A 144,179-nucleotide genomic window follows, 5' to 3' on the forward strand; every position below is an offset into this window, starting at 1 on the left:
TCAAAATTCGACTTCTGAAATGTTATGTATTCCCGGTTTTGTTATATATAATGGAGGCGTGGACAATGACCGCAACATTGATGAAAAAAGTAGAGGCCTTCGAAATGTGGGTTTACCGACGTATATTACGTATATCCTGGACTGAGCACGTGACCAACGAAGAGGTACTACGTCGGATAGGTAAAGAGAGAGAGGTAGGAATAAGTATAAAGAAAAGAAAGTTGGAATACTTGGGTCACGTTATGAGACATAATAAATATAGAGTACTACAACTGATCGTTCAAGGGAAAATAGACAGCAGAAGGGGTCCAGGGAGGAGAAGACACTCGTGGCTCCAAAACTTGCGGCAATGGTTCGGATTATCATCTGCTGAACTATTCAGATCTGCCGTAAACAAAGTCAGAATAGCCATGTTGATTGCCAACGTTCGAAACGGACAAGGCACATGAAGAAGAAGAAGAATAAGTGAATGGGGCTATAGTCAACATGTGGCTTCTTTACCGCAACATTGAGGCAATTTCTTTATTAGAATTTTACAGGCGAATTGTGGAGTCTGCTGACAGCTCCAGATATTCCAACGCCATGTGAAGTATGTCCAAAATCTTCAAAACATGTTGCTAACGAAATTCGTTTGGATAATGTGGGTTATTAAAGTAAAAATTTATAACATTTACCAAATTACAGTCTGCTTTTAAAATAACAATTTAAAATAACTCTTTTTTAAACTCACACTGAGGAGGATTGACTCTATTAAATAGGTAAGTATTAGTTAGTCTTGTATGAGGCGTAACCTGTCAATTTTTACTGTGTTCACACGTCTTATATTGTGTTGTTTCCACGGTTTCACACTCTGTTTTATTGTTTTAACTTTCTCTGCAGAAGTATTCTACTTTTTTTTCCACATACACATTATTTTATTTTTAATAACCGCTTTCATATCACTCGCTACTACTTCGCGCACTGTTGTTACTTCGGTGCTGGTTGTTGCTTCTTTAGTATACAAATCTGCTTTTTCATTTCCGTATGCCTACGTGTGATAAAACCGATAATAATTTATTTTCTAATTGGTGAAAAAAAAAAAATAATTCTGATTTGATTAAGCTGGCCATTGGATGTTTAGAGTATAACTGTTGGATGGTGTGGATGGAACTTAGAGAGTCTGTAATTATTATTACTTTGGAGTGATGAGTCGATTTGGCAAATCTTACTGCTTCCAAGATGACATTACATTACATTTCGGCTGTAAGGATGCTATTAAACGAAGATAATTGAAAAGTTTTAGCAGTGTTAGGAGATATTACTGATGCTCAAATATGTTGGTCTGTTTTTGAGGCGTCTGTACATATAGGAAGATAACCGTTATTATATTAACCGTTCATTATATTAAGAAAAGCTCGTTTATTGTAATTATGTTTTATTTAAGTTTTGTTGTATTTAGTTATGACACGTGTCATATCTGAATTCAGATATGACACATTAGATGAAATGCATGAACACATAAAAACCTGCCTGATTTCAGCGGCCTTAGAAGCTCTTGGAGAAGACGACCAAAGGAACACCCATCAGAATATCAAATTAAGGGAAGACACATTGAAATGCATAAAAGAAAAGAAAAAACTACACATAAAATACCTAAACACCAAAAAACAGGAAGACTTAGACCTATATAGAGCGAAAAACAGAGAGGTAAAGAAAAGAGTAACAAATGAAAAGAACGAACGATGGGAACAAGCATGCACAGAGATAGAACGACATATCGGAGGAACGAGAAATTCAGAATCATGGCGAATATTAAAAGCACTTCAACGAAATAAGACAGAGAAAACCCAGATCGGCAAAATTAGTGAAAACGAGTGGCAAGAATACTACGTAGAACTACTTACAGAAAACTGTCCCCAATTTCAGGAAAAGAATATAGAACATGCAGGAAATGCGGCATACGACCAGATAGAAATAAGCCTGGCAGAAGTTAAGAGAGCAATCAAGACATTGAAGAACAAAAAAGCCAAAGGACCCGGAGGAATACCAAACGAACTAATTAAAAACGGAACGGAAAAGTTATTCCGCATGCTACATAGAATGTTCGAAAGAGGACTAAATGGAGAAGAAATACCTGAAGAAATGGACACAAGCATACATCACATCCATACATAAGAAAGGAAACAGGAAAAAAATGTGAAAACTATAGAGGAATTAGTATAATATCGTCGGTAGGTAGACTTTACGGGAAAATTATTAAAGAAAAACTAGAAACTGAAATAATAGGAAAAATTGGAGAAGACCAAGCAGGGTTCACAGTAGGAAAATCATGCCTAGATCATACGTACACATTAAAACAACTGATAGAGAAGAAAATGGAAAAAGGTAGACCAGTCCATCTGGCCTTTGTTGATCTAAAGAAAGCATATGACTCAATACCTAGAGTCAAATTATGGGAAGCAATGAATGATCTCGGAATCCGACAAACACTGATAAAAGCAGTTAAAGCACTATACAAAGAAAACAAAGTAGCTATTAAATGTGGAAATAAAGCCTACAATCCATTTAAGACGACAAAAAGACTTCTACAAGGCTGTGCTACGTCCCCTACTCTGTTTAAAATATTCTTGGAAAAGACACTCAAACCATGGAGGAGAAAGTGCGAAGGAATGGGCATACCAGTAAGAGACGAATACCTATACACCTTAAGTTTTGTCGACGATCAAGTAGTCATCGCACAAGATGAAGAAGATCTCAGCTTTATGCTCGGAAAACTAGAAGAAGAATATAAAAACAACGGAATGGAAACAAACTTAGAGAAAACCGAATACCTAACAACAGAAAACAAGGATATGAGAAACCTAGAGATAGACGAGGGAAGACAAATAAATGGAACAGATAAATTCAAGTATTTAGGAACCATAATATCGAACCAAGGAACAACAGAAGAAGATATAAACAACAGACTGAGACAAACAAGAAACTGTATAAGACAACTAAACTCAGTGTTGTGGGATAAGAACATTACGATAAAGACAAAAAAGAGAATATATAACACCCTGACAAGAAGTATCCTGACATATGGATCTGAAAACTGGACAATAAACAAGAGAAATAGAGATAGAATAAGATCAGTAGGAATGGAGTTCCTGAGGAGAAGCTGTAGACTTACAAAAAGAGACAGAATTGAAAACGCAGAGATTAAGCGGAGAATGGGAGTGCAATCAGACATAATCGACTATATAGAGGAGAAGAGACTATCCTGGTACGGCCACGTCAGAAGAGCGGACAGAGGACGCTGGATAAACAAAATCACAGAATGGAGCCCGATTGGAAGAAGAAAGAGAGGAAGACCCCGAAGGTCATTCAGAGATGAAATCGACGAGGCTATGGAGAAAAGAACCCTGCGAGATGGAGACTGGAATGACAGGGAAAATTGGAGAAAACGGTTGAGTGAAGGAAGACAGTGAAAACTGTGGAAATCCTTAGTAGTAGTAGTGTATTTAGTTAGGTCAGTATTGATTTGAAATGGGGAAATTGTCCAAGGAGGAGGTGTTTTGGTATTTGATTTGCAAAGAAATCTGGTAGTTGTATCTTAAGGTTATTTGTATATTGTCTATTTTTTTCGTAAAAAGGTGGATCTTGTCTCTTATTAAAGTATGTATTAGGGAAACTGCTGGTTTTAATATTATAGTTGACTGGATTATTATCATTTGCAAGAGCAGCTGGAGCATACGATAAACTTAAGTACATTCTCCTATATTCTAAAGATAGTGCTCCCGTTAGGCATTGAAGGCTTATGACAGGTGATGTTCGGGAAAGCTCCTGTGGCAATTCGTAATGCACTGCTTTGTATTGTATCTAGTTGCTGTTTAAAAGAAATAATGTTTTATAAAATATTGTGTCTTTCCTTGCCCAGCATATAGATATATTATACGTCAAAAAAAAGACAGTTGCAAAGAAAAAAAATCTGCTATTAAAAACAATCTTTTTTATTTCATTCTAAAGTTTTGCTATCGCTTTGATCAAAATTTAATTTTGGGCAATAATGGTTAATTGAGTTTTTTTAACGTAGATGAGGAATAGGTAGATATTTTGGCAGAAAAAAACCAATATGATAATATTTTTTGAATTTAACTTACAGATTGTACAAAAAGGGTGTACCTATGTGAAATTATGAATATAATTTCAGTTAATGAGGACTGTATTACATGGGGCTGGTTCAAATAAATTAGGATATGTAGTACAAGGTTATACAGATTATAGCAAATTAAGTTTATACAAAGTCTTACCAATATTTTTGCTCTACACATTTTGCGTCTGTACACGATTTAAAACAGTATTTGCGGTATTTTTCGCGTAACTAAAAGCAGGAGGAAAATAATTAGTTAGCGGCAGTCAACAGTAGAGAAAACACCTCTGTCACCAAACGACAGTCAACAGGGGAGAGAGAGCGTCCGTTCTCATCGATAGACAACAGGCAAGAGAGGTACGTCTGTCCCAAGCGATAGGTAACAGACAGAGAGAGACTTTCTTGTTTGCTATCTTACAACTTTCTGTATTTCTAATGAAGTGGTGTTAAAATGTGAATAGGAAGGGTTGAGGAATGGGAAATAATTGTAAAATTGTGGTAGAATGCTAGTTAGTAATACAGCGAAAAAATGATATGATTGTTCGCATGTGAAAAAATTGAACACAGATATTTAAACTATTTTATTAATAGACACAATTCTAGACCACTTTATATTGCCTGCAGTTGTGTTCATTTGTAAATTAGATAACTATACAAATAATGTAGGTAATCAAAAACAAAACGAAATAACCAACTAGAAATTTCGGTGTATCCAACTTCAATAAATACTGCACCGGAGGCAATACACGCAATCATTTAATTCCTCCCCTGATTGCAAACACAAATTTCGAATCAGCTTTATAAAATACCTTTATTTTAATTTTGTGTATGAAGCAAACAAATAACCCAAATGCACCAAAATATTAATTTTCGTTTGTTTTACAACATAATCATATATTTTAATATGATATTACGACTGTATTGTCCATTACGTTTTATTTATTACAGTTTTCCAATTCGGGGAATACAAAAATATGATAGAGATTTTACCAGATCCACAATAATGCCAGAAATACTAATCAGGTAGTCAATCACAATTGATTTACTAGTAAATTTACTGAAAGTATCTAGTTCTGTCAATTTAAATCTTTTCCTTCCATAAAAGGGCGTTCTGAATAAATGTGTTATTTGCAAATTGTCTATAGATCTCTCCACGTTAAAAAAATAACATTGCTGAGGTAGGGCCATCTATTTTTATGGACGATAGAAGCGCGGTGATGCCACGACGAACGCAAGGATGATTCAGGGTTGTATTATTTGTATTTTCGTTTCCACAGACATAAATTAAAATTAATGTTTTTTAACGCAATGGACCAAAAGTGCCCATTCGAAACAAGATATGAAAAGCAGGGCAAATGATTTTAATTAAATAAATAGTATTAACAAAAGATAATTTTGTTTTATATTATTTTAATTATAGTAACAGTTTATTTGTTTTTCGGTGAGAATACCATTTGCCATGAATCATGGACATTAGTAGAAAATGTTGCTTAGCTAAATCATGTATTTTCCCGGCTATTAAAGATAAGCAATTAAACGGACCTCTTTGTGTAGCGCGGTTGCCCAGCTATCTTTAAACAAAGTATAGGGTTAATTCATTCATACATACTTGCAATTATGATGATAGTAACGCCTAGCGTCAAAATTCAAAAATGCAAACATAAAACAATGTCATGAATATTTCCATAATATAAACAATATTACTATAGATTGTCTTAAAGTGACTAGTCTGTACAGGGTAAATGCACAACATCGATATCATACTTCTTTGCAAACTTGTATTAAAATAAACGTCACTTCTTACTACTTAGCCTAATCCATCTTTAGTTAGCTTAAGTACTAATGCCCACTAACGACCCTGCCTGGCTTCCTTCTGTCAGTGGTTCTCAAAAATAAATAATATTTGTTACAACATACTTGGGTTGAATTAAAATAAAATAGAAATTAAGAAATGCCGTTTATTTATGTCACACAAGCAGTTTGTTTTTAATTCTACAGTATGTATTAGCGATACAAACCATTTGTTTATAGATTTAAATAAAATCGAATAAAATAAAAGTAAAATATAAAGAAATATTTTATTTATGTATTGTTCCGTTCAAAAGTTAAGGAGGGAAGAACTTTTAAAAAACGCACTGTATATGTTGGTAACATATACAGTGGCAGTAACAAAACGTAGAAATATCCGAAAATAAAACTAATAAATAAGTTGAAAATAAAAGAAATCATTGTATTTAATTTCGTGTGTAAGTAATCGTAATTGTACACCATTCTATTTAGTTCCTTTTTCTGTCAATCGCTGTCACATTTAGTTTCTGCTTCACTATCATCATCATTAATACTATCGTCACTATCATGACTATCTCCGTTATTTATATTTATAATAATTGGTTCGATATCATCCAACAAATTGTCAATTTCCCACATTTTTTTTCTGTTGCTATTACGTGGTTTACGTAGTTTTTCCATTTCTTTGGCATAATGACCTGGTCGCTGCTGTAATTAAATTTTGCATTTCAGCTTCTTTAAAATTCGCGTTGCGTCCAGCTATATACCGTTTCACTTCACTCCAAATCATTTCGATGGGATTGAGTTCACAGTGATAGGGTGGGAGCCTCAGAATCTTCACATTGTGCTTTTTGGCAATATCTTCTATTATATACCTGTCATATTTTGCTTTGAAGGAATTGAATACATCAAGTAACTCGGTAGTCTTCTTTAGGTAGTCTTCTTCAAAAAATAGGTCGTTTGACAGAAGCCATTTTTGAATATCTTTTTTTAGTGTTGAACTGTTGAGAATTTGTTCTGACTTTCTGCTGTGATAGGAGGCATTGTCCATTACCACAAATTTGTCCATTACCCTAAATTTTTTTTTGGCAAATTTAGCATTAAGTTATTTTCCTACCAATCTTTGAAGGTTGATCCATCCATTTCGTCGTGGTAGTCCTGAGTATTTCTCTTTGCTAAAAACGTGAGCTCTGCTCCATCAACAAATCCAATGATAGATCCTGCGTGCAATAAAACGAACCGTGCACCACGAGCTGTTGGAGCTTTTAATCCTATTGTAAGACCACCAAAAAAAGCATTGCGATGAGATGTAATTGTTTTATCAACCCATTCTTTTTTCACACTGTGCCCGATATTTACCCATGATTCATCCAAATACACAATGTTGTATTATTCTGCACGGTATTTACGAATTGCGCGTAAATAACGATGACGCCACGAGATGATTTCTAGTTTTTCAATCAAAATTGAATTTCTGCCACGTTTTATAAACACAAAATCCATATCACTCAGCAAGCGATGTAGCGTGGTCCGTGAAAAGTTGGGCAAAGTTTCTTCAACATCTACAACAGCTAATATGGTGTTTATTGTTGGTGGTATGTTGTCACGAAAAATTGATGAACTATTCTACGAATTTGGCCCGTGACTCCTTCATCGTACTTGTTGTCACGAGAATTACTAACCTTTTGCTTCTTGGGCCTGCTCTTTGGAGATTGTACTCCTGCAGGTGATGAATATTCCTGTCTTACGCTAAACAGAGTCTTTGCGCAAACACCACTCATTTCTGACACTTCCCTAATTACACTTGATACCGAATCGTTGTTATCCTGATTAAGATGATAATTAATAATATTCATTAGTATCTGCTTCTCTGAAAGTTTCAGAGCTTTTCCACGTTTCCATTAAACAATTTTCTCGATTTTGCGATAAAAATTAAAAATTCGGCGTCAAATATAACAATTGCCAACAACAGAAAATAACCATAATTGCAACAGCAAATTACAACAACAGCCACCAATAAATAATTACAATAACAAAACAGTAACAGTACATCCAAGATGGTACAAATAATCGTAACTCGAATATGTTTACGCGCTCCGAAGAACAAACAAAGACTAATTAAGGCCCTGGATGTATCAAGCTTTTAAACATATTTTGTATGCACAAAGAATTACTCTTATTGCTTCTTAATTACTGAATAACTTAGAAGAAAGTATTTGCAGTTGATATCAACTAAACTTACAAATTCCTTACACATTATGACAGTAATTAGCACTGCAGGGACATAAATAACATTTTAAATTTAGCAGTTAGTAGAAATTATAGGAATTATTTTAAACTTTGATACAAATGTTTATTTAATGCACATTTTATTATACTACTGCTACTAATAAAAGATAAAAGGTAATAAGTTACTATTAGAAACAAATAATGTGTAGCATTATGTAAAATTATTAGCAAACGATATTTGTAAATTACATAAAATTGTACGTGAGGACTTGTTGAGAACTCCTGGTTTATTCCGTTTATTTTAAAAGGCGAAAATTGGCGAAATTCCCATAAGGTTAGCATTGCATATCTTATCCTGTACAGACTAGTCACTTTGAGGCAAAGTATAATAATTAATATTATATAAGTAAAATTTGAAAAAAAATTAGTCTATTTCATGTTTTGTTATTTTGTCTTTAATTTGATCACGTCCATTCAAGTTTATCGATTTCCTATTTACACAAAAACGTAAAGATTTATACAAGTACTTTAAAATAAAAAATGCTAAATTTAGACTCTAAGATGAGTTCAAAAGTATAAACAATCATTCTCAGTGGCATATTTTTCAGCTCTCCAACCCTTTTCCTAATTTATGAAAAGTTATTATCCTTTGCCGGTTGAAAATTCCAAAAAGGTCTGTAGTTTGGTGTATTTAATTTAGGGCGATTTGTAAAGTTTGGAAAGGGTTGTATAGCGCCCCGCTTTGATAATTATCTTTTTAACGAAGTAATGATTGTAAGTAGAAAATGAATTAAGTCTGTACTGCCTTCCGTTTTGGCATTTCTGATGAAATTAAATTATTAAAACAACTTCTGAACTGAAATCTGGCTGCACTTGCTCAAATTATTTTGTACTTTTGTGCTGTAAGACGTGAAAACGTATTTTGTCTTATAAAGAAGTTTGAAGGAAAATGTTTCAAGTTTTATTGGTTTCTTTTTTTTATTACTGACGGGTTTGAGATGTTACGGGAAAATAGGATTTGTGAATGTCTTTTAATAAAAAAAAAAAATATATTGGTACGAATATAGTAGTAAGATGCAATTATACGAGGCTTGTGCAATTGAAACCTACCTTTGTTTCAGAACAAAAGGCTCAGCCGGATAAGAATGTCAACATAGCCCCAGGGAAAACTTAACCCGAAATTTTGGGGCATTTTTCGACATTACAAAAAAAGAAGATTCATTAAATTTTAGCACAAAATAATATTTAATAATTCCATAATTCGCTTAATTTTTTACCAAAATAGATTGTTTTTATGAAAGGTTGTTTGTGCTCTACAAAACTATTTGAACGAAAATGAAAGTTGACGAAAAAGTTTGAGTGTTTAAAAATTGTAAACACTTTTTAAAAAATAACAAGAAATATGGATTACTCAAAAAATATATATGATGTACGATCACCAAAACTAGGTTTCAAAATCTTTTCAGAATTTTTAAGACAGTTAAAAATCTAAAAAATGGTTTTTTTGCCGTTTTTCGTCGTTTATAAATTACATTTTGGTTAGTCAATTTCTTTTTCTTTTTCTTCTTTAACATTACATTTAAATACTGAAAAAGCAGATGGAGTGTCGGTAGATTCTTGGCTGCTTTTTACTTCTTGGCTACTTTTTACCTTTTGACTTTCATATTTCATCTCTGAAGTCGACTTTGAGTCAAGTGAATACCTCATGTAGAATTTTCTACATAAATAGCTAACAACAGTACATGCGACATCAAAAAAGTCAGATAATTTTTTAGCTTTGGATTCTGATTCAACAATCGTATTACTTCCTGTCACCTTATTAAACAAATTCCGGAACTATCACACTTGTTTAGCTGGACTGCCAGAAGTCATTTTGAGTTTACAATGAAACTTGTTTACACATCAATTGCATCAGAAATTCAAAATTAGATAGACAAGTAATCGCTCCGTGCGTGACTTACGCGACACCTTCCGCCTTCATCTGACAGTTTTGGACCTACCAATTTTCAGGTTAAAAATATGACATATGTTTGACATTGTTAAATTCATGCGAAATTGACAATTATTAATAATTAACTTTTTAATTATATTTTTTCAGTTTATGTACAAAATAAATGTAGTATTAAAAACTGGGTTTCTCAAAATTCATCATAATATTATCTTTTCAATTACAAACGGAAAAGAAAGGGAAAAATCTAATAGTGGCAAATCAAGTTTTTCACGTGAAAGAGCATATATTTAAAAACAGTTATAGTAAAAGTTACGATATAAAAGCTAAAGTCATTAGGCACTCTGCAGCCTTGAAGCCTTATAAAATATCATTTAAGGTAAATTATTTAAATTTTTCCTATTTCAATTGCATAAAAATGAAGTTATGTGATATTTACTTTTTCATATTAATAGCACGGATCCATCTTTTTCTTTTCTCTAATTTATATGTAATCTTTGGGAACCTATTAAAACTACACTTACTATTTTTGCTATTATTAGCACAATTAAATACGCAATATGTATTTGCACACATTTTTGATAAAATTTATGCGTAAAAAGGTACGTCCAATTGTGTCATATTTCGCCGCTACGCACGCTGGCATCGTTTCAAAGTACCCCTACCATGGTCACGCACGGAGCGAAAAGCACTTTTTACATTTTAAAATGTATTTTTTACATTTTTAGAAATTTAACCGTTAGAGTTTCACTATTTTATGTCATTTTAAAGTGGGAATTTACTTTTGACTGATGATGCTCCAACTGGACCGAGAACGTTTTGAAGTAATTGGAATCCTTTTGGATTAATTTTAATTAATCCAAAAGGAAATACCGCACTGTAGTATGTATATGTAATTATGTTTTGTTGTAGACAATAAAATCTCTTTGTTATTGTAAATAAATAGAATTATTCCCGTTTTATTTCACACCTCGACAACAGATAAAGTGTTACTTGGTGACAATATTCTTATTATTTTAGCGAATATAAGTACAGTGTATTTAAAGCTTTTTACTTTATGATTTAATTCAGAATCCCATCGAAGGTGTTGATCTAGTAATTTGCCTAGATATTTAAATCTAATAAATGACTAAAATAAATTTACTTAATGCTTTTTTTAAATTTTTTTATTTAAACTACATATTTTAGGGTAAGAAATAGTATATTGTTTTATTAGGAGTAAAAATTATACTTTCTGTGGCAAGGCTGCACGTTTGACATTTAACATTGTCATTTTTAGTCCGAATAGAACTTACTATTTGTTTCTCAAACGTCGCAAATATTTTTTATGGTTACTTTTATTGATTGTTACTTCGACAAATTGGAAAAATCACCGATTTTTGTACTACTTTTTAAGTTTTGTGAACATTTGTGCTTATTGTCGGTCAAAAGTACGAGTATTATGTCTGATTTCGAAGATCCCACGGAATTGCATAGTCCTCCAGATATTTTGTGTACTGCAAAGACTGTAACCGAAGAATTGTTGCCTACCAAGTCCACTGCGGTTTACGAAGTTTTAAGCTTTTGACTTTTTGTGTCTAGGCAATGTCTCACAAAATACTCCACGTCATGACCGAGCTTACTCGTTCTTGTCTCACACAAGAGCTTACTCACACATACAGTATCATACATATACAATGAATAGTAATGCGCAGTATACCTATATCATACTTACGCTATATAAAAAATAAATTTATTATATTTCTCAACATCTATAATGTACAGGATTTACTATAGTATTCCTATGTATGCAAAAATTGCTTGGGGCTCAGCTCAAGGTACTAATATGAAATGACTTAACTTTCTCTGTGGTAACATTGCTATTTCTTACTTTGACATTGCTTAAAAATATTTTTAAATTAAGGAATATGCCTGAAATAAAAGTCTTGAAATTACCTTTAGGAATTTGTACCCGATTCAGTATTATCATCATCGTTCTTGCTTTATAACCCTGGTGTAGGTACTAACCTCTTTAAAAAAAAATTCCTGTCCTTCCAATCAATCGCGTTCATATTTCTGATATTTTCGTCGATATTATTAAGAAACTTTGTCTGGGTCTTTATATTCTCTCAGTAATCTTGACTTAGCCAGTTCGTTTCTCATTACATAGATTTAACGCGTTAATAGAATACTTTGTGAAACGACTGCATTTTATTATCAAATCAATTGATACACCAAAGACCTAAGGATCACAATAATATGGCAGTACCTATAACAACATACTCTGACCAATGAGTCAAAGGAGAGTTCTAGCTGGAATTGTTTGTTTTATCCCCATTACATGGCTTATCCACCTCAGACGTCTATCTTAATGAATTTTATGATATCTGGCTCCTCCACCATAGATTCGCCTTAGCACATTTCGTTCGAAACAAGCTAAGATGTTTTCATTACTTTTTCTTAGAGTCCAGGTATCTGAACCATATGTTAGATCTGACCCTATTATTGTTTTGTAGAGTTTGATCTTTGTAGTTCTTCATATAGAGGATTTAAAAACTAGATTAACTCGTTACTTTTAAAGTTAACGAGCGCTCCAAGATGTGCAAATTCGTTAACTGCTTTTATGACGTCGTTCTCTATAATAAGTGGACCTTTGATTTGTGGCTAGGTGCTCATTTTCATGTATTTCTTTTTGTTGGTGTTTATTATTGATTCCAATGTTGTTGACGCTTCTATTAGTGCTAAATACGCCTCCCGTACAGCGTTTTCCGTTCTCCAAACAATATTGATATCATCAGCATGGGCCATGATTTGCATTGATTTATTATATATTAAACCGTTGATTGTAACACAAAAGGAAGCATTTTTTATAATCGTTTATTAAAAGTGGGATTTTTATTACCATATTTTATATTTTTATATTGGTTAAATAGTTTTTTGAGTTTTTTAATTAAAATTACAATTTTTCTCGTTCTTCTTCTGGTGGGACATATTAAACCACATGGTGCACCACACACGGGACATAACATGGTTGCTACCATACAGATGCCATCATTTACCTGAAAACAACCACTTCAGCTTACATCCAAACATTCAATTACATTAATCCAATAAGTGCCTGAAGACTACAACTTCACATTACAGCCGGAAGTGGCAGAAATATATTTTGTCAAAAGTATATTTTCATATTCTTGTAAAGCTATAGGCAAGATTTGTTTTTTGGTTAATATTAAATTCATTTCTTTATAAAAGGTAAAAGAAATAAATTATTTCAAACGGTAAATTTCTTTTACCTTTTGAAATGGACTCACACAAGCAACACATTCATGATCATTTCTTTATATACAATAAATATGAATGGTTAATATAATCTTTTATTTGTCTCTTCATTTCTCTTTGTATGGTAAGATGCTCTTATGGTACTTGCCAAATGAGCATCAGCTACAACCTACTTCGGTCCAAAGCAAGTCGTGGAAGTGTCAAAAAGCATCGTCCGCGAGCTGTAAAAGGCCAGAATCCGAAGGCAACATAATTCTAACTTTAAAAATATATATATATATATATATATATATATATATATATATATATATAAATAAGTTCAAATTATCGGGTATAGTGGTCTATAATAAAAATCTTTATTTTTTCTAAATTACTCAATATTTCGCTATTTATTTAAAAGCTTCCTCAGGAGTAAACTAATAACAATTTGAACATTACAAAAAATGGCGTACAAATACATTTTAAAACACTTACAGAATTTAAAAGATTTCGCAAATAAAAACTGACATTGAAGTATTTGAAATATTGAATGTCAAGATTAAATTGTCTTAAGCACGTTCGTTACAGCTATACGATAAAAAATTAAAATTATTTCAAATGTAAAAATAAAAATAACAATAAAAGAAAAGTTAGAATAATATTTATTTGATGAATTATTAAGGTTAGTTATTATTAAGATGAATGTTGGCTATTTTTAATATTTATAAATTTTGTTCAATATGTTACAATATATGTTACTTAACTGTCCAGTGTCCGTTTTATAATTTAAAGTGTTTTTATTTTTATTAATGTAATACATTTCAAGAAATAATCTACTTTTGTAGTTATCAGTCTGTGCCAAAATGTGAGCTTTGTTATAGTCTAGCATATGACCAGTGTTTTCATAGTGTTCAACCACTGCGCAAGTATTTTTTCTCAAGCGGCAATCACTTTTATGTTGTGTGATGCGTTGTTTTAGCCATTGTGATCTTTGACCAATATAGCTATTTTGACATCCTAAACACGGTATTTCATAAACGAGATTACTTTTATATAAGGTTGGTACTGGGTCTTTGATTTTTGAAAATAATTGTTTGCTGTTCATGGTATTATATTTAGCTATACTAATATTAGAAACATTTTTGAATATGGATATGACAGAATGAGTTAGACCATTAATAAAGGGAAGTTTTTTATATTTGATTGATTTGTTATTAGAATCATGGACGGGACCGTCATAGAAATTAGTGCTGTAAATCAGTTTTTTTTTTAATTTGTTTAGGATATCCGTTGTTACGAAAAATTTTGTATATTATGTTCAGATTTTTTTTGTAAAAAGTTGTCATCAACAATGGACATTATCCTGTTTTTCATACCTAGTACGGTATTATATTTTTGACGGGTGGTATGGTTTGAATAGTAATTTATATATCTGCCTGATGCTGTCGGTTTTTGGTACCAATCCAATGTCAAAATATTGTCATTTGTTCTTATTACTCTTGTGTCTAAAAATGGTATACTAAAATCTGTCTCAGTTTCAATTGTAAACTGAAGATGTTTATTAAATGAATTAAAAATGTTTAGTGTGGTATTGATGTGATAAGATGGAACTGCACATATGATGTCATCGACATATTTATATATACACGGTAATTCAAAAGGTAATTGCGTAATCACATTATCTAAGAGATGATCAGTTACAATAGTTGCAAGGATTGGACTAATCGGGGAACCCATCGGTGTTCCAAAAATTTGAGAATAAAATTTACCATTGAAACTAAAGTAAGTGTTGTTAAAAATGAACCTAAGAATTTCTAGAAAATTGTCTTTTGATAATGTCGTGTAGTCTTTTATAAGGTTCCAATTCGATTCTATAATGTCCGTGACCATATTTAGTGGAATGTTTGTAAATAGCGACACCACATCTAACGAAATTAAAACGTAATCATTTGGTAACTGCATTCCCCTAACAGCATTGACAAAGGTAAATGTGTCCTTAGAATTATAATTATTGTGATATTCAAAGGCATCAGTTAATGTATCAGCAAGGAATTTAGAAATGTTGTAGGTAGTAGATTTTACAGAACTTACAATAGGCCTGAGAGGAATGTCAAATTTATGAATTTTAGGCAAACAATAAAGTTTAGGGAAACATGAGTCATAAATTATCAACTTTTTTGCAACTTGTTCAGTAAGTTGATCTTGGTTTTTTAAGGTTTTTATTAGGTCATTATAATTTTTTTTGTATCACTGACGTAGGATCTTTTTCCAAACCATAAGTCGATTTGTCGTTTAACAACGTTAAGGTTTTGTCGATATACTCCTGTTTATTCATAGCTACCGTACATCCACCTTTGTCAGATTGTAAAATGTATATGTCTGAATGTAACTTTAAATATTGTTTTACATACTTAAACATTTTATTCATTGTTGTATGGGGTTTAGATTTTGAATTCTGTAAGTAATTAGTTACTACATTTGTTACTTGTGCCCTAAGAATATCTTTAGATTCAACTGTTATCTCATCGATGATATTTTCTACATCAGCTAAAAAAATATCTAACTTAAAATCTGGGGGTGTACACTCAACACTAAATTTTGGAGAGAGAAAATCAGACACTTCTTTTGGAAAGTCAACGCTGGACAAGTTTTTGAACCATTTGTCATTGTTTAAAAATAATTGGTTGGAAAATAAGTTATGAGTTAGCTGTTTAAATTTTTTTATGTTATTAAGTTTCACTTTGTTAAAAACATTTGAAAAGCTCTTATTTAACCTTAGTTCATATTCAATTAATATGTTAGTAGGAACAAACTGCTGCAACTCACACTTAATATTATTAATATCATTCTTCGCATTTGAAACATTATTGCAAGTTATTTTTATTTCTAAATTTAATGTTTTTTTATGGATCTCATTAATAAATTTATCTACTTTAATATTTAAAACTTTGTCATTACCTACGTATAATAAGCTGCGTAGATTACATGTACTGTAACAAATGTAGTAACTAATTACTTACAGAATTCAAAATCTAAACCCCCCACAACAATGAATAAAATGTTTAAGTATGTAAAACAATATTTAAAGTTACATTCAGACATATACATTTTACAATCTGACAAAGGTGGATGTACGGTAGCTATGAATAAACAGGAGTATATCGACAAAACCTTAACGTTCTTAAACGACAAATCGATTTATAAGGGTTTGGACAAAGATCCTACGTCAGTGATACAAAAAAACTATAATGACCTAATATAAACCTTAAAAAACCAAGATCAACTTACTGAACAAGTTGCAAAAAAGTTGATAATTTATGACTCATGTTTCCCTAAACTTTATTGTTTGCCTAAAATTCATAAATTTGACATTCCTCTCAGGCCTATTGTAAGTTCTGTAAAATCTACTACCTACAACATTTCTAAATTCCTTGCTGATACATTAACTGATGCCTTTGAATATCACAATAATTATAATTCTAAGGACACATTTACCTTTGTCAATGCTGTTAGGGGAATGCAGTTACCAAATGATTACGTTTTAATTTCGTTAGATGTGGTGTCGCTATTTACAAACATTCCACTAAATATGGTCACGGACATTATAGAATCAAATTGGAACCTTATAAAAGACTACACGACATTATCAAAAGACAATTTTCTAGAAATTCTTAGGTTCATTTTTAACAACACTTACTTTAGTTTCAATGGTAAATTTTATTCTCAAATTTTTGGAACACCGATGGGTTCCCCGATTAGTCCAATCCTTGCAACTATTGTAACTGATCATCTCTTAGATAATGTGATTACGCAATTACCTTTTGAATTACCGTTTATATATAAATATGTCGATGACATCATATGTGCAGTTCCATCTTATCACATCAATACCACACTAAACATTTTTAATTCATTTAATAAACATCTTCAGTTTACAATTGAAACTGAAACAGATTTTAGTATACCATTTTTAGACACAAGAGTAATAAGAACAAATGACAATATTTTGACATTGGATTGGTACCAAAAACCGACAGCATCAGGCAGATATATAAATTACTATTCAAACCATACCACCCGTCAAAAATATAATACCGTACTAGGTATGAAAAACAGGATAATGTCCATTGTTGATGACAACTTTTTACAAAAAAATCTGAACATAATATACAAAATTTTTCGTAACAACGGATATCCTAAACAAATTTTAAAAAAACTGATTTACAGCACTAATTTCTATGACGGTCCCGTCCATGATTCTAATAACAAATCAATCAAATATAAAAAACTTCCCTTTATTAATGGTCTAACTCATTCTGTCATATCCATATTCAAAAATGTTCCTAATATTAGTATAGCTAAATATAATGCCATGAACAGCAAACAATTATTTTCAAAAATCAAAGACCCAGTACCAACCTCATATAAAAGTAATGTCGTTTATGAAATACCGTGTTTAGGATGTCAAAATAGCTATATTGGTCAAACATCACAATGGCTAAAACAACGCATCACACAACATAAAAGTGATTGCCGCTTGAGAAAAAATACTTGCGCAGTGGTTGAACACTATGAAAACACTGGTCATATGCTAGACTATAACAAAGCTCACATTTTGGCACAGACTGATAACTACAAAAGTAGATTATTTCTTGAAATGTATTACATTAATAAAAATAAAAACACTTTAAATTATAAAACGGACACTGGACAGTTAAGTAACATATATTGTAACATATTGAACAAAATTTATAAATATTAAAAATAGCCAACATTCATCTTAATAATAACTAACCTTAATAATTCATCAAATAAATATTATTCTAACTTTTCTTTTATTGTTATTTTTATTTTTACATTTGAAATAATTTTAATTTTTTATCGTATAGCTGTAACGAACGTGCTTAAGACAATTTAATCTTGACATTCAATATTTCAAATACTTCAATGTCAGTTTTTATTTGCGAAATCTTTTAAATTCTGTAAGTGTTTTAAAATGTATTTGTACGCCATTTTTTGTAATGTTCAAATTGTTTTTAGTTTACTCCTGAGGAAGCTTTTAAATAAATAGCGAAATATTGAGTAATTTAGAAAAAAGAATGATTTTTATTATAGACCACTATACCCGATAATTTGAACTTATTTATAAATTATTTTTTGGTCGAAATAATCACTTCTAATATATATATATATATATATATATATATATATATATATATATATATATATATATATATATACCGGTATTTAGGCGCCACGCCCTTCCGGTAGGGATCTATGAAGGAGTATCACCGAGCCGCAAGCCCTTATCTCTTGCCGTACTGCTTCACCATAGGCCGATCAGACACCAGCTTATTCTAGTCTAAGCCGCAGATTTATCTAGAATTTTGAACTGCTGCGTTAAATTTTTTTTTTATTTTTCTGTACACCGAGCTGGGGCTATAACCCACATCCACTGATCCATTCGACAGTGAAGCGAATGAGAATCGGCCGACTAGCCCGCTTGGCTATCTGACCGACTTAAGAAATATACACGGTAAAATATATTGCAAATTATATATTGGACGGACATGTAATAATAGGCTAAGGTACTGCGGAAAACAAGCAGAAATCAGTTGAGAGTCATAACAGGCTTCCTTACTAAACATGAGTCAGCCAAGGGTCACCTTGCTATTTGGGCATACAATGGGACTACCTCATCGAAACTTAAGCTGAAGACTCTGCAGCAAAAAAACCTCAAACAGTTAATCATATCTTGTGTGTCTGCGAGGTATTAGAATGCAGGCGTCAACTTTTTGGGGACAACCAAGGGACTCCAAAAATGTGTGGTTCCTATTCACTAGACTAGTATAAGGGCTCCAGAATGCTGGTATGGGTATCACGAAGGAATGGAAGATGTACCATAACTAACTGGCTGCAGTACGATCGTTTTATAAGAGATAACTTCCAGGACAATCAAGTTGCATAACGTTCTGAAACTTGGGTACGACCTTTATTTTCTTGTATAGAGGTAGAAATGTATTGATAGTTAAGTTTGCGTTTGACCGTCATTGTCATTATTTTTTCCGTACTTAGTTATTTTTATTGTTTAATACTCTCTGCAAGTTGCTTACTTGCAGAGAGTTCATTCATTTATTTTTTAAATTATTATTTAAGAAATCAGTCAAATACCCAGACAAAATATTTTTTAAATTCAATTAAAGATAACTGTTATCTACCGAATAAACGACTAATGTAGAACTAGTATAATATTACAATCGAGTAAACAACACTGACCATTTAAAAAAGAACTTAAAGCACACTTACTTCTTAAGGAGTACAAAAGAACTTTCAACAAAAATACAACTCCCAGCACGAATTAACGGTAGCGAGAAACCTGAAACTGTAGTTAAAGTCGGCAATAAAAGTGGTTGTCGTGTCTATTTTAAGATCATAAAACTTGTTATCGCTGCTTACTATGCGAAAGATATATTTTTATGGAATATTCTAAATACGTTTATGATCCTTCCGAATTATTAAAACGGTGAAATATAACAGGGTGTACTATATAATATATGAGGGTGTTAAAGCCAAAGTCGTGTAAGCCACATTTTTGGAATTTTGAAGTCTTGCTTTATAATCTTGAGATACAGATCTCTCAAAAGGAAAAGTGGTGTACCTTCTAACTTTAAATATACCTAAATAGATAACAGTAACAATTTCACTAATGAATGAATAGTTGTTAAGAGACATTGTGGTGCAAGTCAGACATACACCACTATTTCTGCAACCGTTTCTGAGAAGTGTGGTGTACTTTGTAAATCTACCAGAGCTACATTGTATTTTATTAAAGAATAATCATCAATCTAATTAAGATACACATAGTGAACCTAGTACGTTTCGAAATACAGGATCTAGTGATAATTATGAACCTTCATAATCTGAAATGTAAGACACTTCAGGTAAGGTTAAATTTTTTTTCCTATATTTTCATACATAATTTTGACTGCATCCTTCTTATTGTATTGTCACTAGTATTATTCAGTCACACAATAATAAATATAACAAATATAATCATACAATATACACTCGCGATCATAAAATCCGGGTCACCTTGAAAATCACCGATATTTCATTTTTAACGAGCTTTATCGTAAATAATAATAACACAAATACAAACTAATACATGTTTCTGAGAATTGTTGCGGTTTGCTTTGTAAGAAATTCCAATAGTGCCGATTTCGCGGTAAAGTGTAACTTAACTCCGCTTGTTTTAAATGTCTCGTTTGTACTTCGACTTTCTGTTCAAATGCAACGGACAAACGTTTATTATTGCCACCATAAGTGTTTATTAGTGCCATTATTAGTGTTTATTTTTTGACAAAAATGCCTTTGACTGTTGTTGAAACGGCACAAATTGTTGCACTTGTGGAAGACGGCCACACTCAACGGCAAGTCGCAAGAACTGTTGGCGTAAGCCTTTCTACGGTTCAACGAATGCTTCAATGCTTTCAGGAGGCAAGTTTGCTAACCAGGCGACCTGGCTCTGGACGAAGAAGAACGACCAAGGCACTAGATGACCGTTTCCTTGTGTTTCAGGCTTTACGAAACCGGACATCAACGGCGGTTATGCATCAAAATCGTCTAGAGGAAGTACGAAATCGCAATTTTAGTGTTGCAACAGTGAGAAGAAGACTTCGTTCTTCTTGACTATCTTCTCGGGTAATGGCTGGAGGACCGCCACTTCGCCGGGTGCCTCGAGTTGCACGACTAGCATTTGCTCGACAATACACGCATTGGGGAATTAACGATTGTAGCAAAGTGTTATTCTTAGATGAATCCCGTTTCTGCCTAACTGGATACGATGGACGTGTAAGAGTTTGGAGGAGAACCGGTGAACGATTTTCACAAGCTTGCATTGCTCCAAGAATGCCATTTGGTGGAGGCTCGGTCATGGCTTGGGGAGGTATATCTTCCGACTTCCACACAGAATTACCTTACATCGAAAATGGGTTCCTAACTGCACGAAGGTACATTACGGAGATTCCGGAAGAACATGTTATGCCCAACATGGCAGGGATTGGAGAAAACGCCGTTTTTATGCAGGACAACGTGCGACCGCACGTTGCCAGGATCAGTATGTAATACTTGGACGAAGTTGGAATTACGAGGGTACCCTGGCCAGCTAAGTCTCCGGACCTGAATCCCATCGAACATCTCTGGGACGATTTGAAAAAACGTATTCAAACCCATACACCTCCTCCTAACAACGCACAGGAGCTTAAGGATATGTTAGTGAAAGAGTGGAATAACATACCACAACATGTAATCCGGAGAAAAATTGAGAGTATACCCCGTCGTCTGCAAGAGGTTATTAGAGCAAGGGGAGGCAATACACGATATTGGTCATTGAAATTTCACTGATTTTTTACCACGTTCTGTATTTTCCATTCTTTTTCGTATGTCTGTTTTATCAACAATTTGATTTGTTTTGTTTTTTTTTTCAATAAAAACAATAAAAAACCATTTTTTTTTTTCAAAACAAACATTGATGACAAATTAAAAATACATTAGCCAAAAAAAGGTTATTACTGCACCAGAGGCAAAAATATTTAAGAAACTTGAAATTTTCAAGATGACCCGGATTTTATGATCGCGAATGTATTTAAATAAGACTAACTTAAAAATGTATTTGTATAACAATATAATAAGCTTGTTTGGTTATAGACAAAGAAGTTGTTAAAACACAGGATGAATTGCAGAACGAAGTAAAGAGTGGAAAAAAAATGAAAAGAAAGGAGGAGGAAAATAAATTCTGGCAGAGCATATGAAACTAACAAAGGAAAACTGGTTTCTAATAAGACATTTAGTAAGGCAAACTGCAACTGCAGGTTCAAATGTAAATGAATTTTTGTGTGGGTTGCTTAATACAACATGGTGGAGGTTAACATGCAACCAATTATACATTTAAGTTGGTGGAACTACAGGCTGAAGTATGTGAACAGAATCTCTTTCAAACTTTTCAAATTTCTGATGATCGGATGACGAGAGCACTTAACAAAAATTAAAATTATGAGAGCAACCAGAATCAGATAAACAAGAAAGTGGAACGAGAGTTCGGCCCCGATAGCGATCAAATCTACCACGTTATCAGCTGTCCCGAAATATAGTCATTTTAAATGGTAAAAACAAACCATAATTTAATATTTTAAACCTCTACTACAAATTTAAGTGCATTAGTTAGTGCTGACAATATTATCTCAAGCGAGTAGCACTTCTTTTCGTATTATTTTTGTAACAAAAACAAAATAATCTTTAAATAATAACTACGTAAAGAGATAACAAAAATTCCAGTTGGGTCTTGACTAGTTTTTTTAACCGGCCACAGGATCGGCTTAACTTGTGATCAAGAAAATTAATAAAATGATTTTATACAACAATAATACTACTTACAACTCCACTAAACACAGTTTCTCAGATGTCGTAAATTATTTTAAACATCCAACAAAACAACAAGCAATAGTCATTTCCAGCATTGAATGTACAAAAATCCATGATTAAGTCGTAGCTGTTGGATCACTAGTGGGTCCAATTAATGTACTTTTTGCCTCCAGAATTGCTAACAATAGGATATGCATATATCTCTCTTCAAAAAACATTTTTGATGTTCTTTTTCATTCTTATAAATATATCGAAATAATAAGAAGATTAATTTCTTCAGCCCAGAGACTTTTAATATCTAACGCATGTCCTACAATCCCGAAAGAAATAATTGAACAAGAATTACAAAAACTTGGTATTCACACTGTATCCAAAATGACTTTTCTTCGAGTAGGTTTGTCTGAAAGTAAGTACAGTTATGTTCTGAGCTTTAGAAGGCAATTATTCATTACACCCCTAAAAAATATGTCTATTCCTGACTCGTTTATCATAACTCATGATAATACTTCCTACCGGGTATTTCTCTTTATAGATGAATTCAATTGCTCCAAATGTAAAACCATTTGTCATCAAGAATCAGAATGCGCTTACATTTCAAACCAAACTAATTCAACTACCCTCTTAGATTCAACCCAAACTACATTATCATTATCTAAACCTCATGAACTTAATGATACCCCTTCAACTCCCCTCTCAGATACAACTCAAACCACATCGTCATTATATAAACATAATGAACCTAATGATAAAATATATCAATCTACGGAAACCGACCTCATCCAAAACATATCTAAAGATAATCCAAACACTTCGTCTTCTTCTTTCAAAACAACATCACCAGCTGTAAATAATACTGAAAATACTACGGAAATCGACCCCATCCAAAACATGTCTAAAGATAATCCAAACACTTCGTCTTCTTCGTCCAAAACAACAGTACCAGCTGTAAATAACACTGAAAATACTACGTCACCAAAAACACCAATAACCTTATATAATGCAGTCAATTCTAAACAGATAAAAAGACATAACATATCATCTCCTAAAATTAACGAAGACAACCCAAAAACCGACTCATCCGTTTTTAATACCCCTAAACAATACAAACCAAAAAAGAAACCCAAAACCTCTTCCAAAACTCCCCGCAAAGGTGTCATTCACTCTCTAGGATCCATCAAAGACAAAATCGAAAATAGATCACCTCCATTTATACTAAATTTCAATGAAATATGTGATTCTATGGAAAATGTTTTAAACTCTCATAATCCTGAATTAACTTCTACAGATTACTCCAATGAACCACAGGAACTAATTCAGATACTTAATTTTGTTTATTGTTACACACAAAATTCTAGGTTAAGAAATAATATCACCCGACTAGAGAAAAAAAACCCTTCTTCAGCTGACGAAACGGACGAATCATCACTAGTTGAGGGATAATCAAGGGATGATTTTCATTAAACACTTGTACTCCGAAGTAATATCTCATTATCCTTATTATCTCCAAATTTTCAGTGATGCCTCTAAAGCTCATGACGGACACGCTGCTGCATACTACTGTAAATACACTACTCACACTATATCCATACCTTCAAACTGCTGCATCCTCACAGGCGAGACCACAGCCATTTTGGAAGCCTTAATTTTCTTCAAAACGCGTAGTGAGAATAAATGTGTCATCATCACTGACTCATTAAATGCCCTATTAGGTGTAAAACAAATATACTCTACAAATCCAATATTTCAGTCTATAAAAAATGAGATAAATATAATTCAATCAACTCGAAAAGAAGTAGCATTTATCTGGGTACCGTCGCATGTAGGAATAGATGGAAATGAGAAACTGGACAACCTAGAAAACACAAGTCGAATAAACTCACAATACACAACCAAATCAATAAATTACCCATACTCCGATCTCAAAAACCTAATTAAAGACCACTGTATGAACATAATGACTACTGGAAAGATTCAGGAACCAAACTATATGAGATTTATTCCCTTGTGAAGACCATCTCGAATAATCCATCCAATAAAAGGGACCAAGTAATAACTAACCGACTAAGAATTGGACACACTGCACTGACCCATAAATTCTTAATCAACAAAGAATCTTCTCCAACCTGCAGAAACTGTTCTCTTCCATTGACGGTGAAGCATATTCTGATTGACTTGAAATTCTTGATATTCTTGAATTGAAACAAGAGGAAATATGAATTCTCAGATGACATCAAAACCACTTTAACCATAAACACTGACCATGTAATAAATTATTTAAAAGATTAACGTTTATATACATATATTTAATGTAAATAAAATGAACTCTTGTGTACGTTACTCCCCTAATAACCCTGCGTGGTTGATGTGGATTATATGTTTTTTCTAAATAAAAAAAAAGTGGAATACCTTTAAATAAAATTACTGATCAAAAAATTAGTGTTGTCTGAAAACATATCTCATCATTTCGCTCGTACCGGTCTCACTATACTAGAGCTCTAGACTCAAATAGAAAATATTTACCTCCTGACCTTAATAAACGTATTCTGGTATAACTTATATAGGGAGTAATGCACAGAGGAAAATATTTGATCTGTTAAAGAGTCAAGTTGCACGTTTATGCGCCACGTAAAGATACTTGTTTAAAATGTGACAAGCACAAAATAGAAATGTCCACTTTAGAAGATAGAACATCAAAACACAACTTAGAAGTACAACATAAAATTCATCTTTAAAAGGCAGAGGCTTTAAAGATCAATTGTTTTATGTCTTTAGCTTTAACTTGCAGAAAGCTATACCTTTTTCCGTTCTAACCACTTCTGTAACTTTTTTTTAGGCTTCTCTCATCCATTTTTGGACATAGGCCTCTTATAACTCCTTCCATCGATCTGTATCCTAAGCAACATACTTCCAATTTGTTCTGGCTATTCTTTTGATGTCGTCCACCCATCTCATCTGTGGTCTTCCTCTTCGTCGTCTACCGTTGTTAGGTCTCCAATGTTGTATTGTGGCCTTCCAACGTTGGTCTTTTTGTCTAGCAGTGTGACCTGCGAAGCTCCATTTGAGTTTGGCAATTTTTGTTGTGATATCCTTAACTTTGGTTTTTGATCTAACACAGTCGTTCCTCTTTTTATCTGACAGTCGTATCACTACCATTGCTCTTGCCATTGCTCTTTCTATTGTGGCTAGTTAATTCATATTTGCCTTGGTTAGGGTCCATGTTTGACATCCATATGTCATGATAGGAAGAATGCATCGGTTGAACACTTTACTCCTCAAGTATTGAGGTATTTTGCGGTTCTTCAGTATCTGAGTTTTCCAAATCCTGCCCATGCCAGTCTTGCTCTTTTAGTGATTTTCGCACTTTAGTTTTATTTGTCAAGTTTTAGAAGTTTGCCTGGGTAGATATATTCTTGGACTTGTTCTATCTCACTGCCATTTATAGTTATACATCTGGGATCGTCTGTGTTGGTCATTCTGTGGCTTATTATAAAATAATCATGTACTTATATAATCTAAGATATCATGAGAGCTACTATCTACTACTCAACTATCTAGTCTACTATCTACTATCTATTCTACTGTTTTCAGCTGCTCTGAGAGCTTCGCAGAGAACACGCATCCTTGTCTAACACTTCTCTCGGTCTTGAATTGGTTTGAGAACTTCTGATCTAGTGGTATTGTTGCTATATTGATTATAGGGAACTGGAAAATGTGAATAAAATGAAAGATCTTTGCATAATTTTTTTTGACAAAGTTAAATTGTTTTAATAATTTTTGTAATGTTAATGATGCTTAATAAATTACTTTTACTATTTAGAAGTATATTTTTTCAAAAAAAAATAGTTCTGTCCCAAAGGGTTAAGACTTCTACGTTGGATATGCGGTAAACCCATAATCATATTAGCGTTCATAATCCATATGTCACATACACGATAGTCTTTCAGGAACTTAATTCCTAGTTCAGCTGTCAAATTTTATGTCCTCTATTTATCCGTCGGTATTGCCTGGATTAAATCTTATTCACACCTATTCCATTAATAATATACCCATTAGTTTCCCGATCAGTCATTGAAACGCAATGTATCGGCGTTAAGGACTTACTTGACCAGTTTGTCTTCTGTGAAATACTAAAGAAAAAAAAATTGTAGGTAAAAATATTATTTTCCGTCGACCATCCGTTTATGATCAATTTTAACACCCTCAAAATCATTGATTAATGACCCCTATTAATGAATGATTTTCTATTAATGAACGATTTTACTATAGGCAACACAACATACATTGCTTGCATAAATTAATTTAACCACATTTAACGCTCTGTGATTGGCAGTTACCTGTGGTGTAGGCAACCAAACATACCTATTTATATTCCCACTAACAAATTATTTAAAATGAAGTAGCCGCTGTAAGTACTGTCTGTCATTGTATGTCATTATTTATCATTAAGTAAATAAAAATTTAAACTAAGACATTTTTATTTCTGAAAAGTATGGTCGACGGAAAAGTTTTGTAACGAACTCGTGAATTAAAATGGCGATTAACAATCTCGAACATTAACGTACTCGCTTCGCTCGCGCGTTAATATATCTCAATTGTTAATCGATGTCCTTCATCAATAATTAATATTTGAACAGTGTTTGAGTATTACATTTTGATATGTAAAAAAACTTTTTACAATAAAAACTAATAATATATAAATTTTTTATTGAGGTAATTTTTTTTTAGCAAATCCATATATTCCAACTGTGTATTCATACAATGGAAGTAAAAATGTATCGTTAAAACATCGCTGAATGGGGATTGTTCTATTATGAATTTAATTTAAACTTGCATTTTATTTTATTTAATATATATCCGGTACTGCAAATTAAAAATATTATAACCTATATGGTTCACTGCAAAAAAGGATCAAATAATGTTTCGTTTGATAGATACAAATAAACTGCTTCAATGCTATAAGCAGATACAGGTATTTGTGAAAAAAATAAATATAATAATAAATCTAGTTATGATTTATATTATATACAAATACCTTTTTAAAAAGCTGCAATTTTAAATAATTTGAAATACTGTTAAAATTATTTCTAGTGTTGTAGTTAAATAATCAAAAAGTACCGGATATAAAACTTTATTTTTATTTATTAATGTGTTCTACAGACAACCTCTACGGAGCATATTTATAAATATTTTAAAAGTTTAAGAGAAAGATAAAAAAATCACAAATTTTTAGAGACAAATAAAATCACGAATATACTTAAGAACACTATTTTAGAGCTCTATATAATACACAAGAAGGTACTGGAATATTAAAAGAAGGATTTTATAGAAGCATGCTTTAATCTCCACAAGAAAGTAAAAGAAGAAGCAGGAATGTACAAACCCAAGACATCAGGACATATGACTGATGATCATGGTGACCCGGTAATAGACATTGAACAAACAAAGAATATATGGAAGAGATACATTGAGAAGACATTCGATGACGACAGAGATAACAAGGATACGACACAGGACCACCAATCATTCAAGGCGAAGTCAAAGCCGCAATTAAAGCAACCAAAGCAGGTAAAGCACCAGGGCCCGACAACTTTCATTCAGAATTTCTAAAAATCATGGGAGACGAAGGAGTAAAATGGCTTACGACAACGTTCAATAAAATCTATGACTCGGGAAAAATGCCAGAGAGCTGTTTAAAATCTACATTTATTGCTATACCTACAAAACCTAATGCAAAAAAATGCGAAGAGCATAGTATTATCAGTCTAATGAGCCACATTCTTAAGACCTTCTTAAAGATAATACACAGAAGAATTTATCATAAATGCGAGTAACAGATCTCACGAACGCAGTTTGGATTCAGGGATGCGTTAGGTACAAGAGAAGCCTTGTTCGCGGTTCAGCTATTATTTCAAAGATGCAGAGACGTCAATTGCGATATTTATGTATGCTTTATCGACTACCAGAAAGCTTTCGACAAAATCAAGCACGATAAGCTCATGCATATACTAAAGGCAACTGATCTGGATAACAAAGACCTTGGAGTAATCAAGAATATACACTGCAACCAATCAGCAACCATTCGGGTGAAAGACCAACTAACAGAAGAAGTTTCAATAAAGACAATACGACAGGGCTACATACTCTCTTTCCAATTATTTAACGTCTATTCAAAACGTCATGAGCCAGGCCTTAGAGCATATCGAAGAGGGTATTCTCATAAATGGTGAGCGCCTGAATAACATCAGATATGCAGACGACACCATCCTCTTTGCAGACAGTTTAGAACATTTACAGACACTAGTAACGCAATTGTGGAGAATTAGCCAAGAATACGGGCTTGATTTTAACATGAAGAAAACAAAGTACATTGTCATCAGTAAGAAGCATATTCCATCTGGTCAGTTACTGGTAGATCAGCAACAAATAGTACAAGTGCCCCGTTAGTACTATTTAGGAACCACCATAAACGACCAATGGGACCACTTAGTTGAGATAAAACAAATAATTGAAAAAGCCAGGTCAGCAATTGTCAGAATGAGCCAGATATTTAAGAGCCACGACCTAACCTTAAAAACGAAAATCCGTTTATTGAGATGCTACGTGTTTACAGTGCTGCTCAGTAAGGTTAAATTATGGACACTAACCGAGGCATCCATGAGAAAACTCGAGGCGTTTGAGATGTAGTGTTATAGATGGATACTGAGGATCTCCTGGGTGGACTGAATAACAAACATTGAGGTTCTACGTCGGATATGAAATTATATCCACAGTGAAACAGCGCAAGCTAGATTATCTTGGACATATAATGCGAAACGATCATAGATATAGCCTGCTGCAACTTATATTACAGGGAAAGGTCTACGGAAAGAGGGGACCAGAAAGAAGAAGAATATCTTGGCTCCAGAACTTACTAAAATGGTTTTCCTTGACCACTTCAGGACTATTTCGAGCCGCGGTCAATAAAGTTAGAATTGTCATGCTAGTAGCCAACATCCGTAATGGATAGGCACCACAAGAAGAAGATGCTTTAAAACATCATTATGAGTAGAACATCAACAGGAGCACAGGAAACATACGCAGAATTAAAAATGCAAACAAAATGCTAGGTCTGAAAATTAATACAGAGAAAACAAAAATAATGATACATCATCATCATCATCATCATCGTGCAACCTCTTCTGTCCACTGCTGGACATAGGTCTCTCCCATTTTTCGCCACTCTTCACGGTTCTGTGCTTCTTGTTGCCATTTCTTAGATATTCGTTCAATGTCGTCCACCCAGCCCAAAATAATGATACAGACGAGAAGAAATATAGTCCCACAAAACAGTATACATGAAGATGACATTGAAACGGTTGGAAAGTTTACATACCTGGGAGTAGAAATATACGCCGACGGATCAGAAGATGCAGAAATACGAAAGAGAATAACGCAGGCAAGCAGAGCTTATTTTGCTCTCTCCCGTATATTTCGGTCTAAAAGTCCACCGAAATACAAAGATGAGAATCTATAAAATATAATTCGACCATAATTTGACCAATGGCAGTGAAGCATAGATCCTGAAAGAAACATCCAAAAGCAAACTCGATACATTCGAAAGAATATATCGAGTGAGGAGAATACTAGGACCTGTGAGGGAAAATGGAATCTTCAGAAGTCGATACAACAACGAGCTTTATCAACTTTATAAGGAAGCACCACTGTCAGACTTCATTAGAATACAAATATTGCAATGGGGCGGACATTTGATAAGAATGGGAGAGAATAGGCTACCAAAAAGAGCACTAAATGCTTGAATGCGGGGAAAGAGACCCGTTGGAAAGCGCTCGGAAGACACACTAAACAGCGACGCACAAGTTCTTTTAGGAGTCCGTGTATAGAGAAGATCAGCCACAGACTAGCAAGGGTGGAGGCAAAAAATAAAGGAGGCCAAGACTTAATTTGGGCTGTAGTGCTGTAGAAGAAAAAAGAATAAAGCTTTAAACCTCAGATATTAGATAATAATAGGAGTTAATACATAGGTAGACCCCAGGTTTAGGCGGCATACATCCCAAGTAAAAATATGGCGGATAAGAATTAATTAAAAAACTATTTTAAGATCTTTTTCTAGTGCCGATTCTATTCGTCTCTATCTTCTGCTTTTCTTAAAAGCGACGGTCCAGTCGCGAATGTTTTTTGTCAGGATAAATGTCGTCTACCAGGACCTTTTTTTCTTTGAGTTTACCCTTTATAATCAGCTGCAACAACTCATACTTTTCATTTCTCCCCCAAGTATGTTCCCCAAATATGCTGTATTTCTTCTTTTAATGGTGGTTAAAATTTCTCTGTCTCTTCCCATTCTATACAATACCATTTCATTCGTAATATGATCGGTCCATGGTATTTTCAAAATTCTTTCAAAAAGCCACATTTCAAAAGCTTTCAGCTTTCTTATCAAGTCAACATTAACAGGCCAACCTTCAGCATTATAAAGAAGAATAGAGTGGATATAAAATTTTGTCATACAACACCGAATTTGCAGATTAAGACTTTGGTTACTTAGAAATTTCCTCATCTTCAAAAAGGCTGCTCTTGATTGTTCCATTTTTGATCGAATTTCTGAATTCAGATTATCTTTAGTAATTCAGACTCCTAAGCACTTCATTTTGTCCACTAATTCAATATCTTCATTTTTTATCTGAATCCTTGTTATGACTTTACCCCTTTTACTGATAAACATAGTTTTTGTTGTCTTTATGTTTATTGTTAAACCAAATTGTTTCTCAGTATCGCAAATTGTGTTTAGTAGCGTCTGCATGTCTTTCTCACTTTCAGCGATAATGACTGTATCGTCAGCATAACGAATGTTATTTATATTTTTACCATTTATCTTGATTCCTTGTGTGCAGTTTTCAAGTTGCTTGTGTAAGTAACTGTTAGAAGTAATTATTTAATAGTAATGGTAAAAGTACACAGCCTTGTCTGGCACCTCTACTTATCTGTTGCGCATCTGTGCTATTTCCATCTAATGTTACCACAGCCTGTTGGTTCCAGTAGAGATTTCTCACTATGGTAATATCATTTTTGTCGAGAACTTTTCGCTTTAGATATTCCATGATAATGTTATATTTAACTTTGTTAAAAGCTTTCTCATAGTCTATAAACGCGACGAATAGATCTTTTTGATGGTCTCGACATTTTTGAGCAAAAGTTGTGAAACTATACAGAGCTTCTACTGTTGCGAAGGCATTGCGAATGCCAAACTGCCTGTTACTCATATCCGCTTCACACTTTCTGAATATTCTTACATGTATCTCTTTGTCAACCGTTTTCCATCCACTACTGAATGTAGGTCTCCCCCAATTGCTTCCATCTTTCTCTATCTTGCGTAAAATCTAATCCACTGTTTGCCTGCTGCTGCTCTTATGTCATCAACCCATCTTTTTTGAGGTCTTCTCATGCTTCTTGTTGTCGTCCTTGGTCTTCATTCTAGAATTCTCCGTGTCCACCTGTTATCATTTGTGATGATGTATTATTTGTGAATGATGTTTTAATGAGCAATGAGTGTTTTTTAATAATATATATATATAAATATATATATATATATATATATATATATATATATATATATATATATATATATATATATATATATATATATATATAGGGTTTTTATCGCGGTTCTCAAAGAATTAGTTTGTAAGCACTTTTTGGATTTATCTTTATTATATCTATTATGAAGCACACATATATATTTAACATAGCCAATGTAAATTTAAAAAAAAAAACTATCTTTAAATTGAAATTCTTATGAAACTAATTAAATTATATAGACAATGTAAATTTTAAACAAACTATCTTTAAAATTGAAATTGTTATGACACTAACTAAATTATATTAACAAAATTTTGTACCTTTCTGTCACTGAATGCCTAAATGAAACAGTTCTCCACTATATAGATTTTAATCATCACTCAATGTCTTCGTTCTCAGCCTCGGTTATCCTTGTTTTTGTGAAATTCCTTTTTCCAATTATCAGCTTCCACCAATTTAAAATATTTTTCTTCTTAATAGCATTTATATTTATTCTTCTTTTTAATACACCAATATCCAATCACCAAATATATTATATAAATTTAATTTTCAATTAATACTTTCTTCTTAATTATCCAATCACCATTTATACATAACATAATTTTTAATCTTCAATAATATACTTCTAATATACTTTCCAATACTATCAAATTTTAATACTAAATCACTGATTGTTGCATATGTTATAATTTCTTCCTAATTCTGACTGACTAATCTTGAACTTACTGAACAATTGACTTCACTAACTGTAACTAACTGTCTGTCTTCTTAATAACTAATTGTCTTCATCTTAACTCACTGACTGACTGACTCCTACTGAACCCTTGAATCCAAATCACCGAGTATTTATATCTTTTCAATGTTCCAGAACCATCTGGCAAGAAATCCTATTCGAATTGTTCTATTTCCTCTATATGAATGTTCTCGAAAAAGTATATGTTCGATTATGTCCATAGACATAACCATATTCGAGAAAGTTCTACCGTAAACAAAGGTTAAATTCTGTATTCTAGAGAATTATTTTCTTTTCTATCGAGAATTTTGTTGACATTTAGGCTTTTCAGATCAGAATATAAACTTATGTGTAAATTTAAACAACCTAAATTAATAAACTACACTATTTCAAATCCGTAACTATATGTAAACTAAACATTTCAAATTAACAAATAACCCCACTTTATATTCGTAATTATTATTTAAATGTCTGTCACTTTCAGAGTATGTATATCTGGTTGCCTATGCACATGGCTCACTTAAATATATTTACAATATTATAATTATTAAAAAAAAACTTTTTACACTTATTATATGCTAATTTCTTAAAAATGCCCTCACATAAATATATTTTATAGTATATAACTTATTAAAATAACCAAATATTTTTATATCTAATATTATCTAGTATGTACTTATAAATTATTTTTAATCACTATTTTTCTTTCTCCTATATTAAATATCATTTTACATTATATCGGGCTACGTGACCTGCCCAGCGCCATTTCATTTTTGTAATTTCTTCCACAATATCCCTAATCTTCGTTCTACGTCTTATCTCGGTGTTTCTAATCTTGTCTCTCAGTGATATTTCAAACATGATTCGTTTCATTGTTCTTTCCGTTGTTTCTATATGTATAACCTTTAAAAATGTTTTCAATATTTGTGACAATAAGCTGATTAATCTATAGTCATTACATTGTTTGCAATTCTTGGTTTTTGGTAGCGGAACAAAGGTCCATCAAGAATAGCCATTCTGTAGGTTTCTCATCAAATTCGTATATGTTGTTAAAGAGGATAGCTATTGCGCATAGAAGCATCAGCATTTGTGCATACCTAGAAGCACCACCGGCGGCCAAAATGACGGATATTAGAATTTTCTATTGCCAACCGTTTTTGTATTCTTTTTTATTTGATAAAAACCTATATTGAGTTAATAACTAATAATAAAAGACACATTTAATATATTTAAATAAATTATTTAATTATTTAAGTACAATTTATGCAGTAGCAAAATTTTTCAATTTTGCTTGTACATGACCCACACACAAATTTTTTACATATATGACAAATTTCAAATGTTTTATTTTTTTGCAATTCCCTGTTTGACACTGCTTACGTTTATTATTTGGTGGTTTTTTTGTACCTCTTGGATTTGTATCCGTTGATGTTGTCCTGCCCTTAGTCATGTGATCTTCTCGCAATTCTTCTGCTAACTGAAGTAGGAAATCCTGCCTAGATATTTGACTGCCCGTAACTTTCTTATACAGAACCCAAGCATTTATTCCTGCCATATCTAAAATATTAAAAAAAACTTGCAACGGCCATCTTCTTGAAGCAGATTTGGTTGAATACTGTCTAACCATCTGATCTACAACGTCTACTCCGTATTTTGTCTGGTTGTAGAAGATGATGGTTTCCGGTTTTTTCTTTTTATCTGTGCCCATTTTAATGTCATTCGAGTGTAAAGAACTCAGCACTAGAACATTTTTGTTGACTTTACCCTGGTACGCCGTTAGCGTCAAGTCTTCGTGTTTGAAAATTTTTGGTTTGTACAATTCCATCTTTTCATTTTTTACTGACGGTGGAATATCCTTTCTTGTTCGATTGTTCCAACAATGCTGGTAGCCTTCTTTCGTAATTCTTTTGCCAACTTTATGGACGTAAAGAAATTATCCGTCGTGACATTTCTTCCTTTATTTATAAATGATTCCATTAGACGGCTAACAACGTGTTCCCCCAGAAGTTAATTGGCTGGTCGTTGTTCATCTTTCCCTAGGTAAGGAAATACGTTCAACAAATATTTGGACTCGACATCAGCTGCAAGCCAGAATTTAATTCCAAACTTATCGGGTTTATTCGCCATGTACTGGGTAAAGCGGCATCTTGCCTTCGTGGAAAAAAGCTGTTCGTCGATAGTTATATTTTCGCCAGGTATATAACATAATATACAATTCTCTATAAATGGGTTCCATATTCCCGACGCAAGTGCAAATTTATCTGTTGATAATCGCTCAGACCTGATATGTCTCATATCAAAACGGATAAAACTCATTATTTGTGTAAATTTGTTTCTAGACATCGTCTCTTGAAAAAATTGTGGACCGCATGTACCAGACCACAGCATCTTTATGCTAACATTTCGTGCCATATAAGCTCCCCTAGCATACAGTAAGGATATAAATGCTTCGATTTCTTCAATAGAAATTTGCCAATTTTCATCTTTGAGTTTTCTTCTACCTTCAGCAACAGTACATGATTTTATGTTACGGAGTATGCATTCATCAATCAACAGCCGCCATGCACTAGCTGCAGAATCTCTAATAATGCTTCTCTTAGCATGAGGGGTTGGTCCAGCAGCTTCCTTTAGAACATTTTGACTGGTACGCCTTCCTAAAATGAACAAGATAAATTAGTATGCAGGTATATACTCATTTATTTATTTATTTAAATAAATGGCACCGTAATAAATAAAGAAGGGAACAACAACCAAGAAATAAGAGCGCACATCGGAAAAGCTAGATAAACCTTCAACCAGATGGGGGCCTTCTTCAAGAGCCATAACCTCTCTCTTGGTATAAAAGTAAGGATGCTGCGATGCTACGTCTTCTCTGTTCTTTTTTATGGTGTTGAGTAGTTGGACTTGACGAAGATATATGCAGAAAATTGGAAGCATTCGAGCTGTGGCTAAATCGGAGAACATTTCAAATCCCGTGGACCGCTATCAAATCTCGAAAGTTACAATATTTCGAAAACATTGTGCGAAATGAATCTAGATGCGCCCATCTACAAGCCATCCTGCAAGGAAAAATATTTGGAAAACGGGGTCCAGGAAGAAGAACATCCTGCAGATAAGGTAAATATTGCCATGATTATCGCCAATATTCGTGAGATCAAGAAGAATATGCTCAAAAATATTATACACCTAAGTGAATACATAAATAGAAGCTACTAATATAATATAGTTGCTTACCTGGTGTACTAGCATTGTTGTCAAGTAACTCCCATCCTATGGTATCTATGGAAGAATTCTCTAAATTGCTTCTGCGAATTCCTCTTACCTGGTTGGTAATCATTTCTGAAGATGTATTGAAGTCTGCATTCGAAGTTGAAGCAGAAGTACTGGGCATCACCTCAATCTCAACTTCACCTTCAGAATCACTGCCCGATGAATGTCCTTGATCAACTGTATTAGGCACATACTCGTTAACTTCATTATCGGATACATCTTCATCAGATAACTCTGCTACAGATTCATCTTCTGACAAATTCTGTAGACACTCTAATAGCTCCTGCTGAGTCAAATATCGGCGAGACATGATAACAGCAGAAATAATAAAAATCCCAATGTAAAATTAATCAAAATATAGATTGAATATGCAATTGCAAAGAGTATACTCAAACTACATAATAACAAATATTTTCGATGTATTTTATACATAAAATAAGTAAAAACTTCCCAGAAAAGTAGAACAAAAATTAGACTACCTCGTCATTAGGACCGCATTTTCTAGGTAGACATCAACATAAATATATTCAAAATGTAATTATACTAAGTACCTGTAAAAGAGAAATTATAATCCTCAAGTAAATAATAAAGTCCCAAATCATAAATTTTGTAAAATAAATATGAATGAGTAATACTCTAGACTAATGAGGGTCGAAAATAGAAAGCAGTCAAAATGACTGCTATATGGTAGTTCTAGGTATACGTTATCATATCTTAAAAAGTAATTACGCTAAGTACCTGTAAAAGAGAAATTATAATCTTCAAATAGATCTAGGAAAAGTCATAGATTATCAAGTTTCTAAAACATTTATGAATAGGTAATACAGAGTGTCAAAAATGAAAAGCAGTCAAAATGACTGGTGCTTCTAGTGTTAAATTGTCGTCATCTATAAGTTGAAATAGCTAGATGTGAACTTTATTGGGCCAAGGGGCTCTGTCAAATTTTAAGTTGTTTATAGCACGTTGGACTAGATTTTAATATTAATGGAGCTTCCTCGCTATCAATTTGTGATAGTTCTGTTCTTTGTATTTAGTCCATACTTGTTTTTTTTTTCAATCGAGTTATAGTCTATGAAAACAAACTGAAATAAATTGCTGACTTACTCCCAACAAAAATAGTAAATTGCATTAAGATGCCACAAAAACAATATACATGAAATAATGATCTTTCACGTGATCTTAGGTCTTCTACCTCTCCTTGGATAATAATTATTTCCATGTTTTCTGTGTCTGTTCTCATAACATGCCCAAAGTATTTTAAATGTTAAAGATGGACTTTGCTGGATAGCCGTTTGCTGAGTTGTAGCTTATTTAGAATTGACTTATTTGTCCTGTGTTTGGTTCACCGAATTCGTACCATTCTTCCTCAACATAACATTTTAGTGGCGTCCATATTTCTTCTTTTCGCGTATCCTAGCGTCCAAGATTCACATTCATATGTCAGTATTCAAAATATTAGCAGATGATCAACCTCATTCTTAGAGTTCCTAAAATTTGACAGTGCTTTTGTATTTTGGCCATTTTTCCTATGACGACTTTTGCTGGATCACATCAACGTTTTATTTCTTTCTGTAGTGTTTTTGTATTTGTGATCAATAATCCCAGATATCAATATGAGGTCAGAACCTCAAACATGGTTATGTGTAAATCATTGTTATGTAGTCTATCCACCATCATGATCTTTGTCTTTGGTATATTTAACTGCAGACCAAATATTTGACTTTCCTTTTTAACCAATCGTATGAGATCAATTAACTGTTCTTGACTATTTGCAAGAAGGGCTGTGTCATCTGCAAAACGTAAGTTGTTTATTTTTCGGCCATAATTATATGTGAAAGTCAAACAGTCAACAGCATGGAGCTGGTAGATGCAACTAACTGAAGAACAGTATCAATTGCTTGCATTCAAGGGACGAAATGAAAAAGACAAAGGGCAAAATATCTAATGTGTGAATGTAATGCAAACTGTGATATGTAGAGAAAAATAACACTAGAAATGGAGGTGATATAATTGTTGTTGGAAAAATAAAAAAAAAGTAATTGTAAAAAAATTGTAGAAAAATTGTAAAGGCGGGTACTAAACACATTTATCAAATACTTAGTAATGGAAATGTATAAAAAGCTTATTATCATCGTTTCTTTGCTGTTACTATTTGCTTGTAGCTGGCATCTTCGGTTCTAGTAAAAAAGTAAATTAATACAAGTATTAATTAAGTACAAGTGTTTGTACAAAAATTCATTTCCTGATCTCTTTAATTAAAACTTTGATTTTTTTTGGTACTAGTTTAATAAACCGGAACCGTGTCTATGGAGATGAAATTTATATCAATGAATTCTCCTTCACTTACTTATGATTGTGCAATGATTTTTATTCGGTGCAAAGCGTTCTTTTTTATGTAATTCCGATTTAAAATATGCCCGATTTTTAAAAGCCACCGCCATTATTCGCCATTATTTACCATGAAACAACAAGAAATGACAGGAATGACAACTGTTTCTTATGATCAAGAAGGGTAATTTTAACCAGTGTTGCCATAGTTATTCAAAATTATGTTTTCTAATGAAAAATAAAAATTTACCTAAAACGTAAAGTTTATAAATTATTACCTACTTTTAAATGAAAAGTATAGCTTTTTTACAAGGGTCAGTTTAGATTTGGTTACGTTACTATACGTTTATTATCACGTTTTCTTATGAACAATAAAAATTTTGATAAAATTTTATTCTTATTACTGCTTTTTTACCAGCGTTAGGTTAGATTTGGTTACGTTGGTTTAATTTTAATTTCATGTTTTCTTATGAAATATAAAAATTTTAATTTTTAATTATACAAAATTTAATTCTTATTACTGCTTTTTTACCAGCGTTAGGTTAGATTTGGTTACGTTGGTTTAATTTTAATTTCATGTTTTCTTATGAAATATAAAAATTTTGATTTTTAATTATATTATAAAATTTTATTTATTTATATTACTGCTTTTTTTTACCAGTGTTAGGTTAGATTTGGTTTATTGGTTTACATTTTTAATAATAAAATAAGACGATGGTTAACGGGTACTCGTTTTGCACGTGGTTATTAAGATTGTATCCACCTGTTTTAATTGAGGTAATTTTCATGAAATTTTTAGATCTTTTAAAAGTTAAAACTGGCAACAATGTCAAAAGTACATAAAATTTAACTTCTTGCGCATGGCCGCCATATTGTTTTGAAATATTAAAAATCTTGATTATTTTAAACAATTTTACCCATTTTTTCATAATTTAACAGTAAAAAACAGTGAGATTTAATATGTTTTAGTTACGTCTATTTATTAAGACATGTATATATACTTTTCTTTGCTTTTTATGTAATTTTTTTTTATTCATACTACTTTTTTTGTTATTTTTTCTGTATTTTTGATTATTTGGGCACTTTTACTAGTTTAAAGCAAAGAAAACATTAAAATTTAAGGTTTTTTTTCACTTTTTCGGCTAAGTCCACAAAAAATTTGGCAATTTTGAGGCGTTCCGGCTTACTAAATAATTATTACCTTTTTTATATAAATTACCAACTAAGAGTAATTAAACAATAAATTGACAAGTAGGAGCAATCTGAATGATGATGTATATGTGCAGATATTAATTACGTCATTTAAACTTCATTATAATAGTCTATGCGTAGATCAAGTAAGCAAGCAGATGCATCATACACTGCAAACTAATTAAGTAGTTAAACACATTTAGGATCCGATCAGCGAAACTATTGGGATTAATAGTTGGTTAAGATTTCCTCCCAAGTTTACTTTGTATACCGAAAATCAAGCAAATAAACTACTAACCCCATTTCGCGGTAGGTTGTTGTTTTGCTTTCGAATTAACTTGGTCAAATCAAATTACCAAATATTATGTAAAATTTTCGTTACATATGTGTATTTGGTATAATATATAATATATATCAATTTATTTATAACTTATGCAAGCAATATGATCATGTTTCTTACATAAGTCGTGAATTGTATAAATTTGAGTGTATGAACTAGAAAAAGCAACAATGATACTTGGATTTTTTGCACAAACAGTCTTTCGAAAGTATACGAGATGGTCGGCTATGTATCGGTACCTCGGAGGTAAAGGACACTATGTCCATTTTCTTACTTTTTCAGGAGAGCAGTTTTAAAATTTTTTAAATTTGTAATCAGTAAATACTTAAATGTTTCTTATATTTAACGATTTAACCAAGATTAATATATTATTATTGTGGTGTGTATAATCGTTTTTCATTCCATGAAGTGTTATATACCTGAGGTTTACCGTTCATTATTTAAAATTTTTTTAAAAATGTGTAGTTGGACATAGTGTTGTTTGCCTCTAACAACTTTTTTAAATAATGCGGCATTGCATGTTAAGTTCTTTACGAAATAAACAATACAAACACATTAAACAGCCCATACTATTATTTTATTAGAGGTAAATATATTATAATGTTATAATAATTTAGTAAAATTATAGACGACAAGTTTCAAAATTGTTAAAGATGCTCCATATCATCTTCATCTTCTTGTGGGTAATCGTTTGTGGCTACATCGCTGTGTTAAATTTTGATAAAACGCATGACAAACTGACGGAACAAAAGGCAGTAGTGCAATTAAGTCATTGTACTTTTGTTTTGTGATTGGTAATGGGATTACTGAGACTTGATTTAATTGGGCTGGAAACGTTACTTGCTGTCTTCGATACCTCATGAAGTCCACTTCATACATATTTTGATTATTGAAATCGGTCTTATAAAAGAACTTTCCAATGTATTCTTGTTGGACTTGTAGGAAAACACATGTTGACAGTAGAACAGGGTCTTTATTAACATTTTTTTTTTCTATTTACAAAAGGAGGATTAGATGACAATTTCTTATCGAACAGCGTTTTGAAGTTTTTGAAATCTGCAAGTTCCATATTGTGCACTGTGTATTTACCTGATGTTTGCCTAACTAGTTGTTGCCAGTCCCATTATGTTAAAATGGCCAAATTGGAGAGTTTCTTTCTTTTTCTTTGGATTAAAGCATGAACAGTATCTGCTTCCATATGTGTGTGCCCTTTCAGTAAAAACTTTTGAGTGATCGTCTTTATTTGCAGTATCCAAAAATAGCACATTATAATACTTCCTTTACTTGACTACCTGGAATTGTATTGTCAGCCCATTTCAAAATTGACGAGGCAATTTCATTTGCACCTCGGGCCCCCTTCGATTCGTCCCACACTATACATTGTACAGAAGAATCACTGGCATCATGTAATGTAAAATTTAATATCCAAAGCTTTCTTTTGTAGAAACTAATACAATTGTTTGTTAGTGGTGAAGGCAAACATTATTGCAAATCACCAGATAGTACTTTGTATTTTGGTGACTCTTTAGCTATTATAAAGTCCAATTGTTTTAAGTTATACCGAGTTTTAGATTCAATTAGGTGAGCATAATCAGCCTGTACACTGGTTAGTTCGTCTGCAGTAAGATTATTTTTTAATTGAGCGGTGAATGTACTGCATGTACCGCAAATGTCTCTTTCGGGCGGTTTAAACGACAACTTGAAGTCTTTATTAAAAATATCTGCGTACAACCACTTTTTTGCTCTGAGCTTTGGATCTACATGTCTTTCATTGCATTCATCAATGTACAGTTAATATATCTTTTCTATTGTAATTTCTATGCCCAGATAATCTCTCTTACTCCTTTCTCTGGAATAATGACTCTCGTATTTTGGGAATAATTTAATAGGTTGATGTATACCATTTATGGTTTCGGTAGGAGTTTTATTGGTTGGCGTGTGTCTACCTCTTTGATCAGTTTTTAATAAACCTCCTGACTCAATTTTTTTCAACATATTTACTACTACTAAATTAGATATACAAAGTGTGTTTAAAAACATAACCTTGCACACCTTTAATAGGTGATTGTTCACTGTAAAATGGTAGTGTAGTCTATTATTTTCAGATTTGGTAGAATTTGGATCTTTTTTTCTTGAATCAAAGAGTAGGTTGGATGTCGATACATGAGAAGATAAATTGCTTTTTAAGATCTGAAACGTTGGTCTCAGTCCAGTATGAGTTGAAAATTTCTTGTCTTTCGTATTCTGGCAATCTTTTAGAGCATTTCATGCGACACATGCAAGGAGGCTTTAACATTTTTGCAGGCATGTCTTTGCCTCTTTTACTGAGATACTCTTTCCCACTAGCTATTTTTCGTTTGCGAACATTACAGGCCCAATTTTGTTCATTTACTACACGTTTTTTACCTTTTTGTTTGCACTTAGTTATATTTTGTACCTTTCTTTTAACACTTTTCTCTTCTAAAATAACTTTATTATGTTCATTGAAATTGCCTGCATCACTGCTTAGGAATTAATCGTCCTGAAGAAGATTTTTTTATTGCCCCACTAATCGTAGGAGTACCTAATAATAGCTTTCTCTTTTACCTTTGTTTTCGCTGATTTGCTTATACGTCTCATATCATTGTCGTCCGATTCTGAGCTTTCACAACTTGGAGGCTCATAGATTTTATCAATATCCGAATTTTCATCTCCAAACAAATTATCATTTTCGTCCACTTCTTTCTTATAACGAATATATTATATCAAACCAGCTAAAAGAAGGACTTGAATCGTGTTTTATTATAATTTATGAAAATATTTTAATTCAAAAATAATGTTAAAAAATAAAAAAATTAGACATGACTTTAAATTATTATGTTTAATTTCAAATCTAGAGCTGTCATTCGTTTCTCGTAAAGTGTAGCACAAAACTGTATTGAGTTGTGGCATACTAGAATCAATAAAACACACTGGAAAAATTAAAAATTTAATTTGAAATTAATACAAAATGAATAACTTTTACACTGAACAAGTGTGGAATTTAAATTTAAATATATGTATATAATAGTATTTTGTCATATCTCCATTATTAAAAATTCTTCAAACATTTTGGACATTAACTCAACTGTCTCTCTGGTTATTAAATTTATTAGATACCGTTTTTTGTTGTTAATAATAAAAATAATATTTATCTACACACATTTTTGAACGTTATTTTTTTGAAACGTCTGAACCAGAGATATGTAAGAGAGGCTCGCTTATATATCTCTGGTCTGAACACTGGTTTACATTGGGAAAAAAAAGTGTACCATTTTTATATGACGGGAAGTGTACAAGGGTACATAACACTATGTCCGGATGGTAAATGACGGTGCACACATATAGTAGAGGTAAACAACACCAAGTCCACATGGTGTTGATTACCTCTGACTGGAAGTGGACTTGGTGTTTATTAAAAAGTCGGTAACTTGCCGTAAAATTGTCTATGGACATAGTACGGTTTACCTATGTGTAGAGCTAGAAAAGTTATATTCAAAAGTGCAATAATCTAAATTTCGATAAAAATGGACATAGTGTCCTTTACCTCCGGGGTACACATATTATTATATTCGACTATATTTTGTTTGTTTTTTACCACCACTTGGCATACAGTAAACGACCATGCCCAACGTGATAGTTAACTATCGCAAAAATAATAACACTCAGGTACAGAATATAATAAAGGGACCAGAAGTAACATCCTCTAAATATAACCTAGAAAGCTTAAAAGAAGATTTAACGAAATTTCTTTACAAATTACGACTGGCCACAAAATTACAAAATGTGGATCGAGAAAATATATCAGCGGAAGAATTATACCAGCAACATAAAAAATGCATTCATGAGGCTGCAAGTGAAGCTTTGGGGCATAAAGACAAACATGAAACAAATAATCATGGATGGTGATCGGAGAATATGCAAAACGTTAGTAAGCAAGAAGAAAACTGCTTATCAGAAACGGATGTCAACGAGAAAGGAGGAAGATTTCAAAATATATAAAAAATTAAATCGAGATGTAAAAAGAGAAGTAGCGAAAAGTAAAAATAAGATCTGGGATCAGAGAAGAGATGTAAATTTAAAAAAATCGAAATGGAAGAAATATTCGAACATACACAAATAATTGAGATTTTCTTCTTGTTCTGTAGTTGATTTTTATAACATTCTTTAATTTGTTATGTTTAACCCTTAACTACTGACGTGGATGTTTCAGGACGTAGACTCTGACATGCAGTATGTCATACCGTTGCCTATTCTCCTTTGTTTTTAATATGAATTTATCTTATATCACTGTATTTGTTTTTTATATCAACTACGGAATGATTCTTCACATTGCTGTAGCATAATATACTGCTACAAGTAAAATAAACTTTACTTTTTCAAGAATATTATGAATGCATGCATAATATTTAAAAAAATGGTGGAATGGGTTACTACAAAATCGTTTATAAACTAAATTACAAGAAAAATTGATTACTTGTGACTAACAAATGGTAAAATAATGTTAAAAGAAACAGACTAATGATTTAAATTTAATGAGAAACTAAAATACAAAATTCTGACAATAACCAAAAATTACAATAAAACCACTAGTTATTTTGCGCGCAAGGTCCGCAATTTTTCCTTGTACACTGTAAGCACACTGGTTTTTCACAAGAAAAGCACACATAAAAAGTCTTTCGCTTTAATGCACTCAGGCATAAGTAACACGTCTTCTTTTTCTCAAGCCTTTCTTCAAAATCTGCTTCTTTTTGGCGTTTTTGTCCTAATATTCGTTCAATACCACATAATAATTCTCTCGGGATTCTGGGATTTTCGAATCTTCTTTGTAGATGAAGTAAAACTAATTGTTTCGCCAACACCTTTGTGTAGTTTAGCCTTTCCATATTATCTTCTTGTAGTGATTGGTACACAACATGCGAATTAACAGCAGCTATACCAATGATGCGGTAAAAAATAGTAAGTGGCCATCGGCGAGAACGACGTTTTACAGAATACTTGGCACACTTGGCATCTAAAGTATCGACACCTCCTTTCGTATGATTATAATGAGCTATAATTTCTGGTTTTCCAGTAATCTGATCCGTGCCTATTGAATGGTGCATCGAAGAAATAAGTAAAACAGCCCTCGATTTTTTTGGCACATGGGAAATTAGGGATAAACTTTTCGTAAATCCGTAAGTAGTTGAATTTACTTACCTACATCGGTGTGGCTGGAATTCCGGAGGGATTTCCCGTTTATTTTTCTTGAGGGTTCCCACATATGTTAACTTCTTTACTTCTAACTGCCTTACTTATTCTATAAAACTAAACCAATTATCAGCTGTGATATTACGGTTAGTTCCATAAATAGGTTTAGCAAGCCGAAGAACAGATTGAGTTGGTTTATTCATCTTCTTTTCTTCCTCAGATAACCCAGTTCCGTCAGTGTCCTTGCCTCCATATATATAGGCATTGTATAAGTAACTTGTTCGTGCATCAGTCAGGCACATTATTTTAATGCCATATTTCACAGGCTTATTAGGCATATACATTTTAAACCTACACCTTCCCCTAAAGCCGACCAACATTTCATCAATACAAACACATGTGCCTACGGAATACAGTTTTTGACAATTTGATATGAATATATTAAATATGTTACTAATGGCTGCTGTTGGATCTATCTTTTTTCTTTCTTCTCTATTCAGAGGGTTATCAAAACGTAAACATTTTAGAAATATTGCAAATCTTTCTTTTGACATAACACATCCGAATATATCTCTACCAGTGTCATCTGTAGCAAATATAGAATTTATATCTTCGTCATTGGATTTGAAAGCTGATGAGTATAAAAGCAATCCCAAAAAGGCTTTTAGTTCTATTTCATCAATTTCATTTAGTTCTGGTCTATTCATTCTTTTATAGTTTTCACGAATTGCACGTAATTTATTATTTGTCCATTTACGTACTTCTTGTATTATATCCTCAGAAATAAGAAAATTAAAAAAAAATGATGAAGTTTCGTTTCTTACATCTCTGGACCGCACAGCTGGTACTTTTGTTACAAGGTTGTGTAACGGAGTTCTTACATTTTTCGAGGGTGCTGTAGTAGACCACTTAAAACGATTTTTGCCATAAAAATATGACTTACCATTATCATTTAAATGATATTCGTCTTTAGAACTTTCCGACTGCTCACTTCTGGTGTCGTGTGAACTTTCAATACATACTTATTCGCTTGCATCGTCAACATCACTATCACTAAAATATTCTAAATCACTAGGTACTTCGTCAGCCCATTGAGATAAAACAGCCTCAAAATCATCATCTGGAAGCTTTACAGTTTTGCGGCTAAATTTAGAACAACTGGATGAACTTGCTGCCATACTAACAGCAAAAGAATACACTACACTGCTTTTAACTATAGAAACGTAAATACTGACGTGCGGTACTTGATACCGCAAGAAAACTTTATGTCAACGTAGCTCAAAGACTACACGTGTACTAAAACTGCAGCAGTTGAGAGCAGGTACAATTAAACCCCACTTGAAGGTACACAGATGGTGTTCTAAGAATCTTTTATAAAACACGTTTTACAACAAAATATATTTTCGGCTCGCTATGGCATACTGCATGTCAGTGGTTAAGGGTTAAGTTCTAAAATTCTTTTGCTGTTACCTTTGTTCTGCCATATCCTCTTTCATTTAATTTTTATCCGTCCGTATATCCTGCAAAGTTCTAACAATTTATTTAATTTTGCATTCTTATCTTTTTTTGTTTTCGCTGGTGAAATTATCATTCTCTTACTTTTTCGAACGCTTCACCCTAAGTCGCTTATCTTTATCAATAACTTATACTATGTTTTGTTTTTTTTTATTCAAAGAAATAAATAATTAAATTAAATGAAATTTATGGTGTAAATAGTTAATTAACCCATGAAAAGAAGCCGAAAAATCACTTGAAAAAGCGAAAAATTATTTTCCGCTTAACTGAAATGTCTGGAAGAAGTCAATAGAAAAGGCGTACCATCTCGTGGATATTTTTACTGCAGTATGGTTTTTTATTATTTGCATTAGCAAAAAAAGCGACTTTTTTCATTTATTTCAATATTGTGGAAAAACTAACAGACGACTTTGTAACGAATATATTGCCTACCATAGGGTAAGATTATGGGGTAGAAAATTGGGGACAGAAACTAATGGGGGTCAAGATAGGGCAAGCAAAATAAATCGAAAGGTATGCGAACGGCACTCAGGGGTTAACTGGAGAGCTGGGGTCGTAGGTAAGTAAATGACAAGGGGGTTGGATTGGGGCAACTACCAGAATATAAAACAAAGTGTTACTTACATAAATCTCCTGGACAAAATAAATAAAATTGACAGACAAGAAATACCTCTAGCTATTTCAAATGGGACGGCGCTTCGAGAAGACTTCCTGCTGGATGAAAGAAGGGTTCTACTTTCCTAAAAAGTAAACACACAAAAAAGGTTAGGAGATTTTCCTAAAATAAAGACAAAAAATAATCAGAGAAATAAATCAAACATTTATTTTTGTCTCAAACAAATAGTTATCAAAAATACAGATTGCACAAGAAGCATACCAAATAACATAATAACAAAATTAACAAAAACTTACGTGCTTATCTGTTTACAAAAGAGATTGCTACAAAAATTTTCGAAATGGTTCCTAGGTTATTTATTAATATGGCCAAATTAGATTATTAAAAATTAAAGATATGCTTGTTATTGAAAATATCTTAAAATTGAACCTTATATATGAAATATCTTTTCTATATAATAATCAAATTAAAATTGTTTTACAATAACAGCAGATTTAAGCCAAAATGTCATATGTCAACATAACATTGTAAGACAGAATAAATTATGACATTTTGTTGGCCACGCCTCTAACACAATATAAAACTTTAAATATTACAAATTCTTTTATATTAATGAAAGCAATTATCAATTATCAAAAATAATGTATATTCAATTTGGAAAAATTAATATGTTAATTGTTACCTTAATTCACAAACTTTGCCACTTATCTTTGAGAAACTTGCTACTATCTCTGGAATTGGAGCTGCAAGGACAAAACTCTCAACTGGAACAAAAAGGAAACCATTTCCATTCTCAGGAACGAAGATCTGACGTAGATGGGGTTGGATTAAGCAGGCAAACGACTACAAAGCTGGTGGGACATTCTATATAATCATTTTCAAAATTTCATCAGTTCCAGTGTACTGCACAAATCTTATGGTTGATACTCTGTTCTAAACTGCATTATTGCAAAAGAGTATTATCCAACCTTTCACCGGTCTTAAGACATAACACAAAAAAAATGAATCGACTCTTGATTCAAAATCGCCCAAACATCTTTCTAATCTGAAATCTCTTGCTTGACTCCTCTCTGCCTTACATTTTACAAATTCAACGCCAAATAATTTCCCTTCATGTCTTGCAGCCAGTTTGTGGCCTACGAACAAACAAAAACCCCCCTTGACCTCGTTCTTAGCAACGAACCGACAAAAAAATCCTGAAATATTTACCTTCAAGTTGGGTAACTGGAAATTCCTTACCTCACAATACATACAGAGAATAGGGGGACTTCAATGTAAACAAAGGCAAAAAAATATTCTCAGCGTTAATACGTCTTTACTACGAGATAAACAACACGCATTTTATTGATTATTTTAAATGAATCCGCTAGATGCAAAACTCTGTATTTGCAAAAATTGTAAAAATTGAGTTTTAGCTGACAGTTATTTGTCACATGTTATAGCTATCTGCTGATGTAGAAATTCAGCAGCAAAGTAAGGTATTTACTAAGAAAAAGGCATTAGAAATCTTGAATCAGACGCAAAACTCTGTATTTGTCAGCCTATGCCAGTTGCATAACTGTGTAATTGCAATTGGCCAATCGCTTACATTGTTTGAGTCACATGACACGTCTCATGTGCACATGTCAATTATTCCATCATTCGCCATTACCGGTTTCACTGTTTCTTATTTGAGTACTAAAAACACCAAGTTTATTGCAAATAATTAACATTATGGATCTTCATGTGCATATTAGACCTTGTGAAAAAGGAAAAGGGAGAAAACGAGTTGTACAAACAGAAAAATGGAAACGAAATGTAATGAAACTTAAGAGGTAAGAGGTGTCTACAATTAACTAGATAGGTTTGGGACTTATTGTCAATATTTTTAGGCATAAACCTAAGGATTTACCCGGTTTTCCCACCTGTAACCATACAAAGAAAGTGTATTGTTGTATAGATTTAAAGATGCGAGACATTCAGCGTTTCCATAATAATCTGTATTCAACAACTGACAAAATAAAACAAGATATTTTTTTGCTGAAATTTTGTGAAGGTCAAAAGCCCAAGAGATCAGGTACAAACCTACATGGAATTTCAATTAAATATTTTGTTCCTACAGTAGAGGGTGGACTTTTAAGAGTATGCAAGACAGCATTTCTTGGAATAACTCATTTAAGTTCTGAAAGAATAGAGCGTGTTGTAAGAACGTTTGTTATCCGGGGTGAAATACCAAAAGAGAGAAGAGGGGGAGATACAACAAAAGGTAGATTTGATCCAATAAAATTATCTATCCAAACATTTATGGGGCGTTTGAACGGTGCAGAGAGTCATTATAATAGAGGACGATCGACTAGATTGTATTTACCATGTGATCTGAATTTTACAAAGCTTTACAGAATGTATTGTCAACGTCATCCACATCATTCCGTAAAGTTATCATATTTCCGAACATACGTTAATGAACACTACAACCTATCATTCGGCACTCCCTTAGTAGATGCTTGTTCTGCGTGTCTCAGAGTGAAGGAAATTTTGAGAAAAGAAAATTCAGAAGAAGAAAAGTTAAAGGTTATAACAGAGCAGAGAGTTCATACGTTAAGAGCTAAAGCCTTTTATTCTTTGTTAAAAAATAAATCAAATCATAACATACAAATATTTTCTTTTGATTGTCAAAAAAATCTTTCTTTGTCAAAGCTTCCCGACCAGGCGGCTTATTTCTCACAGCAAATAAATTTTTATAATTTCACCATCGTGACTGGAAATTCGAAATCCCATCTTTCTTCTGCAAATGTGACGTCATATGTGTGGCTGGAGTTTGAACATCCAAAAGATTCAAATGCTGTTGCCTCTGCTGTACATGATACTCTCATAAAATTCAACTTTAAAAATCAAATCGAAAAAGTTCACCTATTTGCAGATGGATGTGGTGGACAGAACAAAAATAGCACAATGATGTCTATGATAATCTACTGGTTGGTTTTTGAAGCACCTGGTCACATCAAGGAAGTGGAGTTTACGTTTCCTGTTGTTGGTCATTCCTTTTTGCCACCAGATAGGATTTTTGGTACGATAGAAAGGGAGATAAAAAAGAAGAACGTTGTAATAAACAGAAAAGAATATGAAGACATAATTGGAAAACACTCAAAGGTGCTGAGACTTGGTAAAGACTGTCAGATATCAGACTGGAGAAAGACGAGTGACGTTGTTGTTAAAAAACCTTCCCAGTGGCATTTTAAATATAATGCAACGAAACGATTTATATTTTCCAAGGACAAAGATTATATGGCTACGGTAAGGGGGGAAATATTTTATCGTTCTGACATAGGGTTCAGCAAGTCTATAATACGAAAAGGGAAAAAGATTTCTTTATTGAAACCAAAGTTACAACAGATTGGATGTTCATTGAAAGGAGATAAATCGTCCATAGGCACTCTCCTTAGAAACCATTTTGGTGAAAATTGGAGAGACCAGCCGGATCTCAAATTTTATAAAATTATAGATACTGGCGTACAAGCAAATAATAACGAGAGTGCTGCAGAAAATGATCATATTGATGATGAGGACCCAGAGGAACTTAGAGTTTAGGAATTAATATAAATATATACATATTATAATTTGTAATACCTTTTGTACTTTGGATAAAAATAAACTTCACTAAAAGTTTACTTCCACATGCTTTCTTCCTTATTCCTAACACACTAGGTTTAGAAAACAGACTAATATAACAACCACTAATATCGTTAATGGTTGACTATTATCATGTATTTGCAAATGTTAGTTGCATAAATCTGTATTTACATAGTTCACTTGCAAAACTCGGTATTTTCAAATTTTTCTTCCTTTTCTAGCAAACCCAATAACTTTTCTAAGAAAAAAATCATTATATTTTACCTAATAAAGCATTTATCTATCACAAAAAATTGCCATTTATTATGTCTAAGGTTTTTTGCAAAATTTATCAGTTTTTTGCAAATAACTCAGTTTGACTTATACAGTAAATACAAAGTTTTGCATCTAGCGGACTCAAATGTCCTCGTTTCCTAGTTTTAAACGGAATAATTTTATACCTGACAATGTAACATAGACAAAAAACATCTATATTTTGAAACAACTGAATACAAAACTTAAAACAGAATTTATACTATTATATAGATATTAAATATAAAACTCTACAACTTTCTTGAAAATACTTGCTCTTTAAAATGATATTTTATAATTTAAAAAATGTTTATAAAGAAAAAAGTTATTGCAAATTAAACCCAAAAGTAAGTATGTTTCTTAATTGTTTATAATTGGTAAAATAAACAATAGAAACATTTAAAACACATTTATTAATGTGAGTTTTTATGTAGTTACCATATTTGCGACAGATGGGCCTATTCGGTCAAGTAATTTTTAAAAACAAGGTTATTTGTTTGTCCCTTTTGGGAGAAAAGAGATCATTTTCAAACGACTGTACAGATGCTTTGTCAATAACTAAAATGGGTTTCTTTTGTCTAATTATCTTTAGATGGTCTCAAACTTTCACGTTTTTAAAAAAGTATAATAATCTTTAATTGTATACTTACAAAATATTGTATGTAGAATGGAGTAATATTACCAGTAAGCAATATTCCCAACACTTCTGCCGCGAAAAGTATTTTATATTTCATTACAACCATTATTTTTTATCTTTCTCAAATACCAATGCTTTAAATTTTTTTTAGTTAAGTATAGATTTCCAGGTCAAATAAAGCATTTTATAAAGAATGGATTTTTTGTTACACGATTGGAAAGCTTTTCCTTAATTTACATAAAACTTTTTGAGGTACACTGTATGTATGTGTATGTGCTATAAATTGTGTGAAACTCACTAGCCTTTCAACTAACCGAATTATTATTACACAGCTTCCTCTGATTACGAATTTATTCGATGGCTGGATTTTTCGGAATTAAATATCGAGCATTTTATAAATATTTATAACTTCCTATTACGTACTGTATCTAGTAAATATATATCGAGAATATGATACTTTTATTTGCATTATTCCATTGTACACGATAATTTGAGTCTGTTGTCCTTTATTTTTGTTATTTAAGCGCAAATACACTGTTTATTATCAGTTTTAAAGTATATTCACCTCTGGAATTGAGTTACTACCTTTAAAATCCCACTTAGCCGTCATCTAGATTCAGATTAAATGATGAATAATTAAGTCGACGTAATGGGATTTGCCTATTTTTAGCTCTTCGTGACATGATTACACAAAGCGACTTCCAGAAAAGTACTTCAATTAAAAAAAGGTTTGTTAAAACTAATTGGATAATAAATGCTTTTATTATATTGTTTTAACAAATTAAACCAGGACCAATAAGTTTTGAACCCATTGTAAAACGAAGAAAATAGAACAAAAATTAAAAGAAAAATAATTTACAGGCGATCTGGAAGGTAAGGCAGTGGTTAAGGGTAAAAAACGGTTTATCACAATTTTTGGCAACACTTTAAGTTACACTTTTTTCAAATAACCTCAAAATCTGCGCAAAAAATTCAAACATTTGAGTTTTTGTGTTTTATTTTTATCTTCCACAACAAAATTTCACGAAATATAATCAATAGGTCTTTTTAGGCTTCAAATACACTGTTTTTTTATTAAGTATATTTATTTTCCCTTTATTTTGATTGAATATTAAAAAAACACTCTAATTTTCAATCGAAAATTATCAGGTCAGAATATCTGCTTTTCTTTAAAAAGTCGGTACCTATGCTTTTTGTTTGTTGAAATCTCTACTTTCTATTAGTGTACAATTTTGAGGTAGTAAATAAGTTAACATATTTGGGTTCTCTCATAACAAACGATAATGACACATCTGAAGAAGTAAAACGGAGGGTACTGCTAGCAAACAAATGTTATTTTGGACTAAGCAAGCAGCTAAAAAACAGAAATTTAAGCCAGAAAACCAAACTAATAATATATAGAACACTCATCCTACCAGTGCTGACATATGGGTCAGAAACATGGACCATCTCCAAAACAGACGCAAATCTTCTGCTCGTCTTCGAAAGGAAGATACTAAGAAGAATAATGGGCGCATTCTGTGAGAATGGTATTTGGAGAAGGCGATATAATTTCGAATTGTACGAGAAGTATAAAAAAATAGTAAATGGTAGAGATGTAATATCCTTCATAAAAATAGGTAGGCTTAGATGGGCTGGACATGTGTCAAGAGCAAATGAAAATTACCCACCCAGACGAACTCTATTATCGGTCCCAGTGGGAAATAGGAGTAGAGGCAGACCACGACTGAGATGGAGGGACGGTGTGGACGAGGACGCAAGGAAAATCGGCGCGGCAAATTGGCAACGGTTGGCGATGAACAGAAACGACTGGCGAAATAGACTGGGGAAGGTCAAGGCTCAACTAGAGCTGTAGCACCACTGATGATGATGATTAGTGTACAAAAATAAACAATACTATGGAGAATTTTCTCAGAAAATGCAACGAGAAAACTCAAAATCGAAAAATCACTATGTAATATCTATTTTTTCTTCTTAGGGTGCCTGTTCATTCTGAAAGTTGGCGATCATTCTGGCTATGATTACTTTGTTGGTTGCTATACGGAATAGCTGTGTTGAAGTCTTTTAATACTATGCTCTTAGGTTAGTAAGCCAGGATATACTTCTTCGTCCTCGGGTCCTTTTTCCTTGAATTTAACTTTGTAAATTGCATTTTAGTAGCTGCTATCTGCCTTGATTTCTCATAATATATTCCAAGTACTGCAGCTTACGGCCGTTCACGATGTTGACCAAATCCGCGGTTGTGTTCATCCTCCGCAGTACTTCTTTATTGGTGACTTTGTCTGATCATGGTATCTTCAGGATCCTTCTGTATAACCATAGCTCAAAAGCCTGAAGTTTTGATAGAGTTTCCGCCTTAAATGTCTACGTTTCTACTCCGTACAGAAGCACTAAGTAGGGTAGGGTGGGGCACATTTGGACGTGGGGTACATTTGGACAACTCAATTTTACCGCTTTAAAAGCATCGCGAATTTAGTTGCGTCTCAGAGCGTACGTATGTTGGTGTGTCGTTACCGCGTCAGTGTAGACAGTCTTAATTTTGACGATTCAGATTTTGCTGGAGTGCTCACCTATGGACGTTCCACAAGTTAACAAGTGGAAAATAACCCTGCACCAATAATACCTTTTGGGGATTTTGAAATAAATGCTATGAACAATTCAGCTCTTAGTCAAACCCCCGAAATGCATATAAAGGGAGATGATAGTCTGGAATTTATTACGGACTTAGTGGAAGAGGTGCTAACAAATGTTTTCAGCGAAGCTTCTTACCTAGGAGTAGCACAATCTCCTAAACGTGCAAAATTGGTAGATATTCGACCATTTCCTACATTCCAACCAAAGCAGAATAGCAGAAAGTCATGCATATATACTAGTACACCAGAAAAGAATAGGGTAGAAGCTGAAGAGAAGAATTAATTATAGTGAAAAATTAAATACGGCTGCACAGACGTATACTAAAAATTCCATACACGGCTATGCTGACAAATGTGGCAGTCCTTGAGAGAGCAAATGCTGCTCGCGAGCTGCTTGATAACATCAAATATAGAAAGATGGCATATTTTGGACACGTAGTAAGGGGAGACCGATATAATATTCTTCAACTTATTATGATGGGTAAAATCGAAGGACGCAGAGGAATTGGTAGAAAGCAGGCCTCTTGGTTGAAGAATATAAGGGAATGGACAGGAATGAGGAAAGCTGAGCAACTCTTTAGAATAGCTCAAGACAGAGACAGTTTCGCCATGTTAATCGCCAACGTCAAGGGGACTTGATAGGGCACGTTAAGAAGAAGAATAAAAATTAAAACCTGCATAAAAGAAGGCTACAAAAAGACCAAAGAAAAAATCATCTTACTCTAGTTCCTCAGAATCTGAGGTATGCGCTACGATGTCTGATTGCAATTCAGATTCTGATATAGATGTGCATAGTGATTAGGAGGCAATAAATGGTCTTTTAGATGATGAAGAAGTTCTTGTAGGCGACTTCGTTTCGGTAAAATTTGCAACAAAGAAAACGGTTGTTCACTTTGTGGGCCGTGTAGAAAAACTAGTCGATGAGAAACTAACAATAAAATTTTTACGATACAAACTGAACAGTGGCTTTTATTATCATACTGAATATGATATTAGTACTATATCCAGAGCCGATATTGTGGCAAAACCTCCTATACCTTTAGAAACCAAGGGAACATTTCGTCAAGCCTCTTACATAAACTTCAATACCTCATTTTTCCCCTACAACATTAAATAACTTATTTGTCAAATATGTTCATGTTATAACCAATAAATATCATTCCTAAGTACTTTGTGTAATATATTATTTTTTGTTTATAAGGCTTAAACAAATGTTTATCTGAATGGTCCAAATGTGCCCCACAGCTGTACAAATCTGCTCCATGGTGGGGTATAATTGGACAAATACACTGTTGAAGAAAATTTGTATTTTTTCTATGTTTGACTGGTTTATTCGTAGTTTCGTCGATAAATATTCAAAGACAACAGATACAAATATTGACTTATATATTATCTGCAATAAATTATTAAAATATCTTGAAAATATTCCCTACTGAAAAATAATGTCCAAATCTACCCCACCCTCCCCTACACGTAACATTTAAGGAGCCTTATTTTTGTTTTTAGGGTAAGGCCATGGCTCTTGAACACAGAGCTCATAGTCAAAAATGCACTTTTTGTCTTTTTTGCCTTTCTGATGGGACATTTAATCTCTTGTCGAGAATGCACTTTTTGCCTTTCCTATATTAACGTTTACAGTTTAATTATTCGATAAAAGAAGGATTCCATTAATTAACAACATTAATAAACGAAAAAATTCTTCTGGTCAGTCCTTCTGTATGGAGTTAAAGCTTGGACATTCATAGTTATTTAACCAACAAGTGTATTAATAAGATTCGAGATTGTTAATCGCCATTTTAATTCACGAGTTCGTTACAAAATTTTTCCGTCGACCGTACTTTTCAGAAATTAAGATATCTTGGTTTAAATTTTTATTTATTTAATGATAAACAACAATTTTTTCAGCTTTCATTGACTTTATTCAAAGTTTCCTTAGTGGTAGTTTTATTATAGTAAACATTAATATTCGAAATGGTGCAATTACTGAAATTAAAGGAAGATATTGATAAATGATTATCTGCTGTGTAGCCTTTTGACAAATTTATATTTAAGTCTTCTTGGACCTCTGTAAATTCTGTGATAGAAGAAGTTAAATTCTGGTTAAGTTAAATTAAACTCTTCGTCAATATCCATCCTTTGATTTTTCAAATACACAGAATTTTAAACAATAAAGTAAATAATGACATACAATGACAAATAGTACTAACAGCGGCTACTTCATTTTAAATTAATTTTTTAGTGGGAATATAAATAGGTATATGTTTGGTTGCCTACACCACAGGTCACTGCCAATCACAGAGCGTTTAATTAATTTATGCAAGCAATGTATGTTGTGTTGCCTATAATGAAATCGTTGATTAATAGAAAATCATTCATTAATAGGAGTCATTAATCAATGATTTTGAGGGTGTTAAAATTGATCATAAATCGACGGTCGACGGAAAAACTCTATACCATAAGACGACTAGAAGCCTTTGAAATGTGGCTTTATCGCAGAATGCTCAGAATATCATTGACCCAACACATTACTAATCGAACTGCATTAAACACCATAAATAGAGAGTTAGGACCTATAACAACGATTAAGAAAATAAAGACTTCGTACTTGGACCACATAATGAGAAATGACAAATAAAACCTGCTATGATTAATAATTGAAAGGAAGATAGTGGGCCAAAAAGGAGTAGACAGAGGAGCTATTTGATGGCTTCGCAATATTAGAACTTGGACGAGCATAAACGTTCAACAATTACTAAGAGTGACGCAGAATAGAGAACATTTTGATATAGTGATCACAAATCTCTAGTAATGGAGTTATCAGAAAAAGAAGAATTTAAAATTTTTACAACAGTAGCAACTTATTAGAATGATTACAAACAATGAATCAACAAAAATGTTAAATATATTTTTTTAATCAATGATGATTTTGATGATTTTTTGTAGATATAGCCTGTATTTACCACATTTTACTCTGAGCTGGTAGAACAATGAAAGGAGACTTTATATGAAAGGAAATTAATAATCACATGTCTACAAACGTTTATTAAAAATAATATTTTCTTCTACAAGGAACTATAATAAAAACGCGAAAAACTTGCATGTATTCTTGTGTAACTTTTGACTTTAAATCTTTGAAAAACTACTGATACCCATTGTAAACAATGGATTTTCAATTTCAAGAGGTTAATCGTATTTATTTATTAAATTTTCCCTAAAAGGAGCTTCAAAAGAAGTAGATTGGCATCTGTTTATCAATGTGTTTCAGCTGTTCTGTAGAAAACTCCATTCTCACTGCATTTCTGATACTGAATGTTGTTGCAGCTGATTGTTGAAAGTATTTGCGCAATCTACTGAATTTTTTTAAATCGTCTTGTGCCATGCTATAAACCTGAAACGCTGGTTTTTTTCTGAGCCTTCTTGAGAACATCCTTTCAACTCAATGGATCATAAACAAACTGACAATGGCACCTCTGCCTGCAGTAGATTTGTCCCACATGTAAAAGTGTTATTGCCTAGGCTGTAGGCAATTAATACTAAAATTATACCAGAATATTTTTTTTATAGAACGTTGAACTAGTGGAAACTTTTTTAGGTAAACAATGCTTGTTCCGGCAGTTGTAAGTGTATGTTTCTAATATCGCTAGTAGTTCTTCATCATTTATCTTTTTTGGATTTATAAACTTTGGTGTTTTACTTCTTTTTATACAGCATGTACACAACAATTACTACAAACCTAACTAAACACACTAAAACTGGATCTGTACTGAGATAGTGAGATACACACGTCTTCTGCGTAGCTACTATGAAATAAATTTGAAATCTCTGAGAACGCTGACGTCGAGCTACGGGGAATCCACATTGCTTATACAATTTGGGATTTATTTGTACCTCGCTTGGTTTTCAACAAATACAAAATATATATACAACAATAAGTCCCCCAGAGGCGATGAAATAGTGGCAGATGCCCTGAAAGTGGCCGGAAAAAGATTATGGCAGGTCCTTGCCAAACTATTCACTAGATGTTTGCAGGAAGCAATAACACCAACCCAGTGGTATAACGCAAAAATTATCATACTTCATAAAAAAGGGGATGCTACTGACCTCAGGAATAAGTCTACTTTCACATATTTATAAACTATTTACAAAAATAATTATGAAACGACTAGAAAATTAATTGGAATTTTATCAGCCCATAGAAAAGGCGGGTTTTAGAAAAGGCTATGGAACAAACCATCACTTACTGGTAATAAAAAATCTTATAGAAAAATGCACTGAATATAATAAACCACTAGCTTTAATATTTGTCGACTATGAAAAGGCATTTGACACCGTAAATCAACAAAAAATGTTGGAAGCCTTGACAGAATGCCGAATTGACTATCGGTATATAAATATAATTAAACACATATACCAAAACGCAACAGCCAGTGTAAGAGTGGATGATCAAACCCAGAAATTCCCAATACAACATGGAGTACGCCAGGGGGATACCATATCGCCGAAACTGTTCACTACGCTTTTGGAATATATATGTAAAAGGGCAAAACTGACCGACAAGGGCATAAACATAAACGGAGAAAATCTTAGCCATCTAAGGTTTGCAGATAATATTGTACTAATAGCTGATAGGATAGATGAGGCCAAAAAACTTTTAAATCAGCTCTACCTTTCCTCGCTAGAAGGGGGATTGAAAATAAATATATCTTAAACCCAGATGATGACAAGTCTTGTAGTCAGCGAAGATATATGCGTAGGAACAAGATCCATAGAACAGGTAATGGCCTATAAATACCTAGGTCATGAGATTCGCATAGGAAAAGATAACCAAACCGTTGAGCTTCTCCGTCGTATAAGACTGACTTGGGCAGCCTTCGGCAAGCTGAACCATATTTTCAAATCGTCTGATATACCAATATGCCTTAAAAGAAAAACGTTTAATCAGTGTGTTTTGCCAGTGTTAACTTACGGAGCGGAAACGTTGACCATGACAAGGAGAACAGTTCAAAAGATCCGTGTGTATCAAAGGGCGATTAAGCGTACTATGTTGGGCGTTTCACTACGAGACAAGATCCCAAATCGCCAGCTACGACAAAGAACAGGAGTGGCTGATACAGTAGAGAGAGTAGCAACACTGAAATGGAACTGGGCAGGTCACGTGGCGCGAATGACAGATAATAGATGGACAAAGCGGATACTGGAATGGAGACCAAGAGATGATGCCTACCGAAGCAGAGGTCGTCCACCAACACGTTGGACTGACGATCTAAAACGTTGTCATAGCAATTAGATGCAAGAGGCAAAAGATCGAAATAGATGAAAAATTATGAGGGAGATCTATATTCAGCAGTGGATAAGCGAAGATTGAATGATGAAAATATAAACCTGTCGTTACTTAACAAGAAATAAAACTTGTTGCAATAAATAGCAATCTATTAAATCTTCCTTATGCTAAATTATATTTAAGAAACATACCTGAAAGGAAAATAAATAAAAAAAAATGAGTTCTGGAAATATTACCAAAAATTGATGTCTGGGGTTCAACTGCATCCCGCTCGGGTCTACGTCATTTAATGTAATTTATTGATATATTACGATATATTCCTAAGAACAAAGAAATCTGGAGACTAACTAGGTTCCTTAGTACGGTACGTCAGAATTTCCCTAGATATAAATTCACACCCATATCCAGTACTAGCTTTATAAAATTCATGTCCCCTCTTTAAAAAATAAAACAAAAATTTGTATTGACAATGTACGTAATTTGATCAAAATTGATTATGGTTTCAATTGTCAACAACCGATACTTAAATGTTAATTCATTATCCTACTCTAATTATAATTTTCTCAATGACTCCTATAAAATATAACGTTTTTATCGAACGTTGGACAAATTCATCGACTATTTAAAAACTACTAATTGTCTGGAATCAAGAGAATATAATATTACAGGTAGATTTCTGCTCTTTGGACAATTACTCCACTTGTCTTACACCCGCTGACTCGACCAACCTTTTTATAAATTATTTTATTGCATTACCGTTTATTTTGAGAGAGTGACAGAATTAGGCAAAAGCGGGTGTAAAAAATTTACGTCACGGACTAGACCCCACAAACAAAGTCTGTTCGTGCTTGAAATTCAAATGAATAATAAAACGCCGTAAAGAAAGTCTACAAGGATATCACAACAAAATGTTGCTCTGCTGTATTTGTGGCCCTGTTTCGTGTATCCTTTTGATTCAGTTTACAAAAAGGATTACTAATGTTGTTTAAGACAACGAAAGATATCAAATTGCGAATAGAGATTCTTTTGTACCTAAAAATGGACAAAATACTGTTAAAAATTGATACACATGTTCAAATTCGAGGCATTTCTAAATGAAAACTTTCTGTATTTAGACGAAAATTCTTAGTTATATTTAAAGTACAATTAATGATATTAAAAACTTTGTAAAATTTGAAAAATAACGTTTGAATTTTACTTTATTGGATTTAAAAAGTTTTTAATATGAACTCGACGTAACTTGTTTGAAAAATCTGCAAAGAATTATTTTAAAATCGTATAAAAATTATAAAATGCTGGTCCTCATAAGCTTTATCCCCTTCGTGCCGGACCGTCATTCGGCAAGTCGGCTTCTATATACGGATTCGAGCGCCTATCGAGAGGCTTCGCGCGGTCGGTGAAAATTCAGTAACACTACAACTAATTAAAGTTAATGCAGTAATAACACTAATTTTAGAAATAAAATATTTTTATTAAATTTATTATTCTACATAGTATGTGAGCTAAATTAAATTTTATCTATAAAATACCATTTTAAACGAAAATTATTAAAAAATATACGGAACTTGGGAAAACAAAATATACGAAAAATTCAAGGTCGGATTCAACATCGCTGTTCTGAGACATTATAAACACCTACTAGGGATGGCGGTTTTTAACAAAACACCGGTTTTCGGTTATACCGGTTTTTTTTGCTTACGGTTTAACCTGGCGATTATAACCGGCCAAAAACCGGTTTTGGAAAAACCGGTTTTTAGTTTTTTTAATCCAATAGTTACAAAGTTACATTTACAATGCACTTTAGTTTGCGATACTTCATTCGACTCGATATCAATATGATCAAAATTAGTACTATCGAAAGAACATCAATATCAATATAAATAAAACACAATTTTTAATAAAACCATTTTATTCTATTAATTATTATATTTATTTATTATTTTATTATTAATATATATTTAGTGATTATTATTAAATATAATATAGCGTAAGATTAATATATACATATTGCAATAATATACAATAAAAGAATATGAAGTAATATTTTAAGTAAAAAAGTATAGGTTAGAAGGTTACAAATAGGTTATATTATATGAAATGGATTTAGCATTATGTTGGCCAGTATTTTTCATGAAGCCTATTGAGAAAAACTCGTTCATATATATGTTGGTCGGTTAAGCGGCTTCTCTCATCTGACACAATATCATTCAATGATGACACCAGTCTCTCTGATGCCACCGAACTTCCGACCAACGACATGTATTTTTTTAGCTGTAAAAGCCAAGCCTGACATACAGGTTCTGTTCTGATCCCAGAATGAAAACAAATCACTTGGCAGCAAAGGCCGCTGCAGATATAGAGTCAGTTCATTTGAAAAAAACTTAGAATCTGTGTGTCCTGAGAACTTGAACTGAAACCACTGTTCACCAACTCCAGATCGTGTGAAGACCAAAGAGGGTTTGATTTTAAACTCACTTTGGCTTCTTCATTCTGGAAGGAGCAGGAAGAAGAAAGTTTTCCGATTTCGGTAAGGTACGTTCTAACTTCCGAGAATAAAATGGGATGTGACTATCTCCGCTATATACGGATTCAGATATAGTTTTTTGAACCTCGGGTCCGTGATTGTAGCATGGCAAAGCAGGGGATTTCGTAAAAGCTTAGTGCCCCTCTCTTCAAGGCTAGTTATAAGCTTTTGGCATAACTTTTGAGCTGTACTAAGGTTTGGCTTGAGGTTTTTTAAAAATCTTTCGATAATAGACACAAGGAGGATAACAAGGCTAGCAGTAATGTACTGGGAACCCGAGATCTCCTTTGTGGCCTCATCGAAAGACGATAAAATGCTTACAATTTCAGTGATTAGTTTTATATCTGAACCAGAAATCATCCTTGGTGCTTTTTTAATCGAGTGATCTGCCAATATTGCAGTTATATATGGGGAGATTAGTGTGAATCTTTTAAGCATATGGTAGACAGAATTCCATCTGGTTGTAGTCAGATGCAGAGAGCAGTAAACCAAAATTATTATACTACTGCTCAACAGAGAGCGCTAAAATAATTCAGGTTCTATTGTCAATGAATATAATGAAAGTAGAATATAATATGCAATTATTGTATTCAATTAATGATGCAAATTTAATTTACCATTTAAAAATATAATCCTTTAATTTACCCACCAATTTTCCTCTCCTCCCAAACCCAAAAAATTCCCCACCCCAACCATTTCAACTTATAAAAAATTTTCCATACTCTTTCAAATGGGATTTAAAAAAATAATATCAACATAAATATTTTACTTAAAAATAAATTAAATAATGCAATTCATCTTTTATTTTTACTACCATCAAAAAAGAATTATCATGTATTACTTTTAACACGTTTGTATATTTGTATAATAGGTACATTTTAACTCATTTAATACTTCCTGTATGGGTGTATCGTTTTGAAAACGTAGGGAAATCCTTGTAGATTCGTATTTGTAATCGGTAATTCGATATTTATAGTCAGAACAATATTTTTGGTAATCAGAAACAGCCATTCACCCACTTTCAATGTCAAGAGTCAAGTGTGAAAAAGAGATGATAAACCAGATCACTTCTTATGTAATTATTATGATTACAAATACCTTTTCAACGAAATATTATAATAAAACTTAATTGTTTCTGGCTGATGAGAGTTTGCACTTTCAGTTTGCTTCTGTATTTATAAAATAAAATCAAATTTGAATTATGGTTTTGTTTGGAATAATTACTTGAAAATAATAATTATGATTGGGATCCAAAATAATACCTAATCTCATCCTAATCACCGTAAAAACCTAATAACCGCTTTTTACTTTAAAAATAAAAAACCGGTTATAACCGGGACAAAATAACAACCGATAAAACCGGTTATTGCGAAGTAAAAAAACCGGTTTTCGGTTAAAACCGGTAGGTTTTTCGCATCCCTACTACCTACTTCTCTTACAACAGTAACCTCACTTCCCCACAATCATATCAGTCAAACATCAAAACAACCTTATCACCAATCAAATTAACTACATCTAATCTCCTTCTAGACATCACCCACTTTTAGGCGTGGTTTCCCCACTTTTAGATTTGAATAAGCTAATTCGGAGTTCGGACGGAACAAAAATACCTTACATATGATGCAGACGGTGGCATCGCCGTACCTATATGGCGAACGAAAACTCATAATGCATCCGTGTACATCACCGTACTGACGGGACAGTCAAGCATGATGCACACGGGTGCATCACCGTACCGAAGAGGTTATAGACCACTAACGAAAAAAATTGTAATTGCTGTGTTTATGGCAAAATTGCAAGCGATAGACTCGAATCTAAAGAGTCCTGCTTGTTATTTCGTCTGGTCCGGGTGCTTTTTTTTTATTAGGGTGATTAAGCTCTCTTGGTCTTCGAACCTTTCCTACTTGTGGTTCTTCCACTTCTTCGCTAAAGTTAATATCTTTATCTCGGTGATGATTTAAGGAAGCATCTAAGGAAGCTCGGAAGCAGTGGCGATGAGGAGCACTCTCTCCCGAGAGTGCTCCTCATCAACACTGCTTCCTGCAATCCTTAATATTCTTTGTAGCCCCCATCATCCTTTATGTCATTTCCTTAGTATTCTATATTTTTGACGGGCTGGTTCCATTTTTGGCTTTTGTATTCTTTTAATGCCTGTTTGACTGGTTGATTTAGTTGGTTTTCACTGTTTCTGTCTTCCTGGGTTCTTGTTATTCTGGCTCTGTTCTTTTTCTTTATAATGTTCTTTTTCTCTAGTACTATTTCTTAGGGCTTTTTTATATAATATTTTTTAACTCCAGCACTTTTTCTTCTTAATCTAATGAATTTTCTATTATTGGTATACTTTAATTTTTTATCTCACTAAATTCTTGAAGTTTGCCCGATTTGTTTTCTTCTTTTTTCTTGTTGTTGGATTCACTTTCCACCTTCCTATTTTCTGTTTTTTCGTCAAACGACTGTCTTTCTATTTGTACTGCTACATTTTTGGTCATTACAATGTCCACATAGCTGAGTAGGGTATCTTCGCCCTGCTAGTGTGTTGTAACTCTATTATTCCAATTTGGGAATGTGGACTTAAGGTCTCCTATGATTATGGATTGCTAGTCTATGTTAAGAAACGCATCCAGACCATCGTCATTTAGTATATCTCTTGGCCTCACATATACTAAGGTTATCCTTATCTCTCTTTGTCTCATCTGTACTTTTATTGTAGCTGATTTCGTGGTATTCAATGCTGGTGTTTGTTCGATACTGTCGTTTATTTCTCTTTTAACTTTTTTTACATATTTAAAAAAAGAAAGAAAATCTGCATACAGACAACTGTGACTCACCCTAAAGAACCCACCCTAAAGAAGTTGTGCCAGGACGATGCTCGAGAGAGTTAAACCTCTGACACTTGGTCCCGTCACAACTCCGAGACAGTGGGCGTAAAACTAAAAACCCCTGCTCTGTCACTCCAGACATCAGGATGGACGGGGTGCTTAAGGCAAAACATCCCTCCTAATGCCCTGCTATTACACGATTCCCATTCTCTCTTTTTAACCCCCTGCCTTAGCGAGTTGCCATCTCTCTCGCGTCGTGTGTCTCTTATTCGCTGCTATTTTGACCTGCGACAGTCCAAATTCCACCGAGATGCCACTAGCTAGTTTTAAAATTCTGTTGCAAATTCCCTCTCCTCTCTTTCTTTTGAAGAGAACAGCTCCCTGATAAATTTGTGGATCCGTGTCCACCACTACTCTTCTCTCATCATTTTCTCCATCATTTCTCTCACGAAATCAAACATTCTGCAGTTACACTCTCTTTCATCCAGCCAACGCCCACACTCCAACATCGTGTGTGTCACAGTGTCATAGAGATACTGATCGGACTGAGCCCTCCTAAACCTAAAAAGGTAGCTGTGGAAGCAGCCATGGCCTGTGAGCATTTGCGTCAGATAAGAATCTAGCTGCCTATGCCTACAGTCCACCCAACTTGCTTGTTTGTTGGGTTTTTATTGTGAAGATGTGGTATCCATGGGGTGTGTCTATTTCTAATCTGTTGATTATCTTGTCCAACAAATTTGCATTTCTTCGCAGTCCTCCCGGATTCCAGGAGCCTATTCTCAGGGATCCTACTAGTTCTCTATTTATTTTAGTTATTTTAGTGAAATTTTTAAGTTTTTCATCCTTTTCTGGATCACTAATCAAGCCAGCTGGTTGAACATATTATTAAGTTTAATTTGTCTAAATTCATTTAATATTGCGCTGACGTTTCTTTTTGTGACTGGAGTTTTCTTTCGTGTTACCTGTGCATAAGACACGTTTGGTTTTCTCTCCCTAGGTATCCCTGTTAGTTTGTTGGATGCTGTCCTTAGCATTTAGCTCATTTAGCTGTTTTGTTTGTCCCTGGGGAGTGTGCAATTTTTGCTAATGTGTGTTTCTTCTCATTTAACATATTTTGGATCTTTGTAGCAGCCATTTTAGACATCATGGAATCCTTGGCATTTGAAGCACTGTGCAAGTACATTGTTTTTCTTTTCAGCTCTTCTATGATCCCTTTGATGTATCTGATTTTGGTGATACTTTTTAGTTTGCACTTCGATTAGGTGCATTGGAAGCACTTTTTGCCTTCTTTTCTTGACTTCGTATTAGTAATGCTACGTGACATATATTATATCCACCGTTTAATTCCTCGACAACTTCTTTTAAAACTTAGTTTGGTGAAAGTCCGCTAATTACCATCTCTGGGTTTACCCATTTTCTTCCAATGAGAATGCAATCCATTGGATCTTGTATTTTTGATGTATTCTTCAGGTATGTGTGAGGTTTTGTGGTAGTCCACAGCGTTTCTCGTTTTAATAAGGCATTCTTTACCGCTTCTTGCCGTCTTGGTTACCGTGTAAATTTTTTTTCTTCTGGTATTTTTAAAATAGCCCTGTTTCAGTGACCGATTTTTATTTAATTACAGGCAGTTTAGCTTCTTTTTTTTGCGATTTCTCTTACTGTTTCTTCTTCATGGCTAATTTTTTTTTTAATTTGTCTCCATTATTTCTTCTTCGGCTTCTTTGTACTTACTCGACAAAGAACGGAATTTTTAGTTGGACTTCTTCTTTTTTGCTAAGGCATTAGTTGGCTTTTGTGACAGCTGGATTTCCGCCAGCACTTATAGCCTATTGTTCGACTTGTTTCTTTTGTTTTTTGCATGTAACTTTTTAGAAGTCATCGTCTTTGGCTTTCACTTGTCTATTTGCTTCTGGTTATTGACTTGCTTGCGGAATCTCCGTTTGCTTACTTGTTCCCAAATTAGGTGATTCGTCTCGTTTTTTCTTGTCTACACTCTTTGTAGCCGCAGCTGGCTTGTTTTTCATAATATATATTATATATTGTTTGTTAGCATATTTATAAGCTTCTCATTCAGTCTTTTATTTTCTCTCTTTTTCTCTTATTATCTTCTCCAGATTTTCAATCTGTCTTATTATTTTCCACCTTTTGTGTATTCTGCCATTTTATCTTCGATTGTGTTTTCTTTGCTCCGTTTTTTGTGGTTTACTTATTTAAGACTGCTGTCTGAGATATTTCCTGTAAGTTTTCTGCATGTGTTACATCCAAGGATAAGGTAGAGTCGAGATTGTCGTGGGGCCATATGGTCTTGGCATAAGAAACAAAACTTTATACATAGAAAGCACCCGGTGATACCCCAGGGAAAATCATAAGAAACCAAATTAATTTTATTAACATAAACAAAAGGTTTAGAAATTTTATCACCTTAACTAAACATATCCAGGAGCAGATGACTTCTCAGATCATAGTCTATTGGTTGCAAAAATCAACGTACGACTCAAAATAATTGAAACATTAAAATGCAAACATGACGATTTCAATGTGCACAAAAAAATTAAAGAGGTACAGAACACCAGAAAACAACGCAATAAAGGCATAGTTGTACACATTGAAGGCTAGATTTTGACTACCATTAAAGATAAATTACGATGAAAAGAATATATGCAAGAATTATTCGAAGATGCAGCACAAAGTCCGACTGAAACAATCCATACGCAAAATAATAACAAACGAAGAGGTAACTATGGCCATTACGCGAATTAAAGATGGGAAGTTACCAGGATCTGATGAAGTGCATGGTGAAATTTTAAAGCTATTAGAGGCACACCGAATCACAGCTCTTACGAAGCTATTTAACAACATCTACGAGACTGTTATTTACCAAAAGCTGGCTACTATCAATATTCATTCCACTTCCTAAAAAAGCCAACGCTAGAAAATATAAAGAACATAGTTTAATTAGTTTGATGAGCCACGTACTTAAAGTACTTCTTCCTATCATTCACTCGCGCATATACACCAAATTAGAAGAACACCTGAGTGAAGTTCAATTTGGATTCAGATCAGGACTCGGAAAGAAGGAAGCACTTTTTAGTGTCCCGCTGTAAACAAATCTTCTTGTTCACTATAAATTTTCTATAAATTTGTCATGAATATTGACAAGATTCTTTCTTTTTTGCCTTCCGCTTCTGTTATTTATCTCTTTTACTCTAAAACGATAACGTACAATATTTTTATAGTGATAATTTCGATAATAAAATTTTTACAAGAGGTTATTTATTTAGACATTGTAACTGCTCCGTCCCTCATTAAAAGCTCTAACTGGGCCAAAAGCTGAAACGCCCAAACAGATAAATTTAACGTATGCCCCCATGCATCATCGAAATACCATCTTAAGCATCTGCCCCTATACATCATCACCAAGATTGTGGCTTCCTCTAATTTTAACCAATTAATAATTCGATTAGAGTTTATAGAGTATTAATCTGCGCCTGGCTTACCCCTTTTATTAATGTTACTCTGATTACCTAGGAGATATATTCTTGAGCTCTACGGAATAAGCAAATTCAGCACAGAAAATGGTAATTTTGGGTTGGAATATAGATACTGTTTATGGAAGATTAGGTAGCTAATTTTATATGTAAAAGTTTCCATGTTAGTCTACTTTATTACGATAAATTTCTGGAAAAGCTTATTAAAAAGCTTTTCTTGGATTATAGTATACGCGCAATTCATTTTATAAAACTTTTAATTTAATAATTGCGACCTGATAAAGGTTAGCTGATGTAAACTGTTTTTACTATATAAGTTAATATTTTTGATATAAAATATTTAATATACAGTTTAGTGCACTAGAAAGTCAAATCTAAAATATTTTTTTGTTTAAGGCGAATAACTTTTTTGAGAAATATCATTTACTTTAAATTCTTTACTTGCTTGGTAAGGCGAAACGTGTGCGTCGTTCAATTACGAGGTGGCGACGGTAAGGTCACGGTATTCTTGAGTCAAGGGTACGGAGTAACTTTTCGTTGCGTTGTGCCGTTCATTCATTTCGTGGTTTCTATAAACCTTGACTTTTGGATACTCGCCTAGCCGTTTCGAGCGTCAACTTACCTCCAGCCTAATTTGGTTCGAGGACACTTCAAGGTGTACAGATTGACTGGGGCGATAAATATGTCAAAGTATAACGCAGGTGTCCTAAGTCTAGGTCATCGAGGACAGAAACTGCGTGGAATAAAAGGGTAAAAGCTGGCTTGATCCCGTTGTTCAGTATGTACAGGGACTATGAAAGCACGGCCTATCGATCCTTTTATTTTAATGTTTTTTAGTAAGTTTTTAGCAAGAATTTATAGCAAGAGGTGTCAGAAAGTTACCATAGAAAGTTACTGGCTTATGGTGGTGAAACGTTCATAGCGAGAGCTTTTTGATCCTTTGATGTTAGCTCTTTCTACCTTTGCAGTTTTTGTTCTTTAATTTTTTTTTGCTACCTAAGCTATGCCGGCTTCATTTAATTACGTTCGTTTCGTAACATTTTTATTTTAGATATTTCCATCTTGTTTGCTAAACCGTCTTTACAGGCCACATTTTACCTCCGTCCACTAAATCAGACCTCACCCTCTTCATAACATCTTGAAGATCTCACTTTCAATAAGCAACTTTCGATGACGCTGCTCTAAAGAGATTACTAGAAGTACAGTTATTCCAAGCTCTTAAATTGTTAAAGCGTCTTCTTCTATTACTCTTTCTACCCTCCTTTAAGGCATCATCACAATTTTATATACCTTTTCTTCTAGTTATTCACCAATTTTTTAAAAACAGAGTACCCCGCTTGTTTGCTTCCAGTTTAACCAAACAGCCTGTATATAAATTTAAAAGTATTTAAATTCTTTGATTCGTCCTAGTTTTTCCCCAAACACATATACTCCGTTTATGTTCTCCCTCTTCAATAGCCCTTCTCCAACCCTTCAACTTTGTTTCCAACATTTATTTTCTCTCATCTAACACGATATTGTCCTCAAAGAGCATTTATCAAGAGGCCACCTCTCTTATCCTATCTGTCAGTACATTTATAACGAGATTAAACAGGCAGGGTATAAGTGAAGAGCCGTAATGCAAAACAACCATCGCTGAAAAACTTTCAGTCAATCAAATAACCGAAGTCCTCACTTTGTTATATGCTTCCTTATACATATCCTTCACGATCATTACGTACTTCTTAGGAACCCATTTTTCTCCTGTATATTAACAAATGCTTTTTCAAGATCTATAAATACCAAGTGTTTCCTTTCTTTTCTTCTCGCTGTATTTCTCTTTCTATTGTCTTAAACCAATCAATCAATAACATCCGTTATTCTCCTTCCTGGAATAACCGCACAAAAAATAGAGCGCCCAGAAAGATATTAATCCGCCAATTATCAAGTACCATTGCTTATAGAGAGGAAGAATAAAAGAGAAAATTTGCTAGTTATCGAGACTATTGTTTATTTGTTTCTGAGTCTTATGATCAACACAAGAACGTACCTGAATTAAGACACGAAATGGAAATCAGTTTTTAGAAAGTAGAGATAGGCATAAATTCTCTCATAAAAAAAGTCACCGGGACCAGACGGAATAACCAAAGAGCTTTCAAAACACGGAGGAGAAAGTATGACCCTAGAGATGACAAAACTTATACAAAACCTAATATTGCACTGCAAGATACTAGACGCATGGGGAAACATCATAATGATACCAATGTTCAAGAAAGGAGATAAAGAAGGCCACAATAATTATAGAGGTATAAATCTACTGAACACTGCACTTAAGCTTACCACAAAAGGCCTAACCAACAAAATCAATAAACTAACAACTTTATCAGATGAACAACAATGCTTCAGATCAGGAAGATCCTACGTAGACTCCGTATTTGTACTACGACAAATCACAGAAAAGGCCATCAAGTACAATAAACCACCATATCTATGTTTTATAGACCCGACAAAGGCTTTCGATAACATCCAAGTCGAAGACGTCTTACACCTACTGTATAAAAGACATAGAAAAAGGTGTTCTGAATGTACCTAGATTGGAAGTGTTTCATGTTCAGGTCCTTTGGCCCAGTATGGTTAAAAAAAAAGGTCGAAAAATGTTTCGCAGGTATCTGAAGCTTTTAAGACATAGGTGGGGGTTACTAAATGACGAATATATGAAAAGGTACTCGTATTTTTACCTTGCGTTTTTTTTAACAATAATTTATGGTCACAATTTGATTTTTTGTCTAAATAAACAATATTTATATCATTTTTTTGTATCAAGAATATCTTTATTTTCCGGTTTTTTCAATTCAAATTGATAAATAATTTACGGAGATATTTGCAAAAAAGCAGTATTTGCACTAATTTATAAATTTTGTAAATAAATCGATCTATCCTAGACATGTGCTTATTGTAGTCAAGCACACAATCGGGTTTAATTTTCGTAGCACCTCGTTTACAAACAACCTCAGTCATAACGTGCTTATGCTTTGTGCTGATCATTCTGACATCACGCTTATCTTTCCATTTAGTAACCAATACGGGCCCTTTACGTTTCCATGCAGCATCTCCTTTCTTTAGCTTCTTTTTTAACATGTCCTTGGGGTTTCCAGTTCTCTCTCTCGTAGAGTTCCAACAACGTGTGTCTTTTCCTTGAATAGGGCTTCCGCCAATCCTACGCTGTTATAGAAATTATCCATGTATAAAACATGACCTTTTCCGAAATAATCCTTCGTCAACTCTTTGACAATATCCGCCGTTTTTAAGGTACCTCTTCCGGTATATACAATAATATTTAATATATATCCATCGTGTGTAGTGAGTTCGTATAGTTTAATCCCATACTTGTGACGTTTACTGGCTATGTATTGTCGAAAGATGAGACGACCACGCCACAAGATCATGGCCTCATCAATAGAGAGCTCTCTATTAGGGTATAGACAATTTTGTATATTTTTTAGAACTGCGTCCAAAATAGTCCGAATCTTGTAAAGACGGTCCTTAGTATTAACATCAGTATGGTCTACGAATCGTAGCATTTTTAAAATCCCTAGAAATCTATCGCGGACCATAGTTTTTCCAAAAACAGGGTGGTAGTAAATACTTTCCCTGCTCCAGTGTTTGGCAAGGGAAGGAAATTTTACGATGCCTCCCAAAACACACAAACCTAGGAATTTTTTGATTTCCTCATTAGAAACTTCTTTCCATACACTTCTTTTTCATTGAAGTGTTGTAGATGTGGATACAGTGGGTCGTCTATTAGTTTCACATACAAGTGTGTTGATTATATCGTTGTCGAAAAGCACATTAAAATAATCTATGGGTTTTGCATTGGCCGGAAGATTTACATTGATAGACGGTATTCCAGTAAAATCAAATTCTGTTACATCTTCTTCTACTTCGCCCCAACCATAATGTTCATCTGAAATGTATTTTGTAGATTTTTTCTGTGTCATAGTGGTATTTGTTGTCTTATTATGGCAAATATGTAGTTCATCTGTTAGATCAAAATGTTGTTCATCCCCAGATTCACTTTGATCGGACTCTGTATCTTCAGAACTATTTACACTAGTTTCGCTAAGATAAGTTTTATCAACTACAGAATCATCGTTAGAAAAATCGTCTTCGGACTCATTAAGATTTTCTGGGAGACTATCGAAACATTCTGCCTCTATTTTATTTGCTTCAATCTGTAATTCTTGTTCTGTTAACGGGCGATTGCTAGCATACTTTGAAAGTCTAGGTTTTTTCATACCACTTGGGCTAAAACAAAAAGAAAACAATTAATAATGCACAAACTATTGAACCACTCTGTACATAACTTTATTTTTCATCTAAATTTTATAATACTTTTAAGAACAATTAAAACATTTCAATATTATTTATTCGTCCAAGAAACATTTAAGTGTTTATAATGGGACAATAAAAAAATCTTGTAACTAAATAAAGTGAACAAAATTTAAGAATGCTAAATTTAACTTAAGAGTGGGAGGTTTAAGTTCATACAATCAACTACATTTAAAGTAAAATCACAAGATTAATACTAACCTTAGTATATATAAAAAACGTGAGACTATAACAGACCTGATCAAACAATCATTCTTAACAGAAATGGAAACCTATAAAAATCACTATAAGATATACACTGACGCTTCCAAATCTTCAAACGGTGTTGGTGCAGCCATCCTTACACCCAATACATCCTTAAAATTTAAATTCAAGCCCATTACTTCGTCATATACTGCGGAGTTGTTTGCAATATTACAAGCACTTATCCACATAAAAGAGTCAAAACGGTCCCCGTCTCTCATAATAACCGATTCACTAAGCTCACTTCACACTATCAAACGTTTATATACCAATAATCCAATTGCCTCACATATCAAATCAGAAATAGAGATTCTAAATAATAATAAGATCACTGTTGACTTCATGTTTGTTCCATCACATTCAGGTATACAAGGAAATGAAGAAGCAGATGAACTAGCACGCTTAGCATCCTTCAGCCAGGACTCCACTCTTATTAATGAGGTTTCTTCAGATGACTTTAAGTCAGAAATAAAACATAAAGTGTTAAGTGCGTGGCAAAATAAGTGGAGTGCATCACAAAATAAACTCAAGGAAATCAAACAATTAGTGAAACCATGGTTCCAACCCACAGCGAATAGACAGGACCAAGTGAGAATAACACGTTTGCGACTAGGACACAGTAACTTTACACATAAACACCTCTTTACGCGAACTGTGCCGCCAATGTGTGAAAATTGTCAAGTAACACTCACCATGAAGCATATACTAACTCAGTGCAAAACATATGAAGCAGCAAGAAAGAAGCACACTATACCAAATAATATAAAGGAAGCCCTAGGAAAAAACATGAACATTAAAAACACAATAAGTTATCTTAAAGACTCAGGACTGTATCAATTATTGTAATTTTTTATAACTTTACCTGTATTATATATTTAGGTCGCTAATAACCCTGGTGGTTACAGCGTAAATAAATAAAAAAAAAAAGTAAAATCATCTAAAAAAATAATAAAAAAATTATCAAAAGTGGAATTAGTTGCACAAGTGCTTTTTATTAATCAGTAACTAAATAACACTAAAATATTAGACCAAAATTATTTTGTTTTATTACTAGCACTATTATGACTTATTCTATAAATGATATTTAATATTTCTTACCCTGGAATATTTTTATTATCCATATTTCATCAATAAAATTCACCAATATCACCATATAACCTTAAAATTATCACGTGCTCTAAATGTGTCAATAAAATTGTTTAGGAACGAACTACCAGTATACTGGCAAAGATTACAATATTAGAGACTACATACATATACGGCGTCTACATCTCGTTCCTTTACTCCTGGTCTGTGTGAATATATAAAGCATTGAAATTAGTAGAGCTGTGAGCCAGTAAAGTGGTAGTCAGTATATTACGAAAAACTCGAACTACCAGTATAGTGGTAGTTGATCATCATCAAAAATTACTTCAGACCTTTTTGTTTGTAATGAGCCAAAAAATATTTGTGTGTGTGTGTGTGTGTTTGTGCATTATTGGCTTCGGAGTCTCTGTCCATTCGCCATCTTACCTTTATGGGATTATTTTGTATTTTTTATTCGGAAGCTCTAAACGAGTGCTCCTTGCTTTCTTCTCGTTTGCTATACAATCATAGTCCTGCTCCAATTTTACAAAGAAATATTTCCTATATATCTAATTTTACAATTATACCTTAGATTTTTATTTCTCTTATAACATATTCAGCTTGTTTTGAATTATTTCCTTTTGTTGTGTGTGTTTTTTTTATTTTTTCTTTTTTATATATACATATATAAAAAAATATTTTTTCAGTTTGATAAAAAATCTGCTTTAAAACATTCTGACCACTTTTTACAAGAGTGACATTTTGACACTCATTCCAGAGCATCTTAAGAATGTGAATATGAAAACAAAAATCTCATGGGAATATTTTTCCAGTAATGACGAGGTTTTTTCTCTATCTAATTTGATTTATATATTTTATGATTTTACAAAATTTATTGTAGAGATACAGAAGCTTTTAAGAAATAAAACAGTATTGGTTATGTTTTTACTTTAAATATCTATGTTTTAAAATAAATTGACAACAATATCAATTAAAATTTAATAAGAATGTTGCAAGTAGGTATAAAACATATCAAAATAGACTTTGAATTGTTTGAAAACCCTAGACAATCTGCGTGCCCACAGCATAAAAATGAGCGTCTGGAGAGAATTTAAAACTTCCGTAAAATATGCTGATTCAAAATATCCCAAGGGGTCAGAGTACACATTGCCTCAGAAGTTTAAAACTTTTTATATACATAGTTTAGTAATGATAAGAAAACGATTATATTTTCAACAAACAACTACAGTGTCGTTGTTAAAAATATATTTTATTTACTCGTATACTCAAGTTAAACTACCTGACAATAACAAACTTCCTAAAGATATTAAGTCCTAAATTATTGGTTATAACCACAGTTATCAATAATAAGGCATTCATTTTTAATGTTTCGCATTTTTTTAAGAAGAATTAAGATCTCAAAATTAAGATTAATATTTCATTAAGTCAAAAGAAATATCTACTGCTTCGTTTGGAAATAAAATTTAAAAAAAGTAAAGCATTAGACCAAATAAACAAATTGAGGACACCAGAACGTCTTTCCTCTCACCCCCTTTTCTTCGAATTAACCTGATTTTGTGATAAAGTTTGAGTCTAAATCAGACTTTGATGCATAAACTAGTATTATTAGGATTTTTAGTATTATATTTTAAATATTAAGTCGCAGAAAGACTTGCGCTGTTGAGGGAAAAGAGTAATTTAATAACTATTAGGTTATCGTTAATAACTGTGTTAAATGTGATGGGATTTAAAATAAGTTGTGATTTAAAAGTAAGCATATTTCTGTAGCGGATACACCTAACATGTCGATGAGTACCTTCTCTATTATGTTGTTAGAGTTGGCAATATGTTTAATATCAAAAAAATAAGAAATTAATATTTGTAAAGGGCCTCGTGTCTTTAGTGGTATATTTGTTTGTAATAATATAATGTTTGTCTATGTTTCGCCTACTATAAGACACGAGAGTGTTCAGATACTACCGTTGCAATACATATCAACGCGTGGAGGATAACTTTAAAAGGAAAGACATAAATTTAGTAGTGGAACGTTGAGAAAAGGAGTTATAAATAAATTATGTTCTAGTTACTAACTTTGAACGTACTGTATTACGTGTTGTGTCAATATATGGTCTTTAAGATGTGGTTAGTTTTATTAAACAAACAATACTTAGCAACCCTTAAAGATGAGCCAATTAAACGATGGAGCCTACAGTTCTTTTTCTTCTACGGCACTACAGCCCAAATTGAGCCTTAACCTCCTTTATATTTGCCTCCACCATTGCTTGTCTGTGCTGATCTTCTCCATACACGGACTCCTAAAAGAGCTTGTGCGTCGCTGTTTACTGTGTCTTCCAGCGCTTTCTTGGCTTTCCGACCAGTCTCTTTCCCTGCATTGTAGCATTCAGTGCTCTTTTTGGTAGCCTATCCTCTCCCATTCTTATCACATGTCTGGTCCATTGCAACCTTGTTGTATTGACTTCTAAAGATTCCGTTTTCCCTCACAGGCCCTAGTATTCTCCTCAGTACTTTCCTTTCGAATGTGTCGAGTTTGCTTTTGGATGTTTCTTTCAGGACCTATCCTTCACTACCATAGCATGATATTGGTCGAACTAAGGTTTTATAGATTCTCATCTTTGTATTTCGGTTCACATTTTAAGACCGGAGTATATGGAAAAGGACAAAAAAGTTCTGTTTGCCTGCGTTATTCTCTTCCGTATTTCTCCATCTTCTGATCCTTCGGCATATATGTCTACTCCCAGGTATATAAACTTTCTAACGGTTTTAATGTCATCTTCATGTATAATTCATCTGACCATCTTATTTGTTGCCTTCCTCTTTTTCGTTTGTAACTATATGGTCTCCAGTATATAATCATCTTATTCCATCTGTCGTCTTTCTGTCTTATGGTATGTCCAGCGAACTTCCACTTAAGTTTTGCTATCTGCGTTAATACATCGGTCACTTTTGTTTTGTTGCGGATCCAAGTATTTCTTTTCTTGTCTGATAGCCTGATGTTCAGCATTTGCCTTCCCATAGCTCTTTGGATCTTTGCTATTTTTTCCATGTTTTCCTTTTCAAACGTCCAATATTGAGAACCGTAGGTGAGAACAGGAAGTATACATTGGTAAAGACTCGTGTTTTTAAATATTGGGGGTATTTTTTAGTATATAGGAAAGTTTTCCGAAGGATACCCAAAGCCAACCGTATCCTTCTCTTTATTTCTCCGGTCTGATTTTCTTTATTTAATTTAACTAGTTGTCCCAAATATACACATTCACATATTCTTTTACTTGTTCTATAGTTGCTTATGCAATTGTAATTATTAAATCTTCTGGTTGGTTGGTCATAATTTTCGCTTTATTATAATTCATTTGTAGACCTACTTTTGTTGATTCGCTACTTAATTCATCCATAATATTTTGTAATTCTTCCCTTTTATCTGTTATTAATACAATGCCGTCTGCATATCTCAAGTGATTCAAGTATTGGCCATTTATGTTAATACCCCGTTTTTCCCATTGTAATTTCCTCATAACGTCTTCCAAAGCCTGATTGAATAGTTTGGGTGATATAGTGTCACCCTGTCTGACTCCTCGCCGTATCTTAATGGGCTCCGTTTGTTCAACTATTTTGATGGATGTTGTTGCTTGATCATATATATTGGAAATTAAGTCCGTATATATATAGTCTATTCTCCCATTTTGTAAAGACTTCTTTACTGCCCAATGTTCCACCTTATCAAATGCTTTTTCTATCTAATGCTTTTTCCAGGGCATCTAGAAGAATCTAGATGCCCTGGAAAAAAATGTTTCAAATAACAAATAGCTAATTTCAACTAATAATGTTTATAACTTTTTCTGTAGAATGAACCGTTATATCAGAAAAAATGCTTTAAGGCGATTTTAAATGTCAGTTCAAATAAAATTTGTATTAACTCGACAATAAGAGTTAATACTTTTATTGAAGTGTCCTGTAGACAAAAAGCAAAATGTTTTAGGGTGATGAGTCCAACTTTTCGCGATTTTTGCTATTTTTTACGATTTTCATGGGATTAATCAAACTTATCACCAATGTTGACCGCTGACTATTGAATTTTTATTGCTAGAGACTAATTTCCAAAACCAATAACATGAAATTTTGGTTTTGAGTTTTGGCAACAAATGTGAGACATTTGAAATATGTCTAAAAAACGCTAAGTTCAAACTTTCATATTACTTACATCTAAAACGTTTTAAACTATTTCTTTTCATTTATACCAGCACGTTTTTCAAAACTACACAACTTTAACAACAAATTCCATCGAATGGCGTATTCGTGGAAGCATTTACCGTGACGTCAGGTGAGGAAACTCTTAAATTAAAAGATTTTTAGCTCATACTTATTACCAAAACTCAAAATTAAATCTTAATGTTTTTTAGATTAGATTTTAAAAATTAGTCTCTATTAATGGAAATTCTACAGCGACCAATCAAAGAAAGTGATAGAAATTGAATTGGTCTTATGAGAATCGTAAGAAATAGCAAAAATTGCGTATCTAATGTTTATTTATTTAACAGCTTTATAGAAGCTGACTTTATTTGAGACAAACTGCAAAAATTGCATTCGAAAGCTATCCTCTTTACTTTTAAAATACATTTTGATGTACATGATTTTTGTCTATAGAACACTCTGATCAAAAGATATCGAATTTTTACCAACGAGTTGATACAAATTTTTTTTTTAAATTGATTTCGCGGGCGTAACATAATATTCAAAATCGCGGGTTTAGAAGCGTTTTATCTAAATAAATTTACACAACATTTTAGATGCGTCGATTTGGTATTGCACGTGTCCTCTTATAATAAAATTTCTTAAGCGCCAACTGAGCACTTTTTACTTTGTTAGCACAATTTTTATTTAAATTAATTTTGTATAAAACATAATATTAATGCGATTTAAAGATAATATGTTTTTTTTTTGTTACAGGTATGTCCAGTTTAATTAACCATGCGTAAGTTTGTAGATTATAAGTTGTGTTTTGATATTAAATAGAAGGAAAATATTATTCTAACGGTTCCGCTCTATGTTTTAGTTAAGATTTCTGACTTGTTGATGTGTTGATATTCTTGTCTGCTGATAAATTTTATATATAGAAATGTCTTGTACCCATAGTTTTAGTTAGTTCATAAAAAATATTAGTTGTTACTAAATTTTGTTCTTAGCAGAACCCTATGAAATGACATCTGTCGTTGTGAACAACACATCAAGTGACTTCTTCGATTTATCAGTTGAGGAATCGTAGGAATCATATATTCACGAATCGTAGCAATATAATATAATAATATAATTATTCAAGCAATGAAATCAATTCAAGTACTGAAATTCAGTTACCTAGGAGTAGAGACCACTAGTGACAGTTATATAAGAACAGAGACCACAAGGCAAGCATCAAAAGCGGCAAGAGTAAGTGGTTGCCTCCGAGAAACCATATAAAGAAACAAATATCTGACCATGGAAAGCAAAATGAAAGTATACAAGACAACAGTAAGACCAATCCTAACATATGCAGCGGAGACAAGGACCGATACAAGAAAGACGAAACAATAAATCAACAATATCGAAATGAAAGTATTAAGATCAATAGCGGGCATATCATTAAGAGACAGACAAACCAACAGAAGTATATGCGAACAATGCAAAATTCAAAATATTAACAGGTGGATAAAAACGAGAAAAAAAACTGGAACGAACATGTAAACCAAATGGGACCAGATAGATTAGCGAACATCTGTAAAAACAATAAGCCGTATAGCAGAAGACCCGTTGGAAGGCCGCCAAAAAGTTGAAAAGATAATGACTGAAACAGAATAAGAGGCAGACAAACAGGAGTAATCCTAGTCGCGCGAAGAAGAAGAAGAATATAATGATTTTATATATAGAAATGAAGACTCTACTATAGCCATAAATGGAGAACAGCTCCCAAAGGAATGGACGGAGGCATATATGACATCTATATTTAAGAAAGGAGATAGAAAACGATGCGAAAACTATAGAGGAATAAGCGTAATATCCTCAATAGGAAGATTATATGAAAAGATACTGCGAGAAAAGATAGAGCAAGCGATAAAAGGCAAAATCGGGGAGGATTAGGCAGGCTTTACGGCAGGAAGATCATGCATAGACCACATATACACACTGGATCAACTGTTGGAAAAGAAAAAAGCAAAAAATAGAGATATACACTTGGCATTTGTGGACCTGAGAAAGGCGTATGACTCTGTACTAAGGTCAGAACTATGGGAGGCAATGTACAAATTAGAAATACAGACGGAGCTCATAGAAGCTACAAAAGCTCTGTATAAAGAAAATAAAGTGTCCATTAAAATGGGAACAAGAATCATAGGAGACTTCACCACAACAAAAGGGCTCCTGCAGAGTTGTTCCACATCTCCAACCCTATTCAAAATATACTTAGAAAAAGCCTTGACTACATGGAAAAGAAAATGCGAAGGCATGGGAGTACCGGTACGGAACGAATACCTATATACGTTAAGCTTTGCAGACGATCAGGTAGTGATTGCACAAGACCAAGACGACCTCAGCTACATGATGAAGAAACTACAAGAAGAATATACCAAGGCTGGCCTAGATATTAACCTCGCGAAAACAGAGTACCTATCTACAAGTGAAGAAGACATAAAAGATCTACAGATTGATGACAACGTAACAATCAAAGGAAAGGATAAATTTAAATACCTGGGGTTTATAATCACGAAAAAGGCAACAACAGAGGAAGAAATTACACAAATATTAGGACAAACAAGAACAGCAATCCGACAACTTAACTCAGTATGGTGGGATAGACACCTAAATATGCAGACAAAATCGCAGATTTATAAAACATTAGTGCGAAGTATTATGACATATGGGGCTGAAAATTGGATCATAAACAAGAAAAACAGCAGTAAGATAGTAGTAACAGAGATGGAATGCCTGCGAAGATGCTGCAGAGTAACAAGAATGGATAGGAGAAGTAATGACGAAATAAAGCAAAGAACATCAATAGAAACAGACATACTAACACAGAACAAAAAAGATTAAAGTGGTATGGACATGTAAGAAGAACTAACGACAGCAGATGGATAAAGAGAATAACCGAATGGAGCCCCATAGGAAGGAGGAAAAGAGGATGACCCCAAAAATCCTGGAGGAACGAAGTAGACGACGCCATGAGTAAGAGAGGCCTAAACGATGGAGAATGGAACAACAGAGAGAGATGGAAACGGTTGAGCAAGGGAAGGCAGTGAATACTGTAGAATCCCTAAATATATATATAAGACTCTACTCATTTTGCTATATTTTCGCTAAGTATAATGGCGACTCCAAATCATCTCCTTAGTACCTGTTTTTTGAATAATAGATTCTTACATTCCCTATTTTAGGTGCACCAAAATTTAACATGTTATCAACTTGTAAAAAGTGAGCTTACTTTTTACAAATTTTATAGTTAAGTGTAGTACGGTAGGTATATTCTAAAATATAGTTATTTTAAGTTTTTCATCAATTACATATAATTTTTATTGGTTTATCTTAAATAAACATTTCATGCAGCGCGGGTTGATTCCACATGAAATGTTTCATTATATTCCATAGCAATTACTATTTGAATGGGAATAAGCGACAATTAAAGGTTTAAGAACGTTTATTGACGTTTCAATTTCCACTTCGGAAATCGTTCTCAAAATACAAAATTAGTACTTGAAGTTACGTCCAGCATATTACTAATGTTTGTATTTTGAGAAGGATTTCCGAAGTGGAAATTGAAACGTCAATAAACGTACTTTAACCTTTAATTGTGGCTTATTCCCATTTAAATAGTAATTACTTTAAAATGCCACAAGAAAATAGCTTCAGAACACTATTATATTCCATAATAACGATTTTGTTGGTTTTATCAGGTTTTAGTACCAACTACATTAGGATTTTTTCTCAAGAAGGCTTTTGTCTGTTAACCTGTTTTATGTAATGCAATATTTTCGAATACATATTTATTTTTGTTTTAAAAATTGGTTACAATATTACAATACTTTGCTCTTATTTGATATTATAAATTTATATTTAAATTATAAATTGAATTTTCAATTTAACATACAATATCAGATACAGGAATTTCGTTTTTATTATGAATAGGATATTACCAAGAAGTTAAGAAAAAGATTAATCCACAGTATTGCAGAAACAAAGAATGCTTACTTCTAGGTGAAACAACAGGAAACTTAAAGAGATGGCCGAATATTTATTTACAGTGACTACTAAATTATCCAACAGTGTAATTACCTACGGTCCCAATTAAGATAATAATATCTTAATTTTTATAACACCTCCACAAATTAAAAAAATATTGTTCTCATACATCGTAAATATCACTTTCCGTTTTTTTTCTGTTATTTTGTAAATACTCTTAAATAATTAAATAAACTTGGCTCGGTAGCGAAGCCGGAAATACTGTACGGGCCTTTATTTTGATTAAAAATCTCGTATAAAGAACGCTGTGCAGCTATTTAAACGAAAATCGGATGCTTTTAACAGAAAAAACATAATTATCTAGATATTGAGATTAGTCGAGGGACGTGCTTTTAAATTAAAAGTATCTGTTTAATGAGGGGACTGTTTTAATCGAGTTAACACAAATTTCAGATATTTTCTTTGTAACTCGAAATGTATCAAAAGCACTGTACTGCCCAAAAAAGTATTTTAATATTTTATTTTAATAAATGTCTATAAATGACATTGTTAGTTACACATATCATCATCATGATCAGCATAGTCAGCTGCCCTAATTACATTTCTATCTTGTGTCATACCAATATCAACCTCCTCTACCAATATGTGCCGCATAGGTGTCTTCTCCCAGGTCTTACTTAGTTTTTCTCTTTTTGTCTTCTACTTCTTTTGAAAAATGAGCAAGCCTTCCTATGGGGTGATTAGAGATTAGAGCCTGTCGTTGAACATTCCTGAATAATCTTAACCCATACTCTCTCATTCTGTCATAAATTAATGCCACTCCTAAACTTTCCCTAATACACTCATGCTGCTTTTATTTTTTACTGCTGCACTTTTGCTTGCTATAATATTCCTCCAAATAAGTACTTATTACTTTGTTCTTGCACAGTCTTTCTACTGTTTTTATCCTAAATAGATCTTCTTTTCACGAATGAACGAAGAAAAAATCAATATAAGTATAATTAATATAAAAATCCTTTAAATGTTGTTAAATTAAGTTTGAGTTACATTTTTTAAAATTATGAACTATTATAGTTAAGTAACAAAAGAAATTGATTACAGGCAATGCTCCACTTTCTCTCAACATCTGAATTAACATAATCACACCCTCAATATTCCAGATTATTCACATTATTCCCCAAAAAAAAAACTTCCTAAAACTTGACTTATATGAAGATCTTGAAATTATCAAAGAAAAGTAGATAAGTCGGAATTGTGTTAATCGCCATGTCTCATTCAATCGAGACTTTCGACCTTTCCACAGCCAACTATTCTCATGACCTATCCTATATCCTCAACATCTTCTGTTACATCAAAATTTACACTAATCTCTCTCCTTTTGCCATTTATTTATGTTTCTCAGTTCACTCCAAACCACTTTTTCTAAACCCATCTAACTTCTCCATCACTCCTCTTTGCTTTGCAGTATTTTTGAACTTTCAGATAATTCTATTCCCCCTCTAAACCATTCACAATCATACAGTAATTATAATCTCTCACTCATATACATCCCCTTACATCACATTTCCAGATAATTTCGTGCCAAGCAAAGCCAAGCCACACATTAGAATCTCCTTTTATCATTTACATTATCAACACTTTAGTAACTGTTCTAACTAAAAATTCACCAACCATCCTCCCCCTTATTCTCCTTTAAAGTTTTCTTCTCTTCTCTCATCAACACATGCTTTCCTTAGGTTATGGTTTCAGACATCTAGAGATTTGTCGGTTATTTAGTCAATTTTTCATATCACAACAACAAAAAAACATTACAAATCATAACTTTAACCAAATAGATTCACCTATATCCAATAATTTTGTTAGTCTTTAATATTTTGTCAATACACATAAATTTTTTAATCAACTCTTGCCATTTCGACACATTCATAAACTTATAACTTAGACACCCAATATTTTTCAGGTACCAAACGTAATGTTTTAACATGTAGGGCCTTTTTACTCAAGTTATAAGTTATGTAATATATTGGCAATATTTAAAAAAACCAATCATTCTGACCTGATATAACAACCTTAAAAATTAAAAATAAAAAAACGGGTGTGGCAGTCCAGTGGGACTGCCGGTAGAAGTTATACTTCTATACACGCGTTCGCCGTTACAAATTTATATGGGAGTCAATCTGCACAATCATTACATATTTAATGCTATAGGTAAGAGAGAGCAGAAAGAGAAAAAGAATCAGGTATATAGGTATATGGTGCATCGTTTGCTGTATATAAACATGTGACCTGTAATAGAAGTATAGTAAATGAAGGATTCTATCAATATTTTAATGAAAATATATATTTTTATTTTCATATATGTATAAAAGGAGTTGAATGCAAAAAAAATTTTTACTCATACTCTGCAGTAAAATTCATTGTTTATTTTGTTATTAATATAAAAATTACAATACAATACACTGCAACATAATTTAATATAATAATACAATACAAATTAAAATGCAATATTCATAAGTATTTAAAACTGCCAATATACATAACTTATTTTATGAAGATAAAAATAAAAAACCAACAACTCGGATTATGTTGTAAATTTTCATTTTATTTTAAAATTTAGCATTTTTGCGTATATTACATATATTTAATAACATTAAGGTGAGGTTTTTCAATATTTCAAAAATAAAAAAAGAAATTCATATTGGGATTCGAACTCACGTACACCAGCTTATGAACCAAACACGTAAAAGATTTGCCAATGAGACATGATACTAAAGGATTTCAAAAGTGACAGTTATCTGTCATACAGTGATTATTTTGAAATACAAAAGCCTAAAATAATGATGAACATTTAATAAATAATACAAAACATATCACATAAATAATAATATTAATATATATTATATTATATATATATATATATATATATATATATATATATAATATTATATACAATATAATATATTTATTATATTAAATATATATACAAAAGGAACATTTTTATTCTCGAGAGAGGAAGAGAGAGAAAATATATCTTATGTCTCTCTCTTACTCATTATCTTACATATGTAATGGTTTCACAGATTCACTCCCGTGCAAATTTCCAACGCCGACCGTGCGTATAGAAGGATAACTTCAAAAAACTGGAGAAAAAAAACACGAAACAGATCAGAATGGAGAAGAATCCTGGAGCAGGCCAAGACCCAAAAAGTAATGCTGATGATTGATGATGCTGAATCATTCTGACCACCTTCTATATCAAATACATAATTACATACATCAATCAATATTTCAGTCTGTAAGAATACATACAATTCACAATATTACCGTAATGCCCACACCACTTTTAACACCTCTGCCTTAACTCAGATCATCACCTCTCTCCATTTTCCTTTATAACATACTTTATTTCCCTTATCCACACATGCTTCCCTCAGATTATGGTTTAGGACCTCTGGAGAACTCAGCCTCTTATCGAGTCTTTTCTTTTCTCACGTTAACAATAAAACATCACATATTATAACTTCTGCCAAACAGAGCCACCCTTAACCCATAAATTTTTGTTGTTTTTACACATTATGTTAACACACAATAATATTTAATAACTCTATTAATCCACCTTATGTTCATGAATTTATAACTTATACTTCTTATATTTCTCAGATACCAAATGTTGTTTTATAACATCTAGGGCCTTTTCTACTTAAGTCATATACCAACAGTACATTACAAAATTTATTCTATTTACCTTCCATACCAATAGCACACTCGAATACATCAATTAACATCTTACCCTGGGAAACCCAACTTCCTACAAATATTATCTGCTTTCAATATTCCAGCCAATGTGTAGCGATAAGACTACCAAACAGAATTGAAATACTATTATAAAAATAATACTTCAATCAACCATGGGAGCTTCTCGTCTATGCTTCGCCTAGCTCAGTATCTCAAGTGTAAATTTGTCTTGTCTTAAACTAGGAATTAAACCGTGAACCATCAGCTGATAGCAAATAAAACAATTATTTAAATATACATATTTATTTAAAGAAAAAATAATTTAAATAGCAAAAGATAACCCTGCCAACGCTTTACAGTAAATAAAATTTGGCGATACTTATTGCATCATGGCATCGATGGGCTGCTTGCTACCAATTATCTGTGGCTTCCCAATTAGGTAATTAGGTCTTCCAGAGCATGTTATTCCATATTACATTTGTGTGGCCTCCCAATTAGGTGGTTTCAGAAATATCCCATAAAATCTTCAATACAGCTAATAAATCCAATAATACAGCCAATACAAACCCTTACAAACCTTAAATACGGCCAATAAATGAAAAAATATGGAGAAAGAAAAATATTGGAAAAGAAACGAAAGGCAGAATTTACAAGACAGTCATCAGGTCAATGACATACGCGGCAGAAACAAGACCTAACACAAAGAGGACAAAAAAGATGTTAGAAACAGCAGAGATGAACAAACATCGAAAAATTTATGGTTAGACACTATGAGACAGAGCTAGAAAGACAGATATACGACGTAGATGCAAGATGGAGAACATCAAATAGAAGAGGAAATAGAATAGATGGAAATAGAAGAGTAGAATGGAACGATCACATAAGCTAAATGACAACAAATAGAGTAATAAAGACGGCAAGAGGCGGTTCGCCAATAGGAAGACGCTTAGTAGGAAGACCACGAAAACGATGGAACGACAACTTACTGGAGTCACATTGAAAAACAGACAGAGTCATGTCTATATAACAAAGAAGAAGAAGAAAAAGAAGAAGAAGAAAAATATTCCAGCTACCAAATATTGAAAAAACATATTGAGCCTTTATAAAAATCTTACGTCCACCACCGATATCGGAATTTAGATATCTGTATTGATGGTTGCATACCTGTACTCATAACTTTTACCAAACTTTAGTCCACCTTCATTAATAGCCAATTTATAAATTGTCCAACGTACTTTTAGGATAAATCATACTTTAAATTACAACATATTTATGGTTGCTACTGTTATTATTAATCAAATTTTAACATATTTGATTTTAAATATTGCTGGCTGCTGTCGCATTTAGACACATATTAGCTTTTCAAATTTAACGTGATACTTGGCCGATTTGAAAGTAGGCTCCACCCACGATGCGCATTCGACCACGACACAATTCGTCCTTATTATTTCTTGGCCCTTCGAAGTGCAAGGTACTTGTATAGTCTGCGACAAAGTTTTTTTATTTTACTTATGTTTAAAGTTAGTGTGTGTTGAAGAAATATCGTATTACAATAGATTTGACTTTTTAAATAATTATTGTTAAGTATTTTAAATTATAAACATGGATTTTCATTTCAAAGTGGAAGGATCTCTCGTGAAATGAAAAATATAGAAGAAGGTGCTTCTGCATCATTTTCGACGCCTAACAAAAGAATGAGATCTGCCCCAAAATCCAACTTAAGCGGTTTTGACAAAGGTTTACTTCGGCGTATAATAATAAATTATTATGTCACGGAAAAACGAGTTCCTTCATTGCGACATATAACAAAAAAAAATTAATGAAGACAATATTTTTCTGCAAATTTTCCCAAGATAAGTGGAAAAAATATTGCGAGCATGCTATTTCTTATGAGCGTTATTATATGGAAAAGGAACCAGCTCTAGACTTAATTGTAGACGATTTAATAATACATTTGCAGGAAGATAGTGACACTGATAGTGTGGATTCTCTAGAAAATAGTAGTTCGGAGACAGAAGACGAACATTAATTTTAATCGTGTTTTTGTGGTGAGTTATAAATTAAATTATCTCAAGTATCTTGTGTAGTCAAGTAATTTGTATCTAAAAGTAGTATTAGACATCAGACTAATCAGTGAGTTTGAGCGCCAGCGGCACCGAAACTCCTTTCTGGAGGACGCGTAAACTGAGCATTGAGGTCACGTACCGACAGACGTGGGCGGATGGACAGGCCTTTTGGGCACTCAGTCGCCGAGGAGACAAAATTCATTTTGCCAATTCGACGACTGAGTGACCGAACACACACAGTTTGGACAGCGAGACATCGACCCAGGTCGATGGCCCACTGTCTGGACAACACATTTAGAGGACATGAGTTCCAAGTAGTCATTCAGTTTTTAGTCATCCAAAGGGAGAAAAGCTCTTCTAGCTACCCCTAAAATTAGGTGGCTTAACCACATACGGAAGATGTTCTATTAAACAGGGTCTCCAAATTAAAAAATGAGTACAGTCTCCTCTTTCGTTATGTGCTGTGAGGGGGAGGGGTGGAAGGATAGCTTGTGGGTCAGATAGGTACCACTCGAAGGGAGTGTGACCGGTTTGATCTTCAGACATGTGGGTCCCACTATTCCATTGGAACACACATATCTCTGTAGGAGCTGGGTTGTACGCTTGTGTGTGTGTGTTTTTATTTAAAATAAAAATTATTCTTAGGCTATTTTCTTGTGGCATAATAATGTAATTTACTATTTTTATTGGGAGTAAGCCACAATTTTTGTTTAAAATAAGTTTATTTTGAAGTTTCGAGTTCCACTTTGGAAATCGTTTACTCAAAATACGAAATACCAATAAATTAAACAAATTTCGTTTTTGTTACTTGGTAAAAAAATTTTTCTAATCATTTTATTTTATCTGACTTATTCATATTGACAATTCAGTCACTATTTGAGATATATTTTATACGATATATTTCTACAAAATCTCCTTACAAAGATAAAATATTCGGGAAAGTTAATAAAGTTATACAGTTTAGTACCTAAATGCCGGATGTTGACAGCCATCCCAATGGGGCTGGTATTATTCTATTGTACAGAAATAAAGAACAGAGTAAAATATTTATGACTTACTAAAATGCTAAAATGCCGAAGATCCGAAGAATAAAAGTATATGACTATAATATATAATATTACGACAACTCTAGTATAAAAATTAAGTAATAAATGTTTCGTCGGTATGTTCCAGGTATAAGAACTACTGTTCTTTTATTCCTATACAGTTTACTGTAACGCAAATGTAAAGCTTTCATCTCTGCCAATATTCCTCTTATAAAATTACATAACGAGAAATTTATAGAAGTGTTCGAAAAAACTGCCGCTTCAACATCACTGAATGGTCAATATTAATGAGTCAAATAAAATATAATTATTAGAAGAATTTTTTTACCAAGTAACAAAATCAAAATATTTTGTATTTTGAGAAAAATTTCCAAAGGAAAAATTGAAACGTCAAAATAACATACAATATAGACATATCATAGAAGTTCCATTAATAAATAAGGTCACTCTCTGTAAACTTGTATTATGGAGTGTACCAACGAGGCGAAGAGACCGAGCACATTATGTATCTCTTTTCCTCCGAATGCGTTCTCACTCAATTTTCTACGCAAGTGGACAAATTTGTCAAGTATCACCTTAAATTTGACAAGCTGTACCTCCAGTTACATTGACTGCTTTGTTCCAACTTCCGTCCTAACGTTATATTTTAATCATCAGTTGCTATCAAGTCCTCACAGGCACTTTCTCTAAGGACTAGCAACCCCAGTGGAGTCTTACGTTGCCATATAATCAATTTGTTTTGTAACTTAAACACCATAGTTTATAATTTTAAAAAAATGTAACTTAAAGTTAATCTAACAACATTCAAAGGGTTTTTATTATTATCCCTTTTATAAAGGAATTTTTTAAATAAAAATGCTCCAGAGCATTTTTTATGCCCAGAGGCACCTAGAGGGCTAAAAATAGCTAAGGCTACTTTTTTAAGGTACAATGATTAGCAATTGTCAGATTGTCAAAAAATAATAAAAAAATGGAACTCAACATCTAAGGAAAGGCTTAAATAAAACTTAGTCTTAAAATAAAAAAAAAAGGAGAATAGTAGAATTTGTGTAATTAGTTTTAATAAATTTATTAGTATTGAAATTTGTATTATTTCCTTTATTTATGATCATAATCCGCATATTTGAGCTGAGTTAAATTTTGCGGAACGCAAGCCACCAGAATTTCAGTATTTATAAAAGTTTCTAATATAAATCTGCCGATTAAAACTTTACTCCAAATAAGCAATTACACGGAAAAACCATTCTCAATTTCGTTTTAATTACCGTGGAAAACGCAAATCTCATTTCCATGATAAGAACCGCTTGAAAATAAATGTGTCCAATCTTTTATCAAAATAATCCCGAAACAATTAACACCGTCAGTGTTTAGCCTTTTTTGTTTCACGACTCTTTTTATATGCTAATGCTCGTTTACATTGGCTTCCTTTTCCGAAAACTTGATATATTGGTTTTGTTTGGAATAAATTGCTACTGAAAAACAAAGCATTGCCACGTTTGTTTTATGGAAGATAGTTCTTAATGCGTTAAAAAAGTCGAATTAATTTATATACTCCATTGCATATGTACGTCAAAAAAATATATTGTTATAAACAATCAATTATTTTATAAAAGTTACCAATACAAACAAAAATTACTCATCTATATCTACATCTCTTTAATATAATTTAGTATATTTATACCTTCGAAGTATCGTATCGCCACCATATTATTGTTCTAAATGGATTGGCGATACTTCTTACTCAACTACATACATCTTCAGTATTTGGGAGAAGAGAATTAATAAATATATTAACTTGTGATGTATCGTATTTATTCACTACTTTTTACTGCTGGATGACATAACTTATTTAATTAATTCCGTGTTTACATCTTAAATTATTTATAAATACCGGCTAAGAATGAATGACTTACGACTGAACTGAACCTCTTTTTTTATTTATTTAAAACACTTATTCCACCACGCAGGGTTATTAGTGGGATGACAAACACAATAGTTTTAATATGATTATGTACATAATATAATACAATTTTATATATCTTAAATAATATAATACTTTTAAATTTTTATCAGTCAGGATGGATTTGAGGTCGTCTGAAATTCTGCTTTGATTTTGGAAAGATCAAGCAGGAAGTGTTTCACTGTCAATGAAGTGTAGGAGTTGTTGCAAATTGGTGATTGAAAATTTGTGTGTGACAGCAGTTTGATCAATTGTGCTGGGGTTTTAGAGGCGTCGGTAAAGATTTGTATGTATTTGGGGTAATAAAATATGATTTTTGCAAAAAGACGTTTAATTATCGAAAAGTTTGTATTTGATTTGGGGTACTTTCTTAGTGTTAGGTCAGTAGTCAGTAGGCGGGTTGTACATGGAGGAGAGATTGCATTTCTATATAGCAATAGACTAAGTTGATCCATGTTAAAATTTGTGTCTTTTATTCTTTCTATTAAAGGTATACAGTGGGTTGTTTTTTTTAAGAGAAGATGACAGGGTAGAAAATTTAAGAGAAAAGAGAATGTTTGTTTTTGAATTGAAATTTTGGCAATGTAGTTTAGTGATAATTGTTGTCGCCTTATGTTTATTGGTGGCTATTTAGCTATAACTTGTAGACTACTAGTGGTACTAGTTCTAAATGCATTAATTGCCAATCTTAAAGCTGTAGATTGAATATTGTTTAGCTTTTTTAAGGTAGTTTTACTTGCGGCGTTATAACAAATGCAACCGTAATCTAGTTTACTTCTAACGAATTATTTATATAAGTTTATTAATATTTTAGTATCTGTGCCTCAACTTTATTAGACAGAATTTTGAGTATATTTAACCTAGATTAACAGGAATGTTGTAGTTTCTTTATATGCAAGTTCCAATTTAAGGTTCTGGTAAAATTTAAACCAAGAAAATTACCTTCTTCAGATTGTTTTAATAAAAAATTATTTAAATATAGGTCACTTGAATACCGAGATCTGTTTTTATTAAAAATTATGTATTGTGTTTTTTTTAAGAGAAGTTAAACCCACGTCGAATTTTCAAGCCGAGTTAAAAAATTTTGTAAAATCTTAGCTGCTGATTCTATAATGTTTGATTAAGTATAAACGACGATGTCGTCTGCATAGATACTGGCTTAAATAGCTGCTCTAATTTCATAGATGACACTATTGATAGCAGTTAAGAATACTGTTGGACTTATTATGGAACCTTGAGGGATTCCATTGTATAATGTTCTTGTTAAGCTTTTAAGGCCATTTATTATAATTTCTATTGATTTATTATTTAAAAAATTGTTTACAAATGCTAGTATGTTACCTTGAATCCCGTTATCTCTTAGATTTTTACAAATGCCGTGCCTCTAAGTTCTCTCAAATGCTTGGCTTAAACTCAAAAGCTTCATTAAGTGAGGTTTATAATTTAACATGGTTATCTGACGTCGATCGGCCTCTTCGAAAGCCACTTTGATGAGGCGAAAGAAGATTTCTATTTTCCAACTGCCATATTAGACGAAGGTTTAAAATGTTTTCCAAGATTTTGCACATACTACATGTAAGGGACATGGGCCGCTAAGAAATGGGCTTGTTTTTAGGTTTATTTGGCTTGATAATGGGAATTATTACTGCCTGGTACCAAAGTTCAGGAAATTTATGTTTTAGAAAACAAATATTAAATAACTAGTTTAGTTGTAAATGGTAAGTTTTTTTTTATAAATATTGCTGGTATGTCATTTGGTCCAGCCGAGGTGTTTTTAAATCAGAAATAGCAAATTCCAATTCTAAAAGAGTTATGATGACGGTTAAAGGATTATTGATATCGTTTATGGTGATAATAGAGAATTCTATAATTTCCTTGTGCGTTAACATTTCCTGAGGTATATCATTATTGCTAGAATTTTGTTGGTAAACATCAGCAAATGCTTCTGCAATAGCTTTGTTACAAGTAATTAGTGTTTTACCAAGATTTAAGGTGTTTATTAGTCTTAAAGTGTTAGAACCTTTGAGTTTACGATTTTTAGACCAAATGACGGCTGAAGCAGTCGATGAATTTATAAAAGAGATATAATTTTCCAATGTATTTCTTTTGCTGTTTTTATAAGACATCTCGTTTTTTGTCTAAGTTTTTTAAAATTGAGTAAATTTTCTTCTGAATTATGCTTTTGAAGTTTATTAAACGCACGTTTTATTATAGATACAGCTAGTGCCATTTCACTGGTCCACCAAGGCACTGGTCGTCTATTACCAAGTTTTGTTTTACCAATATTAGTTAAGGCTGTTTCTGTTATGATATTATTTAAGGACCTAATGACAGAGTTTATGTCACTGCTTAATTGAAAATTTTCAATTTTCTTTTGGATGTAGATCTGATAGGAGTTTCAGTTGGCATTCTTTAATTTCGGGAATTTTGGAGATTGAGATTTATTAAATTTTACATCAATGGGAAAATAATCACTGTCATGTAGTGATTCTAAAGTATTTCATACGAGAGAAGTTAATAATGATTGGCTACATAATGTCAAATCTATGGCGGACAGTGAGCCGTTATAAGAATTAAATCGGGTCGATTTTCCATTATTAAGTAGTATTAAATGTGACGAATTAATGAAAAGATTCAGTAAGTTACCGAATTTACCAGTTTTATGACTTGCCCCATGGATGATGGCAATTTATATCACCTAAAATTATTTAAAAAAGATTTCTAAATTTTTGTAGAGAAGGATGAATAAAGAAATAAAAATTTTAAATACAGTTAAAACAAGAAAATTGGAATATCTCACTGGAAAATTGGACATATTACACGTGGAGAGAAATACACCTTGCTTCAACTGATTATTGGAGAAGATCCAAGGAAAGAGAAGCATAGAGAGGCGTAGAATGTCATGGCTGCGCAACCTGAGAGAGTGGTACGGATGTACATCAAATGAACTTTTCAGAGCAGCCGTCTCAAAAGTCCGAATAACTATGATGATTACCGACCTCCGCCGCGGAGATGGCACTTGAAGAAGAAGAAATTCTTGTAAATCGAGATCGCTGGGATGAGGCAGATATATATTGCAAATGTTAATGTGTTTTTGGTAAGTAACTACTACAGCTGCAGCTTTAAGATACTACTTAATGCAATTGGTTTAACTTGTATACCTGGTCTAGTGAAGATAGCTACTCCGCCACTGGCTTGGTGTGCGTTTCTGTTTTTTAGAAAACATTGATAATTTCGAAGATTTGTATTGGTATTTTTAAAATGGATCTCTTGAAGCCAAAGTATTTTAGGAGATAGTTTATTTATTAAAAGTTTTAATTGTTGAATATGGGTGTAAAACCCATTAATGTTCCACTGCACAATAAATGAATCTGAATGCACAATTAGATTTACAATTGGGATTGCGGTTCACGGGACTCAGTTGAAGATGTTTTATTGGGGTTTAGTTTCTTCTTTAAACGGGTGATGTTGTTTTTTAGTTTTGAATTAGGGATAGAACAGTGCATATAGTTGAGAATATCTATTAGTTCAGTCGGTTCATTGAAATAATTTGAAATTATTTCGGGATGTTGGGCATTTAGTGTGTTTTCTATGAAATCGCTAGTCTCATTATAATTTAGAATAAATGCCGGTGGTCTGTTTTCTATTTTATTCTTTATTGATTCCATAGAAAGAGTGAATTCTTCGCGGGAGATTATATCTGATTTTTTGGGTTTTTGTGCAGAGGTTTGTTTACAGTAGGAGGCATAAAAAGTTGTATGTTAGTTTGTGTTTTATTTTCAATAATGTATGGAGAGGACGATATTTGTCTTCTAACTTGATTGGTTTTACCGGGAATGTTTATAGAAAGTGGAAATATGTCCTCTGCTAGATTTCTGATAAAATTATCTGAGACTGATGATGTATCGAGAGCAGGGTTTTGAGTAGTTTGTTTATAGGTGCTACTAGAATAGAGTCCGTTTCCATTGTTAAATTTTTTGCTCAATAGATTCCTTAACTGTTGTTCTAGGTTATATAGGTGCTAGGGAAGGGTTTAATGGGGTGAGATCAGTACTGTGAGGATATTGTGTTTCTTTGTGACCAATTGTTTTACAATTTGAGCATTTATATCCATCTATTGAAAGGTAAAGACGATACAGGATGTTGTCATGTGATATATTAAAAGAATAGGGGATAAACATGTTTGCTATAGTAGTGATAAATATTTGCCTTCTTAAACTGAGGACATGACTGTGTTCTGTTGCAGGCATACCTTTTCTTAAGATAGTCATCTTAGACACAGCAATGGTACCCATCTTTTGTAGTTCTGCTTCTATAGAACTGAACCTCTATTCATTGTCTGTTTACTATTATATAAGATATGGGTAATGTGTGTATAAAATGCTGAATTTACAAGGGTAACTTAAAGTGCTAAAGGGCTAACTTAGAGAAATAAGGTAAAAAAGTACCGGACCAAGTACCTGACAAGTTTTTTGAGTTTCATGAACCTTGATAACCAAAACCTATGCATTTCCTGTAGTGGGTTTGGTCGACTTTTTAAATTATCAACAACGTAAGGCCAAAAATGCACCCTTTTAAAAAATTTCGTCTACTAATAAACAGTAAAGTATTGTGAATGCATTCGGAGGTAATTATTTGATGAAACATGTTTAAAGCTATAAAATGGAGTTTCATAAATCGATACCCTAAGTAGCAAACCTCTTAACTCCCTATTTTGGTGAAAAACACGTTTTAATAGCAAACTCAAAAGAAATCAATTTTGTACAGACTGAAAAATCTCCGAACTCTAGAAAAAATTATTTTCTGTTATATTAAAGAATTAGCGTACCTCTTAACTCCAGTCTTTCGTTTTCATGTTGGCACACCTTCTAACTCCCAGTTGTCATGTTGTCAATCTATGAGAAGCATCTAGGCTGATCGTTCTTTTATTGTTGTTGTATTTTAATGTTATTTAAGTGCTCTTTTGAACTTTAAATATGGAAAAATAAGTACAAAACAATTTAATTTTTAAGCCTAACCTGTACCGTGCAAAATTACTGAGTTTATAATAATTATTTAATAGAAGCATGGAGATACGAGATTTGCTAAAATTTTATAGGTTATGTCAGCTCGTTAAGTAACTGGAGTTAAGAGTTTTGCATTAATTCTAGGCAGGCGTACTGCACAAAATTTTGTAAAATAATTTCAATTAAGTGAAATATTGTTGACAAATAAATTTGTAGATACGAAGGAGCCGTAAAGTCATATGTCTACAGCTTATTTCGGAGGTACCTACAGTTGAGATTCCCCAAACTCAATTGTACTAAATTTGGTTTGTATTTTTTCTGAACATCGAGAGGTCAAAGGCTGCTAAATATGGTACTAAAACAAAGCAGTCCTAAAACTCAGTAAAACAATAATAGTAAACAGCTTACAGAAAAAATAACAGGTTGTTCGGATCATGAAAATGTTGATTCTATTGATGTAGAGTGTACTGTTAATATCCCAAAGAGCAAAAACATTGGCGCAATACCATCAATATTAATTAATGTACCTCCGGAAGAAGAGGAAAACGAAATGTTTGTTGACCCCAATGATGGTTTTTTGTTCACCTTGCCCTCAGAAGATATGAGTTTAATGCTGAATCTTGAAAATGTAATAGTTACCGAATCTCTTCAAACAAACAAATTGCCTAATGGGATAAGCAACTCATATGCAATGGATAAAACCTGACATAAATTGGAAAACCCAACTCTAAATATTGGCGACAAATCAGTTGAGCAGTTGGAGAATTACGAATATAATACACCTAATCAAACTAAACCTTGTATTGATATTATTAATAATAATGACATTGTTAATAAGATTATTAGCGATGAGCAATCAGATAACAATGAAGCGTATAGGCCCAACGAACCTGAACATAAAATTGACAATCACTTTGATCAGAATTCGAATAAAATATCAAGTAAAAAACGCAAAAAACGACACCAAGTGAATTAGCAAACTTGAAACATTAGGAAAAATATAACAGCCAGAAAATTAGGAAAGGAATATTGCGGTAAAAGTAAAACAAAAAAGCTGCTAGAGTAATGAAACAAACACGCAAGTGTAGCAGAAAAGAAAATAGTGTAATCCAGTGTCTAAGACTTATAGAAGATGATAGAAAAGAAAATTTTGCAGAGTTTTGGAAAATGGATTGGCCAGAGAAAAAGCTATTTCTGAGGTATTTGTCTCAGAAATCTAACACTGTTATGGCTCAAGACCGAAAATCAGAGACAGAGAGTAGAAGAAAAAACTCTTGCAAATATTTTCTTAAACAAAATGGTTCTGCAGTTCGTGATTGCAAGAACATGTTCCTGAATACCTTAGCTATCGGTGAATGGACTGCTCTAAACTAGCAAACAGCAACAGACGGTAGAAATCGAGATGATCCAACAGATGATAATGAAATTACACTCGATGATGATGTCGAACCTAATTTAAAAAAACCTAGAAAACCCAAAGAAGTGGAATCACTTGAAACATTTTTGGTTGGGTTACCCAAAGTTGAATCGCATTGTTGCAGCAAAATGACATCGAAGTTATATCTTAAGCCTGGCTTAAAATCTTTCTATTTATCAACCCAAAAAAATGCTTGCAATATTTGCGAGTCTTTTAAAACGGAAAATTTGAGTCAAGACGAGCATGAAACGTATATTCTTAAGAAAGATGAATCAAGGATACAAAAAGGTGTAGATAAAGTAGACTCAAGTTGTGTAATATTCACAATGGATTTACAATCATTATTACTTTGCCCTAAATCTTCAGTATCTTCTCTCTACTATAAAATTAAGTTGTCTGTCCACAACTTTAAAATTCATAACATAAACACCAAGGAAGGATTCTGTTTCATCTGGAAAGACACAGAGGGCGGTTTGACTTTCAATGAATTTTTAACAATAATTTCAGATTTTGTTTTATCAAACCTGCTCTTACCTGAGGGAAACGAAAAAATTGTTTTGTACTGCGACGGCTGTTCGTACCAGAACCAACTAGCTTGTACACAGTATATAGTTGCTGTACACTAGCCAATGCGCTTTTTCATATTGCATCTACGAAAAATGAAATAATTGAACAAAAGTTCTTAGAAGTCGGTCACACACAAATGAAGGCCGACTCAATGCACTCCTGTATTGAACGGAATTTAAAAAATAAAACAGTTCGTGTACCAGCAGATTATATAACAATCATACGTGCATTGAAGTATTTACCTAATCAAACAATTCAATTCAAATTGAATTTTTCTGATAAATGGGAAAATCTACCCCAAAGAAAAGACAAATTAATTAATCCAACGACACTTCACAATCTTCCAAGTCTTTACACCAAAAGTCTATCGATTAAATATATGAATTATCTTGATTTACAATCCTTATCATCCATCTTGGAACCAGATTTTCATTCCTTTTATGCTGCAATTCCTCACGATTAAACATCTTGTTTGTATTAAACTTTACTGTAGTTTTTTAAAATGTATGTTTTTTATTTAGTATTATCTAGTATTATCTATATCTAGTATTAACTTTAATTAAAATTTGTTGGGTTAAAAATATATTTTTGTATTAATAAACTTAAAAAAAGAGTTATTTTCTGGATCACTTTTTTTCCATTTTAACAAATAAATGTTGGAAAATCACGTATCTCCGATACAGTGCGTGTGCAAAACTCCTAACTCCGTAAAAAAATATAAAGTAAAAAAAATACAATTAGCTATTTGAGTTAAAGGATACAAATATATATTTGATATATTTGAAACCAAAAATGTGACTGCTAATATAAATAAAATTTTACAAAGTTTTTATTGTCTTCAATAAAATTTACTATTTTGGAGTTACAAGGTCTGCTAATTAAGGTAGCGAAATGCTTAAGTGAGACATAATAGACATAAAGCTTAAGTGAGTTCTGTTTTAACTTAAGATCACATGTAGAACTCATGTAAATTTCCTGAAAATAACACAAAAAATTATTTTGAAACTTTGGTTATTTGATGTTATACCATTTTTGATTAATTTTTTGCTGCCACAGAGTATAAAATTAATTACTTATGTGTATTAAAAATAGTTTTTATATATATCTACTAATATAATTATAATATATATTATTTACTAAGAAATGCTGAAAGTACCTTTAATTTTGCATACGCCTCGAGCAAAACCAACACCGGCAAGCTGATTATAATAAAAAATATCCAATTTTTCAGTCTTCCGCTCGGAAATGATCTCTCTCTAGAAGATAAGCCTTAGAAATGAAATGAGAACTTTTCATATGGGACTCATAATGCAAGAGTGAATTTTCCGTTTTCTGATTTACTGCCAGAAGCTTTTCCGAATAATTTCGGAAGCTTTTAATTCCAATATTTTGAAAGTGTTTCGTTGTTTTTTGCCAAAGTTGGGAGATTAGGGGCGGTTAAACTGGCAAAGAAGTACAACATAAAATACTTTTTGTGTCTATTCACTGTTTTCAATTATGCCGTAAAAAGTATGATGAAAAAGTGGAAAAGACGGGAGAAGTTTCTTTTGATATTTTTCGTTTAGAATTTTAGGGTCCATCGGGTCGGGAAGTCTTAACATAAATTTTCGCTTTCAGGGGCCGACAAAGTGCCTAATCCTTGTAATTTTGCTGTCCAATGGCATATATTATATTAATGATCATCCATTAAAACACTCAAAGAACGACCTAATGCATAAGAGACATATTTCTTAAAAAGATAATTAATCAAAGAGATTTTTTTATTTTTACTTAAAAATATTTGTTGTTAATAGCCTGGTAACTGTTAGAGCTATATTTCTTATAAGAAAGAATATTTTGCCGGCAATATTTTCGACTGGCATGAAAGTTTGTTGCCTGACAATTTTCGCGAATTAAATTTTGACAGTTAAATCACGAGACGTCAGTCGAGTGATTTTGTCAAAATTTCATATGCGAAAATTGCCGAAAGGCAACAAACTTGAATAAAACCGGAAGAAAATGTTTCCGGTAAATAATTTTCTCTCGAATGATATTCGACAAGACTATTTACAAGACAGTTAATGCACCATATCAACGAAAAATAATCTTTATTTATTTGTAACAATATTAAATGTACAATTATTGTAAGCTATAGTAGTTTGGCAATCGAATATAATAAACGTCCGCACTAGAAGAGGGGCAAATACGGATTCTGATCACTACCTGGTCGAAAGTAGGGTAAGGGCTAGAATTTCAAACATCAAAAAGGAAAGAGGCTCTAAACATGAACGATACAAGGTAGAAAGACTCAAAAAAACAAACAAAAATAAAGAGTATAAAGAAAAGATAAACAACAAACTAGAAAACAGAATAACACATGAAAACCTAAATAAAAGTGGGAAGAATGCAGAGACATCATAATAGAGGCAGCTAAAGAAGTACTAGGCATAAAAGGTAGAGAAAGAAAAACAAGAACGAATGACTGGTTTGACGAAGAATGTCAGATCATCACAGACAAAAAAAACAGAGCATATTTACTGATGCAACAGGGGCACAGAACCCGACAAGCAGAGGAAGAATATAAACGACTACGCAAAGAAGAAAAGAAAACTCACCGAAGAAAAAAGAGAGAATATATGAACAAAGAACTTCAAGAACTACAAGAACTAAGTAAATCAACAGAGACAAGAAAATTTTATCAGAGACTAAACAAAAGCAGAAAAGACTTCAAACCGAGAACAACGATGTGTAGAGATAAGGAAGGTAATATATTGACAGAACAGCAAGAGATACTAAGTAGATGGACAGAACATTTTACGGAAAAGTTTGAAGGAGATCGGAGAGAGACGACCCCTGACATACCATTAGACCAAGCAGACAACAGAGAAAAGACTCCACCAACAATAGCCAAGATTAGAGCAGCAGTAGAAAAATTAAAGAACAATAAAGCACCGGGATCGGATCAAATAGCATCGGAGTTACTAAAGGAAGGAGGAGACGCACTACAAAAAACAATACATGAATTGATAACAAAGATATGGTCGAATAAACAGCTACCAACGGAGTGGAATAGCGGTATTATTGTACCACTACATAAAAAAGAAAATCAGTTAGAATGTGGAAACTACCGTGGAATCACGCTGCTGAATGCAGCATACAAAATAATGTCCAACGTCATTTATGAAAGACTTAGACCACACGCTGAAAAAATAGTTGGCAAATACCAAAGTGGCTTCTGTAGACAGAAGTCAAAAATAGACCAGATATTTGTTCTGCGACAGATCCTCGAAAAAACAAGTGAATATAACATCGACACCCATCATCTCTTCATAGACTTTGAAAGCGCATATGACAATATAAATCGAGAATTCTTAATAAAAGCAATGAAAGAATTTAATATACCAACACAACTAATAGAACTGATAAAAGAATCTTTAAAAGTAGAAAGTAGAATCCGGATACAAAATGAATTAACGGAAACAATAGATGTGAAAAAGGGACTACGCCAGGGAGACGCTCTATCATGCATCTTGTTCAACATCGTGCTCGAGAAAATACTGAGGGACACAACAGTCAATACACGAGGAACAATCATTAATAAAAGCGTGCAAATACTAGCATTTGCAGATGATGTTGACATAATCGCAAGATCAAGAAGAGAAATGATAGAGGCATACAACCAAATAGAACGAGCTGCACAAAATAGTGGTCTTAAAATCAATCAGACCAAAACAAAATATATGCAGGTAAAAAAAAACGCAGAAATAAGGCAGCCACAAAATATAACAATAGGAGAATACAACATAGAGGAGGTGAAAAACTTTATATACTTGGGATCCCTAGTCACGTCTGATAATAACGTTACGGAGGAAGTGAAGAGGCGAATATTTATTGCAAATAAATGTTACCATGGCTTGATTAGACACCTAAGATCAGATAACGTCGCAAGAAAGACAAAATGCCAAATATATAAAACCCTAATAAGACCGGTACTCACATATGGCTCAGAAACCTGGACACTTACTAAAAGAGAGGAAACGTTGTTAGCCACCTTCGAAAGAACAATCTTGCGACACATATATAAGGGCACAAAAGAAAACGGAATATGGCGAAGACGATACAACTCTGAACTATACAAAATATACCAGGATCCGGATATTATAACATTCATCAAAATAGGACGGCTGCGTTGGATAGGACATGTAGAAAGAATGGAAGAAGGCGAAATACCAAACAAAATATTCAAACAGATGCCAGTAGGAAAAAGAACAAGAGGAAGACCGAAACTGAGATACTTAGAACAAATAGAAAATGATATAACAACCTTAAAAATAAAAAACTGGAGAAAAAAAGCACGAAACAGATCGCAATGGAGAAGAATCCTAGAACAGGCCAAGACCCAAAAAGGGTTGTCGAGCCAGTGATGATGATGATGATGATGATGATGATGATGATAGTAGTTTGGCCATTCTTGTCTACCAAGCTGAAGGTCCAGCTTCATTTGTTGTTTTGAAATTATCGATCAACTTTTGGTGGTGACTGGAATCCAGTTGCAAATATGCTTTAAGAGAGCTTGCATTTGAGTGACCCATTAATTTAATTACCCCCTGTTCAAAAACACCTTGCTTGAACAAGGCTGACACAGCTGAAGATCGATGAGAATTATTTGTTATTTTACGTTTCTTTGTGTCTATTCCAATTTTTTCAGCTGACATTAATGTCCACTTAGATACGGTGTTGATTCCAAGTGGACAATTTTTGAACCAAGATCCATTTTTTCTGTTGGGGTAAACGGTAAGAAAGTGTTCTTTCTGATAAAATTTTTGGTACTCTTCTTTTATTAATTGTAAAAATAATCCAACTGAGCATAAATTTTCGTTTGATGAATTTCTTACCAGACATTTGATGCTTGCCAAACTTTTCGAACCACTTTGATTTGTAATGAAAAAAATGCTGTTGTATTTAATTCGGCCCGTAAATTCTCCCATAACATCAAATTACTTCTAAAATAACTGAATCTTGCAGTTTACGGCCTCATTGCCTCTCCAAGCAAGTTCATCTGGGCAAAGGTGAAAAAACATTTTTTGTGCTCTATCGGGGGTTTCCTCGTCGTAGTTTTGGATGATTTTTAGTAGTTCTTCGGTGGATAATGCTTTTGAACTAAGTTTTCCTTGTTCTTAAATACTTTGAAGCTGCCTCCGCTTGGTATCTCTGGCCAATCTTGCATATTTAAAAGATATGTCTGTGAAAGGGTCGATTTTTATGCCATCTTCTTCTTAACGTGCCCCATCCCTAAGGACATTGGTGATCATTATGACCCATTTGACTCTATCTGCAGCCGTTCTGAAAAGTTCTATTGACGTTTTCCCACTCCATTGTCTCAGATTCTTCAGCCAGGATGTGCGTCTTCTCACCGGTGATCTTTTGCTTCACCTTCCCTTATATGACCAGCCGCATAAATTCGTATTTCTCGTTTCTTAGTATGTGACCAAAGTAGCTCATTTTTCTTTTCTTTATAGTGTTGAGTATTTCTTTATCGTTTTTCATTCTTCGTAGCTTTTCCGCATTTGTTATGTGTTGTGTCCAAGATATTTTCCAGATTCTTCGATTACACCACATTTTAAAGTTAATGAGTTTTTTCTCTGTCGCCTCTGTAATTATGCAGGCCTCAACTCCATACAACAGGACAGAGAACACGTATCATCTCAATACTCTAGTTCTAATTTCGATGTTGAGTTTTCCATTGCATAATATTGCTTTCATCTTATTAAAAGCACTTCTAGCTATCTCAATACCCGTTTTATTTCCGTACTTTTATCCCATTCTTTATTTAGTTTGCAACCTAAGTACTGATATCTGTGCACCCTGCCTAAAACTTTACCTTTAGCATAAACACTGTCTTCCTCAATCTTGTTCTTGATTACCACCATGATTTTTGTTTTATTTGTATTCGATGCCATTCCATACCTTTCGCAGTATTCGGTAATGCGATTAACCAAGATCTGTAGTCCTTCTCTGCTGTCCGCAAGGAGTATTGTGTCATCTGCGTATCTAAGATTATTCAGAAGTGCTCCGTTAATAATTATGCCTTCAATAACGTATTTTAATGTCTCTTTAAACAATTCTTCTGAATACATATTAAAAAGTAAAGGGTAAAGCACACATCCTTGTCTTACTTCACGATTTATAGGTATTTCCATTTTTGTTGGTGTATTCGTATTATGGCTTTTTGATATTGGTATAGATTGGCAATGATTCTCACGTCTTCGTCATCTAATTCTGTGTTCTGCAGTATTTTTGCCATTCTTCGGTGTTGTACTTTGTCGAAAGCTTTTTCGAAGTCGACTAGACATATAAATACGTCGCAATTGACATCTCAACATCGTTCGATTAGTGTTTGTACAGTAAATAATGCTTCTCTGGTGCCAAAGTCTTTTCTGAATTCCAATTGGTTTTCAGCTGTTCTATCATCTTACTTTTTATAGATACGTTTTGTATCACTCGTAAGAACACTTTTAGAATATGGTTCATCAAGCTTATTGTCCTGTGCTCTTCACACTTCATTGCGTTTGATTTTTTGGGTGTTGGAATAAATATTGATATTAACCATTCTTTCGGAATCTTTCCCGTATAATAAATGTCATTAAGTAATTCTATTAGTGTGCCCATATGATTTATTGTTAATATTCTTAAGATTTCTGTAGGTAAGTATTTCATCTGGTCTCATGGCCTTCTCATTTTTTATACATTTTAGCGCTTTCTCAATTTCGTCTTTGGTGATTGGTGGCCCATTTCTTCCTCTTGGTTGAATGACCTCAATTTTCTCGTCATCTTCGAATAGCTCTTTTATGTATTCTTCCCATCTGTTTATTTTATCTGTACATTCCGTTATTATCTTGTTATTTTTATCTATGATATTTCCGATACCCTTCTTCTTGTATATGCCAGCTGTCTCTTTGATTTTCCGGTGTATGTTAAAACTGCCATGTTGTTTATCTAACCTTTATATTTCTTCACACTTTTCTGATAGCCACAGTTTCTTAGCTTTTTTGATTTTCTGTTTGATTATTTTGTTAATTTTTTTGTACTGTTGTTCGTTTTTATTTTTGTATGCCCTTCTTTTCGTCATCAGTTCTTTTATCTCTTGTGTAATCCATTGTTTATTTTTAGATGATGTGTCTTCTTAAAGTTTTTGTTTTGTAATATTTCTCAAGATCTCCTCTACTTTCCTCTCCAATTATCTGTTGTTGTCAATTTCTTTTGCTTTTCTACTTCCTGAACTTTTCTGTGCACTTGTTCTTTGATTTGTTGGTATATATGTTTCTTTTAGATTTCTCAGATTGATTCTCAGTGTTTTGGCAGTTGTTTTTAACTTTTTTAACTTGAGTTTCATGTTTGCTAGAACTAGATTGTGGTCACTTGTTATATCTGCTCCTGGGTATGCTTTAACCGATGTTATTGCATTTCGGAATCTTTAATTTAATATTATGTAATCTATTTGGTTTCTTATTATAATTTCACCATCATCTCTAGGTGTTTTTTTATGCCGTACTCTGTAAAATATTTCCCTTGTACCATTTTTGCTGTATTATTTTATATTGACTTTACAGGCTACTCTTTATAGTCTTCGCCATTGCCTATTTTCATGTTAAAGGCATAATCCTCATGAATTTTTGTTAGTTCCGTTATGGTAGTACATCTTTCAAGCGTTAACTTTCTCACCCATAGGAACTCCGAAAATTGGGCCCAAATAGAGCTTCTGGACTTCTGCATGTTTAATGGGACATTTTCCGAAACCATCTTCTTGATTTCTTCACCTGACTGGCATCCAAATCTTGATTTTTTGTCTGGATTCAGTATATCTGTCCAAAATTGATTACGCCTCAATGACGTTTGTCAAACTAACAACATATAATCACCAGATACCTTCGTGATGGATCTGTCATAATTTGGTCGCTGAGAAATCACAGGCAAGAAGAAGTTTTGTCAGTAGGAAACGTGGCGTTGCTATGACGTTTTATCAGTTAAAAATAGTCTAGTGAAACAATATGTGTAAGTAGCAATGATATTTTGTGTAAATATATGTCATATAGAGTTAGTATACAGTTGGTATTATGTTTGACACAGCTTCATTTTATCTGACATGAAAGTCTTGATGGTTGAGATATTATCTCAGAAGTGTATACAGAGAACGAGTAAAATGGTTTTTCATTAAAGATACCAAACTATCATGTCAGATCTTATCAAAATGCTTGTGAGACCATTAAAATGGCTGCAGTGGAATATTTTTTCCTTTTAACCCTTAACTACTGACGTGGATGTTTCAGGACGTAGACTCTGACATGCGGTATGTCATACCGTTGCCTATTCTCCTTTGTTTTTAATATGAATTTATCTATCACTGTATTTGTTTTTTATATCAACTACGGAATGATTTTTCACATTGCTGTAGCATAATATGCTGCTACAACTAAAATAAACTTTACTTTTTCAAGAATATTATGAATGCATGCAAAATATTTAAAAGAAATGGTGGACGTTATTACCAAATCGTTTATAAACTAAACTACAAGAAAAATTGATTACTTGTGACTAACAGATGGTAAAATAATGTTAAAAGAAACAGACTAATGATTTATATTTAATGAGAAACTAAAATACAAAATTCTGACAATAACCAAAAATTACAATAAAATAACTAGTCATTTTGCGCGCAAGGTCCGCAATTTTTCTTTGGACTCTTGTACACTGTAAGCACACTGGTTTTCCACAAGAAAAGCACACATAAAAAGTCTTTCGCTTTAATGCACTTGGGAATAAGTAACACGTCTTCTTTTTCTCAAGCCTTTCTTCAAAATCTGCTTCTTTTTGGCGTTTTTGTCCTAGTATTCGTTCAATACCACATAATAATTCTCTCGGGATTCTGGGATTTTCGAGTCTTCTTTGTAGATGAGGTAAAACTAATTGTTTCGCCAACTCCTTTGTGTAGTTTAGCCTTTCCATATTATCTTGATAGTGGTAGTGATTGGTACACAACATGCCAATTAACAGCAGCTATATCAATGATGCGGTAAAAAATAGTAAATGGCCATCGGCGAGAACGACGTTTTGCAGAATATTTGGCAAACTTGGCATCTAAAGTATCGACACCTCCTTTCGTAAGATTATAATGAGCTATAATTTCTGGTTTTCCAGTAATCTGATCCGTGCCTATTGAATGGTGCATCGAAGAAATAAGTAAAACAGCCCTCGATTTTTTTGGCACATGGGAAATTAGGGATAAACTTTTCATTAATCCGTAAGTAGTTGAATTTACTTGCCTACATTAGTGTGGCTGGAATTCCGAAGGAATTTCCCGTTAATTTTTCTTAAGGGTTCCCACATACGTTAACTTCTTTACTTCTAACTGCTTTACTAATTATATAGAACTAAACCAATTATCAGCTGTGATATTACGGTTAGTTCCATAAATAGGTTTAGCAAGCCGAAGAACAGATTGAGTTGGTTTATTCATCTTCTTTTTTTTCCTCAGATAACCCAGTTCCGTCAGTGTCCTTGCCTCCATATATAGGCATTGTATAAGTAACTTGTTCGTGCATCAGTCAGGCACATTATTTTAATGCCATATTTCACAGGCTTATTAGGCATATACATTTTAAACCTACACCTTCCCCTAAAGCCGACCAACATTTCATCAATACAAACACATGTGCCTACGGAATACAGTTTTTGACAATTTGATATGAATATATTAAATATGTTACTAATGGCTGCTGTTGCATCTATCTTTTTTCTTTCTTCTCTATCCAGAGGGTTATCAAAACGTAAACATTTTAGAAATATTGCAAATCTTTTTTTTGACATAACACATCTGAATATATCTCTACCATCGCCATCTGTAGCAAATATAGAATGTATATCTTTGTCATTGGATTTGAAAGCTGATGAGTATAAAAGCAATCCCAAATAGGCTATTAGTTCTATTTCATCAATTTCATTTAGTTCTGGTGTATTCATTCTTTTATAGTTGTCATGAATTGCACGTAATTTATTATTTGTCCATTTACGTATTTCTTGTATTATATCCTCAGAAATACGAAAATTAAAAAAAAATGATGAAGTTTCGTTTCTTACATCTCTTGACCGCACAGCTGGTACTTTTGTTACAAGGTTGTGTAACGGAGTTCTTACATTTTTCGAGGGTGCTGTAGTAGACCACTTAAAACGATTTTTGCCATGAACATATGACTTACCATTATCATTTAAATATTCGTCTTCAGAACTTTCCAACTGCTCACTTCCGGTGTCGTGTGAACTTTCAATATATACTTCTTTGCTTGCATCGTCAACATCACTATCACTAAAATATTCTAAATCACTAGGTACTTCGTCAGCCCATTGAGATAAAACAGCCTCAAAATCATCATCTGAAAGCTTTACAGTTTTGCGGCTAAATTTAGAACAACTGGATGAACTTGCTGCCATACTAACAGCAAAAGAATACACTGCACTGCTTTTAACTTTAGAAACGTAAATACAGACATGCGGTACTTGATACTGCAAGAAAACTTTATGTCAACGTAGCTCAAAGACTAAACGTGTACTAAAACTGCAGCAGTTGAGAGCAGCTACAATTAAACCTCACTTGAAGGTACACAGATGGTGTTCTAAGAATCTTTTATAAAACACGTTTTACAACAAAATATATTTTCGGCTCGGTATGGCATACCGCATGTCAGTGGTTAAGGGTTAATTGTATCTCTTGCTCTTATTGCCTATGGTATTTTGTCAAATGGTTTGTATAAATCAATAAAACATGTATACACATCCCAGCTAACATCCCTGGCTCTCCGTATTATAACTTTCAAAATGAAAAGTGCTTTCCTCGTTCCAAGTTCTGCTCTGAATCCAAATTGATCTTCACTTAGGTTTTCTTTATTCCAGTATTTAATTACTATTTGATAGTTGATACTACGGAAATCGTTCTCGAAAAAGAACATTTTTAAAAATTCTGAAAAAAAAATATATCCAACGAGTTATTGATGTTAATTAGTTAAAACAGTTTCATAACCTTTATACGAAGATCAAACACTTATTCTTTCGATAAGCTTGTGTTATTTATTAAACAATTCATTTTTATTCAATAACAGTTAATTTACACATACTCTTTAGACATATTATACAAAATTTTACTAATAAAACAACTGAATACTCTAACAAACGCATAAATTTCCCCAATTTCTCTATCAACCTATTTCAAACATAGTGGGCTCGTTGAGCGCTAAGTTAATAATAAAGCCATTTATTTTAGTAGCTGTGTAGGTATCTACATTCTATACATGACAAAATCAACAACTATAAACTTTATAACTGTAGCTACATTTTGTGTTGAAACTATAGTTTAGCACTATTTCTAGTCTGACATTACGTCGTGACTATTGTGGATGAGAGTTGTTTCGCGTCGTTTGCACCATCATAGTTCCTTTAGTAAATGACCATTTTGGATTGTAATTTTCGTCGTCACAACGGATTTGCTTGAAAATTTAAATTTTGGATCCTCTTACCCCTACTTCACTTTTGGACTTAAGCCTAGGGTTGCTTTTACTTGGGTGTTGAAACCTCCCCTTTTCGGGGGTGAAAAAACATACGCTCAAAATAAGTCTGGAAATGGATAGACTGACTAATTTTAATTAACATTTATTCTTTAGTTTTTTCGCTATGTCAATACTTATTGTATGTAAATGTTAATTGCGAGCAAAAATGTTCATTTTTCAATATAAAAACCACGTTTTCAGACGGTTGTTTAAAACTTAAAAAGTAAGTATTTATCAAAAATGGATTCGCATGATAGAATTTTCTTGTTTCTCCGTGACTCATATGGCTTTCGAGCCGTTCTGATATGTCATTTTCCGAGTCTCGTTTCTTTTTTCGGTGTATGCGTTTTTCCTCTCTCCTTAAGTTTTTGTATCTATCTGAAAGTTCTATCATCAAATAAATATTATTAGAAAAGAATTCAAACCAAGAATCAACTACTATTGTAATGATAAGGAAGGTAACTTACTTACCAACAAAGAGGATATCCTTTTACGATGGGTAGAGCACTTTCGAGAGTGGCCGGAAGGGGAACCTACTAACAATATAGAGCTGGAATACCGAAACGAAGAACTTGTGGAACCCCCCTCGGTAGATGAAGTGAAAATATCTATAGAAAAACTAAGGAACCATAGGTACCCAGGTAGCGATGGCATCCCAGCAGAGTTATTTAAGCACGGTGGAGAGCAGCTCACCAAGGTGATGCGAGAAATTGTTTGTAGAATTTGGTCTGAGGAGCAAATGCCTGAAGAATAGAGCTTAAGCTTAATTTGCCCGTTACACAAAAAGGGAAACCAACTGGAATGCAATAATTACCGCGGAATGACTCTCCTAAATACAGCATACAAGATATTGTCAAATATTTTGCACGAGAAATTAAAGCCTTATACTGAAATGTTTCTAGGAGAATATCAGGCAGGATTCAGGCGTAAACGTTCAACTATTAACCAGATCTTTACACTAAGACAGATCCTCGAAAAAGCGTAAGAGTTTAACATAGATATGTATCATATTTTTGTCGATTTTAAAGCGGCATATGACAGTGTCTTAAGACCAAGTCTTTACAACGCTATGAATGAGTTAGGAATTCCAAACAAACTCATATGTTTGATTAAAGTGACAATGGCGAAGATGCTATCAGCAGTAAAAATTCAAAACGACTCGTCAACCCCATTTCAAATACATAGGGGGATAAGGCAGGGAGATGCGCTGGCGTGTCAGCTTTTTAATGTCGCCTTAGAAAAAATTGTACGAGACGCTAATTTAGATAGCAGGGGAACAATAGTTAATAGATTAGTCCAAATTCTAGCATATGCAGACGACGTGGACATTATAACAAGAAGTAGGGCGAGAACTGCGGAAATCCTAACCGAGCTAGTAGCAGCAGCAGAACGAATGGGGTTACAGATAAATCAAAATAAAACCAAATTCATGGCGACTAACACAAACACAAAAGCTCGAAATGTTGACACAAATTTAATCATCAATGACCAAAACTTCGAAGCAGTCAAAGAGTTCATATATCTAGGGACATCGGTTAACCCCAATAATAACACATCTGAGGAAATAAAAAGGCGAATAATAATTGCAATCAGGTGTTATCATGGTCTATCAAAGTACTTAACTAACAAACATCTGTCTCAAAAAACTCGTATAAGGCTGTATAGAACACTGATAGGCCTCGTTTTCACATATGGATCAGAGGCATGGATGCGAACGAAAACAGATGAATCCGCTCTATCCATTTTTGAAAGAAAGGTGCTACGCAAGATATTCGGAGCGGTCTGTGAGAACGGAATATGGAGGCGTAGATACAACTTTGAACTGCAGAATATCTACAAGCATACGTTTGGTGGTAAAGATATTACCACTATAATTAAGCGAAACCGCCTGCAGTGGGCAGGAGATGTAGCCCGGGCCCCTGAGTTAAACATGATAAAAAAGATTCTAACAGCGCAACCGTGGGAATGAGAAGACGGGGTAGACCAAAGCTGAGGTGGATGGACGGGGTAACACAAGATGCCGAGAAGCTCGGAGTCGGCAACTGGAAAATGCAAGCGAGGGACAGAATAGAATGGCGTAGAAAGCTTGAGAAGGTCGAGGCCCTCTAAGGGCTGTAGCACCAAGATGATGATGATGATGCATTCGCATGAAACATGTAGCATATAAAAAAAGTGTAATTTTGAACACTGTAAACTAAATAAAGTTAGGTTCTTATTTATCAAATTTCAAATTGAATATTTCAACGTGGAATAACCAAAAAATTGAGCACTTTTCGGGGAAAACTCTGACTATTTACACAGTTATAATTTTCTATATCGTCTAGATCTGCTTCGCATCTTAAAAAATAGATTAGTTATATTAATATATATATATATATATATATATATATATATATATATATATATATATACTAGAAAAATCTCAAAATACTTTACATTTATTAATAGTTAATTCCTATCCACCACTCCTCTTAAAGGAACTTCTGTATAATAAACCGTTAGAAACAGTAAGCACTCCAATAAATAGACGTCTCAGAGACCGCATCACTACTCATAAAAGTGACTGAAGGCTTTATCATGATAGACATTCTTTAATTAACCACGTTTACACTCAGAATCACAGAATGAATTATTCAGGTGTCAAAATCTTTGAAAAAGAAACATCCTATAACAGAAAACTTTTCTTAGAAATGACTTACATTGCAACAACTGATAATGTTATTAACACTAAATCAGATATACAATAACTAAGTTAAATTTATTCCTTTCTACTAATGCTATAAACAAAAAAATAATGAAGTTAGCATATTAGACTCTCCTTAATACTACCATCTTGTCTTATTGCATTTTCTAAACTCTAAATAATTAAAAAAAAAAAACAATAAAAACTATTAATAAGAGTTTATTTTCTATATATAGAAATCAATATAATAATAATAATAATTGGTCTAAAATTGATCCTAACATAAATTTCATATTTCAATTATAACTTTTCTCCTAAAACCGAAAACTGTCATCATTCTTTGACAGAAACTTCCGGATCTGATAACTGACAGGCTTTCATCAGCTTGAGGTTTTTGGTATTTAATTCATTGACCATGTGGCTTCAATAGTGACAACTTCGTAATGTGTTCGTCCTAATATGAGTATTTTAGTAATTGTTTGTCCATAAAGGTTTTTTAATTAAATAGATAATTTTGCAATGCCACTTACTTGTCTGGGTGGTGCATAATTTTGAAAAAAAAATTCTACACAGGATTTTTGTTAATTTTTTTTTTCACTACAATGAACACCTCAAGACTTTTTTTTACAACTTTTTGCTGCAACCTCACACAAGTATCAGCTCTAGGTCAACTACGTCTTCATACAGGTCACAAAATAATTGATTTTGAAAACTCTAGAACAATAGCCCCCATCCGCTTCTATTAACCAAGAAGCCGAGAAGCCATAGAATTAAAAAAAAATAAAAAAAAAGAGATGACAGCATACGGATACCTTCGACATAGAGACCTCTCATAAAGAAAATATCGTCCCCTCCACCCGCGAATCAAAATCCTACTATCAGAAATGTTCGCGCCAACTCCCGCACCAATCCCCACGCTAATCCCCACACCAACCTCCACCGATACTACGTCACCATCAATGGTATAAATGAATCGTCATTTTTTCCCAGTGGTAGTAATGCATTAGTTAGTGACCAGTGTATTAGTGTCTGGGGGCTCGGTAGGCTGAGACCTCGGAAGCTCGGAAAAAGACATCAAAGAGGATGTCGAAAGCTCGGCGCAATGATAATCGACGTGGTTTAACCCGGAAGACTGTTGAGCTTAATATTAATTCTGATCACAGTATTGATCTTAGCTCTAATTGTACTAACCGCAGAAATCTTTCGAAACTGTCTGAGATTATGAATTTAAGCTCACTAATACGCCATGAAGAGTGGACTGATGTGTAAGTTCCCATCCATCACGGCACTTATTAATGGTATGCGAATAAGATATAAATAAAGAAACACATGCGAATCAACTGGGAACATGAAATAGCATGGTACGTATTTTCTCTACTTCTTCTCTTTTAGCCTCTGTTATAGGTATATAGACTTGTAATATGTGCTGTTTGGTAGGTTTTTGTAATAAAAGTTATTATGATCAGGCATAATCGTTATTTATCGGTAGATATTCGTGAAAGATTTCCTTTGATAGACCTTTCTGTCTAGTATTTTCGGCTCCAGATATACAAATCTTGTATTCTGTACTTTCAAAATGACCCTTGTCTTTTCATTGCATCTCAGTTATTTCACGAATATCAACTTTTTTTAACTAATTCCTGCTCCAGTATGAATACTTTTCTTGCTTGCAACAACTCCTGCAAATTCCATGCGGCATTTCTGTATTGGTCTTTTACATATCTCTTTGCCATGCCATGCATTGTTCTCTTGTTCATAAATATAATGGTCCAGTCGTCAGAGAGTTGACCCATAAAAATCATATGAACAACCCGAATTTTGCCGAGAATGTTAATTTTAAGATCCCAAAAATGTTGTAAAGAGGTTTACCGTCGAGCTGATACAAATTCTATTGAAAATTGATTTCGCGCGCGTAACTAACATTCAAGCGTTGTTAATGAGAGAACTGTTTATTCCACACAAAACGTGCTAATAAATATTTTTTTTTAAATTATCTCAGCTACATTCTTATTTAAAATATTTTTTCTACGGCGTAAGCCTAGAAGTAAAAGTAGTAAACTTTTTTGGATCTTTTAAGTAATATTCTCAGCAAAATTCAGCTTGTTCGTATGACTTTTAGAGTTTCAGTGGCATTTTCGTCTCTGATGACTAGAGTATAATTAGTTTATTCTTTCACCATCAATGTTAAAATTATTATGTTATTAATTAATTATTTTACTTATCTTTTCAACAACTAAAACTAAATATATAGTATTTTCTAAAAACAAAGTCAGTACACCAATCTCATTATATCTATACAACCAATCACTACAACAAAAAGATTCGCTAAAATTGCTAGGAGTTACTTTTGACAGAAAGTTGAATTGGAAAGAACATATCAATAATCTAGCATGTAAATGTTACAGAAGATTAAATTTACTAAAACTTCTAGCACACAAGAATTGGGGTTCAGACAAGAGTACATTGCTAATTATATACAGAACTATTATACGATCACAGCTAGACTACGCAGCTATAGCTTACGACTTAGCATCGAAATCAGTACTTAAAAAGCTCGATACTATTCATAACACAGCACCCAGAATATGCCTGGGAGCCTTTTGTACAACACCGATTGAAAGTTTACTTTGCGAAGCAAATGAATTGTCGTTAAATGATAGAAGAGCTTACCTTAGTCTAACATATGCAACAAAAATTAAGGATAATGCAAAAAATCCTGTCTATAGAAATACTTTTACTGATAATTACCCAAACCTATACAACCAATCACTACAACAAAAAGATTCGCTAAAATTGCTAGGAGTTACTTTTGACAGAAAGTTGAATTGGAAAGAACATATCAATAATCTAGCATGTAAATGTTACAGAAGATTAAATTTACTAAAACTTCTAGCACACAAGAATTGGGGTTCAGACAAGAGTACATTGCTAATTATATACAGAACTATTATACGATCACAGCTAGACTACGCAGCTATAGCTTACGACTTAGCATCGAAATCAGTACTTAAAAAGCTCGATACTATTCATAACACAGCACCCAGAATATGCCTGGGAGCCTTTTGTACAACACCGATTGAAAGTTTACTTTGCGAAGCAAATGAATTGTCGTTAAATGATAGAAGAGCTTACCTTAGTCTAACATATGCAACAAAAATTAAGGATAATGCAAAAAATCCTGTCTATAGAAATACTTTTACTGATAATTACCCAAACCTTAATACAAATCACCGTTTTAATAAACCTTTCTATAAAAGAATAAAAGACAATTGGCATCTGTTTGATATTGTCATACCTGAATGTCTTCCATACACATAATGATCATAATCCACCTTGGATTCAAAACATACTATCATATAACATTGAACTTACGTCATTTGATAAAAACTCCACTAATCCTGATCTAATTATTTCCCATTTTAGAAAAATCATTAGTCGTTATAAAAATCATACCCAGATATACACTGATGGTTCAAAATCATCCGACGGTGTGGGAGCGTCTGTAGTAACTCCAGAGAAGGTCCTTAAATTCAAACTATCTAATGTTAGTACTATCTATACAGCTGAACTGTATGCTCTCTATTGCGCCATAGAACTAATCAATCTGACAACAAACTCCAAATATATTATCTTAACAGACTCACTTAGTGCCATACAAAGCATCCGACAACTGTATCCAAAAAACCCGCTTTTAAAAAAAATTAAAACAGTCCTTCTTTAGGCGTATATCAATCATAATGAGGTAAATTTCATCTGGATCCCATCCCATATAGGAATAAAAGGCAACGAAACTGCTGACCATAGTGCGAAAGACGCGATAGTGAGTGACGTTTCCGAGATCGTAAACACATCAGTATCAATGGATATAAAAGCTTATATAAAAAAATTAATCTTAAGTGCGTGGAAAAATAAATGGAATGTGTCGAATTCAAAATTAAAACAAGTGAAACCCAGCATAAAGGCATGGAATGTGTTACCTAAGTCAAGAAGCCAAGAAATAATAGTAACGCGCCTCAGACTCGGACATACTAGGTTAAAGCATGATTACTTAATTAAAAAGTGCGAACCGCCGCGATGTGAAACGTGTAATACGACACTAACAATAATGCACATACTATGTGAATGTCCCCTCTACAATCAACAACGAAGCAATAACAAGATACCAGGAACACTTATAGAAGCTCTAGGTGCGGACTGTAACTTTAACAATACTCTGAATTTCTTGAAAGACATATAATAAGTACCACAATATTTAATAAACCAAATTGTAATGAAGTAATTGTACCTAATGTAATCCACTAATTTTTCGCTAATGGCCATTTGGTCGATGTGATTTTTAAAATAAAAAAAAAATTATTATTTTTAAATTTAAGTATTAAATAAAATAAATCTTCGTTTCCTCATTTAAGTTATCTAACTGTGTGTAGTATTGATTAATGCATACGTACTTAAAACTTAATAAGCGTCCAAAAACATGAACCAACTAATGTTCAATAAGATACACTAAAATAGTTCTGGTAGACGTTTGATGGCTAGAAGTTGTTTTATTGTTAGAGCATATCTCCATACATTAAGGTGACAGTTTTCAGTTTCAGTTACCTATTACAATAACCATATAACAAAGTTAGTAATACATACCCTACAAACTTGAAACATTCGCCATTAGTGATGCAACGTATGCGAAATGATGTTGGCAGTGGGAAATAAATGGTAGCTGATTTATTGTAACTTATATAACTTTAAGGATTTTACAAAAAGTGTTACAGTCTTTTAAACATGTGATTTGGTACTTCAATCTCTAAAATTCCGTATTATAATTTTTAACATTAACATAACTTAGAAGTAGCTGAAGAATTTAACAGATCAAATATCTTATCTTACATCCAAGATTTGAGAGGGCTGTAACTCTCTATTCGACAAAATATAGTCTATCATAGATCTTTGTCCTCTACTGTTTCCCAAAGTGTATTTGTATTGTTCTTTGTGAGTAAAAAATGTATTATTAATACGTATCTCGTTTATGCAGAGGTCCGTCAGAAGGTTTCCGTTTTCATTTCTGATATTTTCATATCGCTTTTTATTCCTGGAACTATATCATTGCCAACACGGAATAAAATTCATCATCATTTCACAGAATTCTTTCCTTCAATCAGGATCATCTTCATTTAACTCCTGAACGAACTGAACTTTGTAAGGGTGGTATTTTTCTTTATGCAAAACTCTTAAAATAGATGATTTACTTACATCATTGACGGCGGCAAGTTCTCGAGTTGTCTGCCCTATTAAAAAAGAACCCCGTATCTCCACTATAACGAGTTTTGAGAAAAACGCGATTAAAGATTTTTGTTTAATCCCTTGTTTTTTTGGTACAATAATAACACAAAATCATTTAGGGTAGAGTGTGTAGCATCGTAGGTAACTTTAAAAAAAAAATTACAAAATTACCATATGGACATTAGTTATGCGACATACGGGCTAACAAAGCAAAGAATTATGTCAAGTTTACTTAGCTAAAACCACGTATTATCCAGTAATTATTAAAAAAATTTATATAACTGCCTTGAAAGGCAAAACATTTAAATATTTTAATAATATTTTTATAAACATTTATTGAATAAAACATAAGTATTTACAAAAAACATTTATTTAAAAATACAAAATGAAAATTATTATTAATCGGAAGTTGGCAATTCTTCCCAAAATTGATGGTAGTTCACCGATATAATTTGACCTAAGTTTTTTAATATTTGTTCTTTTCTCTTCTTAGCGATCCCAGAAGGTTTCGTCACAGGTGTGGGGTCCTTTATCCCAGATTTTAACACTCTGGCCTGCAAAAAGTCTATCTCTATCAACTCCTCGCTATTGTCAATCTTAACGTGTAAAATTTTGCTCTCTCTCTCTTCACAATTACTTTAACAATTTGTGATAAGGTAAATACATGACTCTGTTTTCTTTAATTTTGACAATGATGATAAGTTTTTCCAGATAAGAAAATCGGAAACCCCCATTTCTTTCACCACCACACGATTCAAATTACACGTTTTAACGGCCTCGACGAAATCATGATAATCATAAACTTTCTTCTTTTTCTTTAACGATAGTTTCACTTGGTGGGGGAAACTATTAGCGATGTTGCTCTATTCCTTAGAAAAAACCTCGCATATCGTTTTATCCTACGTTAAAAACCCGTATCTGCTGAGCATATACCAGGTTCTTACTACGAAACGTTAAATGCCAGGTTTATACTAAGCATAATAGTCATTTTTGGCGTTTACGGGGAAACTATTTTCTTTCATAAAATATTTAGAAATGTAAAATACGGGGTTTTCTCTATTTGGATATGTTATATAAATCATAAGGATTCATATGGTGGAAATATCCCAATTTTTCAAATTTTGGAGATACGGGGTTCTTTCTTAGTAGGGCAGTTGTCTTATAGGATTTTCTCAATCTCTAGAAGTACATGTAACTTTTTTTCTTCAGATCAGTAAATTTACCATTTCTATCTAGTTTTTTAATATTTTTTACATGTCCAGTCTAACAAGAATTCTTTTTAATTTTGCTTACTGTAGACTACAAAACTTGTTGACCAGGGTATTTATTATTAAACATTTCACAAGCCTCCTTTTGAGTTCTTGTTTTATTACCACCACGAATCATAATTAAAATGTCTGTTCTTTGAGTCTTGGACAAAGGAGCCATAATTAAATTTAATACGCACACAAATAATACTGACAGCATATCTTTTAGTAACTTGAAATACCTAAATAACAGAAGCCTCCTAGATTCATATCAATTGTTTATTTGACTTTTTGACTAATATTTTATTATCTTTTTAAAGTTTTTGCATTAATATTTAGCAGAACATATACGAAAATACCTAATTATTTCGCCTCGGTTATTGTCAAGAAGTCAATAATGGTGGTCAAGTTGAACATTTAATTTAATTGTATAAATATCAGTTTTCTCAGTTATGATTGCACAAACTCAAAAAACGTTATATTGCTGAACAGAGGACTAAAATTCCCTTTCAACAAGGTACCACACGACCCCCTTTGTTATTTAGAATTTTCGAGGGGGTACTTATAATTCAAAGGGTGTGCTGGAGGGGAATAATATTTTTATACTGTAAATTGTCAATTTAAGAATAAAAGTCGACCTGTTTTAGGTTTTTTTCGCATAATACATAATAACGCTAAAAATGAATTTATTCTATACATATGGACCGCATTGTATATCTATTGACGCATGCTTTTTATGTTATCTTTGATACCTCGCAGCTTAACAGCTGATAACTCTAATATTCGACCATTTTTTTTCAGGCAATTTTGTATCATCACATTAAGAAAAAAATTAACTTTAATTTGAAAACATGCATATACGTCATGAGCAGCGTTTTTTTATTTAAAGGATAAATGAACGAAATAAAATTTCTGTCAAAAATTCTTCTTCTTCTTCAAGTTCCGCTCCTATCGGAGATTGGAAATCATTCTGGCAATTATAATTTTGTTGGTACGCGCCTGAATAGTTCAATTGAGCTGCATCCAAACCATTCACGGAGATTGCGTAGTCACGAGATATTACGTCTTCCTACGCTTCTTCTGCCTTTGATTTTACCCTGCGTTATATTCCTTAGTAGTTCGTATTTTTTACCTCTCATGATGTGCCCCAAGTATTCCAATTTCCTTATTTTTATGGAATTTAAAACTTCGCATTGTTTTCCTAGTTGTTCGAGAACTTGTTCGTTTGTTTTGCGATCCATCCATGATATTTTTAAAATACGTCGGTAACACCACATTTCGAATGCTTCTAGGTTTTTAATATTAGATTTTTTAAGTGTCGAAGCTTCAACTCCATACAAAAGGGGAAAAGAAAATATAACATCGAAGCATTCTTATTCGGAGCGATATATTGATATCGCGATTACAAAAAAGTTTTCTCATTCTATTAAAACTTGACCGTGCAATTTCAATGCAGCATTTTATTTCCTTTGTCTGATTAGTATCTTCTGTGATCCATGCTCCAAGGTATTTGTACGAAGATATTTGTTCAATTTCTGTATTATTTAGTACCAGCTTAACTTTGATGTTTTGTGCTTTTGTAAATATCATGAACTTGGTTTTCTTCAAATTTATTTTTAGTCCATAATCGTTGCACTATATATTAAGTTGTTCAGCAAGGTGTTGCAGTTCTTCTAGTGTTCCTGCCAGAAGGACGGTGTCGTCAGCATATCGTATGTTATTAAGTGGCTTACCGTTTATTATAAGGCCCTCACTGACTTCGGCAAGCGCTAATTCTGAGATGGCTTCACTGTATAAATTGAATAACAAGGGTGATAAAATACACCCTTGGCGGACCCCACGGCGAATCTGGATATCCTGGGTTAGTTCATTTTCAACTTTCACTTTTGCTGTTTGGTTCCAATAGAGGTTACATATGATTCTAATGTCTCTACTGTCTATGTTTTTATTTAATAAAATTTCTTTAAGCCGATTATGCCTTCTCAAAATCAATGAAACAGGCATATACTTACTGATTTATATCTAAGCATCTCTGCGAAAGAACACTTACTGCAAACAGTGCATCTCGTGTTCCCAGTCCTTTCCTAAATCCCATTTGTGTATTACTTATGCCTTCATTTAATTTCTTATGTATTCTATTGTGAATTACTTTTAAAAACAATTTCAAGACATGACTCATTAAGGCTATGGTGCGATGTTCATTGCACTCCTTTGCATTGGCTTTTTTGGGTAGCAGTATGAATGTTGATTGGAGCCATTCTTTAGGTATTATACCTGTTCTATATATGGTATTGAATGGATCCAAAAGAAGATCAATAGATTCAGTATTCACAATTTTGAGTAATTCGATAGGAACTTCATCAGGCCCTAGAGATTTACCACCTTTAGCTTGTTCCATTGCATATTCAATTTCTTCTCGTATAATGGCAGGCCCAGTATTATCCTTAAATTCTTTTGGTGTTTCTGTTCTCTCTTTGTCTTCAAAAAGTTGTGCTATATATTGTGTCCATCTCTGCATTTTTTTGTTTATATCTGTTATAAGTGCACCACTTTCATCTTTTAGTTGCCTAGTTTGAAATGTTTTTCTCATTCCTGTTAATTCTCTAATTCTTTTATGCATGTTAAAAAAGTAATATTTTTTCTCAATTTCTTCTAGTTCTTGGCACTGCCCATGTAACATTCTCTTTTTAGCTTCTTTTATTCTCTTTTTAATTATTCGATCAGTTTCATTATATTTAATTGGATTTTTTGTTTTGAATGATTTTCTTTCATTCATTAATAGTAGTATTTCTTCAGTCATCCAGTCTTTATGTTTTCTTTTCTTTGGTTTTAAGTTTTCATTTGCTGTTTTAATTATTGCTCAAAAATTCATTGCTGTCAAAAATTAATTACTATTAATTGAATTAAAAATATTTGCCGCCACTTTTTGACTGGCAACCTATTATCAATGTATTCTTTCAATTTTAAATTTGTGTAAAAATGTGAGTTTAATGAACTACGTAATGAACATGTGATCCTGCAGTGTGATTTTAAGCTATTGTACAACAGACTATGATTTGGTTGTCGTCCTAGCCTTAAATAGGAGAAAGTAAAAAAATTTGGGTGAAGCGACTGTAAATGGCAATTGATTGCATCCTTGTCGCATAATGAAGGGCAAAATCACTAGTTTTATACATGTATATATTATAGATCAAAGAAATGACCACCCTGGCAAACTTTGAATCCAAAACATGAGCAAGCTTTAAAGGGTTAAAATTAAAGTTCTTCGTCACTGGTTTCTGACATTACGTTGAGAATTATTATTTGTCATAAAATTGTATTGTCAATAATAAATTTGTTTCAAATAAAGGGTACATATTATCTTTCTGGCGTTTTTCCAAACCCGTCAAATAGAGTTATTTGTTTTACCAGCTGGCTCTTATAATTTGATTACCTACTGTATGCAGTCACACTATCATCCTAATACGCTGATCAGCTAAAGTCACTAACTTCCTAATGTCCTAATCAGCTTAAGATGGAATACTGGTAGTTCTGTTATGACATTGTGCAGTCACACTCAAATCCTAATACGGTGATCGGCTTGAGTCACTAATTTCCTTATATGGTCATCATCTTGGAACAGAGTCGATAAGGGTAGTTCGGCGATGACATAAAAACACAGCGGAAGGGGATAGATAATGAATTGGTATCCTAAATTTGTGGCGAAAAGTAATAAATATAATTTGTTGTGATTAATTCTGACCATTGTGAACGAGTTTGGTTAATAAAATAAATATATTTGCGTAAATACGTGTTTTAACTATTTTAATGTGGATAGTGGGTAGGAACTCCTTGGAATTCCTTGGATAGTCCTATCAGGAACAAATGAATCATTTCCTGTCCCCCACAGATTCCAGGTGTTTCCTGATCTGGGAAACTAGTACCTGCTTAGGGTCCCTTGTCCAGGGTTACGGATGAAGACCACAACGGCAGTCACGGCGGAGAGGGAGACCTTCGGTACGGCGAGGATGGCGGAAGTGGCGACCCCGGATTTTAGGGTTTGTATAAAATCACGCAGCGTCTGATCCAGAGTGGGCGGCTTCAAACAGCGTCGGATCCAGAATGGGCTGCTGAAAGTGCAGGTCCTCCAAAGTGGGGGTTTTGGCGTCAGGCTTTAGCATGCTGGCACATGCAAAAACAACAAAAGGCGAAAATACAAGAAGCAGGATGAAAAATAACAATATAGTTCCCCGGGTGGTAATCCACACCTCCCCATCGGATACGGGGGGGGGGCAATTCTGCTTTTGGTAAGAGAAGAAGCCTAGTCATAAATTTTAGCCAACGTCGAAAAGAGAAACAGAGAAAGAGGGAAATCAAGGGAAACCTTAAGGACAAAGAGGTGATAGAGGAATTTAAGAGGATGAACCTTGATATCTTAATAACAACTGAGACCAAAAAAAAGGGAAATGGTACACAATTTGTAGATGACGTCTTCTACTGTTGCGGGAAAAAGAAGAAAGAAAGAGCAGCTGCCGGAGTAGGGATACTAGTCAAGAAAAAATGGGTAAAAACAATAAAAACATGGGAACCCATAAATGAACGAATAGTAAAACTCATCATGGAAATCTATGGCAGGCAAATCATGATACTGGGAGTACACGGCCCTACGGATAACAGTCTGGTAGCAGAAAAGAATCAGTTCATGGATACCTTACAAGAAGAGATCGGAAAACTGAGACCAACACAATAAATAATAATAACAGGGGACCTAAATGAAAGAACAGGAAAACGACAAAATGATAGCACTATAGGCCGTTTTGGAGAAGATGTGACAAACGATAATGGAGAAAGACTAATGGACCTGTGCGAACTGAACAATCTGAAAATTCTATATATGAAAAGTATAAGCACCCAATCCCCAGAAGACACACAGAAGTACAAAGAGAAAAACAGAGAAGTAAAACGAAGAAAGGCAAAAGAACAGAATGAAGAATGGGAAGAAACATGTGCACAAATTGAACAATACATATGAGGAACAAGGAATTCGGAATCCTGGAAAATACTGAAATCTTTAAGGAAGAATAACAACGAAAAGGTCCAAATACAATACATATCAGAAAAAGAGTGGGAAGACTACTATAAAGAACTACTCACAGAAAACCGCCCAGATTTCATAGAGTCGGACACAGAACAGGAACAACAACAAAATCAGAATGAAGAACAGATTGAGATAACATTAATCGAAGTAAAGAATGCCATAAAGACCTTAAAGAACAAAAAATCAGGGGGACCAGGAGGAATCTTTAATGAACTAATTAAGTACGGAACGGACAAACTACACAGAATTATACACGAAATATTCAGTAACGCTATAAACCTGAACGAAATACCAGAAGAATGGTCCAAAGCATATAAAATCTCGATACATAAAAAGGGAGATAAGAAAAAATGCGGGAACTACAGAGGCATCAGTGTGATAGCATATATGGGCAGGTTATATGGAAAAATACTGAAAGAAAAACTGGAAAAATCTATCTCAAATAAAATCGGATAAGATCAGGCTGGGTTCAGGGCAGGAAGATCTTGCATAGACTACATTTATACACTCTAACAATTAATTGAAAAAAAAAATGGCAAAAAATAGACCAGTACACATGACATTCATAGATTTAAAAAACGCATATGACACGGTCCCCAAAAAAGAACTATGGAACACATGAAGGAAATCGGAATAACTGAGAGGTTAATAGAAGCCGTAAAAAACTTTTACAACAACAACAAGGTAAGAGTTAAAACCGGTAATAAATACTCCAACGAATTTAAGACCACAAAACGCTTATTGCAGGGATGCTCTACATCTCCGACACTGTTCAAGATATTCCTCAAACAAATATTAAAACCATGGAAAAGGAAATGTGAAAGGATGGGAATACCAATCCGGGAAAACTTCTTGTACACATTAAGCTTTGCAGATGACCAAGGGGTAACGGCTCACCATGAAGAAGATCTGTGCTATATGCTCCGAAAATTAGAAAAGGAATACACAAAAAATGGACTGGAAATAAATCTAGAAAAGACCGAATATTTAACAACAGAGCAAGAACCAGTGAGAAACTTGGAAATGGACGATAATAGGGAAATTAACGGCACTGACAAATTCAAATATTTAGGATTCATACTCTCAAAAAATAGAACCACCGAGCAAGAGATAACCAGCAGATTAGCACAGACAAGAACATGTATTAAACAAATGAACGGGGTACTGTGGGATAGACAGATTACCAGAAATACAAAGAAGAGAATTTATAACACCTTGGTACGCAGTATAATGGCCTATGGAGCAGAGAATTGGGTAATAAATAAACGAAACAGGTCCAAAATCACAGCAACTGAAATGGAGTTCATGAGAAGAAGCTGCAGAGTGACAAAAATGGATCGCATCAGAAATGAGGAGATAAAACGAGGAATGGCAGTAGAACAAGACATACTCAGCTACATCGAAGAAAAACGTTTAATTTAGTATGGACATGTGAGAAGAACAGATCATACAAGGTGGATAGCAAAGATTTCGGATTGGAGCCCAATAGGAAGAAGGAAAAGAGGTAGACCCTGAAGATCATGGAGGGATGAAGTGGATGAGGCCATGGAAAGACGAGACCTAAGAGATGGAGAATGGCAGAACAGAAAGGACTGGAGACGTTGGCTGAAAGAAGGAAGACGGCGACAGCTGTAAAAATCCTTATATAGATAGATAGAACTATTTTAATAGACGATATGTAGTGTTATCTCGGTAAATTTGGTCGATATCATAATAATAAGACTTTTATCTCTCACATGAGTAAACGAAACTCCTCTATATAACTACTAAGTTGGAAATACCGAACGAGACTCCACATATTATTTATAAACTATCAACTTTACTAAGAAAAAAATTACTGTTACCACTGTTACCACCTCAAGCTTAACTTGTGTAGTCTTTCATTATCTATTAAAGCCTTCGGGTTGCTTATTCATCAAAATTTAATTTTTAGCCGCCGACATCGCCCTACTCGTTGTCGGTGTTTGTCATGTTGCGTGCCTGTCTCGGAGGGTACAACCGAGTGGAGAAGAGATGTAATTGTTGCGTGGAAGACACAACAAACGGCATCATTGGAACGTTGAATAGTAAATGATGGAAGCTTGCGATCAAGATGAATAGAGCATTATGGGGTTTGAGAATTATTATTTTCGCTTACCCAATTTAGACACAGGCGTAACAGTTATTTTCAGGTATTATAATAAGCTAAGTGTATTTTATAAAAAAAATTATAAACTACAACAAATAATTTTAAGAGAAAAGGAACTGTGATATTTGCGAAAAATATAAGGTTTCTTTTGAACTACTTTTCGAAGGTAACCTCAAAGTAAAATAGAGACAAAAGTCTTTTCGTCGCATGCCTGATTATTTACGAGACAACCTTAGTTACTAGTAATGCCACATTCGTTTTATATTTCTGGTCCTGTGTGATAGTACTAGGAGCTATCTGGGATAGGAATTTATTCGTTCTTGATTCAAATCTGCTATGCAGACGATGCAATACTAGTCTTTCAAAATAAAGATGATTTACAACGAATGCTGCACCAATTTAATATAACCGCCAGAAAATTTAACATGTTAATTTTCCCAAAAAAACAAAATGCATGGTTACAACAGCAAATTTACTAAGATGTAGATTGGAGCTGGAAGGTCAGATAATAGAACAAGTGATAGAGTTTAAATATCTATGCATTACATTATTTAGATACGAAAAGCTCAAAACCGAGGAGAAAGATCAAGTGAATAAAGCAAACAGAGCCGCAGGCTGCCTGAATAAAACAATATGGAGAAACAAGAATATCGGGAAAGGAACGAAAGGCAGAATTTACAAAACAGTCATCAGAGAAATAATAACAATCGTGGCAGAAACAAGACCTGACACAGAGAGGACAAAAAGGATGTAGAAACAGCATAGATGAAAACACTTAGAAAAATTGATGGTAAGACACTATGGGACAAGGCTAGAAGTTCTAACGATAAGACTACCAAAGAGAATTGAAGTACTATTGTAAAAACAATACCTCAATCAACCATGGGAGCTTATCGTCTATACCTTTCCTAGCTCAGTATCTCAAGGGTGAGTTCGTATTGTCTTAAACTAGGTATTGAACCTTAGTTCTCAGCTGAAAGCAAATAAGACAAATTTTAACCAAACATATTTATTTAAAAGAATAAAAAAACAATAATTAACCCTACCAAAGCTTAACAGTTAATAAGTGCTACTTATTGCTTCGATAAGCTGCTTGTGTGTTCTAGCTATTAGGTCCTCCAATTAGAAGTTGTGGCTTCTGGAGAGCTGCAGTCACACGTGGCTGAATGTCCTGACTAAGTTGTGGTGTTAAAATTGAATATGGCCAATCAATTCGATCTGGTTAATAAATCCAAATGACCCAATTAAGTTGTTGATATGCCAATAAAGCCAATAAAGCCAATAAAGTTTTGATATGTCCAATAAAGTTTTGATATGTCCAATAAACTAAAATATAAGGAACACTTGCATTAGAAACACATCAAAAAGAAAGGTTTAACTTCCTTGCCATCTTACAAAATTACACTTAAACAAATAGCGTATGGCAAGGATAAAATGAAATATGATTGCTACTACTTAGTTAAATTCTGTTAAAGAGTCCTAATGCATATATCAGAAAAAAAATGTGCTTTCGAAAGAAAGTAAGGTTACAAATATTGGAAATGCGGTCAAAATTATAGAATAAATATTACAATGAAAGTACAAGAGAATTTGTAGACCATAAAAATGAGTCTTATAATAATTTTTGCCTTCTTTTATAAATTTCAAAAAGAGGCAAAAAATAATCCCACCACAGAAAAGTTGTTTTGACAGAAAGTGGGAGACTAAGACTAAATGAAGTTAGCACAGATGTCATAGGATGTTGCTATAGATATCATGAAACTAGCTTGTCTGTCAACACGGAATAGAATAGTCTGCCGGACAAAAAGAGAGAGGGCGAATATTTATTCTACGGGACAGAAAGAGAGAGAAAATAAAGACAGAGGAAGAAAAGAAAAAACAGATGACGCCAACTACTTTTAAAATAAAAAATAGTAAAAATTAAACTGAAGATAAAGAAATTAATAAATTAATAAAGAAGTTAAAATGAAATAATTATTAAAATATAAATTAATAGAGATGTGACGTTTATAACGTTACAAAGTACAGATATACGACGTAGATGCAAGGTGAAGAACATTAAGAACTGGGTAAGAAATAGAAGAGTAGAATGGAACAATCATATAAGCTGAATGACACCAAATAGAGTAGTAAAGACGGTAAGAGACGGTTCCTCAATAGCAAGACGATCAGTAGGAGACCACGAAAACAATGGAACGACAACTTACTGGAGGCACATTGAAAAACAGAAAGAGTCATGTCTATATAAAAAAAGAAGTAATTTTAAAACTCATTTTTCATTTTGTAGTTATGACCTCTAAGTCTAGCATATTGGTTGATATTAAAAAAGTTTGATGTTCCGCAAAAATCTCCCCTATGGATTCTATAAGTTGATATTACATCGCCTCTTTCTAGACTATGAGGTAATGGAGACAAGTTGAACTTTATTAGTCGAGTTTCATAGTTTAATCTTTTATTATTAAAAAGTAGCTAGGTAGCTCTTCCTTGTATTTCTTCTCATAAATGAATGTCCCTTTGCAAATGGGATGAATAAACTGATACAGCAATTTCTAGGTGAAGTCTGATGTAACTTTAGAAGAGTTTAGAAAACAAGTTTGGAGACATTCTATGAAAAGCTTTTGATATAAAATATGAAGCAAAGTTCGCTTTACTGACTACTTTTTCTGATTGAGTAGATTAACCTTATGTTTAGTGAACCGTAACACCAAGATCATTAACTTCCTGTACCGATTTCAGAAGAACTCTATCTAAAAATATGTTATATGTAGACTAATATATCCACATTGGACGACACAACACTTACTCGTATTTATTGGAATAGCCCATTTCATGCTCCATTCTGATAGCTGGTTAAGGTCACTCTGAAGAGTATTAACGATATCTGGACAGTAATATAACTTTGAATTGTCGGCATGTGATAACGATTTTGACTGCCATCTATACGTTAACTCAGATACGTACAACAAAAACAAAATAGGCTTTGATATGGAACCCTGAGGGACATCGCTGGCTATTGCACGCGGAACACCGCAGTTATTTTTCACTTTGATCGAAAAAGTTATTTCAGAGTGAAAGTTTTCTAATCACAATAACAACTTACCATGCACGCTCTGACGTTATAGCTTAGCATACTAATTTATTAGCTATTAATTTATTCATTCATTTAAGTGATGTTGGTAGAACTGTTACCGGTCCATAATTAGCCGAAAGGAGTTTATTTCCACTTTTATATATCGGTGTTACTATACAAGATTTCTAGGTGAAGTTGTGCGAGTTATTTATCATATCCCTCGTAAATTATGAAGTTATAAGTTATAAAGTGAGAAAGAACAAATCCAGGAATATATCTACCTAGGCCAAATCCTAAGACTTGACAAAGAGAACCAAAGTGCAGAAATTACTAGAAGAACAAGACTAGCATGAGCAGGATTTGAAAAACTTAGTTGGATACTTAAGAACCGCAAAATACCCCAATACTTGAGAAGCAAAGTGTTCAACCAATGCATCCTTCCTATCATGACATATGGATGTCAAACCTGGACTCTAACCAAGGTAAATATGAATAAACTAGCCACAACAGAAAGAAAAATGGAAAGAGCAATGTTAGGTATACGACTGTCAGATAAAAAGAGGAACGACTGGATAAGATCCAAAACAAAAGTCGAGGACATAGCAACAAAAATTGCCAAACTTAAATGGAGCTTCGCGGGCCACACTGCTAGACAAAAAGACCAACGCTGGAATACTACAATACAACATTGGAGACCTTACGAAAGTAAACGACCAAGAGGAAGACCACAGATGAGATGGGTTGATGATATTAAAAGAATAGGATGATATTAAAAGAATAGCCGGAACAAATTGGAAATATATTGCTCAGGATAAAGACCGATGGAAGGAGTTGGGAGAGGCCTATGTCCAAACATGGACGACAGAAGGCTAAGAAGAAGAAGAAGAAGTTATGAAGTAACTAGTAGGTTGTTTGGTTGCAATAAATTATTTATTGCAATAGTGAGTTCACAAAAAAACCCTAATACTAAAAATCAATTCAAATCAATTGCTTGATCTTTGTATACCGGACAAATACTTGAATATATGATTCATTGGATAGAATGCGTAGTACCTGAAGTAGATCCAGTAGAATTTTCATGCATTTTTAGAACTCATTGTGATGTTGGGAGCCAGGGGGAAGTGCTTCCATAATTTTTTCCCAATCTCAGAGATAAACTTAACACATCTTTAAGAAAAACACGTATACTTGTACTATAATTACATTACGTATTACAAAACATTGAGGCAGGTCCCTCTACCTAACGTCGATATATTCTAAATATAGTGAAGATTCAGTTCAAAGGCATAATGTTCATTTTATACCTATATCAAGTGGCCACGGTGTTAGACACGTATTTCTGCTGTATTATCGGTTTTAATTATGTAAGATTGCGACCATGAAATGTGTTGTAAGTGGGTTAATAACTAATTTACCTAAACAATTATTTTATAACGGGGAAAAGTAAAACTGTATTTATTAGTTGGTGAAAGTGGATTGATTTACAATTTTCTAATCTATCAAGGTAGTACCACAGAAATAGAACCTTCCTTCTAAAATATGGACAGGGTGCAGCTAGCGTATTGCAAATATCAAAAGTACTTGAACCTTTTTTTTTCGTCTTTATAGAGGGGGGGGTCTGGAATCTTCAAAAGACATCTCAGTCCAGGACGCCGCCTGACTAACTTTAGTGCAGGATTCGTTCTTCGTATCCCCGGTACTTTAAAATGCCCTCTCGTCGCCGAGTCTACGCCGAACGCCTACCTGCTAAACCAGACCCTCCTCTGTCATCCAGAGATCCGGAAGCGGAATGGCCGCTTTAAGGCCGGCATCACTTCCGAATCACTACCTTTATTCATTCATTCTCCATTCATACACATCCACACTCTATTCATCAGCAAGAAGGTACCCTGTCTCGTTCCAGGTAGCGCGTAGAAGACACTCATCGCTCCTAGTTCGGCATCATTCCCAGATGGGCATTTCCTCCTTCCCCACAGTCTGACTCACGCATTCTAACTCATACAGTGTGACCCACTTTTCTAGCTTCACCTTTCAGCATCATTCACTCTTACCTTTAGCGTTGGTTCAACAGTCTTTCTTCCTCTTTCTTTTTCTTGATCACTGCACGGATATAGCTGTGTATGTTAGTTAAAACTAATTTATTTTCAATCATTCTCTCAATCATTTCTCTCACTGTAAAAAAATTCACACCTGTCTCTCTCTCCATTCTGTTCCTTTCCACTATCCATCTGCTGCAATCTAACATCGTATGTGTCACAGTGTCTGAGTATCCACAGTATAGGCATTCATCTGTATCAGCCTTTCCGATCCTATAGAGGTAGGCCCTAAAACACCCGTGTCCTGTGAGCACCTGCGTCAGGAAATAATCCAGGTGCCTGTGGCCACAGTCTACCCAATCTCTTATGTTCGGGATCAGCATTTTCGTCCACTGTGCCACATCTTCCGTGTTGTTCCATTCTTCTTGCCATTTTTCAACTGACGTTTCCCTTCCCTGTCTTTTCTCGGCCACAGTAAAGTTTGTACCTCTTCTCTTATAAAGCTCTTTTCTTTCCACCGCCAAAACATGCAACGGAACACATCCAGTGATGGTCCATAAGGCTGAGTAATAAAGTACTTGAACCTAATAAGCATGAATTGTACTGTGACAATAATTTTACGAGCTATAGCCTTTTACAAAGTTCTTAACCAAAAATCAATACTTGTTGCTGGTACTGCGAGGATCAATAGATTTTCTAAGCCACCTTTAACTGATGTAAAAGATTTTTCAAAAAACAAGAGAGGATCAACGTAACAAATTGTCTCTTCTGACGGAATTGTAGTAACCAGATGGTTAGATAACAAGCCAGTGATAATGGTATCCAACTTTGTTGGGGTTAGTACCGAAGATGTTGTAAAACGTTGGAATAAAACAATAAAATGTTTCATTGACGTAAGTCGACCCAAAGTTATATAAAAGTATAATAAGTTCATGGGTCGCATATTGCTTTTTTATGTTTCATATGCGCTAGATTTTAAGATTAGTACTTTTGGGTACAAATGAACCCATAATATTTTTTTTAGATATTCTTGTCATATTTCTTTTAATGTCCAAAAAATGTTATATAAACTATTTTAAGTAAATATATCTACTAATTTTTTTATTATTGAATTTATTTATCTTGCACATAGTTATTGGCAAAATATCTTTACATAAGATCCCTTTGAAATTTAAAGTATCTACGGTAATGAATGCTCACGTTTAATTTAACCCTCCGTGTTTATTCGTATAGATCTGAATTAATGGAATTGTATTGTTTAAACATCAAATGTACATGAGTTATGTCAGTTACAAGACAAATTATGGATACAAGGTCTCCAATTTTACTTAGTGAAGTAATATCTTATCTTGATTTCAACTTTTCTGTCCAATAATTGTGTAAACATTTGTGGTACACGTTTTGAAGTATATATTTTATATAAATAAAGAATGAACATCAAATGATATGTACAAACAAAAATTATAAGGGACTCCGGGAAGGGTCGAAGGATTCGAATACAGATAACCGAGGGAGAGAGAGAACTGTACAAAAGATCTTGTTCTCTTTCAGTATAACTTTAACTATTTTAGATAAGAAGCGATAAAAAAGCTCTACTTCCTATAAAATGGTATTTGTAAATACGATTATTTATACATATCATCGGATATCCTGAAAAACACTCCAACGTGCAGATGCAAAATTTAAAGATTATTCAAGTAGGTATTCGTAAAATTCTTTACTCTGGTGCTATGTCTTTAGTTATCTTATTCTATTCTAAACTCTTTAGCTTTTATTTTGTGATTGTAAATGTTAATGTATTTACAAGATTCTTATTGTTCTTTTTACAAGAGTTTTCCAAGTGTTTTTTTTTTTATTATTATCTTCCCAAGATCTAAACAACCGGCCAGTATAGAAGACAATTGTATTAAAAAAGCTATCTTAACCACAACCAAGTCTCTGATCGCTTCCCGAAAGTACAAAAAGAAGAATTGGATGACTGACGAAGTATTATTAATAAAGGACGACCGCAGATCATTTAAAAACGAAGATCGAACCAAACATCAGCAGATTAACCGACAAATACGAAAAGAGTGTCGCAAAGCTAAAGAACAGTGGCTGCTAGACAGGTGTGCAGTTATGAAGGAATTGGAAAAAAACATGACCACTTTAACATACATAAACTCGTTAAAGAAGTGACAGGTCATACAAAACCTTGCAGTTTTAACAATATTGTGAAGGACAATAAATTAATTACTGATCCCAAGGATGAACTTTAACATGGGAGAAACTACACACAGTAACTATACTCAGACAACACTAGAAGAAACTCTGAAAGTGAATATAAATGCGAACTCTCCCCCAAAATATTGAGGTCAGAAGTTGTAGGGGCAATCAAACAGAGCAAATAGGAAAAAGCACCAAGCCCAGACAACGTATACATAGAGGTTCTAACAATGTTGAGTGAAGACAATATAGACGCCTTGGTAGATCTTTTTAATGACATTTATGGGTCCGGTCAAATATCACAGGATTGGCTTCAATCAACCTAATAGTTGCGACTAATTCCGAATGATCAGCTTATTGAGCCAGGTCCTAAAACTCTTCTTAAAGATAATCCACACAAGAATATACAACAGATGTGAAAGAGGCATTAGCCCTAAACAGTTCGGTTTCAGACAAAGATTTGGCACAAGAGAAGCACTTTATAGCTTAACTGTCCTACTTCAGAAATGCAGAGATCTGCAAAAAGATGTCTTCCTATGCATGATAGATTACCAGAAAGCATTCGATTGTGTTAATCGTTCAGAATTAGTATGATTGCTCCAGGAACGTTCGATAGATAAAAATGACCTTAAAATCATAAAGAACCTTTATATGAATCAAGTAGCATCTGTAAGAGTAGGACTGGAATCTACATCATATTTCTCAATCGAAAAAGGTGTATGACAGGGTTGTGTTCTGTCACCCCTCCTTTTTAATCTTTAATCTGAAACGATTTTCGATTTGAAACGGACAGACCATTAGTAATCTTCACTATGTTGATGATACAGTCTTAATAGCTTCTTCTTCTTCCTTTGCCCTATCCATTTCGGACGTTGGCTATTTTGACTTTGTTTACGGCACCTCTGAACAGTTCGGTCGATGTTAGTCCGAACCATTGTCGCAGGTTATGCATCTATGAGTGTCGTCTTCTTCCCGGTCCTCTCCTACTGTCGATTCTTCATTGGACTACTAACTGTAGTAGCCGGTACTTAGTATGCCTCATGACATGTCCGAAGTACTCAAGCTTCCGTTTCTTTACGGTGAAGATTATTTCTTTGCTTTTGCCTATTCTCTGCATTACTTCCACGTTAGTGATGTGGTCTGTCCAGGATATCCGAAGAATACGGCGATATATCCACAGCTCAAAGGATTCTAGTTTCTTCAGGGTGGCTTCCGTTGTGGTCCATGCCTCTGCTCCATAGAACAAGACCGGGAAGACATAACACTTGACCAGTCTTAATTTTAGTTCCATTGAGATTTTGCTTGTGAACCACTTTTTCATATGGTTGAACGCGTTTCGCGCTTTTTCAATTCGTGATCTTATTTCTGTTGACTGGTCCCATTTTGTGTTGACTGTGGTTCCAAGGTATGTGTATGTCTCCACTTGTTCTATTTTTCGGTTGTTTAATGTCAATTGCATCGGAGGTTGTTGTGTTCTGCTGATGAGCATGCATTTAGTCTTGGTTGTATTGAGTTCTAAACCATATTCTTGACTTGCTGTGTGTATCCTTTGCATGAGTCTTTGAAGCTCGTTGCAGTCATTTGCGATAATAACTGTGTCGTCAGCATATCTAATATTGTTGATTACCTCTCCGTTTACTTTGATACCCTCCGAAACTTCTCCCAGTGCTTCTCTGAAGATTTGTTCAGAGTATATATTGAACAGGACCGGCGAGAGGACGCATCCCTGTCGTACACCCTTTTTAATATCTATCTTCCCACTGTGTAAGTTGCCCATCTTTATCTCAGCACTTTGGTTCCAATAGAGACTGGTTATTATGCGCAGATCCTTGCCATCAATATGCATCTTCCTGAGCATTTCCATGAGTTTATCATGTTTGACCTTGTCAAACGCCTTGGAGAAGTCGATGAAGCACAAGTGGACATCCTTGTGCATATCTCCGCATCTTTGAATTAAAACTTGCAGACTGAAGATCGCCTCTCTTGTGCCCAATGCGCTTCGGAATCCGAACTGTGACTCCGATATATTTGCTTTGCATTTGTTATATATTCTATTGTGTATGATTTTGATGAAAACTTTGGTAATGTGATTTATCAAGCTTATTAAGCGGTGTTGATCACAGTGTTTTGCACTTGGTGTTTTAGGTATGGCTACAAAGGTCGATCGAAACCATTCCTCCGGAATCTCCCCTTTGTCGTAAAAGGTGTTAAAAAGGCCTGTCAGAAAATCGAGAAAGTGGTCATCCATTTCGCATAGGAGTTTTATGATCTCGCCCTGTATGTTGTCGGGACCTGGTGTTTTGTCGTTTTTTAGCGATGAAATGGCTTTTTCCACTTCAGACCTTAGTATTTCGAGTCCAGTCGTGTCGTCATCTTGGTCCACTGTCTCTCTGCGTTTATCGTTAAAAAGTCGTTCTACGTAATCTTTCCATGTGTCAATGAGCTTCAAGTCGTCTGATATAAGGTTACCGTCTGCGTCTATTAGTGTCGGGTGGGGATTATTGGTTTTCTTTTTAGTTGTTAATTCCTTGATCTTTTTGTGCATGTTGTGGTAGTCATATCTTCTATCGCGCTCTTCGATTTCATCGCATTTCTCCTTCAGCCAGCGTTCCTTCGCTTCCTTTATCTTTGTTTTTATATTGTGACTTGTTTCTTGATACTTCACTTGATTTTTGCATTTGTGTTGTCTTGAATGAAAGATTGTGATGAAGGATTTCATCCGTCATCCATTCTTTCTTCTTTACGCGCTTCTGTAACAGAAGTGTCTTGTTTGTCATTTTAACAGCTCTTTTTATTTCTTCCCATTTAGCAACTGCGTCTTGTGCGGGTTCACTCAAGTTTCCAATGTTTCTTCTTAAGGATTCCTGTACTTGTTGTTTAATGCTGGGATCCTTTAATTTCCTAATGTTTATCTTGGTTATGTTAGGCTTCCCTTCTATACGTTTTAGTTGGATAACTTAATAGCTGATAGCCAATAAACGCTACAACGACTAATTGAATAAACACTTAAGGAGAACGATTAGGCTTGAAGATTTATAGTAAAAAGACGAAGGTAATGGTGGTTGGCAGAACACGAAATATGCAATTAAATATAAGATTAAATAATAAGTATATATATGGTGTAGAAACCTGTACCATAAAGGCCAATGTGATGAACCGATTGGAGGCCTTTGAAATGTGGGTATATTAAAGACTACTTAAAATTCAATGGGCAGATTACAACAACAGACAACAAATGTCGAAGTATTAAATCGAATGAACAGAGAACGAGAATTGCTGCCAATAATAAAAAGAAGAAAAACTGCTTATCTGGGTCATATATTTCGAAATTCCAAGTAACAGTTCTTAAAGCTTATTATGGAAGGGAAAATAGAAGAAAAACGGGGCATCGGAAGAAAGAAATACTCATGGCTTAAAAACATAAGTGATTGGACAAACCTCGATGCCCATGCACTCTTTAGAGCCAAACAAGACCGAGAGGAGTATGTAAGAATTGCCGCCAACATCCACTAATTAGATAGAGCACCATAAGAATAATATCTTCCCAGGTACCTGTCTATCTAGTAGGTGATCCAACTTCTCTTTCGTTTTAATTTTTCTTGGGCAACTTGGCTTCATAAAACTGTGATATTTCCAAAGTTTAAGAAATTATTTAGACATTGAATTAAATCGCTTAATTATTTTCGCTAAAACTTATTAAAAAAACAAGTCCTCTAAACAATTATATTTAATTGTAAATCCCAAATATCTTACTTTAAATTTTGTTCCCAAATTATAGCAGAAATAGTAAGTGTATAATTTAAAACCAAACTATGGAACTTTTGTAACTTTTGGAGAGAGGAATGTCGAAAACCACTATAAGGACCGAATTTATGGCGACCGCTCACCGCATGGTCTATCTAAATACTTGACTTAGCACTATGAGGACTGGCAGTTTCTGTTCATTAAGTGAAGTTAAGCAAAAATGAAAACGACAATGTGTTTTTTTCTCGATTTTAATGGTTGTAGCGTTTGACATTATTGATTCGGGGTAGAAAAATGAGTGCTTAAAAAGCACCAATTTTTAAAATATTATTTCCTGACTTTGGTTTAGTTAAATTTTAACGGTACATTTGATACATGTATTGCGTAACTTGTATTTGTATGGGATTAAAGCACAATTTATTGTAATAACAATTAAAGTAAAGTAAAATAAAAGCTTTTTTTCTATAGCTAATATTAAACTGTTGCTATAACAACTGTTTTGAGTAGATAAAGTATCACTTTAACCGCAAGGGTAGATAAAGTGACACTATAACAGCAAGAGTAGATAAAATGTTTTAACTTATTTTATTTATTAAAATTTACAAATTCAAACACATTAAGGATTAAAAACAACTGAAATTTTACAATTAACATTATTAGAAATATCTATTTTTGGAACATTACAACTTGTACTCGTTTGCATAAACACTTGATTCGTGGTACTGGATTGATTTTCTGGTCCGCCACTTGGATACAGCAATCTTATTGCTTATTGACTCTTCAATGTACGATTATGTAACAGATGACGATTTCCATCCACCTAAACGTTTAACTTTTACTGGACCAGTTCCAGAATTTGCGAACATGGTAGCTAAAGAACGACGGAAACAATGCCCCATGTACATTTTTGAATTTGCAAGTTTCAAAAAATCTGCAATCTTCTTGGGGACATTATATATACTGTTAATCCCCAGTACTACATTGAGTAGTGCACTTTTGCTGTCGGTAATTTACAAAAAACTTACTGTGAGGTACGTTTTTGGGGCGCAAAGGCAATATACTTTCTCACAATTTCCAAGAAACTTAGTCGACTTTTCTTGTCAGTAATACAAAACGACCTTTCCTGCTTGGTTTTAGTATCAGATAATGAAACGATTATCACCGATTTTTTGTCGTCCACGTTAAACACTTCTAACTTGTACAATTTATCGGACCTAGTCGCTCCATGCACACCAAAAATAGCAATAACCTTTATCAACAAAATAGACGTCATCAGGAACTTCTGTCAGAAAATTAATAATGTTATCTGACTCCAGGATTTTGGACTCTTTACCTTTGTATCCTCCACTCAGGTTTTTTACTAAGGTGGTTAACTTGCTGAATTTAGAAATGTCACAATTTTCATTCACCAACAACATACGCATTAGCATCGAATAATACGACCATAATGACGCTGGAATCGCTTTCTTCGACTTTTCAGAAAAATACAACGCAGCATTTTCTACATTTGATGGCAAGTTTTCCTTTTCTTGTGTCAATTCTTTTTTATCCATTTCGTATTTATTCACTTTGTACACAAAACGCATATATAAATATTCTCCGCAAGAACCAAAACGTAACATTTGTTTGACATTTGTTGACAGAGTAATTCATATCCCTAACAACGGAGCAACACAATTGCGATTTTTGTGCTAAAAATTACAATTTTCTTTGAAATTCTATTTTTCACCTGAACTTGAAGTCTTGCTATAGAAAAAAATGTTGTATTGCACACGACGATAAAATCGCATTATCTTCTCGAGCATAATTTACGTCTCGACGCTAAAAAACGCTCTCGAAGATAAAGTACAATTTTATCGTCTTATACAATAAATAACTATTAATACAAGACTAAAATTTAAAATTTACAATATTTAAAACAATTCCTTATATATGGGCCATAAAAAGTTATCAAATTAAAACACTAGTGAGAACCAAGCATAATGTTGAGTGGAAAAGGCATTGAAATATTAAATGAGGTAAAATTACTTAAGCCATATGGGTTTTGTAATATATTTAATAATCAAAGTTTTAATGCTCTTCGCTGTAATAAACTTTTTATCTGTTCAGTTTTGTTGAACAAGTTTATAGTGTTCAGTTAAACTCAATATAATAATATAATACTAAGTTTAAATTGTTTGTTTTAATTAATAGTTCAGTTTAATTTAGTTAAGTAATAGGTTATATATATAATTAAATAAAATGAGACAAAGGTTGGACTCGGAAAATGGGATAACCTTTAATATTACTAGGATACTGTGATGGGTAGCTCTTTCGGGGCGACAGACTAAGTAAAAAACAGGTTCAAATAAAAAATAAATCTATTAATTTAGCATATATACAACAAATAAAATAAAATGAATTCTACGCCGTACATACAGTAAATAAAAATGAAGTGAATTCTACGTCCCCGTCTGGGTCCCGCGATGAATGAACTCCCCGGCGAACGTCTATAAAAGAAAAGAAATTAATTATTACTAATAAAGAAATGAAATATGTGAAGTCGATCACAAGCCGACTTATGCTCGCTTCCGCTTCAATTCAGCGGAAGCTCCGACCGCACTCACAAATAAAATATTCGGCTGTGTAGACCCAGGGCAATGTTCAATACACAATACCGATGGGTCCCGCTTGGTTAAGGACAGAGTACGATCCTCAATACGGAAACCTCTCTGTCCGGGTTGGCTTGCAGGTTCACTACACCGGCGAGTCAGAGAGCCTAGAGCGCTAGCTACAAGACTGTCTAATCCCGCTATTCACACGCCTTAAATAGCCGTTGCGAATCCCACTTCGCCGTCACGTTGTAGAAGTGGATGCGCAAATATTGACACTCCCACGGTTCGAACTGTTAAACGATCAGAACATCGTTACAATACTATCTAATATTGCTTTGGAAAAGGCAGTCCGAAACATACGATGACGGCGGTAGTATTATTTCCAAAAATTTCTTTTTTCTTGAAAGCCATTTTTTTTTAATAAAAAAAACGATTACTGGTCGAGTAGTGTTAGCTCACAACGTAAAGAACTTTAATAATGTTTCTTAGAGTTTTTAGCAATGGAAGTTAGAAGTTTTGTAGGCTCACATTTTTACAGATTTTTAGAAAACAAATAGAGTAATGTTTATTGCAAATAACCAATTTTGCAAATAGATATTTAAAATAAAAACTAACGAAAATTTTTAAACGATATAAAAATCAAAAAAGACTCATGCTCGAAGGAAAAAGCAGTTATTGTTAATATTTGGGCAATGTTCCAAATCAATAATGGTTTTTTCTGGTGAGGTAGAATCTTTCCTTAATATTCTTTGTAAAAATTTAGTTCAGAAAATCTTCTCTGGAAATGAGCCTATTAATAGCTGGTTTATCCATTGAAAGAACAACTGAAGAGCCATTAAAGAAAATAAAATTTTTTATAGCAAACGCTTTTAGCTTTCCCAACGTTATTGCAGTAACTGAGTTTACCTTGGACTATAAAATGTTGACTTTTTTGTAAAAATAAACCGCTTTGTCTCATTAAATTCAAAGTACCATGACTAATGCTTCATAACTTGTTTTGTTTGTGTTCTCCAATCAAACACATCCCAATCGATATTGATTTTCCGTACAGAGAAATGTCATATGATTAAATCGTCATAAACATTAATTTCCACTCCTTTTGCTATAAGCCCGAAGGTACGATCGGGCAAAATAAAGAAATGACCGACGATCAAATAAATCAATTAAATTCAATTAATATGTTTCGGCGATTCTTCTAGAAGCCAGTGACCCAACATTGCCATCATATTCGTATTTTTGTTGTCCACTTAAAATTACTAAGAGTATGTTGCAAAGCTAATGTTATTGTATTAGTATCCTTTTAAGAATTAATTTCTGCCCACAAGTATGAAACCGTATGTCCTGTTTTTTGTTTTTATGTAGAAGTTCTAGCGAAAATAATAAATAATTATAGTTCATTTGTTGGCTAAAATAGCTGATTAATCAGGCAATCTGAGCAGTGCCAAGTTTTTTTGGCAGTCATAGTCATAAGATGTTCTTCCACCTGAAAGTAAGTTTCAATGTTTTTTTGTTCATACCTAGGATTTATTAATGAAAACCGCTTCTGCTGTTTTCACTGACAACCTTGATTTTCTCTGCAAAAATAGCTGCAGCTATGGCAAACCAGCTAATCTATATTCCTTATTAAATGATGTGCCTCTTTTCTTCTCTCTCCAAGAAGGAGTGGTTCTGAATTGAGTAGGGGATTTTCAGTACTACTTGAAAAACACACTCGGAGAGGGGGTAATTCTTAAATTTAACACGGCGGGTCCCAATGGCTGATAGGGAACGTCCTACAGATATGTGGGACAGGTGTAAATAAGGCTTTGCCAAATAAACACCTGCGGATCAACTGAGAGCATGGCATAGGGCAGCAGATGCCATTACAGGATCGGAGCGGTATAGAAAAATCTCTTTTTTGTTAAACCAAACCAAACAAAAAACCGGTTGTGACAATTCGAAGTAATCGAAGGATTATCGTTAGAAGTAATCCCCCATTTGTTGGTCAACAGCTACGAGTGGAAGAATGACATGTGGTATAGCACTTCATTGCCCTAGAGCTGAGAAATTGACTCCAAAGTCACGGCATTGAGATGTGAGAAGCCACGGGATGACTGCCACCCATGGGATATCCCCAGGACATCACAATGGCTAAAAATCCAAAACAAACGGCCCTCAGTCCCGGGCACCCATTAAGTAAGAAAAGGGTACTAAGAATCCCCCGGTCAGTTAATAATGCTCTCCAAAAATATCACCCCATAAAAACTTCGGTTTTTATGGGGTGATATTTTTCAATAATTTTATGTATTAAGCAGGCAAAGAAACAAATATAGATATTTTACGATTCAGTGAAGTTCGATGGCCAAATTCTGGAATAAAAATTATAGAAAATACCATATCTTTTATTCTGGGGACGACACAACAAGAAAGAGAAATGGCATAGCGATAATAGTCAAAAGGGAAATAGCTAAAATAATAATAGGATTTACGCCCATATCAGACCGAATTGTGCTATTGAAAATTAACTCAATATAAATATAAATTCCTCTAATATAAACATCATTCAAGTCTACGCACCGATATCAGAATCCACCGAACAAGAAATAGAAAATTTTTATCAAACTCAATGCCAAAATAGGACAAGGTAGAGTCGAGAATGTCGTGGGGTCATATGGTCTTGGCATAAGAAACAAAAGAGGAGAAAGTATGATCTGTCAAGAGACGGATATGGTTGTAACGAATACATTTTTTAAATTACATCCAAGAAGGCGTTATACATGGAAATCACCCGGTGATACTCCAGGGAAAATCATAAGAAATCAAATTGATTTTATCAACATAAACAAAGGTTTAGAAATTCTATCACCTCAACAAAAACATATCCAAGCGCGGATGTCCTCTGAGATCATAATCTATTAGTTGCAAATATCAACATACGACTCAAAATAATTCCTAAAAAAAATAGGGCCCAAGATAGATATTATAAGACTATTCAAAGAAAATGACATCCAGAAAAAAAAAGGTTTTGCCAAAATAGTTAAAGACACTACTAGAGGCATATAAGAATAGTGAAATAAAATAAAGACATCTATTACCACAATTTCGCATAAATATCTAAAATCAAAAAGAGAAAAAAAAAGTAAGAATGAATGACATAAAAGATTAGGTGATGGAACAGCGAAGAAAATTAAAAGGTAGAAATAACAACGAATACAAAAAGTTGCATAAGACTATCCTAAAGGAGATAAAAGGAGCAAAATAAGCATGGCTGACAGAGGAATGTACGGAAATTGAAACACTATAACGCAAACATGACGATTTCCATATACACAAAAAAATTTAAAAGGTTCAGAATACCAGAAAACAACGCAATACAGGAATAGTAGACATTAAAGCCAGATTTTGACTACTTTTAAGATAAATTACGAAGATGGAAAGAATATGTGCAAGAATTATTCGAAGATGCAGCACGAAGTCAGACTGAATTAAACAATCCCTAGGGCCGAGAAATAACAACCGAAGAAATAACTATGGCCACCAAGCAGATTAAAGATGGAAAATTACCAGGATCTGATGAGGTGCATGGTGAAATTTTAAAGCTATTAGAAGCACACCAAATCACAGCTCTTACGAAGCTATTCGACAACATCTACGAGACTGGTTACTTACCAAAAGACTGGCTACTATAAATATTTATTCCACTTCCTAAAAAAGCTAACGCTATAAAATGTGAAGAACATAGATTAATTAGTTTGATGAGCTACGTACTTAAAGTACTTCTTGCTACCATTCACTTGCACATATCCACCAAATTAGAAGAACACCTGAGTGAAGTTCTACAGTTGAATCTACAAGGCAAGATTAAGGGTTAGAGAGGCTCTGGACGCAGACGTATATCCTGGCTGAATAATCTTAGAAAGTGGACTGGTCCAACGTCAACTGACCTATTTCGAGCTGCTGTAAGTAGAATAAGATGGATCAATAAGGTCGCCAACATCTCTAGAAGATAGGCACATTTAGAAGACGATTAAATGATGTTTAATGCCCAACTGTTCAGCCAATTTAAAAGCCATACTTTGCATAT

General features: G+C 33.4%; 1 protein-coding gene across 1 annotated transcript; it reads right to left on the reverse strand.

Moving 5' to 3' along the window:
• Positions 1-35,046: 35,046 nt before the first annotated feature.
• Positions 35,047-36,619, reverse strand: LOC140442100 (uncharacterized). The gene is made up of 2 exons (XM_072533174.1): positions 36,274-36,619; positions 35,047-35,693 (listed from the first exon to the last, which is right to left on the reverse strand). Exons 1-2 carry the CDS (start codon positions 36,617-36,619, stop codon positions 35,047-35,049), a joined length of 993 nt encoding a protein of 330 aa, XP_072389275.1.
• Positions 36,620-144,179: the final 107,560 nt, after the last annotated feature.

The sequence above is a fragment of the Diabrotica undecimpunctata genome, chromosome 5 (assembly GCF_040954645.1).
Source record: "Diabrotica undecimpunctata isolate CICGRU chromosome 5, icDiaUnde3, whole genome shotgun sequence".
In the NCBI taxonomy this organism is placed as follows: domain Eukaryota; kingdom Metazoa; phylum Arthropoda; class Insecta; order Coleoptera; family Chrysomelidae; genus Diabrotica; species Diabrotica undecimpunctata.

Excerpts from the sequence above, each read along its gene's own strand:
- LOC140442100 (XM_072533174.1), bottom strand. The coding sequence starts at position 36,619 with ATGTCTCGCCGATATTTGACTCAGCAGGAGCTATTAGAGTGTCTACAG. Across the intron at positions 35,694-36,273 it reads CAACAATGCTAGTACACCAG|GAAGGCGTACCAGTCAAAAT; the intron begins GTAAGCAACTAT and ends TGTTCATTTTAG.